The 144,179-nt window shown below is 44.7% G+C and overlaps 2 protein-coding genes across 3 annotated transcripts in view; one reads left to right on the top strand and one right to left on the bottom strand.

Annotated features, from left to right (window-relative positions):
• The window catches only part of COPS7B (COP9 signalosome subunit 7B), a 19,204-nt gene extending 15,362 nt beyond the window's left edge, over positions 1–3,842 (bottom strand). The window contains exons 1-2 of one of the 2 annotated variants that reach the window (XM_083177470.1): positions 3,689–3,842; positions 2,429–2,612 (exon numbers count right to left, since the gene is read on the bottom strand). In XM_083177470.1, coding sequence (XP_083033596.1) covers positions 2,429–2,590 — 162 coding nt within the window. In that variant the 5' untranslated portion in view covers positions 2,591–2,612; positions 3,689–3,842. Of the gene's footprint in view, positions 1–2,428; positions 2,613–3,675 lie in introns of both variants that reach the window. The other variant, XM_083177469.1, reaches the window with a different exon arrangement.
• A 73,268-nt stretch (positions 3,843–77,110) lies between these two features.
• PDE6D (phosphodiesterase 6D) lies at positions 77,111–133,800 on the top strand. The gene is made up of 5 exons (XM_083177468.1): positions 77,111–78,242; positions 110,699–110,787; positions 111,501–111,626; positions 125,138–125,243; positions 126,069–133,800. Exons 1-5 carry the CDS (start codon positions 78,199–78,201, stop codon positions 126,148–126,150), a joined length of 447 nt encoding a protein of 148 aa, XP_083033594.1. The 5' UTR covers positions 77,111–78,198; the 3' UTR covers positions 126,151–133,800.
• Positions 133,801–144,179: the final 10,379 nt, after the last annotated feature.

Genomic DNA, 144,179 nt, shown 5'->3' with positions numbered 1-144,179 from the left:
TGAGGGAGTTTTGACAGGAGAAAACAAGTGATTTGCAGTGTTGGTGTGTCTCAGAGTATTTGTGAGGTGAAATTTCTGAAATTTGCCCCATATTGCCCCATTTTGCCCCTTACACCCTATTTCCCAGTATGGCTTTGGTGGACAGTATCTTCAGCCTCCCCAAAACTGAAGAGGATACAGTTCAATTCATGCAGGACAATGGGCTGCTTCCATCCACAGCTACCTGTCCAAATGGACACCCAATGCGCCTGTCTGTAAAAGCGCAAATGGCGCTGCTACATCAAAAGTTGTGGGAAAAAGCAGAGTCTGCGGGCCTCGCTATTTTACCCTGGATGCAGGCTGCCATTTATGACCATACTGCGCTTTATTTTCTGTTGGTGTGACGAACTCACATCTATAGAGTTTTGCACCAAGAATTTAAAGATATGTAATAAAAGCACTATCTTTTTCAATGCATTGATGCGGGAGGCATGTCAATGCGACCTGATGTCCCAGCCTCAACGCCGGATAGGGGGACCAGGCAAAATAGTTGAAGTTGATGAGACACTCTTTGCAAAGAGACAAGCCAATGTCGGCAGAGTTCTCCCACAGCAGTGGGTGTTTGGAGGAGTGTGTCGTGAAACAGGGGACTGTTTTATGCTACCAGTGGAGAAGCGAGATGCGACAACTCTGATTAATGCAATTGTGGAGCACATCGAGCCTGGAACTACAATTGTCAGCGATTGCTGGCGGGCGTACAAAACCGCAGAACTGGAGCGGGCTGGATACAGTCACTTGAGAGTGAACCACAGATACAATTTTGTGGACCCGGACACTGGAGCACACACCCAAAACATCGAAAGACTATGGGGATGTGCAAAATGGCGGAACAAACGCCAGCGGGGCACAGCCCGCCATCACCTGGACTCTTATATGCAGGAGTTTGTGTGGCGAAAGTGCCTGGCGGGTGACAGCCCATTTAACCGCATTCTACATGCACTCAGTTTGTTGGATAAATAATTACGGTGATTAATTATTGTATGCTATGTGTTGTTGTTATTATAATTTATTTCTGATATATGCTAATTACAGTTATTCCTTAAATTCTGTTGTCCTTAATGTGTCAGAAATGAATGATATTGGATGTTCACAACCAAGCCACTATCAACATGAACCCGAAGCGTGGCGAGCGGCGGCGGTACGCGTCCTCCGACCTTTTCATGCCCTACTATCCACTAGGGCGTGGAGTGAGAATAGAATAGTGTGGCGAGCGCAGCGAGCCACCGAGGCCCGAAGCGTGGCGAGCGCAGCGAGCCCCGCGAGGGGACACGGATACCTGTAAAGCCCACGAAGGTATGCGCTCACCTGTGAAGGTATCTGCGTCCGCTCGCCACGCTTCGGGCCTCGGTGGCTCGCTGCGCTCGCCACACTATTCTATTCTCACTCCACGCCCTAGTGGATAGTAGGGCATGAAAAGGTCGGAGGACGCGTACCGCCGCCGCTCGCCACGCTTCGGGTTGGCGTCAATAGTGGAGTGGCGTTAACAATGGGGATGCTGATCTCGTCGCGTCGCATCGCATGCCATGTGGTTAACATGCGATGCGACGTGATCAGATCAGATGGTACCCGATGTAAAATCGGGGTCGGGTGCTGATCTCGTCGCGTCGCATTGCATGCCATTTGGTTAACACACGATGCGACGCGATCCGATCCGATAACTCACAAGTACCCCCTGCACCTTTCAAAACCCATGCAGTTCCTCTTCCCTGCCTGAGGTGTCGCTCTCTGCTGTGGTGCTTCTAGTGCAGGTCTGGCCTGCATATCTATTCTGAAATACAGACCACACTGTGCTAGAAGCACCAGGGCAAAGAGCGACACTCCAGACAGGAGAACTGCATGGGTTTTGAAAATGCAGGGTGCTAGAATGAACACTACTCGCTACAACATTCATTTATTTATTTGGTACAGTACTAGTATATCCTACTGTAGCTGCAAATTCTTTGAAACGTTTTATTTTTTTGTCTATCTACTACTAGAGAATAAAGTTGGGTGCACACCTTTTCGAATCCCTGCTGATTGGTTATATGCTCCCGATCAGCCGAGTCCCCAGGTTTAGCTGCTGCCAGCCAGGTACACACACTACTAAAATAGCTCAGTTTGTTTGGGCTTATATGGGACCAGGAGGTCAACCCAACAAATATTAAGCAGTACATAAAATGCAACATCCTGATCCAACAGCCATTGCAGGAGTGTTACAAGCCATGTATTATCAGCTAATACTCCTACAAAAGTACAGCATACACACCTATTCAATCATCAACACAGTCACCTGATATTAGGTGATCGGCCCATGGCCTGTATAGGTGTATACCCACAATACAGCCCTGCAAAACTGATATTCATGTTTCACATGAGTACAGTATAACCATCTTTATTTATGTTTACTTACCTCTTGTACTGTCTGTAAATCTAAAAGATCTCCAAAGACATAAACTCCAGGAGCTTCTAATACTTGGTTAATGAGAGCTGGAAGAGCTGAACCTTTAGTTCCTTTTGCTAGTAAAATGAACTGCTCCAGAAGACTACTGGATGGCTTCTGTTCTCCTGCCATACTACAGCTATAAATGTAAGATCTGTCGGAAGAAAAAAAATAAATAATAATGTTAAATACTTTGAAACAAAATACAAGAACTAGAAAACACTTCCCTTGTTTAGAGTTGTTAGGACACAGGTTCACAAACTTGGTCCTCAGGACCCCCACACAGTGCATCTTTTGCAGGTCTCCTCACAGAATCACAAGTGAAATAATTAGCTCCACCTGTGGATCTTTTAAAACGTGTCAATGAGTAATGAATGCACCTGCTGGTTGACCTGTAAAACGTGAACTGTGTGCGGTCCCGAGGACCGAGTTTGAGAACCTCTGCTTTAGGAAATGGTCCAAGTGGTGGCTTTATTGAAAGGGCACTGATCATGCTGGTATTTATCTTCCTGCTTGGTAGGAAGTACTATGTAGAATAATATGTAATACCATCTTCTTTGCCGCGGAGGGGAAGAGAAAACTCCCCCTTCAATGATCCTAGTGCTGATGCACTGTGAACTTATATCGCCCCGTCACTTGTAATAAATAGTGGAGAGGCAGAATCAATGCGCATGGTATGCACGGGTACCACTTCTCGCCCATATCCAGGTCATACATCTACCCCATGTTCCCTCCCAGCCCAGTCTTGGCAGTAGCAAAGGTTCAGATGATGTATTGGAATTAGCTGATGGCAGGTTACTATAATTCACAAACTGTAGTCTAAGCTTTTTGTGTCATTATCATCTGACAGAAAAAAAAATCAAGACACTGTAAGATACCCATACAGGAGCAATATGACCATGCAGACACCCTCTCTATTGGTGTTGTGTTGACTGGCTAAAATACATACACACTGAGATATATATATATTCCTGAAAATTATACCCTATGGCAGAGCCACAATTCTGTCTGCTCAGTGTCTGTCTAGCAGCAGTAAGGGTGAGGCTCCCCAGACCCGCTCTCGAACAAGGCCCTGCACTACTCACCCAGTCACCCTTGAAGGAGCAGGACTGGGCCCACCCCATTAACCAAGCCGCGGTGGCATACTTCCCCCAGGTGACCTCGCACCCACAGCCCTCACTCCTCCCTTATAACACCGTAGCCCGAGTCCCCGGTACCTGGCGACCTCACTGCTATGGACAGGACACTCTCAATCCGGCTTCACCGTGCGGTTGTCAGGCAGCCATGACAGCGCCGGTCCGTTGTGAACACCTTCCCCCGGAAACAATCAGCCAGTGCTCCAAGTTCCGGAACACTTGCGCGACCTGCTGGTGCTGCACTTCAGTGTTCACTGTTCAGTCTGACTCTGCGCATCACTCTCAGCAGCAGCAGCTCCGTGGTTCCCTTCTCACCTTCACCGGGCACTTTTCTAGTCGTGTCTGTTTTTTTATTATTCGCCATATACCGCACTGATCCTCCCTGGATTTATATGGAAGGTTACAAAGGAATAAGATGGCTTCTTATTCGTCTGCTTTATTCACTTGTTAGTCGACAAGGTAGCTACATGTACATGTGAATGTGTATACAGTGCTTTGTAAAAGTATTCACCCACCTTGGCATTTTTCATATTTTGGTGCCTCACAACCTGGAATTAAAATGGATTGTTTGAAGGTTTGCATCATTTCATTCACAGAACATGCCTACAAATTTGAAGATGTTATTTTTTTTCTATTGTGCAGCAAACAACAAATAGGACAAAATAACAAAAAAAACTTCAGCATGCATAAACATTCACCCCCCTAAAATCAGAACTTTGTAGAGCCAATTTTTACACCTGCAAATCACTTTGGATAAGTCTCTATGAGCTTGCCACATCTTGCCACTGGGATTGTGGCCATTAAGGCAAAACAGCTCGAGCTCCTTCATGTTGGATGGTTTCCGTTTATGAACAGCAATCTTCAAGTCTCACCACAGATTTACATTTGGATTGAGATCTGGGCTTTGACTAGGCCAATGGTCCCCAAACCGTGTGCCATAGCTCCCTGGGGTGCCTCAGGACACTTGCAGGGGTGCCACGGGTTGATGGTCCAGGTCCAATTCAAATTATTTATGATCAATTATTTATGGACAAAAACTTGATGGTGGCTGCCAATCATAAAATAAGTATATGTACAATCAGAAGCAAATCATGCCCTTTAACACATAACTGATCCTAATAAGCACAATCTACTTTATTTTATAGGGTTTTTGGGGGGCCATGGGTTATTGTGGAAAATTTCTGATACTCATTTAAAAGTTTCCCCTTAAACCAGGGCTCAACAAACCCCGAACGCCAGGCGACCAGATTTTCCTGGCTGGCGACTAGCTTTCTGTGAGAGGTGTGGCCTGCTGCCTGCCATCTGCATAGGCGATAGGATGCAGCGGCAGTATGTCCCATCTCCTGCCTAAGTCACCTCCTCTCAGCATATAGGAGGAGATCCGCCTCCCACCCCCTGCATAGCAGCGAACCTTCCGCGACGTGTTCAGGTGTGGCTCTAAAGCCACATATACTTACAATTAAAAAGGACAGCTGCAAAAGGGTGGATTATACATGGGTCCCCCTCCCCTTGTACGGTACATGGGGATCTGGGCAGCGGGGTCCCTGTGGCGGACGGGAAATCAGCAGTGGGGGTTCCTGTGGCGGATGGGAAAACGGCAGCAGGGTCCCTAGTAGTGCTCCTAGTTCCCATTTTCCGGAGGGACCCCGCCGCTGATTTCTCATCCACCACAGGAACCACACACTGGCCAGGTACCAGGGGAGGGGGGGGGGGGCGCGTGTATAATCTGCCACTATCTGCGCGCCTCCTTCTACCTTCCTGCAGCTGTCCCTTTTAATTGTAAGTATGTGGCTTGAGAGCCGGACCCCCACGCGGAAAAGCTGAGCAGATGTTTTCGCCTCCATACTCTGTAGCGCTGCAACTTTAGTTAGGAGGGAGGCTGGCTAATGACGGCCACACATCAGAAAGATATTGTTCCAACCAGCCAACTTTTGGCTGTCACCTATTCTACGCCACCTATTCTATTCTCTCTCTATGGGGGTCGTGGACCCCCACAAGGGAGAATAGCCGGTGGCCGTCGGGACCCCAAGTGTCGGGGTCCAGACTGTCGGGAAACTGTCCGGCACCCATATAAGGGATAAAACATTTGGAGTTTCATAAAGTGGGACCAACTGTAATAAATTGTAAGAATCACAGTGCACAAATCTCTACAATCCATTGCAAATCTAGCAGACTAGAGAGGATAATATTGTATACATCTGCCCACAACAAAGTTGCTTATAATAACAATAATGTGACACTGCATCCTAATAATAAAGGAACTTGCTCTAATGAATGGCTACATATGAAACAACATAGGAACCTCAACAAATACAGCAATGTCCACTAATCTGTTAAGATCCTAAGAACTTTAATAATAGCAACTAGGTGTGAAGTATATAATCAAAAATAATAAATACATATCAGCAATATTCCCACATACAGAATTACCATGAAAAATCATGCATGACTATTATGAAACGTGTGTAATTGAAGCATCCACACCTTAGTTTTAACCACATTTTCTTATCTTTATTGCAATCTATACTATTGTCTTATAAAGAGGGTGTAAATAGTGCACCTCTTTTTTGATATTTTTTTTAATAAAAGTTACATTTTAAGAACATGTAACCATCAGTTGGACGTCTAGCATAACTATCTTCAAGAGTGCACTCCCAATATCTCTACTATTCTTGTCTCTCCAATTAAATTAAATTTGCATGCCAAATTTTCATGCGGCCCACCTAGTGTGGTTGTGTTTGTTTTGTGTGTGTGTGTGTGTGTGTAGTGCAACTGAACTCAACAGACATTTGTTATAAAAAAATCTCAAAACAGGCAGGCACTGCCCGCCTACTTCTGTGACATCAGAAGTTGGCTGAGAAAAAAAGGTTTACTAGTTGGAAGAAAAGTTGGTTAGATGTGTGGAGAACTGTTTTAGTTGGACTGTCAAGTTGGATGGTTGGAGGTTTGAAGGGTTTTTAAAAAGTTGGTCTTAAGTTGATCTGATGTGTGGCCAGCATAACTTCAATCCTCTCCCCTGCAGCTCTGTACCTCCTGCTCCTGTCTACACACAATGAGGCTATAACTGTGTTCAGAGTTTTTTTCTTAAATCAAGGTAATATAAATTAGACCTGCAAGAATTTTTTTTTATTTTTTTGGCAGGGCATGCTGCTATGTGTAGTTTAACAGAAGCTGGAATGTCACATGTTGGCTACCCCAGATATAAGGGATCTCATTTTTAAAAGTTGCCAATTAGGAGATGGTTATAAAAGCAAACTTCTGAAACGACAAGGAGAAATCTCTAAGAGAGATGCCTGTCCAACAGTTGGGATTGCGATGGTCAGTATACAGACATTAGAATCCTGACTGCCGGTGCACTGATGGGGCAAGTGCATCAAAGCCCCTTGTGGGTTATCAAACATCAACTACACACTTTATCTTGAGCTGGAATGTGGGTATTGGTGACAGTATGGGGTTGGGATGGGCAGTAGGTTTAATATTTGCCTTGGGTGCAAAGAAGCCTTACACCAGCCCTGCATAGGCCACTTTGTTTTTAAATGAAATGGATATATCTTCTAGTGTGAGGTTTTTTAACTAAACCCATCAAAATGGTTAAATCAATTTGACTGAGGTCATCTGTGTTCACTAAAATATGTTTTCAAACCTGGATTCTAATGGTGGAGCTGGATAACTTTTGTCTCTGTTTCATTGACCCCAAAATGTAACACAGCAATTATTATTATTATTATTATTATTATTATCCTTTATTTATATGGCGCCACAAGGGTTCTGCAGCGCCCAGTTACAGAGTACACATAATCAAACGAGAAAACAGTAACTTACAGTTGAAGACAGTACAGGACAAATACAGGGTAAATGATTATAGGAACATCAGCCGATTGCTGCAACATAAGTATCAGGGTGGCAGTAAACAGCATGCTTTGGTGCAGTCAAAGACTGCTGAAGTAAGAAAGGATAAGCATACAGTATGTGGTAAGAGGTCCCTGCTCGTGAGAGCTTACATTCTAAAGAAGGGATAGTTGGGAGAGGAGCGCTAGTAATTTAATATATGTATTATACCTGATTAAAGTGTAATGAGAAATTGCCTATACAAAATATAAAATATATAAAATATATGCGTAGTAGTACCTGTAAAAAATATAAAATTGTTAGTGAAAGAGTTGGATTATTTTAAAAGATTGGTCAGTCCGGTGTTACTGTCCCTATATTACCCTATACTCCGTGTTTTCATGCGATGCTGTGTTGGCTGGGGTCCCTTTTAGTTGGTCAGGCTGTGAGGGCTTCTAAGCGCAGAGACCGGCTGAACCACGTTTGCACATGGCAGCCACTGCGCTGATGCTCCGTCTTCGCCGAGAGGGACCGGAAGTAGCCGGAAGTTGGATTGCAGTCGAGGATGAAGCCGGAGATGGGTTTGAAGGAGACAGCTTGCCGGAGGGTCTTGGTTCTCCAACGCGTTTCGTGCATCATGCACACTTTTTCAAGGATGTCTGACTACTCCAACCTTGTGGGTCTATAGGGAAAACTTTATTGATAAAACCGGAAGTCTTGTTCCGGAAATGGGGTATAAAAGGGTGGGAAGTACATGTTCTGTTTATAGCATGTTAATGGCTTGTAATAGTGAAATATAAAAGGGGGATATTTTAAGGATTATAAAACAGGTACCACTCATAAAAAGGCGTTGAGTTCTATGTCTATGTTAAGACCTAATGGTTCTAATGTTTTCATATTGTAAATCCATTTAGTTTCAGCTTTTCTTAGTTCTTTTACAAAATCGCCGCCTCCTCTCCAGTTTTCGCTTATCTTCTGTATTGCTATGCACTTTAAACCAATCAGATTTTTATTGTGTTTCTCCAAGAAATGGTTGGAGACACTGTGGGTTGTCATTCCTTTTATGATATTATAGATATGTTCTGCAAACCTGGTTTTGACTTTCCTTTTTGTTTGGCCAATATACTGCAGACCGCAGTGACATTCTAATAAATAAATCACTCTTTCTGTGTTACATGAAAGGTGTTCTTGAATTTTTAAGTTTTTGCCAGTTTGATTTGATTTGAACATGGTTGTTGGTTCGTAGAACCTTTATTGATTTTGCATGTTTTACAGTTGAGACAGCTGAGACAGCTTTACTTGAGGTTCTGTTCGGATCCGGTTCGTTTTTTGTGAAACTAGTAACAAGTTGTTGTTTAATGTTTTTTGCTTTACTATGAATAATTTTTGGTTTAGTTGGTAATATGGGGAGCAGAGTCTCATCTAATTTTAGTACGTGCCAGTGTTTTTGCATGATGTTTTCAATGATTTTGAAATTGCTGGTATATTGTGTAAAGAAGGCAAGGTTGTTGTTATCTTGGTTCTTTTTCCTGGTGTTATATGTGAGAAGGTCTTTTCTTTATATTCTTTTGATGTCTTCTTTTATGTGGGTTCTTGTCTTCAGCTGGTCGTCTTCTATGAAGATTTTGAGATCTAAGAACAGTAAAGAACAGGTCATCTACTTAGATCTCGAAATCTTCATAGGAGACGACCAGCTGAAGACAAGAACCCACTAAAAGAAGTAAGTGGCAACAACATTCTGCCCTCCACAAGCAACCACCATAACAAATGGATCTCAAACATTCCGGTAGGACAATTTCGAAGGGTGAAGAGAAACTGCACAGACGACCATGTTTTTCCAACTCGAAGTAAAACAATGAAGAATCAGTTCTTAATGAAGGGATATGAAGAAGACTTACTACAAAAACAACTAGAGGACATCAAAATAATAGAAAGAAAAGACCTTCTCACATATAACACCAGGAAAAAGAACCAAGATAACAACAACCTTGCCTTCTTTACAAAATATATTAGCAATTTCAAAATCATAGAAAACATCATGCAAAAACACTGGCACGTACTAAAATTAGATGAGACTCTGCTCCCCATATTACCAACTAAACAAAAAATTATTTATCGTAAAGCAAAAAACATTAAACAACAACTTGTTACTAGCTTCACAAAAACCGAACCGGATCCGAACAGAACCTCAAGTAAAGGTTTTTGTAGCTTTCTCAACTGTAAAACGTGCAAAAACAATAAAGGTTCTACGAAACCAACAACCATGTTCAAATCAAACTGGCATAAACTTCAAAATTCAAGAACACCTTTCATGTAACACAGAAGGAGTGATTTATTTATTAGAATGTCACTGCGGTCTGCAGTATATTGTCCAAACAAAAAGGAAAGTCAAAACCAGGTTTGCAGAACATATCTATAATATCATAAAAGGAATGACAACTCACAGTGTCTCCAACAATTTCTTGGAGAAACACAATAAAAATCTGATTGGTTTAAAGTGCATAGCAATACAGAAGATAAGCGAAAACTGGAGAGGAGACGGCGATTTTGTAAAAGAACTAAGAAAAGCTGAAACTAAATGGATTTACAATATGAAAACATTAGAACCATTAGGTCTTAACATAGACATAGAACTCAACGCCTTTTTATGAGTGGTACCTGTTTTATAATCCTTAAAATATCCCCCTTTTATATTTCACTATTACAAGCCATGAACAGAACATGTGCTTTCCACCCTTTTATACCCCATTTCCGGAACAAGACTTCCGGTTTTATCAATAAAGTTTTCCCTATAAAGACCCACAAGGTTGGAGCAGTCAGACATCCTTGAAAAAGTGCGCATGACGCACGAAATGCGTTGGAGAACCAAGACCCTCAGGCAAGCTGTCTCCTTCAAACCCATCTCCGGCTTCATTTGCGACCGCAATCCTACTTCCGGCTATTTCCGGTCCTTCTCGGTGAAGACGGAGCATCAGCGCAGTGGCTGCCATGTGCAAACGTGGTTCAGTCGGTCTCTGCGCTTAGAAGCCCTCACAGCCTGACCAACTAAAAGGGACCCCAGCCAACACAGCATCGCATAAAAACAGTATAGGGTAAGATAGGGACAGTAACACCGGACTGACCAATCTTTTAAAATAATTCCAACTCTTTCACTAAAAGAGTGTAAACATTGGCACTAACAATTTTATATTTTTTACAGGTACTACTACGCATATATTTTATATTTTGTATAGGCAATTTCTCATTACACTTGAATCAGCTATAATACATATATTAAATTACTAGCGCTCCTCTCCCAACTATCCGTAAACTAAAATTACAGGAGCTGCTTAGAGAAACCAAGCGCAGGACAATTTAAACCTTCTCCTATTCTAAAGAAGGGGGCAGACAGACAGGGGTGACATCAGAGGGGTAGATAGGGCGAGGAACAGAAGGTTAGAATGAGAGTTTGCTGGGTTTGGTGAAGAAGTGGGTCTAAAGAGCCCATTTGAAGTTCTGCATAGAAGTGGAGAGTCTGAGGGGGAGAGGTAGAGAATTCCAGAGCAAGGGGGCAGCACTTGAAAAATCTTGAGGATAGATTGGAGTAGAGACAAGCATTTGTCAGGGATACCAGTTAGGAGGAGATTGCAGTAGTCCAGCCTGGATATGATCAGTGAGTGGATAAAGGTCTTCATGAGAGTGAGAAAAGGTCTAATTCTGGAAATATTTTTGAGATGAACATGGCAGGTTCTTAAAGAGGTGCAGAATATGTGGTTTGAAGGAGAGAGAGGAGTCAAGGATTACTCCAAGACAGCGTACTTGGGAGCTAGAGATGATAGTCCTGCCATCAATAGATAATGAGATTGTGTGTTGCGAGGTTGTGCGGGAGGGTGGGAAGATGACCATCTCATTATTGGACATGTTATGTTTGAGAAAGCGCTGGGACATCCAGGAAGAGATAGCAGAGAGACAGTTGGAGATACGCGTGAGGAGAGCTGGGGAAAGGTCAGGGGATGAAAGGTAGATTTGAGTATCAACAGCAGAGAGATGATATTGGAAGTCAAAAGAACTAATGAGCTCACCTAATGAGGATGTATAGAGAGATAAAAGGAGTGGACCAAGAACAGAACCTTGTTGGACACCAACGGTTAGTGGAAGTGGGGGGGAAGTAGTGTTATGAGAGGATACAGAGAAGGAACAATCAGAGAGGTAGGAGGACAGCCAGGAGAGAGCAGTATCACGCAGATTAAGGGAGTGAAGGATTTGGAGAAGGAGAGGGTGGTCCACAGTGTCAAATGCAGCAGACAGGTCAAGAAGAATTAGCAGAGAGTAGTGGCCCTTAGATTCGGCAGCATGAAGATCATTGCAGACTTTTGTGAGGGCAGTTTCAGTGGAGTGGAAAGAATGGAAGCCAGATTGGAATGGGTCAAGCAGAGAGTGGGAGAAAAGAAAGCCAGGGAGGTGGTTGTAGACAATACGCTCAAGGAGTTTGGGTCAGTAGTTGGAAAGGGTGTTAGGATCAAGGGTAGGTGTCACAAACTTGGGGTGCACTACCACTCGGGATTGGCTAGACCTGACACAGGGGCGCAGAGTCTAACCGTGCCGGGGGTTTTCTGCCAGTGACCCCTCCAAGCAGGATATGGGCTTCTGCGGCACCCGACACGTCGGTCGCGGCCCCCTGGTCAGGTTCCCCGTATGAGTGGTGGTAGCTTGTGGAATATGGAGCGTGGTCGTCAAGCCGGGTCGATAACAGGTGGACAGAAACGATACCAATGGATGCAGCAATGATTAGTCAGAGTCAGGCCGGGTCATACACAGAAAGGCACAGGATGCGGTACACAGGGAGCAGGCAGGAGGATGGTCACAGAACAAGCCAAGGTCATACACAGGAATCACTGGACACGGTACCGGAGGATCAGGCAAGAGAATGGTCAGGAACAAGCCGAGGTCAGATGCTATAATCAGAAGTCTGGAATAGGACAAGGCACTGGAACGCTGGAGCTGGTGTGAACCTATACTCTTGCAGCCTCTGTCTCCCAGAGACTGCGTTTTATAGGAAGCACAGGGAACTCACAGGTGAATTAATCAACGGACTGAGCATGCTCAGTTTACACAGAGCTTCCCAGCAAGAGAGGTTCACCAGGTGTAACTAATTAGCTGAGCTCAGATCTCACAGCACAGTTCAACTATACAGAGCTTGTCAGCAGCATGAGACCAAGCCAGCAGGATTGACCAGCAGGTAACTGAAATACCTGCATATTGTGACAGTAGGTTTTTTAAGAATAGGGGAGACAATAGCATGCTTGAAGGCAGATGGGACAGTGCCTGATGAGAGGGAGAGATTGAGAAGGTGGGCAAGATGGGAACAGTTTGTCATGATCCTAGCAGGATGATTCTCCAGATACGCCAAACTGCCAATCCCTGCCACGTGACACGGTTACTGAGTACCCCAATGCGTGTGTTTATTTCACCACTAATTTCCGCTTGCCACCAAGCAATAATAGTAAAAGCAAAACACATTAGGCATGCTTTGATTTTTATATCATTGCTGGGTTAAATATGCAGAATCCACAGTGTGTGTGTGTGTGTGTGTTAATCAAGTGATTGATATAATAAGCTACCAGTGCTCATGCATGGATATCCTTAGTACTTGGACTATGAGTGGTTCGTGAAGATCAGATTTAGGATACACTGGTCAAGTAAAATGTGCATATAAAATGCAGCTCTGCAGTAAATATACTATTATAATCATCACCATTATCTACAGTATATATTTATAGCAAAAGGATGACTTTTATGAGTGGCCTTTTAATGACCCTTGTCTGAGCAGGGCACATTATACCAAGTTAAAGATCTCCTTCCATAGATTTGGTGTAGTAATTGATTGCTAAGAGTTATGTGACAAAAAAATCAATAAACAGTAGCTTTCCCCACAACTAAATGAACACACTGCTCCCCTGACGGGTGCCAGATGAAATGCCGACAGTCAAGATTCCGAAGGTCAGTATACTGATGCCAGGATCCCAACTGTTCAACTTTGCGACAGTCAAGCCTGTCCAACAGGGGCTATTCTCTCTCATGAAGGTCCACAACCCCCATAGAGGGAGAATAGAGCCTGTGGTGAGTTCCCCTGCTTCCCCGTCGGAATACAGGCGGTCAGGATTCCAATGTCTATACACTGACCATCAGGATAAACACAACAGCATGATACGGTATGGTACAATTGCCTGGTACCAGTTTATGCACTGAATTCCAGTGGCCATTTCACACATAGACGGGTTCCACATTTTGAATATGACACATTACAAAATGGCCGGGGTCCATCACAAAAAAAGATTTTACTACTGGGGTGAGGACCCCTTGAAGGAAGCCCCTTCCATTTGGCTGTATTATAGGAAGTGGCAAGCCCACAACTCACAACAGTCTTTGGAGTGGTAAGTGTACCTAAGCTGATTTGATAACTTTGCCAGTATTGTGCGTATGCTTTATTAATCCCATAGACTGCTGCTAATCACAAATGGAACTGTGTTCATTTATATTCATATTCATCCTCATCCATTAAATTGAAATTTCATTCATCACTTCAACTGTTCATATATACATTTAAAGCAAAGTTTGTTTTTGGTTATTTCTACTACCTTTAGGAAAAAGCATATTTCTGGACATGAGGGATGGCATTATAGTCACATTGACTATTTGCTTATATTTTAATCTATAGTGAATCCACAGTGATTTTTAGGAATATTATTTGATATTTTTGTCTGTACCTGTATGTTTAATTGTGTTTTTATTGTTCATTTTTATTAAATGTATTATTATTTCTAGCGCAGTTTCTCTTCTCTATATATTGAGTTACCAGTTCCATCAAACTAGAAATCCCACACGATTCCAACACACACCAGTATCATGCAGCAGATATCAAACATTATACTATTCCAAAACAATATAAATATGTATCTATAGACTGTAAGCTTGCGAGCAGGGCCCTCATACCTTTGACTGTCTGTAAATACCCTGTTTGTTGTATCACTGTCTCCTTTGTAAAGCGCAACGGAATATGCTGCACTGTATAAGAAACTGTTAATAAATAAATAAAGGTTTTATTCTCAAATACCTTTACTACTACTGCAAGTTACAATATGGGTATACTGTGTCTGTTCCTGTCACCAGTTCAAAGCCGGAAGGGCCCTATTGCAGCTTCTGGGTACTTATGTCTATGCTATTTTGCCATGAGAAGTCTGGAAATAGTCACTGCACAAAAGTCTGGAAATAGTCACCACACAGCACAGTTTGCAGTATGCCTAGTGCCATAAAGTTTTCCCTATAAAGACCCACAAGGTTGGAGCAGTCAGACATCCTTGAAAAAGTGCGCATGACGCACGAAATGCGTTGGAGAACCAAGACCCTCAGGCAAGCTGTCTCCTTCAAACCCATCTCCGGCTTCATTTGCGACCGCAATCCTACTTCCGGCTATTTCCGGTCCTTCTCGGTGAAGACGGAGCATCAGCGCAGTGGCTGCCATGTGCAAACGTGGTTCAGTCGGTCTCTGCGCTTAGAAGCCCTCACAGCCTGACCAACTAAAAGGGACCCCAGCCAACACAGCATCGCATAAAAACAGTATAGGGTAAGATAGGGACAGTAACACCGGACTGACCAATCTTTTAAAATAATTCCAACTCTTTCACTAAAAGAGTGTAAACATTGGCACTAACAATTTTATATTTTTTACAGGTACTACTACGCATATATTTTATATTTTGTATAGGCAATTTCTCATTACACTTGAATCAGCTATAATACATATATTAAATTACTAGCGCTCCTCTCCCAACTATCCGTAAACTAAAATTACAGGAGCTGCTTAGAGAAACCAAGCGCAGGACAATTTAAACCTTCTCCTATTCTAAAGAAGGGGGCAGACAGACAGGGGTGACATCAGAGGGGTAGATAGGGCGAGGAACAGAAGGTTAGAATGAGAGTTTGCTGGGTTTGGTGAAGAAGTGGGTCTAAAGAGCCCATTTGAAGTTCTGCATAGAAGTGGAGAGTCTGAGGGGGAGAGGTAGAGAATTCCAGAGCAAGGGGGCAGCACTTGAAAAATCTTGAGGATAGATTGGAGTAGAGACAAGCATTTGTCAGGGATACCAGTTAGGAGGAGATTGCAGTAGTCCAGCCTGGATATGATCAGTGAGTGGATAAAGGTCTTCATGAGAGTGAGAAAAGGTCTAATTCTGGAAATATTTTTGAGATGAACATGGCAGGTTCTTAAAGAGGTGCAGAATATGTGGTTTGAAGGAGAGAGAGGAGTCAAGGATTACTCCAAGACAGCGTACTTGGGAGCTAGAGATGATAGTCCTGCCATCAATAGATAATGAGATTGTGTGTTGCGAGGTTGTGCGGGAGGGTGGGAAGATGACCATCTCATTATTGGACATGTTATGTTTGAGAAAGCGCTGGGACATCCAGGAAGAGATAGCAGAGAGACAGTTGGAGATACGCGTGAGGAGAGCTGGGGAAAGGTCAGGGGATGAAAGGTAGATTTGAGTATCAACAGCAGAGAGATGATATTGGAAGTCAAAAGAACTAATGAGCTCACCTAATGAGGATGTATAGAGAGATAAAAGGAGTGGACCAAGAACAGAACCTTGTTGGACACCAACGGTTAGTGGAAGTGGGGGGGAAGTAGTGTTATGAGAGGATACAGAGAAGGAACAATCAGAGAGGTAGGAGGACAGCCAGGAGAGAGCAGTATCACGCAGATTAAGGGAGTGAAGGATTTGGAGAAGGAGAGGGTGGTCCACAGTGTCAAATGCAGCAGACAGGTCAAGAAGAATTAGCAGAGAGTAGTGGCCCTTAGATTCGGCAGCATGAAGATCATTGCAGACTTTTGTGAGGGCAGTTTCAGTGGAGTGGAAAGAATGGAAGCCAGATTGGAATGGGTCAAGCAGAGAGTGGGAGAAAAGAAAGCCAGGGAGGTGGTTGTAGACAATACGCTCAAGGAGTTTGGGTCAGTAGTTGGAAAGGGTGTTAGGATCAAGGGTAGGTGTCACAAACTTGGGGTGCACTACCACTCGGGATTGGCTAGACCTGACACAGGGGCGCAGAGTCTAACCGTGCCGGGGGTTTTCTGCCAGTGACCCCTCCAAGCAGGATATGGGCTTCTGCGGCACCCGACACGTCGGTCGCGGCCCCCTGGTCAGGTTCCCCGTATGAGTGGTGGTAGCTTGTGGAATATGGAGCGTGGTCGTCAAGCCGGGTCGATAACAGGTGGACAGAAACGATACCAATGGATGCAGCAATGATTAGTCAGAGTCAGGCCGGGTCATACACAGAAAGGCACAGGATGCGGTACACAGGGAGCAGGCAGGAGGATGGTCACAGAACAAGCCAAGGTCATACACAGGAATCACTGGACACGGTACCGGAGGATCAGGCAAGAGAATGGTCAGGAACAAGCCGAGGTCAGATGCTATAATCAGAAGTCTGGAATAGGACAAGGCACTGGAACGCTGGAGCTGGTGTGAACCTATACTCTTGCAGCCTCTGTCTCCCAGAGACTGCGTTTTATAGGAAGCACAGGGAACTCACAGGTGAATTAATCAACGGACTGAGCATGCTCAGTTTACACAGAGCTTCCCAGCAAGAGAGGTTCACCAGGTGTAACTAATTAGCTGAGCTCAGATCTCACAGCACAGTTCAACTATACAGAGCTTGTCAGCAGCATGAGACCAAGCCAGCAGGATTGACCAGCAGGTAACTGAAATACCTGCATATTGTGACAGTAGGTTTTTTAAGAATAGGGGAGACAATAGCATGCTTGAAGGCAGATGGGACAGTGCCTGATGAGAGGGAGAGATTGAGAAGGTGGGCAAGATGGGAACAGTTTGTCATGATCCTAGCAGGATGATTCTCCAGATACGCCAAACTGCCAATCCCTGCCACGTGACACGGTTACTGAGTACCCCAATGCGTGTGTTTATTTCACCACTAATTTCCGCTTGCCACCAAGCAATAATAGTAAAAGCAAAACACATTAGGCATGCTTTGATTTTTATATCATTGCTGGGTTAAATATGCAGAATCCACAGTGTGTGTGTGTGTGTGTGTTAATCAAGTGATTGATATAATAAGCTACCAGTGCTCATGCATGGATATCCTTAGTACTTGGACTATGAGTGGTTCGTGAAGATCAGATTTAGGATACACTGGTCAAGTAAAATGTGCATATAAAATGCAGCTCTGCAGTAAATATACTATTATAATCATCACCATTATCTACAGTATATATTTATAGCAAAAGGATGACTTTTATGAGTGGCCTTTTAATGACCCTTGTCTGAGCAGGGCACATTATACCAAGTTAAAGATCTCCTTCCATAGATTTGGTGTAGTAATTGATTGCTAAGAGTTATGTGACAAAAAAATCAATAAACAGTAGCTTTCCCCACAACTAAATGAACACACTGCTCCCCTGACGGGTGCCAGATGAAATGCCGACAGTCAAGATTCCGAAGGTCAGTATACTGATGCCAGGATCCCAACTGTTCAACTTTGCGACAGTCAAGCCTGTCCAACAGGGGCTATTCTCTCTCATGAAGGTCCACAACCCCCATAGAGGGAGAATAGAGCCTGTGGTGAGTTCCCCTGCTTCCCCGTCGGAATACAGGCGGTCAGGATTCCAATGTCTATACACTGACCATCAGGATAAACACAACAGCATGATACGGTATGGTACAATTGCCTGGTACCAGTTTATGCACTGAATTCCAGTGGCCATTTCACACATAGACGGGTTCCACATTTTGAATATGACACATTACAAAATGGCCGGGGTCCATCACAAAAAAAGATTTTACTACTGGGGTGAGGACCCCTTGAAGGAAGCCCCTTCCATTTGGCTGTATTATAGGAAGTGGCAAGCCCACAACTCACAACAGTCTTTGGAGTGGTAAGTGTACCTAAGCTGATTTGATAACTTTGCCAGTATTGTGCGTATGCTTTATTAATCCCATAGACTGCTGCTAATCACAAATGGAACTGTGTTCATTTATATTCATATTCATCCTCATCCATTAAATTGAAATTTCATTCATCACTTCAACTGTTCATATATACATTTAAAGCAAAGTTTGTTTTTGGTTATTTCTACTACCTTTAGGAAAAAGCATATTTCTGGACATGAGGGATGGCATTATAGTCACATTGACTATTTGCTTATATTTTAATCTATAGTGAATCCACAGTGATTTTTAGGAATATTATTTGATATTTTTGTCTGTACCTGTATGTTTAATTGTGTTTTTATTGTTCATTTTTATTAAATGTATTATTATTTCTAGCGCAGTTTCTCTTCTCTATATATTGAGTTACCAGTTCCATCAAACTAGAAATCCCACACGATTCCAACACACACCAGTATCATGCAGCAGATATCAAACATTATACTATTCCAAAACAATATAAATATGTATCTATAGACTGTAAGCTTGCGAGCAGGGCCCTCATACCTTTGACTGTCTGTAAATACCCTGTTTGTTGTATCACTGTCTCCTTTGTAAAGCGCAACGGAATATGCTGCACTGTATAAGAAACTGTTAATAAATAAATAAAGGTTTTATTCTCAAATACCTTTACTACTACTGCAAGTTACAATATGGGTATACTGTGTCTGTTCCTGTCACCAGTTCAAAGCCGGAAGGGCCCTATTGCAGCTTCTGGGTACTTATGTCTATGCTATTTTGCCATGAGAAGTCTGGAAATAGTCACTGCACAAAAGTCTGGAAATAGTCACCACACAGCACAGTTTGCAGTATGCCTAGTGCCACCAATATTTCCCAATACCCAGGTTTGTTGCAATTGCGTATTAGTCGTGTATCTTTAAATTAAATAACCAGGACCTAAGGCCCAGGATGCATGGTCCTTAAACACGCCTAACTAATTATTGCTAAGTGACCTGGGTCTTATGCCCAGAGGCATGGGCTCAGGCCTGTTTACTCAACTGTTTTTTTTTTTTTTTTTTTCATGTTACCTGTGCCTAAGGTCTCCAAGTTCACTTATGTTGTTCAGGTCTAATGCCTGCCTAACTAATATACACACACACCTACATACCTACATACTGTAGGTCACTTATATGGGACATGTTCTTGCCACTAGCCGAACAATCCCACACACATATGGCCTGATTATGGCTTGGGCATAGAACCTACTAGTATAGATGATCTCTGCTGGTCTAGGGGGGAATCCCTCCTGTTCAGATGGCTTCAGCTAATCCCATACCTCCCAACAGTCCCGATTTTAGCGGGACAGTCCCGATTATCAGGGCCTGTCCCGCTGTTCCTCCCGCGGTCGGCAGTGTCCCGCGGTGAGGGGGGGCTGTTGGGAGTCCCCCCCTGTCGGCTGCTAAGCAGCAGGGTATAAACGCTGTGCGCATGCGCACAAGGTCTAATCTCGCAGCCAGGGGGCTGGGGGCATGGCTAGAGGCTCACAGAGGGGCGTGGGAGAGCTGCGAGTATAGGCCACGCCCCAAAAATTAGGTCACGCCCCCGAATTTTTCGCCGCACCTGCGGCGCGCTGCAGCTACATCCCTCCTCGGACTCCTCCAAAGTTGGGAGGTATGTAATCCTCCCATCGAATGTTTTCCAAATAATACTGCAATAGCATTCACCTAAAACTGAATCTGAGAGGGGAAAAAAAAAGAGAGCAGACAGTTCTATTGTTAGAACGTGATGACATTTTAAAACTACTTGGCATCCAAATAATTTCATACTTATAATTTGGCTTTAGGGGTAATAGTAATCCTTTCCATATGGAAGAGCCACCAAAATGTATCTGCTAGTATCTGGCAATTTGTATGGAGACTTTTCCATAAAGTGAACATCTGGATCACATGTATCACACACACACACACACACACACACACACACACACATATTGAATTTAATGACACAGCAGAGAATAATATGGGTAAGACAGTGATAGACAACTTTCCAGAGTAACACACACATAGATGTATTTGCAACTATTTAAAATAAAAACTGATTTTCTATCACTTTTTCATTGAGGTGCATATTGTTGTAGGTAAGAGAGCAGGCTTGGCCAACCTGTGGCTCTCTAACTACAACTTTCAGCATGGTTTACCAGCAGATCGGTGGGAGATTATGGTGGGAGCCACAGAATGGGCAGAACATTAATAGCGAATAATTCAGCAGAATATCACCAATATCAGAGTTGCCACAATTTTCCATCCAGATTTTTCTAAATAAAAAATGCCAGACATAATAATAGTCACAATTAAAAACATTGAAAAAACGATGAATTGATGAACAATAGCGGGACCTTAAGCCATTGATATATTTGGTGTGATATGTTAGGTCGACATGCGTCATGACAATGTGAGAATGTTGACGTGGTTGCTGGATTGTATGAACAGTATGGTCACTCATTATTTTATGACTGGATACCACTTGGAATGTCTGTTTTTTACTTGTCTTGTGGCCAGAGCTCCTTGAAGAACGTTGGCTTCTTGAGGCAATTTTTTTATCCCATTAGACTATGTTGGCCCAAGGCAGCAGTAAGCAACCTCTAAAGGAATGGTTTGTGTCTACAATAGGACCATATTTAATCTTGTATTATTCAGACACTATAATTGCTAAAATGCAAGCTCTTGGCTGCTGTCACGAATCGCGGTGCTCGGTCGCATCTGGGGCCCCGCCCGTTACCTTCACACTGGTCTGCTCTGTGGCACAGGCCTGCTGCTTGTGTCTCCTCCAGCCGTGGACCATGGCGCGATGTCCCCTGTGCCCTACACCGATTCCACACTGGGCCCACGCTGGATAGGCACCACCATGACACCTGCGGTCAGCTGAAAGGCTGAACTAATCCCGCTGCCCACTGACCTGAACTCTGACCTGCACACCTGAGTCCTGAAACAAGTTATTCACAGGTACTTCCTGGTTGAAATTGATGCTGTGCCAATCACAGACAGGCAAGGGGGATATAGGTCAAGCTTCTGGCCCTTCCTCCTTACCTTAAACAATTGTTCTGTTCTGTTCCTGTGTGCAGAGTCTCCAGTGTCAGAAGTTCCTAGGCTTCAGGCTACCCTGTTCTCCAGCATTACCATCTCCTGTGTCCTGCTGCTGCTGCCTATCTGGTTAACCCATCATCTGCCAGTTACTCATGCTAATTACATGTCAGCAGTTGAGTGCTTCCAGCCATCTCCAGCAGAGGTCACCGCTGGCCCTGGCTAGCTATCCCTTATTAGCTCCCAGGCTAGTCTCCTATATTGGCTCCCAGGCCAACAACTTGCCATTGCACCACGTAAGTGACTAACACCATCAGTAACTTGACCGTCGACAGTTACCATTGGCATCCTGGTCAACCACCAGCTACTGTGCTAAGTCAGAGACTATACTATCAGCGTCCTGGCTGTCGACGTCTCCCAACGTCATTTTCTAACGGCTTCCAGGTCATCAACATTTCCTAATGGCTTCCAGGCCATCAACAACTCTTAACGGCTCCCAGGCCGTCGACAATGATCACCAGCTCCCAGGCCATTGACAATCATCACTGGCTCCCAGGCCATTGAAACTCTACTACTGGCTTGTTGGGCATCAGCTACTATCTCCAGGTTACAGACCATTGACATCAACACCCTCAGTTCTTAGACTGACTCTCACAGTATTATTATCTTTCTCAAGATTACCATTTTCCAAGTACCAGTTTCCAAGTCCAGTATCCTATGTACCAGCCAGCTTAGTACCAGAGGACCAGGGCAGTGGGCTGCGACCTGCTTGTCGGGCGCAGCTAAGTCCAAAGCTACTTGTGGAGCTCCCTGGTGAAAACCACCAGTGAGTTAGCCTCCGTGCCCCTGTCTCTGGTCTCCGCCAACCCTCTGGTCCAGCTGTTCCCTGGTATCCCAGTGTATGCCCTCATACTTTAAACAACCCTGTTTCCTTTTTCCAGCGCCCTCCATTGGTCCACCCAGGTCACACCCGGGAACACAGCAAACCCCGGTGCTGACAGCTGCATAGCAAAGGACTGGTACATGACCAGCAGCTCCCTGGCTGCACAGCTTAGCTGCACAGCCAGGTGAATGGCCGGCATGTTTTTGAAGTCACATAGCCACTGCGGCCAAGACACAACTGCGTTTTCCAGGCTGTTCCCAGCGAACATTGCATCCCTCACCCCACAACATCACATTGCTGCCCCCATCACCACTCCCTTCAGAGCTTAAACAGATAGCCAGGTTTAAGTTTTGCACATGCGCACTGGCCCGAATATCACAGGTCTGAGGGGGTTCTTCAGACCTGATCGCTATTGTGCGAATTTGCAGAGGCCTGCAATCAGATAGTTGCCGACCAACTTACTCTCCATCAAATAATGTTCCTAGTCTGTGCAAGTTTGCATAATTCTGACCCTTCCACAACTCAGACAGGCTAATCGAGGCCAGAACTGACTTCACACACCATCATCTGCATCTCTTCTGACACTCCCTCTTCTGACTAACACCCTGAATTAGTCAGGGAACATGTCAGATTTAGTTATGATTGCCACCAGATGGAATAAGATGGTGCTGTTACACTTGCACAGTAATACATTAGCCTCCTGCAAGCTACATCTTCGCCAATAACAGCCGCCTTTCCTTCGTGGAATCAGTCCACCAATTACCAGGATGCCGCCTGGTTTTTCCACAGACATGCTGCTATTGAAGACTGTGCAAGGTAACTATGGAACTGAAGTCAGACAGGGACACAAGACAAATAGAACTGTAGTTCACTACCCTGTGCAACCACTGTGGTAGATGGTGCACACTAGCTTAAAGTACTGGAGATGGGAATATAAGCACTGGGTACTGATCCCCAATGGTTTAGGTGTAAGCCGTGCAGGACCAGAAAACAGGACCATATTGCACGCAATACAGGAATTCACATATGGAAATACAGGACCGGACCACGGAGTTGTTGCCTGTTAAGTACAGGCAAAAGAACAGGATCCGCATGTGGATTAGTCGTTAATAGTGAAACCAGAATATACACATAGGCCCTTATTCTGATCGGTGCGGCCGGATCCGATTATGCGGCCAGGACCGTGCGTGCGAAACCCCGCCTTCCATACGGATCGCCAACTCTGTCCGTTCGCGGTAAGAAGCTGGCCGAACGGACCGCACGTGTATTTTTCACGGAATACGCCTCCTCCATCTCAGGGAACCTCCCCCATCATTCGATGGTCGCAGACCGAGTGCTCCACCAGCTCCCGCAACCTCAGACCGCACGGACATTTTTCCGTGTAAAAGCAGGGATCTGGGCGGGCAGCTGACATCCGGCGATGTCATATGTCCGCCCCCTACACGTGCGTCACGGCTGCATTACCATACGTACGCCCAGCGTTTGCATGTGAACGCCCATCAAACGCGGGGCGTATGCATATGGTAATGAGCCCAAATAGCCCTTCACGCCCCTCTCCACCCCCTGTTCGGAGTGTTCACATTTCATGCGGGATTTGGCCGTACGCCCCGCTAGCACATGTGCAGAGACGCCTCTGCACATGCGCAGACACAAAACATCGGTGGCACGAACGCACGCGGATATTACCGCACCGATCAGAATAAGGGCCATAGATATACACTGAAGCTCAGCAAGAGCGGGTACACGCAAAGAAACAGATAATTCAGAGAATCCAGGAGTAATCAGGTATGACTAGCAATAGCACTAGCTACTAGCAGTATATCCAGCACAGAGCTTAGGGCAGGCTGGGTAATATAGGGAGCAACTCCCAATGAAAACAACCAGAAAGTGAAAACCCCCTAATCACCACAGCTGGTTTGCCAAACACACAGGCAGAGTGCTAATGGCCTAATTATGACAGGTGAGACTGCACATGCAGAAGTCAGGCTGCTGTACACAGACCCGCCAGAGGTGGCTCGTAACAGATTTCCTATCTCTCCTCTACTAATGCCCCTTTCAGACCTCACTTTTTACCCATTATTTTTTTACCGTTTTAAAACAGTAATTTGTGCAGTCTGAAAGGTGCAGAGTGAATTTACCGGTTCTATTGAACTGGTATTTCTAAATGGTAATAAAGCAGGGTCCTACGCGCTTCAGACCCGTTTTTTCATCCACTGTTTTCTATGGGTTAAATCGGGTTCAGAGTTGTGAAGGAACAAAAACTGCACTGAAATACCGTTTAAATACATGCGGTGTGAAAGGTGTTTTAGCTGGCAGACCCGTTTTTAGAAACGTTTTAAAATACCTGGTCAAATCCAGTTTTGCGGTCTGAAAGCAGCATAAGATGTCCACAAGTTGCCCAACTCTTTTAAAGGAAGTTGATAGAAATTCCCCAATGTCAGCATCTAGCAAATCCACTCTCCTCCCAGATTAAGGGCCATATTCAGTAAAGCAAGAAATAACTAATTTTGTGTCTGCACCATGGGCCTAATTCAGACCTGATCGCCGATCTGTGAAATTGCAGAGCTCTGTGATCAGATAGCCACTGCACTGTCAAAGTGAAAATCCACCCTGTGTAAGGCTTTGAATGGCTTGCGAAAATCATGCCAATCTGAGAATAGCTGAAAATCCATTCGCAACTCACTCGACATCTAATGATTTTCCCTGACACTCCCAGAAAATGTTTGGTAACCACTTCCCAAACGCCAGCTTCCTGTCAATTAACTGTAATCGGCTGGGATTAGAAAATTTACAAATTTGCACAGCAGCAATCAGGTCTGATGGTGTTATGCAGCCTGATAGCTGCTGTGTGAATTTGCAGAGGACTGTGATCAGTTACCTGCCTCCTAGACAGAGTGAAATCTCGCCCTGTGCAAGTCTGCGAATGACTTACGAATGGATCACTTACTGAATGCCATTTGCAAATCAATTCGCAAACTTACTCTCCATCTAATTATTTTCCCAGTCTATGCAACTGTGCATAACCCTTTCACAAGTCTGCGACAGAATCAGGCTGGTCGAGGCCAGAGTTGATGTCACACACCCTCCCTCAAAATGCCTGGGCATGCCTACATTTTTTTCTAGCAATCCTAGAAAACATAAATTGTCCACCCCCAAAAGACGACTTCCTGTAAGTCAAACTGTGAGCTGATTGTGAATAGATTCAGGGCTGTTTTTTTGTCACTGTTTGGCCTTGCACATGCACACTACAACCTGTATGCATGCGCAGTCATCCGAATTCTCACAGCAGTGATCAGGTCAGAATTAGACCCCATGTTGCTATGTAACGGTAGAAAATACATTTATTTTGTTTTTCTGCAGGGTAAATGCTGCCTTTTGCATGTAGCCCACAGTTGTTAGGGAGCTTTATTTACATTTTAGTATCAACACACCCCACCCAAATCTCTTTACCCATTACTGCAGTGCAACATGGTTTTTCCTATTTGCATGCTTTTTTTGCTTTGCTAAGAAACCTGTTATAGGCCCTAGGATCATTAAACTAGCCAGTATATTGGTTTTTGAATTTTTTGTTTTTCAACAATAGATCTTTATTTCAAATTATCATAGTAATAGCAAGTGGGTAAACAAAAAAGGGATAATACCAAAGGGAAAGGGGATTGGGGGAGCAGGCCATATAAATGTATTGATGATTTAGGGTGGTATTCAGGGGCGTAACAAGAACTTTGTGGGCCCCATAGCAAAAAAATTTTAAGGGCCCCCCCCAACTCATGTCTTCATTAGAGTTGGCATGTTTAGAGCCGTATAGGAGGTATGGTGTTGCCTATCATTTTTACGTTGACAAAGCAAGCAACCCACTTCTCCATGAGTACTTTTTTTCACAATACTCTTTATTAAATCAGTTCTGAACAGTGGCAGGTAGGGTGGGGAGATTGGGGTCACCTGGACTGCATGGTTCACCACTGTGCTTCTGTCAGTTGCAGAGGGGTAGGACTAAGTATTTATCTAATCTCTCTTATATATGCATTCTTTCTTTCTCCCTCGCTCTCGGTCTTACTCATTCTCATGTCTCTCATACAGTAATGTATATACATCCATACACTGCGGCATATATATATATATATATATATATATATATATATGTCTATATATAGATATATAGATATATAGATATATATATATACATAGGAATCCGCACACAATTTAATAGTTCATCCCGGTAGTGCTCACTCCAAGGCACAAGACCACCATATAGAATTTTGAAAGGAGGGCACTCACCAATTCGCAGATAAAACTTCTTATTTATTCAATTCATTAAAATATTGAACCTCAGACAGTCGTCAACGTTTCGGTCCGCATTTCAGACCTTCTTCAAGACAGACATTATAGCAGCATGAGATCCTACTCCAACAGAGACCAAGAGAGGTCTCTGTTGGAGTAAGATGTCATGCTGCTATAATGTCTGTCTTGAAGAAGGTCTGAAATGCGGACCGAAACGTTGACGACTGTCTGAGGTTCAATATTTTAATGAATTGAATAAATAAGAAGTTTTATCTGCGAATTGGTGAGTGCCCTCCTTTCAAAATTATATATAATATATATATATATATATATATATAGCAAACAGGTAGCAGATGGTACTCCCAAGGTTGGACAATGACAGGCTTGTGTTGATTTATTTGTTCATGTGTCGCTGCCGCGCGCAGTCATTGTCCAACCTTGGGAGTGCCATCTGCTACCTGTTTGCTACATATTTCTCTTGAAATTGAGAGGCACCCCAAGTATCTGCACCCAACAGGACGAGTGCCGGGACCCCCTTGTCCTATATATATATATTACACTGTTTTTCACCTTGACAAAGGGGCATAACAGCTCCGAAACGTTGGTGTGTTTTTCTTCAATTATATTCCTTTGAAAATTCCTTGGAGTGCCGTGATTTACTCAAAAGCTGCACATTTGTCCTCAAGGGCACCGGGGTACCGTGACCACCGTCAGGAGAGTACCAGGCCGCCATCCCCTATATATATATATATATATATATATATATATATATATATATATATATATAGTAATGTCTTGACCCGGCACTGTGTAAATAAATCTGCTGCGTCCGGTGCCCCCACATCCAAGATAGGAAAAATATAGCAGGCTTCAGCGTGGCACTCCAGACAGTAATGAAGAATTTTCAGACGGACACAAGATGTTGTCAAACATCTTGTGTCCGTCTGAAAATTCTTCATTACTGTCTGGAGTGCCACGCTGAAGCCTGCTATATATATATATATATATATATATATAACCTTTCATACCCCTCTACACTCATATATACATCTATTTCTATATCCATACACTGCCTCCCACATACATACGTAGCCTCTAACATACGTACATAAATCCATACACTGCCTCCCTCATACATACATACATACATACATACGTCCATTCACTGCCTTTTATATACATACGTCCATATACATACATAAATATGTCCATACACTGCCTCTACAATACATACACAAGCCCATACCCTGCCTATAACATACATACATACATAAATCCACACACTGCCTCCCTCATATATACATACTTACGTGCACCCATACAATGCCTCCCTCATACATACATACATACATACATACGTACATACAGTACATACATACATACATACAAGCATGCGTCCATTCACTGCCTTTAATATACATACGTCCATATACATACATAAATATGTCCATACACTGCCTCTACAATACATACACAAGCCCATACCCACCCTGCCTATAACATACATACATACATACATACATACACAAATTCATCCATGAACTGCTTACCACATACATACTGTACATATGCCCACCCATCCATATATACATCTATATACTGACTGCACATTATAGACACCCCTGTACCAAGGAACACGAAGATATCACTTTGTTTGGAGAGTGACTCCAGGGAGCCACTACTACTCCTGGCACCACTACAAAGGGCAGCTTACCCCTGGTGCTGCTGCCATCTTTCTCTCCCTGCTTCTGGTCAGGGGCCCTCTCTCTTGCTGACAGCTCAGTGCTTCTCCTGGTTGGGGATGCCTGCTGCAGAATGTGCTGAGTGGTGGGCATCGCGCTGCAGCTCTTAGGGGATGGCTGACTCCGCTTGCCAGCATGCTCCCCTCCTAGTGTCACTGGACTGAAGCCGTGGCCGGGAAGCGTGTCCCCGGAGCCGCGGCCACCCAGAGCCGCGGCCGGAAGTGTATGCCCGTAGCCACGGCCGGGAAGTATGTCCCCGGAGCTCTGCAGCCACACAGAGCCGCGGGCGGAAGTGTATGCCCGTACCCGCGGCCGGAAATGTGTGTCTGTCCCCGGAGCCGCGGCTGCTTAGTGTCCCCAGTGTCAGTGTTAACACTACAAGTGGTGCAGGGGGTAGCTTGCTGGGCCTGCGGGCCCCCCAACCCGCCGGGCCCCATAGCAACTGCACCCCCTGCACCCACTAGTTACGCCACTGGTGGTATTTGAATTTTTATTTAACTGGTACCCACAGCCGGTGACCTGGCCGGGCGGGCGTGACGTATTGGGATCCGGCGCTGCCGGGCAGATGCACCTGAGCAGCCCTGCTCCGGGTGCCGGGATTCTGCTGTGACGACGCCACAGCAGGGATAGCAGCAGCAGACACCTGAGCAGTGTCCGCGCTGCTGACAGTACCCCCCCTGCCCCGCCTTGAGGAGAGGTTTTGAAGCCTCTACCCCCAGGCTTATGAGGGAATTTGTGAAAGAACCTCCTCTTGAGGCTAGGAGCATGAACATCTCTGTTAGGAACCCACAATCTCTCTTCTGGCCTGAACCCCTTCCAGTGAACCAAGAAACGAAGGGAACCACGAACAAAATTAGAGTCCGGAATGTTTTCCACAAGGAACTCTTGTTGTCCCTGAACATTCACGGAAGGAATTCCTCTGATGACCTTACGAGGAAACTTGTGGGAATAGAAAACTGGCTTCAGAAGAGAAGCATGAAAGGTGTTTGCAATCTTGAGAGACTTAGGAAGCAGAAGACGGAATGCCACCGGATTAACTCTCTTAATGATTCTGTAAGGACCAATAAACCTTGGCCCAAACCTTGCTGAAGGTTGGTGCAGTCTAATATTCCGGGTCGACAACCAGACCCAATCACCAATCTTGAACGGACAAGGACATCTGTACTTATCTGCAAACACCTTTTCTCTGAAAGCTGTCTCTTTCAGAGCATCATGAATCTTTCTTCACATGGTCTTGAAATGAAAGGCCCTAGATGAAGCAGAGGAGGAAGCTTGGGAAAAAGAATTAGCCTGGAGATGGTAACCATAGACCACAAAGAAGGGTGAGATCTTGGAGGCAGAATGCACGGCATTATTGTAGGCAAACGCTGCCAAGGGAAGACAATACACCCAATCATTCTGCAACTTGGAAATTAAGCATTGCAGGTATTGTTTCAGAGACTGATTCAGCCGCTCAGGCTGCCCATTAGACTGGGGGTGAATGGCTAAAGTCAGACTGAGCTTGATCTTCAAAGCACAAAACCGTCTCCAAAACTGCATGACAAATTGTGGACCCCTGTCAGAAACAATGTCCACAGGTAACCCATGCAGTCTGAACACGTGCCGCAGGAACAAAGTAACCAGTTCCTTAGCGGATGGTACCTGCCTCAGGGCCACAAAACGCGCCATCTTAGAAAACCAGTCGATGACCACCCCTATGGTCTCACAGCCGACCGAAACTGGAAGACCCACCACGAAGTTCATCGCAATGTGGGACCATGGCCTTGATGGAACAGACAAAGGCATAAGTTCCCCAAAAGGCCTGGAACAAGGAACCTTATGCCTGGCACAGATAGGACAGGACAGAATGAACTCCTTCACATCCATAGAAATTCCTGGTCACCAGACAACATGAGCCAGTAAGTCCAGAGTCTTATTGACCCCAGGATGACCTGCTGTCTTGTTATCATGGAACTCAACTCAACTGGCCCTGAGCCTGGTGAATGAGACCTTCCAAGGTCAAATTGAGACCGGCTTGGATACAGGTGGCAGGGAGAATTGGAGCAGCAGTTACCAGGTGATCATGACATGGTAGAAAACACGGGAAGGAGCATCCGCTCAAACATTCTTAGGCCCGGCCTATACGTGATCAAGAAGTTAAACCGAGTAAAGAACAAGGCCCAGCAGGCATGCTGGGCATTGAGCCATTTGGCTGCTTCAATATACTGCAAGTTCTTATGGTCGTTTAACACCAAAACCTGATGATTGGCCCCCTCCAGCCAATGCCTCCACTCATCAAAAGCCCATTTGATGGCTAGCAATTCCCTGTCTCCAACATCTTAGTTGGCTTCTGCTGCAGAAAATTTCCTTGACATATAAGCGCAAGGATGGAGGACTTGGGAGTTTGGGTTGCTTTGTGAGAGTACAGCCCCTGCTCCTACTTCAGAGGCATCTACCTCCACCATGAAGGGTCAGGATGTCTAAGGATTGGGGCAGACACAAATGCTTGTTTAAGAGCTTGGAAAGCCTGTTTAGCTTGGGGAGACCAATTAGACAGATCCACCCCTTTATTGGTAAAGGCTACCAGGGGGGCCACAATAGATGAAAAGTAGTGAATGAAGCAATGGTAATAGTTGGCAAATCCTATAAACCTTTGGATTGCCTTGAGATTGGTAGGCTGTACCCAGTCTACTACCGCTTGAAGCTTCTTAGGATCCATACTGAACCCCTCAGCCAAGATGATGTAACCCAAAAATGAGATCTGAGAGACCTCAAACTCGTACTTTTCGAGTGTGACGAACAAACAATTCTCTCACAGTTTCTGCAAGACCTGTCTCACTTGAGACCTGTGTGATTCAAGATCCTTGGAATATATCAAAATGTCATCCAAGTAGACAATTACAAATTTGCGTGGGAAATCCCACAACACATCATTAATAATATCTTGGAACACGGCAGGGGCGTTAGACAGGCCAAAGGGCATGACAACGTACTCGTAGTGCTCAGACAGAGTGCTAAACGCAGTTTTCCAATCGTTCCCTGCTTTTATTCTGATGAGATTATATGCCCCTCTCAGGTCATGTTCATGACTGTGATCTTGTTCAGGGCCCGAAAGTCAATACACAGACGAAGGGACTCATCCTTTTTATCTACAAAGAAAAATCCTGCACTAAGTGGTGACTTAGAGGAACGGATAAAACCCTTATTCAGGCTCTCCTGAATGCAAGGGCGTAACTACCATAGGTGCAGGGGGTGCAGCTGCTATGGGGTCCAGAGCTGAAAGGGGCCCACTTTGCCTGTCAAAGTTTCATGTGCTATATACATTTTTCAACATTAGTTGATGAATAGGGGCCCTTACAAACTTTTGCTATGGGGCCCACATGTATCTAGTTACGCCACTGCCTGAATGTACTCGTCCATGGCTTTGGTCTCAGGAATAGACATGGCATATAGCCTGCCCTTGGGTAGCGGAGCGTCAGGAACAAGCCAGATAGCACAATTGTAAGGACAATGGGGCGGTAGCTTATCCGCTTTCCCTTTGGAGAACACGTCCGCGTAATCTGAATAGGCAGTGGTAATTTTGGACAATGAGACTGAAGCCTGAATAATGGAGATGCTTAAACATTGCCCGAGACAATGAGAATTCCACTGAACAATAGCTTCAACACTCCAATCAATCTGCGGATTATGTTGTACCAACCAGGGATGACCAAGGACTAACGGGACGGCAAGACAAGACACCAAAACAAATGAGATGTCTTTAGTGTGAAGAAGACCAACAGTGAGAAGCAATCAGGGGAGCCGAGAGAGGGGGGAGCGGGTACTAATTACCCGGGCCCACGCTTGCTGAAGGGGCCCCGCAGGTCTGACCCCTCCCTTCCCCCTCCATCCCTCCCGGGTAGCAACAGTAGCACACACTTCTACAGCATTTGCTGTGCTGACAGCAGGCTCAGCATGAGTGTCTCACTGACAGCGTGAGAGGTCATGCTGAGCCTGCAGTCAGCACAGCACATGCTGTAGGTGTGTGCTACTTCTGAGATTACAGTTTTTAGAGTTTTCTTTCACCCTCCTCTAAACATTTTGGGGGCGTGGTCTGAGTGTGGGAGGTTCCCACAACACACACTTAGGCCACGCCCCCAAAATTTTGCTGGGGCCCAGCATTCCTCTCGGCTGCCCTGGAAGCAATAACGGAGTTTGGGAGGAAATGATACCACTGGGCAATGAACTCCCATCAAACCCTCTCATGGTAATACATTGCCTCAATGGAATTGAAGGGATAACGAGTCTCTCAGCCATGGCGGCATCCAAGAAATTAGCGGCTGCTCCGCTATCAATAAAGGCAGAGCAGCTAAAACTAACCCCTCTATAAGCAATGGTAATGGGTATGAGTAGAGAATTATGGGAGGAGAACGTTTTTAGGCCCATGTGAATCTCCTCACTCACTTGGCCTGAGCTTTTGCTGACTTGCTGGGTCAATTACGATACAGATGACCCTTAAGGACACAGTACAAACAGAGACACTGTGCTAATCCTGCAGGTCTTCTCCTCGGCTGTGATCCGAACGGACCCCAAATGCATAGGTTCTTCGGTATCACCCAAAGCATCCATCACAAAAGGAATGGGTTGAGAGAGTGCCCCTCTCTCTGCTCTGCGTTCTCGGAGCTGAAACTGGATCAAACTATCATTAATAGCATCAGATAACCATAACGGAACTAGCTCTGCAGAGCTGGATCGTTCCAACCACAGTCATTCGCCCACCGGCGAAATTCAGTGCAATACACCTTAACCGGATCCCTTCGCTGTCTCAGGGTTCGTAAATGGGACTCTCAGAGCCCACAGCTGGGACCGCTATTTAGAACAGCCATGGCGCACTCTACACTGGCTCTGTTGACCTCCTCGGGCAGATGACCATAGTCTACAGTTAGCTAGGCTTCTCCTTTAGTCACCGCGTTTGAAGGAGCGAGTTAGGCCCGCTCCAAACCCGATGCCACCAGGTTTTAAGAGGTGACAAATCTATGGCGATCGTCAGAGGTAGTACCAAAAGGAGATCTAGCTAACAGGCGCTATCTGGGAGGAACACCCTGCCTGATGGCACCAGGCCAAGGATGGTGAGTGTGACACAGTCACAGACACCAGACACAGATGGACTGGGGTGCCACCAACTAAAAACACACCAAAGTAAATGCAGAGTACACAACAACAACGGTAGCCCAAAACAGGCGTGAACCCACAACTGTGGGCCTCTCCGTACCTAGGACCAAGGACATAGGGAAGATTGCCCACCGTAATAAAGAAAGTACGGAACCAAGCTTCCACTTGAGCACTTACGTGACCTAACAGTCCCAGCGACCAGACCGCGAACCCCAGCGGTACAAGATGAAGAGGTGCAGGCCGGGAACTACTGACTGGACTAGACGAAGCAGCAATGCTGACCAGGACAGGACCAGGATCAAGACATTACCGGACCAGGAGCACCAGGACGAGACCGGACCAGGACAGGACCAGGAGGAGACCTAGACAGGACCAGACTGCAGCGAGGCCATCACCGGTGGGGCTGAGTTGGGACAGATCCCTTTAAAGGGATAGTCTGGCCAATCAGCCCCCGCCATGAGACTAGACCTCCTGTAATCACCTTTTAATTTCAGGTGGGCTAGCACACGCCGCCCGGCGTCCCCCCCCCCCGTTTCTATGCAACCGCCGAGCGACGCGGCCTGTAAAGATACTGTGTCCCCCGGCCAGGCGGAAGTAAAGCGTACCAGTCCTACTCCGGGTGCCAGGATTCTGCTGTGGCAGCACCGCAGCAGAGGCAGACACCTGAGCAGTGTCCGCGCTGCTGACAGCTTTTTTTCTTTCTATCATATTCACGACACACTAAGGGCCTCATGTAATAGAGGATGAGAATCAGAAATTGAAATATTTTGGGAGAGTTTTCCAAATTTTTTTTACTGCGGCAATCATTTTACATGGCACAATCAACCTGGTTTTTCAGTGTAAATGATTGCCTCTTTAAAAAATTATTTAGAAGGCAAAATCTACATAAATGCACAATGATTTACATTTGATTACATTCCCTCCACAGGTTCAGAATTAGAGTAGGATGCAAAAAGTGGGCCCACGTATTCCTGGTGGCAGCGGTGTAGCTAGGTGCCATGGTGCCCGGAGCAAGGGCATATTTCGCGCCCCCCCCCCCCTACCCCGGCAATGAATTGGGGGCGTGGCTAACATGTGTTTGCATGTTACATTTGAAAAGAAAAAACTTTAAAAATAAGACACTATATAAGACGCTGTAACGGAATCTGCTGCTCTATATAAGACGCTGTAACGGAATCTGCTGCGCTATATAAGACACTGTAACGGAATCTGCTGCGCTATATAAGACGCTGTAGCGGAATCTGCTGCGCTATATAACAACCTGTAACGGAATCTGCTGCACTATATAAGACACTGTAACGGAATCTGCTGCGCTATATAAGACGCTGTAACGTAATCTGCTGCGCTATATAAGACACTGTAATGGAATCTGCTGCGCTATATAAGACACTGTAACGGAATCTGCTGCGCTATATAAGACACTGTAACGGAATCTGCTGCGCTATATAAGACACTGTAACGGAATCTGCTGCGCTATATAAGACGCTGTAGCGGAATCTGCTGCGCTATATAACAACCTGTAACGGAATCTGCTGCACTATATAAGACACTGTAACGGAATCTGCTGCGCTATATAAGACGCTGTAACGTAATCTGCTGCGCTATATAAGACACTGTAATGGAATCTGCTGCGCTATATAAGACACTGTAACGGAATCTGCTGCGCTATATAAGACGCTGTAACGGAATCTGCTGCGCTATATAAGACGCTGTAACGGAATCTGCTGCGCTATATAAGACACTGTAACGGAATCTGCTGCGCTATATAACATGCTGACAGCTGTAAATAAATAAATATATATACAGCACAGCAGGGCAGCAGCAGATTTCAGGGAGATTCACTCCCCCCCCCCCCCCCCCCCCCCCCAGGACCCACGAATCCCCCAAACCCCAAGTGTATTATTAATCTTATTATTACATCATTAATTAGCTGTAAAAAGAGGGAAAAAAAGAAATCCACCTTGAATAATGTTAGCAGGGCGGCACGGGCGGCAGCAGAAACTCTCCTCACCAGCGCTTGGGATGGCTGTGGCAGGCTGATGACGGAGGAGGGAGTGAGAGGCAGGACACTGTGTGAGGAATCTGAGTGCTGCTGCGCTGCGCTGCCCGGAAGCCGGTCCGAGCAGCAGCAGCACGAATTTACATGAGGGAGTCACCTAGCGTCACGGACCGGGCAGGGGGCAGGAGGCAGGCGCCGGCCAGGGCAGACGCCGGGCAGGGCAGCCGCCGGCGCACGCTGCCCGTATAGTCTTTCGTGCAGGGATGATTTTTGCGGAGGGGGGGGCGGGCCGGCGGCGCCATCCGACCAATCGCCGCCCGGAGCATGAGCTCCGGTGGCTCCGCCCTCCCTACGCCTCTGCCTGGTGGGCCCACTGACTCTGTGTCCCGCCTTCTACTATAGGGGCCATCAATTTGAATCAGTTACCCATACATAAGTGTACTAAAAAAAAAAGGCAGACTAGATGGACCCAGTGGTGGATTTCTGCAGTTAAATTCTATTTTTTTACTTCTTAATGGTGGTGGTGGTGGATGAGGATTTTAAAATCACCAGAGTTCCTGACTGGGGTTGCTGGGTCTATGCGTTTAGTAACTCTCGGACTAGTGCATTCGAAGGTTTCTTGCAACTTGTCTGAGATTGTTAGAGCTACCAAGGAGCAGGGTTACAGTAAAGGACCCAGGATGAGTGTAGAATTCAGCAACACTTTATTCCAGATAGCCACTTCTATGTTTGTCCCTCTTTTTCCCAGTGACACGCCTGGTTACCCCTGTATTGTCTAGAACATAACTCTGCCCATAGACTGCATGCCAAGATCCACAATGGCACTCTTCATCTTCAGGAAGGTCATAGATCAGTTAGTACCACAGCAATGTTTTGCACACACCTCTGTTCTTTCCCCGCTAACTTTTCTCACTGCCAGTTTGTAGCCAGTATGCTTGCCTACCCTCCCGGAATAGCTGGGAAGCTCTCAAAAATTGGGTTTGCCTCCCAGGCCCCTGGGAAGGTGGGAAAATCCCCCGTAATCCCACCAGCCTCCCGCAATCCCCCCTCGGTGGGTGGTCCGCAGGGACCTGCTGACCCAAATAGCATCAATGTGGCCCTGGCATTTCACAGCAGGGGAGTGGCCAATGGTGTGATGTGATGTGATCGCAATGGCCTTGCCTCCACACAATGCTCAGGTGTTGATCTATGCCCCCTGCATTGTCTATCTGGCTATCCTCTCCCGGATAGGGGAGCATAAAAGTAGGGAATCCTGGTAGCCAGTCTACCTTTCTCCTATCTGTGCCAGCGTCTATGATCTTCTATCTACACCACTGTTAACGTTTCTGCCCTTCCTTCTTCCTCAGCTACTATGCCAGCCTTTCTGCTCATCTATGAATATGAAGCCTCTCTATCGCCTTTAAACCTCTTCCTATAATATCTTTTCCTTTGCCTTCTTCTCCTCCTCCTACCATTTTCCACCACCAGACCCTGTTCACCATGCCTCTCACACTTTCCATTTTCCCTGCACCTTCTCCTGCCTCCCCCAAAGCCATAACCATGTCCAGCATCAGATACATTTTGCTTAGATGTGGGGACACCTGCAACAATGTGAGAGAACTTTATATTGTGTTTCAATAACTGAAAAACTGACCTAGCAAAGGAGTTAGCAAAAATCCTAGGCAACCCTGAGGGTGTAAACAAATCTGCAAAATCAGGAGGGACAAAACCAGGCACATATAGTATGCTCAAAAGAAGTCATTGGTCTACTGTAGACCAATCGCAGTTCCCGGCTTTGAGCAAAATGTTTCCATTGCACAGCCATGGCCAAAAGTAATTTACATCTGCCCACCACCAAAAGAATCCCCATGCTACCATGCGAGCGGATGTGTACACTTACATATCTGCGGGCATGCGTCTGCACAGAGGAGATATCATTTAATGGTTACTCACCATTGGATGATTTCTCCTCTGTTGGTAAAGAAAAGTAAGGCTATACTTCTGTTGGACGCTTCCCGACGAATTAGGAGTGGCCGCTGACTTCATGTGATGTCATCTGCCCGTCCCAAGCTGGAAGGGACATGCCTGTGTTCACAGTTGCCCAGTGTATATAAGGGATCTGCGATTTTTAGGAATCTGCTGGCCTGTGTTCATGGGCCAGAAAATCCATCAATTTCCTGGCCTTGTAGGCAAGTACATTTTTGTTTTGGTGACGGGCACCACGAGTTCTTAAATGGTGACTAGAAACAGCTTCCAGCACTTGTGACAGGCATTGGTTGGCATACCAGTCCCCACTGACTACAGCTGCTACATTAGCTACATGAACAGTCTCGACCAGAAAAACTGTCACCAACTGCTTTGCCACAATGTGCTCACATCAACTTCTGTTGGGGAGTACTTCCAACTGGGGTATACTGTTGTTTAGTCTCAAGGTCAAAACTGTACATTAAATTCATAGCAACTGATGTTCGCCACTAATCTTGTGGTTTGGGATGGTGCTACATCCCCAAAATCAGCTTGCAGGCAGAAAAAGCTCTCTTGCTGTTGCAGAATACTCCTGTAGCGCTGCCCTATGCTAGGTGCAGCTCCAGGGTTTCTCCAAAGTTCCACTCCTTGACCAGTTCATAGGGCTACCTTGTGGTTTGGTTGTGAGAAATCAAGTTACTGCATAGAGATTATATAAGCCCTCATAAATTAAAGTAAGTGAAACAGTTTACATTTCTTAACTGTAAGAATTGGCAGGAACACTTGGAAGCAATGCCAAGTCTGTCAGTGGGAGAGGGACAAAATCTTATAGAAAAGTTATATTGCCCTATTACAGGTTTCCAGGACTTTGGTATCAGCACCCACAGGGAAGGCTTTGTATTTCCATAAGGGAATCAGGAGATGTAGATTCTGTAGCGACTAAACACTTTAGAATAATAGTCCAAAATTTCAATGGAGAACAGGAGAGTAAAGGCCCCCATTCACTGAGCCGATTTGGTTTGATTTTGGCCGATTGCGACCAATCAGACCAAATCGACTGTCCCTGACATGCCGTCGGGTCCCGTGCACATCGGACCTGTGTTGGGTGGTCGTACATGTTGGCCGTCTGACCACCCGACCTTGGACCTCCCTCTTAGTGGTGAGACGGGTGGGAAGCAGGGACGCACGTCCCAGGGACGCATGTGATCCATCTCAACAAATTGTCCTGGGCGGATTGCAGGGTATCAGGTGTCCGTACACTGCTGCGAAACATCGCAACAGTGTATATGCACCTTAAGGGGCAGATGAGCAGAAGGGGGCCTATGCTTGGAGGGAATCCAGAATAGGAAGCATGGTGAGAGAATGCAGGTGGAATCACTCTCCAAGTCTACATAAACCCTATGGTCAAAACCAACTGGGTAAGGTGGTTAGCAAAGCAGGATTTCTGAATATTAAGTAATCTGACGCCTCCATCTGTTACAAATTCACTGTCCAATAATGACCTGCAGGTGAATTGCAGGCATAAGATAAGAATGCTTAGGCACCAAATTGAGACCTGGGGGGGTTATTCTGGTTTACTCCTGGCAAATTCCTTCTTAGACCTTCTTAGATCTTGACCCTTTTTTACCTGTCAACCTGATACATGTCGACATATTGACAAGATCAAGACCAACTCAATTAGGGTCAACCTCTGATCTGGATAACATCATGCACTGTGCACGGACATGCAGTATATATCGTACCACCAGTCATCAGGTCGGTTGGGATACATATCCCCCCAATGGACGATATGGAAAATGGACAAAAAAGTTATAAAGACAAAGACATCAAGGGAGAACATTCATGTGTCTGGCACTATTATGGCCATCCAATATGTAAAATGTATATTCCTGTTTGGCAGATCCCTTCCAATATTCTCCACTGGGTGCTGGAATTCGCAGCAGACAACTGATCATAAGACCTATAATAATAAAGTCATAATTGAATAATTAAGTCATAAGAATATAAGTAATAATAGTAGATATTTCATATTTGATCTATACAATTTGTCCAGATATTTTAACAAATCCATCGTAGTGTAAAATAAGATATCCAGATCATGTGAAGAATCTAGCTCACTGACATTTTATTCCCTTATTTTACTTGAGTTGGTCAATACACAACCTGTACTATGGTTTTAAATATTTAGCTGCTGTCAATATAAACCCAGACAGTGGTCGAAGTGGGGCGGTATACGGGGGTATGCCATACCGCCACTTTAATCTGAAGATAATAAAAAAAAACTTTTTTTCCCCCCCTCAGGATGCTCTCTGATCACTCAGGAGCGCATATTGTGCTTTTGTAATACCCCTGTACAACGGGGCAGTCTGGCAGGGGACGTTGATGGACAGGGGGGTGTCCGAAGGTGCGCACTATATTCACTCTTTACTTTTCCATACCCCCACCTCAAAATTTCCATACCCCCACTTCAAAATTTCCACTTCGACCACTGAACCCAGATATATATTTCTTAGGAGGAATCAGGCTTTGAGGATATTTGGGAACTCAACTTCTGTATGATACTATCTAGAGATTTATGTATAAGAATACTGTGCTTTTTATGATTGGAACATTTGTGTTGTACAAATCATTTATGAATGTATATAATATGCTCCAATATAAAAGTCATTTCAAAAGACATGAATATAGAGAAAACAGACATTTAGCAGAGAAACCTAACATTTTAATGGTTCCTAAAGTGATATGACTAATTTAATAAGTATTGGACTGAGCAGTAGAAGATAAGTAAGTTATTTGTCCTAAAGAGACAAAGTAAGGTTTCCAATATGATGTTCTCAAAATTTCCACCATGTGCATTTCCATTCAAAATTTTTGTTCTGTGGTTAAATAGGGTAAGTTCAATAAATGTCCTATCACAGCATTGACTCTCATTAAAATATATCCTGCATACTTGCCCACAGACTGGAAAAACTTCCCTTCCTATCTCATCTATGTTTCAGCCCTTTTAACTACACTGGAAATTTTTACAATGCAGATACAGCCAAGGCCATCGTTAGGGTGGTACAGAAACACGAACGCAGCCCATTGCTGTCCTGACCATGCCCCCAAGCATCTCAGCCTGTCAGATTTTCTGGCTAGGGGGAAATGCATGTGATCTCACAGAGTACATGTACGTGGAAGTGATATTGAAAATACTGTAGTTGCTAGATTACACGGTTATTGTGCACTTACAGTAAACGTTTGTTGTGCCTTCTGTTCTCCTCTGCAATACCTATTTAACAGATCGTAATACTGATAACAAAGTTTCACAGCCATTTCCAATCAGTGTTCTGCTGGGACGATGTCTGATTAATGAAATTATGGGGTGATCATTTATTTTGAATGAACAAATCCATCTGGATGGTAAGTGATGGGTGTTTAGTTCCCAAGCTTAAAATGTCCCTAGTCAAACGTATGTGATATTCCAGCATTGGATTGAACCGAACTAGGCAATGCCTCCTTCACAGGAGGCCGTTCCTCATCCTTCCCAAGGCTTTGTGACATGGCCTCGCCACAGATCTTGCTTCACCAGCAGGAAAAGTTGGGAGGTATAAACTGGTATCATATTAATATGTCTTTCTCAAACATCTGCATTGTGCTTCATCTTATATTTGTTGTGTTTCAATCCACTGATTGTTGGGTGCTCATCTAAAAATCATTTGTTGCCAAACTTCCCTACAGTACATCTGTCATTGCTGGATTTTAAACTCTATGATATCTTTAAATTCAGTGGAAAGTGTGAATTTCCTGGATTGGCTGTTTTAACGCAATTAAAATTATTGTCCTCCCCAATCTCTTGTACCTTTTTCAGACTCTACCTGTCACAGTTCCCCCCTCTGTCCTCTCTTCTTTCCAACGCGATATGGTAAATTTGTATGGAACAACAGGAGACTCCAAATACACAAGGGCACTCCTTTCAAGAGCTCCATGAATGGCGCTCTCGATCTTCCATCATTAGCCAAATACTACCAAGCCTCCAGCTGGTCACACGCCACTCTCGTACAGGTATCAGTCACTGGGTTGAGCTTGTATCTGCACTCAGTGGGGTCCTCTCTGTCTCGGACTTACCATAGCTTCCTCGTAAACATAGGCCCCTTCAGTGTTCTTAGTCCCCTCAGTCACAGTCACCCTGTTTGCTGGTGATTCTGTTATTTCTAAATATATAGGGTGACATTCTATGGGATGCGATTATCGTTTTTTTGCGGTAATTAGACCACAAAATGGCGATATCGCATTTTCCCATGAAATCGTTTATTTAATGGGATGCGCACAGGGGCTGAAATCGCATATTATGTGCGTTAAGGTCTGGTGAATAAAAATGCGAGATTAATTCGCATTTTTATCGCATCCAGATGTTTTCGCACAGAAAAGTATACAAGTCGCATATTTAATGCTATGCGCATTTGCACATCGCATTTTTTTAAGTGACTAATTATCGCACTTATTTCAGACCTGGGTCTGTTAGGCGAATTAGCCAGAACCCTGCACAGATCGCAATGTTCCGTGCAGGGTTCTGCTGTAAAAAATAATAGAAATGGTTAAAAAATAAAAAAAACGAGCGCGGGGTCCCCCGCCCGAGTATAACCAGCCCCGGGCTCACTGAGCCGGTGCTGGTGACATAAAATCAGGGTCCCCGACAAATAGGGGTCCCCTTGATTTTATGAAACCAGCACCGGGCTCAAGGTCCGGCGCTGGTTCCCAAAATACGGGGGACAAAGTGACTAGGGGTCCCCCGTATTTTAAGAACCAGCACCGGACACAACCAGCCAGCAGGGTAATGCCACAGCCGGGGGGAGACTTTTTATACAAGTCCCCCCGGCCAAAGCATTAACCCCCTGGCTGGTCAGCATGGGCAGGGGTCCTGGGGAAGTGGGGACCCCCCCAATGAAGGGGTCCCCCCCCCTCCAGGACTTACCAGCCCATGCTGATAGTCCGGGGCTGTCCCCGATGCCCCTGGCCGGTGGGCATCGGGCTGATGATTTGTGTAAAAAAAAGAATGAAAACTATTGTTTTACACTGGCGAACTATGAGTCCCAGCAAGCCTACCCCGCATGCTGGGACTTGGGGAACCACAAGTCCCAGCATGCGGGGCATTAAAGGGCCCGCTGGCACTTGTAGTTCTGCAGTGAAAAAAATAGAGCACAAAATCACACTGACACCCTGTAAAATAAAACTTTAATACACACAAAACACACACACACTGATACTTACCTACCTTGAGCCCGTAGGTCGGTCCCTGGATCCTGGGTCCGGGCTCCGGGGCTCCAGGGCAGAAGAGTCCGGTTCCGGGGCCTTGGTCCTGGTTCCGGGGCTGGTCCTGGGGTTCCGGGGCTCCTGGCGTGAAGAATCCGGGGTCCAGGATCCGTGGTAGTCCCCAGGGGTACCTAAGGAGGCAAATCCTACTCACCTGCTCCCCGGCGGCGACCTCCGGTGACAGCGCTGCTCCAGACTGGTACCCGGCTTGCAGGACTTTGCCCGGCGCTGAGATGTTTCCTCCTCGCCGTCTCTGCACAGAATGATTTCTCGGCCAATCAGGAGCCGAGAAAGTCGGCTCCTGATTGGCCAGAAATCATTCTGAATACAGACGCCGACGAAGTAACATCTCTGCTTTGGATGCGCTGAGATGTTACTTCGTCGGCGTCTGTATTCAGAATGATTTCTGGCCAATCAGGAGCCGACTTTCTCGGCTCCTGATTGGCCGAGAAATCATTCTGTGTAGAGACGGCGAGGAGGAAACATCTCAGCGCCGGGCAAAGTCCTGCAAGCCGGGTACCAGTCTGGAGCAGCGCTGTCACCGGAGGTCGCCGCCGGGGAGCAGGTGAGTAGGATTTGCTTCCTTAGGTACCCCTGGGGACTACCACGGATCCCGGACCCCGGATTCTTCACGCCAGGAGCCCCGGAACCCCAGGACTAGCCCCGGAACCAGGACCAAGGCCCCGGAACCGGACTCTTCTGCCCTGGAGCTCCGGAGCCCGGACCCAGGATCCAGGGACCGACCTACGGGCTCAAGGTAGGTAAGTATCAGTGTGTGTGTGTTTTGTGTGTATTAAAGTTTTATTTTACAGGGTGTCAGTGTGATTTTGTGCACTATTTTTTTCACTGCAAAACTACAAGTGCCAGCGGGCCCTTTAATGCCCCGCATGCTGGGACTTGTGGTTCCCCAAGTCCCAGCATGCGGGGTAGGCTTGCTGGGACTCATAGTTCGCCAGTGTAAAACAATAGTTTTCATTCTTTTTTTTACACAAATCATCAGCCCGATGCCCACCGGCCAGGGGCATCGGGGACAGCCCCGGACTATCAGCATGGGCTGGTAAGTCCTGGAGGGGGGGGACCCCTTCATTGGGGGGGTCCCCACTTCCCCAGGACCCCTGCCCATGCTGACCAGCCAGGGGGTTAATGCTTTGGCCGGGGGGACTTGTATAAAAAGTCTCCCCCCGGCTGTGGCATTACCCTGCTGGCTGGTTGTGTCCGGTGCTGGTTCTTAAAATACGGGGGACCCCTAGTCACTTTGTCCCCCGTATTTTGGGAACCAGCGCCGGACCTTGAGTCTGGTGCCATAAAATCAAGGGAACCCCTATTTGTCGGGGACCCTGATTTTATGTCACCAGCACCGGCTCAGTGAGCCCGGGGCTGGTTATGCTCGGGCGGGGGACCCCGCGCTCGTTTTTTTTTTTACACTTTGCGCTGTCCTGCAAATGTGCGATTTTCATACATGAAAATCGCACATTTTCAGGACTAAATACAGCGCACCACTTCGCTGCAAATCGCCCCTCTTCGCACTTTTCAGCCTCCAATGCGCATCACATTAAATATGCGCATTTTGACTGAAAAATGCGAATTTAAAATTGGCGATTTGCGGCGATGTGGTGCGCAAATAAAACATGCGCATTTAGCGCATAGCATAGAATCTCGCCCATATTATCTACCCATCTCTCGCCCCAAACGTGTTTGTGATTTCATCCCTCTTTCCCCCAGTCACTGACCTCACATGGGGCCTTATTTTGGTTCACTCTTTCTGACAAAATACTTCTTAGATGGACAAAACCATGTGCACTGCAGGGGGGGCAGATGTAACATGTGCAGAGAGAATTAGATTTGGGTGAGTAATTTTGTTTCTGTGCAGGGTAAATACTGGCTGCTTTATTTTTACACTTCAATATAGATCTCACTTTGAAATAAAACCCCACCCAAATCTAACTCTCTCTGCACATTTTGCATATGCTCCCCTGCAGTGCACATGGTTTTGTCCATCTAAGAAGGATTTTGTCAGAAAGAGTGAACCAAAATAAGGCCATGGTTTGGACAGCGGCTGGCATTACCTGTTTTTGTCATGTTATTGGATAGTTCGCACCACAATCTGTTTCAGAACTGCGGGAGAAACATTCTCTTCCACAGTCCTGTTTCTATCAATATCTCCAAATCTAATATTTCATTGCTTCATCTCTCTCATCTCCAGAATCTTTATGGCATCCTATGGAACACCTTTGCATTTATAGGCCATCAGCCATTTCTCATATTAATCATTCTATACTAGTACTTGCCTCTTTATCTTGGAAAGCCTACGAACTACAATGGGAGTAAGACTTTGGTACCTCTCTAGGAGGAGACACCTGGGAAACAATTTGTCTCAATATTTTAAAGTGTTCCATTTGCATCTCCATCAAGGTATATTCCTATAAGGTATATACCCACTGGTAAATTGTACCGGAACGCTTACACCAAATGTATCTCTGCTGGAAACACTGTAATCAAGTAGGATCATTTTCCATACATGGTGGACTTCTATCTATGATCTTCTCCATATTTGCTCTTAATTCCATCCTTATCCCTGCTTTGTAGCTTCTATGTGCCCTGGCCTGTCCACTCTTTAACCATGAAAATAAACTCATTCTACACATTTCCCTGAACAGATACATTTCAATCTAGATCCTGGAAGAGGTACCACCACTGACTTGTCAACAATTACTTAATCGCATCTGGTTTGTTGCCAAAATGGAGTACATTACAAGTCAAAATAATACGGTAGACAAGTTTCACATGGTATGGTCACCATGCTACAGGATACAGGGTGTGGCCCTCCCCAGTCTTTCCTAATCACTCAGTCCCAGATTACTTTACCTTACTCTCTTACTGCTCTTTCCACCTCCCATCTATACAACTTATATTCTGTTCCCCCAGCTTTCTCTTGTAACTTATTCTGTATATATTATGTTCAGGGGCGTAAGTTCATCTCATACGCCCGGAGACAAGTTGGAGTTTGGTGCCCCTCAGACCAAATATGGTGTGTGTCAATATTCACCTGGGCATATAACCTTAGAGTCCAGCAGAATTGCTTGCTGTAGTGCAGGCTGAGTGGTACAAGGCAGGAGCCATCCTGTCCCCTATTGCAGATATTAGCAGGGCTACTGATATAGAGCCTATTAACTATAGGTGTGCCACAGAGCTCCATTGCAAGAGTAGTGGTCACACGCGAATCCCCTTGTGAACCACACAGGTGCTGCTTCACATACAGGTGCCTCAGTAGGGCTTGGAGCCAGGAGGCTGGAGCCTCCACTGCTTCTGGGAGTTACGCCCCTGATTATGTTATTCTTCATTTTTTACTCTCATCTCAATTGTATGCTTCAGTTAAGTTTTGTCCTTCTGTCACTATTTCTAGATTATTAATGTTCATATACTACATTGTTACACGCTTAACAATGCAATTTTTTTTATTGCAACTAAAAGGTTTTGATCTTGATTCTCACATTTATGTTCTTGTCATTGTTACACCTCTGCCATTTTCTTTTTTCCCCTGGGGGGGAGGGGTTTGCGACATTACTTGGCATTTATTACAGTGGGTTATTTTATGTTATGATATTTCTTTTACCTTAGTGTGGTTTGCTGTGTCTTTTGTGTGGGGTATATTGTGTTTTTGCACGGCGTCTTTATCTTATGCTTGCGACTAGGTCGCCTCTGGTTTGCAACACGGTTGCTTATATGTTTAGAATTCTCACAGCCCTGATATTGGCTGTTAGTGTTTTTTCCAGTCAGGCCCCTTTTAGTCAGTTTCACCTTTTGACCTGTTTCCCTTGAAGCTCACTGGTACCTTGGGCCTTTTTTATGATCGGATCGGTGAAACATGCATACGGTCCGTCACACCGTGCGTTTTCCGTACGCTCATGGTGAGCGCAAGTCCGCCCACAGAACAGCCGCACACGGACGGTCACAGACACCGACAATGGGGAGTGGCGTACACTTGAGCGTAGGCCACCGTGCACGGACGGATCTCCCTCTTAGCCACCGATACCTGGCGTACATCTGAGCGTACGCCACAGTGCACCGACAGATCTGGTCCATTTTCCCACCAACACCTTCCGTATATCTGAGCGTACGCCACAGTGCACGGACGGGTCTCTTGCCTTTTTCAATGGAAAACTCAGCGTGTGTCACCGATCGTGAGAGGAAGCGTACGTCCGTGCACAGTGGTGTACCCTTCACATATATGGGCCTGCAAATATTCGCTTTCAAGCTTAATTGTGTCAATTACTTAATTTGTCCCAAATAAGCTCATGATTGATTTCTATTAACTAAATTGACTACCTTAATAAACACCATAATAATACAACATTTTAACCCTCATTACATGTATATTTATTATGTTCTAATGTGGCACTTAACTCACTATCTATGTGTCCCCACATTGGTTTAACTTTTAAATAAAGTCATTTTGGTGTTTGTGTGTATGTACTAAATGATGTCCATAATTAGAACAATGAGTTCCTCATGGAGTGGGTGAGGTAGGCAAACAAGGGGGAAGTGTGACATTTGTGTAGGAATGCATACGTGTCCTCCAAAAACAAACAGTGATGACTCCCCATAGTTCTTGGTACATGTGTTAAAGATGTGTCATTCAACCAAGCATGACAAAATGGTTTGTGTGCAAACATGTTCTATATTGTTCAAAACTTTAGAGTGTGATAGGCAGATGTTGGGATCCTTTGTTAGAGATATGTGATTGCAATAATGTGCTTGGTGGCATCTTAAATACAGAGTGTGCTACATAAAGTTCATAGCAGATATAAAAGTGCATAATGTATGTTCTTGGGAAAAAATATACAGATTGTGTGTAAAATAGTGGCCATGGCCTTAGGACATTGCTCCACCATTGCAAGTAGAAATTTAATCCAAAAACATCATTGTTGCTCTTAGACGTGGTTTATGTGTCTTTTTCATAATAAAAAACGGTACTTCTTTACCTTCACGGCGCCAGCATGGCGCCGCGCGTCAGAGTCCCCTTGCGGGGCTCGCTTCGCTCGCCCACGCTACGTTCGCCACGCTAATTAAAATCAACTCCATGCCAACATGGATAGTGGAGGTATGAACTATCCATGTTGGCATGGCGTTAACTTCGTTTATTTTACTTAGTTTGTGGCGAGCGTAACCCGGAAGTAGCGCGGCGCCATGCTGGCGCCGTGAAAGTAAAGAAGTACCTAAAAAACTGGTATGTTTGTGTTACAGTGAAAAAGTTGACACATGTCAACTTTTGCTCCCCCCCGCCGGGACAATTTCGCCACCCCCCCCCCCCCGGACAATTTTGCCGCTGCCCCCCGTTAAAAGACCCCCCTGGGGAGCTGGCAGGGGGGTCCGTGCGGCGTGGAGGTACCTGTATTCAGGGAGAGCCTGGAGGTCCCTGCGCCTGCGGCGCTGAGTATGATTTTACCGGGATCCCTGCAGTGAAGTGGAAATAACGCGCTATCTCCGGCGGAGATAGCGCGTTATTTCCACTTCACTGCAGGGACCCCGGCGGCGGCAACATCATACTCAGCGCCGCAGGCGCAGGGACCTCCAGGCTCTCCCTGAATACAGGTACGTCCGCGCCGCACGGACCCCCCTGCCAGCTCCCCGCTGCACCCACAAGCAGTGGGGAGCTGGCGGAGAAAAAATAGCGCCCGCAGACCCCCGGAGCCTCCCCGCCACCGCGGGGACTGCGGCCTTATAGTTACGCCACTGTGTCGACTCCTGTGAATTGAGTTTCCTGCTTTTTAAAGTAGAAAAAAACACTTTCTGAATGGGTGTAGATGGTTATAAAATAACTAGCTGGACATATATAACCAGGTATTAGAATGAATATTACCTAAAATTAAACCAACCTTTACATGTAGAGAAGTGTAGAAAGATATGCTTCCAATGTGTTTGAGGGCTGTATGTGGCTTGCACGTAGTGAAATAATGTTTTTCACTTAATAGCCTGCAGCATTGCTTATTACATTCAGGTGTATGTGTTTGACTAGTAATCTGTGTTAATTAGCAGACCCAGGCGTCCGCTCAAAGCGGTAGCTCTAGGGGTGGTCAGGAGTACTCTTTGGCGTCCGCCTGTTTTTGGGCCGAAATGCACGGTGCATTCGCCGATCGAGTCGGTTGTGGCACCGTATATTTTGTGTGCACACCCCCGTGTACGCCCATGTTTACGCCCAGTTTTCCTCATTCCGGCCGCTCCCATAAAAACGCCCACAAACCGCCCACAATGACCGTGCTCTTGCGGACAGGTTTTTTCGCGCGGAGAGACCCGTCCGTGAGCGGTGTGAGGTCGCCGCACATGCGCATTGCGAAAGATACGCATGCGCAGATGAAAAAAAAAGCCCGATCCGACCGTGTACGGTCCCACCGTACCAACCAGAATAACCCCCCTTGTCCCTGCTTAAAACCTTGTTGCCCCTTCAAATGTGGCGATTATAGGTGAAGTCCTAGTTATAGCAGGTACCAGTCATCTTTCAGGGGAGGCCAACAGAAGCAGAGAAGGAAACGCTGTGGCTATTCTAAACAGCGGTCACGGCTGTGGGGTAACACCCAAAAACCATAACATAATTATCATCTGCATACAGATGATATTGAAATTCAAAAGCTGAACTGAGCCTTGCAGAACTCCAAATGACAGAGGATTTGAAGAGGAAGTAGATTCAGAAAAACAAACACTGAAAGAGTGATTTGGTAAGTAGGATCAGAACAACTACAGGACTGTGTCCTGAAGACCTAGATATTGTAATATTTGTATAAGAAGAGAGTGAGTGGTCAAATGCAGAGATCCAGCATAAAAGAAGTGTCAATAGAACATGGGGTAATATCAGCAGACAGGACAGTGGTTAGTCATCAGAATTGGAATGACACTGGAATGTGAGGGATTCATTTAGTCATTTCTGGTTTGACAGCTTTCCCAGAGGTGGAGGTTATTATGGTACAGGTCTTCATCACGGATGACTGCAAAACAGTTTTGGACTCATTTGTAAACCCGAATTCGGTTGAGCTTGGCATATATAAATATGGCAAATCAGCCAAATTCAGCTGATTGTAAATTAGCAAAAGCTGTATTTGACAATGAATGGGTAAGCTTACATGTATTCGTACCCATTCGACTGTAGTAAATCCCCTATACAGTGGCGTAGCTATGGTCCAGCAGACCCCGCCGTGGCTTGGAGGAGCCAGCGCGGTCTTCGGGGGGGACGCCGCTGCCATGATGCTGCTGAGCCGGGTGCCATCTGCCTAGCAGCAGACACATCACTGGGGCGAGTGGTGCCGGTGCCTATCTGCTGCAGGCCAGCACTGTGGCTCTCTGCTCCTTCCCCTTCCCGACTCCCCACAGTGCTGATTGACAGCTGAGACGCCGCTCAGTAAAGGGCCCCCCGAGTGACGGCTCAGCTGTCCAATAAGGCAGCCTGCAGCTCAGTCAAACTGGATGGGCGTGCAGGCTGTGTAATGTGTAGGAGGAGAGACACCCTGGCAGTGCAGCGCATGTGGATGGTGGAGCAGCAGTGACCGGTGCTACTGCTAGCTACATGCATTAAACAAGTAAGGCAGCCAGCTTCAATGTATTATGATTTATACACACATGTACACGTGTAGGTATATAAAAAAATATGCCATATTTTCTCTATTTTAAAAAAAAATTATAATCCTTATTGTATCAAATTTTCATATGACAATCCAGGGGATTACACATCCCCCATAAAAAAACATTCAGCACATACAATAAAAACATTCAGCACATACAGATATTTTCTCTATTTTATGCATACTGCATGAGCCATTGAGACCGGAACGTCTCATGAGACATACATACCCACTCGGCACCTATCAGTTTGTTCAGAGGCGGAGAAGAGGAGTCGCCCATCCCTTGCCAGGAATGTATGGTACCTCTTCCATTTGAAGCGCTGGTGAAGGGAACACCCCTGGGTGTATCTTGATACATTTCTAAAGTCTACATATCTCCCTGTCGTGCGGGGTCACCATTTTTCAAGTGTTTTCCATCTCTAGCTGCTTCCAGCGTAGAACTTTGGACTTCTACTTTTATTTACTATAGTATATACTGTATGTGTGTATACTGTATATATATATATATATATATATATACATATTAAATACCCATGTTCTATCTGAGCATTTCAGATTGCACCATAATTGCAATACCAGAGATATTACAAGTTTATGTGGGTTAAAGCAAATTAAAGAGAATTGGCGACAGAAAGGACTAGCCAGACAGCTAGCCCGGGTAGAGATGCAGACAATCTATGACTTACATACCCTGATGCCCGGAGGCCTGAACTCAGATTTTGAAATCAAGTGGTTTCTGTGATATTTTGCATGATTTTATGTATTTTGCCAAATTTGTATCTTGTTATTATTTGTAGATGAAGATGGACATAAGGGATATCTATTTTTCCTGAGCAAGGGGATAAACATGGTGGATGTTGCCCGGTTACCGCACAAACAATCAGATGGCCAACAGGAAGTGAGGTCGCGGCACTACAAGAGGATTCCTGGGAGCTGTAGTAATTCTATATCCCATGGTTTCCCGGAAGTGACGTTACGGCATCAAAAGCCGCAACTGCAGCATATATAACTTAAAGGATCTGATTGCGTGCCGGACCAGAAGTGCCGATTATGGCACCCGGCGCTCTGCTGCGTCAGGATGCCAGGGTTGCCAGGGATACCCTGTATGCCGGCAACGGTAACAGGAAGTCCCTCGTCTTCAGCAGAGGACCATGGGACATGTAGTATTTACTCACTGATTAGGGTCCAGCTGAGGCGCGGGTAGGGATTCACTATTTAAAGGACTCATATACAGGGATTCAGGACACCTTGAAAAAGTCCTCTACGGAGGAAGAAACGCGTTGGTGGACTGTGTATGAAGCTTTGAGGAGACTGTAGGACCGGAATCTCAAATTGAAAGTGCCCAGCTGAAATGCTTGTCTGGGACTGTGTTTGAGCGCACTTGGAACTGGTGACATCTCAGTTCCTACGGAATCCGGTAATCCTCAGTCTCTGTTTTGCTTTGGATACTTATGCACTGATTTTTTATGAAGATTTTATGTCTTTTTAATATTGTGTTTTATTGCTGTTATTAAATGATGTGTTTTGGTGATTGACGTATTTCACTATTCCATTCATTTATTTTTTCATATGTGCTGAGTGAATTGGGGACATCAGTGCAAATTCAGGATTCCAAGCGCCTGATAAGTGACTTTCCTATTTTTTGTCTATGTGGTGTTTGGTGAAGGTTATTTTTGAGAAACCTTAGTGGGAAGTTCATTATTGGCAGCTGGATGCGCAATAGACCCTTTCTTTAACTCTTGTCCGTCTACCTTATATAGCTGTTGCTTCAAGAGGGCACCGCAGCAGCTGAGCTCCAGTAAGGACGAGTGCCGGGCTGAATACTACGCCTGTGTGTATATATGACAGGTGGGCGTTAACTATATATACACGGGTGGGCGTTAACTTTTTTGGCTTGGGGAAGCAAATTTTATAGTTATGCCACTGTCCCCATACCATTTAAAATTCATCCAAAACACAAAATAATAACATATGTGTAACAACACTTATTTTCATCCTTAGTGTGTAGAACTTGTCAAAGCTCACTGTGCACCAAGAAATTCAAATAATAAATCCTCTTCGGCATTTCATCTAAGGATATTCCTCAGAGGTGTCTATAGAAATAAGAGCTAAGTGTCTCTATACAGGTTGAGTATCCCGTATCCGAATATCCGTTATCCGAATTATTCCGAAAACCATACTTTCCAGAAAGTGGAAAAAAAAATTTGTTTAGCTAAAAACTCACTGGGGACATATGTAACAGCACTACTGAGGACATGATATGTAACTGGCACTATATATGTACAAGAAAATGATTGCTTGGCATTCAAATTCAATATCTGAGATAGTACACAAATTTTGTTTCATGTTTTGAAACCTTGTTTTTTGAACAAATAAAATATATTTGTGTGTATTTTATGTGGTAATAAAATATATTTGTGTTTATTTTATGTGTTTATACAGCATAAATGCAAGATACTTCAAAATACATCATTGAAATATTAAAATATTCCAAAATACGGAATAATCCGTTATCCAAAATTCTTCTGGTCCCGAGCATTTTGGATACGGGATACTCAACCTGTATTATATATAACATTTACAAAATAACTGCAAAATACAGTAAAAAATAATGATGAGGACTTCTCAGAATCTCCAGAAAAATACAGCAATTCACATAATGGCATAACATGTGTACATACATATTTAGAATCATTCAATCATTTTTCAAAAAAAATTACACATTTTGATGGAAATATATTTTTATCCTTTTACAAAAATACAACAGTATTGACATACAGGACATATTAAACATACATATTAAACAGATACATATTGGTCATAATACAGATCACTTGTAGGACTTTTGTGATGGTTTACTTACTTAATAACAATAATGATGACCTTTCTTATCAATTGCTTATGCAAAGCATGATGGAGATGGAGAATGTTATTAAACTAACTTAGTAAGGGATTCAGTATTATTCTCCTGTTAATTACAGTTATTTTATTAGATGTCTAATTAACAATTTTCTTTATATGTGTCACTTTATAAATTAATTAAATAATAAAAGGTAAAGAACAGAAAGTGGTGACATATTGCTCCTGAGGAAGGTGTTTGTTTTATACACCGAAACGCATTGAGCCACCTTGTTACGGATCTGAACCAGCTACAGAACCCCAAGGCCGTGAGACTTGCCGTCCCCATAGAACATCAATGCAAGCCAGACTTGCTAATTTCCTGGTTAACTTCAGATGGACTTCAGCCACCCAATCAGGGTAACAATATCGCCCCAAGCTGGGTATTACCAGTACTGGCAACAATCACGTGCCCTGCTCCCTTACCTACAAAGGAGCATTATTTTACCATCAACTAGATTTATTCTTCTAATGCCCTATCCCGCAAAGAGCTTGCTCTATTATCTTAATATCCCAGGAATAATACACATTTTAATATTTGGCCATTTACTGCTATTTCAAGCTTGTATTAATATTTATATATGTTATTTTTCCTTTTATAAACAGTATATGCATTTTTTTATTAAACATATTGTTTAAATACCATTGAGTATGTTATTACTATGAGTGAAACTAAGCACAGCTCACCCTTCTTCCATTTTGCCTTTTACCATTGTATGAGGGTACTCACAGCCCCTTAGAGCAGCAGCTTAGACAGCGCTCATTGATACCTTTTTTTCTAAGTGTTTTACTTACTTTGTGTGCTTTTGAGAAAGGTTTTCAATAATGCTGATTTCTTATCAGTGGGTTCTAATTATAAATGACCTATTTTAAAAATAGGTATAATTATCTAAGAGTGAATGTTAAATATAAGGTGCTTGACTTTACATCAGTAGTGGATATAGTATGTTACATTAGTACTTTCGTCTACCGTTGGTACATGACAGACAATTCATGGGTACAGACAATTCATGGGGACTAGTAGATAACCTACAGACATTTTCCAGTGAGGTGTAAGATCCCTGGAGAAAGCTTACTACCGTATAATGCGGAGAATGAAACTAGACAAGAAACAACCTTTCTGTGAATGCTTAGAACATTAAATGCCAAAATGGAAACCTCCTTTGTATGTGTTGCCAAACTATAATTCCATAATAAAATGCGATCATTACTCACCCAATGAAAAGAACTGAAATAACCCTCAGGGCCAGGGTTTCCAGAAATGTAACAATAATTGGGCTATTTATTTCTTGAAATGTCTTTCTGGAAGTAGATATGCAGGCCAGCAAAGTTGACATAGACATCAACTTTCCACACAGACACTAAAAAATTTCCAGTGGATACATACATTTTTTTACTGTAACAGACACCATATACTGTAGTGACTCAGAAAGCTTAAAAAATACTTAGACACTAAATAAAAATACATTTGAAAGCTTTTAGAAGGATCAATGAACACAATAGGGATAGATCTATAGTTAATAACCAACGATCAACTATAACATAAAAAAACACCTGATTATTGTGTAGGTCTCTCTTGTGCTGCTAAAACAGCTTTGACCTTCAGAGACACGGACTCCCCAAGACCTCTGATGGTGTCCTGTGGTATCTGGCCCTAAGATGTTAGCAGCAGATCCTTTAAGTCCTGTAAACTGTGAGGTGGGGCCTCCATGGCTCAGACTTGTTTTTCCAGCACATCCTAAAGATCATCAATTGGAGTGAGATCTAGGGTATTTGGAGGAAAGTCAACACCTTGAACTATTTGTGATGTCCCTCAACCATTCCTGAACAATTTTGTGCTGAAAGAGGCCACAGCCATCAAGGATTATCAGTGCCATTAAGGGTGTATTTGACAAGATGTTTGGAATATGTCAAAGTGACATCCACATGAATGCTATGACCAAAGGTTTCCCAGCAGATCATTGCCCAGTGCGTCACACTACCTTGTAGGATTCTTCTTCCCATAGTACAACCTGATGCAATTTCCTTCCCAGGTAAATGACACACATGCACTGATCATCCCCATAATGTAAAAGAATGCACGATTCATCAAACCAGGGCACATAAACCTCCATTCAAAAGTTAGGGGTTACCCAGACAATTTTGTGTTTTAGATGAAAACTGACTTTTGTTTATCAAATGAGTTGCAAAATGAATAGAACATAGAGTCAAGACATTGGCAAGGTTAGAAATAATGATTTTATTTGAAATATTCATTTTGTCGTTAAAACTTTCCTTTCATCAAAGAATGCTAATTTTGCAGCAAAATTTCACCCCGCGCTTCCTTAAGCACCTCCCACAAGTTGGATTGGCTTGATGGGCACTTTTTGCGTATCATACGGCCAAGCTGCTCGCACAACAGCTCAATGGGTTTGAGATCTGGCGACTGCGCTGGCCACACCATTGCAGACAGAATACCAGCTGTCTGCTTCTTCTCTAAATAGTTCTTGCATAATTTGAAGGAGTGCTTAGGGCCATTGTCTTTTTGCGGGAGGATATTGGCTCCAATAAAGTGCTGTCCTAGGGTATGGCATTGCAAAATAAAGTGATAGCCTTTTACCTATACAAAATTTCCCACTTTATCAGCACCAAAGCAGACTCACACCATCACATTACCTCCATAATACTTGACAGATGGCGTCAGGCACTCTTCCAGCATATTTTCACTTGTTCTGCCTCTCACAAATGTTCTATTGTGTGATCCAAACACCGCAAACTTCAGATTTGTTTGTCCATAACACTATTTTCCAATCTTCCTCTGTCCAATATCTGTGTTATTTTGCCTGTATTAATCCTTTCCTTTTATTGGCCAGTATCCGGCTTTTTCTTTGCCATACTGCCTAGAAGGCCAGTATCACGTAGTCATTAAATGGGTACCATTTAATGAAGTTGCCAGTTGAGGACCTGTGAGGCGTCTATTTATCAAACTACAGACTCTGATGTACTTGTCTTCTTGCTTGGTTGTGCACTGGGTCCTCCCACTTCTCTGGACAAGGGTCAGCATGGGTTTTGCAGCAATGAAGCCTAATAAGTAGCAAACTTCAATTTACTTTGTACTGGAACTTTTCTATCATATCATTCATGTGAACTCTCCGCGCACATCATTGAGCCCTCGGCACCCATGCACCCATGACCTACTTGTGTAGCAATTACAATTTGGTCCTCATCAAAGACATTCAGATCCTTATGCTTGCCCATTTTAGATGCTTACATTACCTCCAATTAAAGAAATGAGTATTCAATTGCTGTCTATTATATCCTCTTGACAGGTGCCATTGTAAGAGGATAAGCAACGTTTCTCCCTTCACCTGTAATGGTGCTCATATACATTTATGTGATGGAGCACAATGAGATATCATGCTGCGATTTCCCTTTAAACTTTTTTTGGCATTCCATGTGTATACAATCATGCGATAAATCTCATGCCCTTTGCGACCTGAAATCAGGTGATGGAATGAGGGCTGGGCTAAATAAACTGGCAGATCGCACATCGCATTGCGATGAATCTCATGTGTTTAAAAACCATGTTATAAATATAATGTGTAGCACATAATATCTTGAGATGTGAGATTCGACCAACATGGCCGTGCATTGCGTTGGGTGACACATGCAATTGGCGTGCAATCCATTTATCAAAATCACGTGATTGTACCTGACATCTCACAAGTGTAAGAGCACCATTAGTGGTTTTAATGTTATGTCTGATTGGTGTTTATTGATTTACCTTAAATGCACAGTATACACTTCCTCCTGGTACATCTGAATCATGTTTGATAATCAAAGCTGAAAGATAAGACATTTCTATAAACCATATCAAAATATTTTCATAAGGTATAATTCAAGTTAGTAAAAGTTGTACATTTATTTACTTTGACGGAACTTAAAAAAGTTATTTAATCCATGTTACAGATGCCCCCCTGCAGTGCAGCACGGTTTTGTCCATTAGCAAAAAGGTAAGACAAACAATGGACCGTATGCATGCGTGGTTTATTGATATTTAGCTGCCGTTCGCATTTGCGGCTGTGCGATCAGGCCTGAATTATGCCCTTTATAACTACCTGACTACACAATGATTTCCATTTATTTCACACTGCATAGGTGGACTAGAGAATTATGCCCATTGCCCCTTTTATTGTTTAATCTTGCCAGTGACCCAATGATTTAACATTTTGAGCATTTAATCCAGTTGGCAATGCATCTACATAGCAAATCATGAAATTAAAAACCTTGCTATTGAGGATGATCTGTTGTTATAGTTTCATAATCCCAAACAGGCTGTCCCTTTACTTTTGGACAAATGACAAGATTTTAAAATTGTTTGCTGATTTCCAGGTCAACACCACCAAAATATAAGCACTAGTATTTTACCCTGAACCTTGGCAAGGCTGAGGCGACACTTTTCCATTTAAAGGTCCATACACACTGGGCGATTTTGCCCAGTGTGTATGGACAACGATGATGGGGAAAATCGCTGGGCTAATTATCGATCAATGTATACACAATGAGTGATTTTCGCCCGTTTTAGTGACTTTCCTGGGGTGGACGACTTTCCATAGCAGGATGCTGGTAATACCAGCAGATGAGCGACTGGGCCAGTGATGATGCAAGAGCACGCATCACCGCTCACCGCTGGCCCGTACACACTGGGGGGCCTTTGGGCGAAAAGCAGCTCAAAAGACAAAACTGAGCTGCTTTCAGCTCAAGGCCGCCGTGTGTATGGGTCTTTAGTGGATGACCTCTGCATTAAACTACTTGGGCATTATAGGGGTAATTCAGACCTGATGGCTGCAAAATTTAAGAGCCCTGAGATCATATAGCCACTTCCCAGTTAGAGTGAAAACTCAGGGCAGGTTTTCACTCTGGTGGGGCGGCCGCTATATGCACGGTTGCAAATGGCTTGCTAAAACCACGCTGATTGGTGAAAAAACTGAAAATCCATATGCTATTCACCATCGAATGTTTTTTCCAGTGTGTTCTTGACATTTCCCTTGCCAGTATCTCCCTGTTATACACATTCATTAATGCTAGATTGCTCATCATTTAATTTATATTAAGTTTAATATTTAGCTTAGCACTCTGCTTATTTATATTTTTACTTAGTTTATCCTTAGTTTATTTATATTAATATCCAGAGCGGTGTCTTCACTGACAGACCCCAGGTTGGTTTCACTGCCACAGACAGGTGGGTACCGAATGGTACCAATTGGGGGTTGATCCTCAACACCAGCGCTTAAGGGAATGACTATAACCACACTTCCCTTAGAAGTGAAGAGCGTTCCTCTTCTCCAAAGGTATAAAGCAAAGGTTCATTCAAACGACATTCCGGTCACACCTTCATGTATACCGTCCCATATACAGTATCCCTCAAAGGAAAATAAGAAGTATGTGGTGCAGAAAACCTTTTATTTAGGACACAATTAAATTCACAAATAACAACAGATCCAGGAGATGGAAATAGGGTGGATTTTACCGCAATAGGTGGAGAACCTGATGGAATTGGTTCTCAAATGGGCATGTGGAGAACCAATTCCATCAGGTTCTCCACCTATTGCGGTAAAATCCACCCTATTTCCCTGTATATGGGACGGTATACATGAAGGTGTGACCGGAATGTCATTTGAATGAACCTTTGCTTTATACCTTTGGAGAAGAGGAATGCTCTTCACTTCTAAGGGAAGTGTGGTTATAGTCATTCCCTTAAGCGCTGGTGTTGAGGATCAACCCCCAATTGGTACCATTCGGTACCCACCTGTCTGTAGCTCAAGTAAACTGCCATTTGGAAGAGGCGGAAGGGGTGTTGGACTTCAGTCTAGCAGCTATTGTTTTATCTTTTACTGCGTAGGACCCATTTGTTTAAGTTGAGATTCCATTGTGTCCATGGTTTCACTGCCACCCTACATTGGAATTTAGGCTGTGGGTGCCAGGCCATGTGGCGCATTGGCAATTCATTACAATTTTTAATGTATGCTTTTGTTTCTTTTTTCTTTATGATGTGTCCCCGTCTGTCTTTTCTCCTTTCTATTTCCTCCTTTTCTTTACCAGAACCTCTATTCTCCTCATGCCAGCCACTACACAGACCTTCTCTATAAAATGGTGAGTTTATATCTCCTTCCTCAGATGCTGGGCCAAATGTAATAGGGTGAGAATTTCAGAAAGCGAGAGATTTTGTGAGAGTTTTCCCATTTTTTTTAAAAGCAGCAATTAATTATATGGCAAAATCAATCTGATCTTGCAGTGTAAATGATTGCCGCTTTAAAAAAATGGAAAATCTCTCCCAAAATCTCTCACATTCTGAAACTCTCACCCTATTACACTACATTTAGCCCACTATGTCTGCCTTGACTCTTCATGCCACCCTCTGAAATTGTCATGTCCCACGAAGTATGTGTCTTCATATGCTGTTCAGTTACTGTTATGTTACTATTGCAAGCTTTGCATCTTGTGAAAATTGTCCTTCCTTGTTCCTGTAGGGTTTTGATGTCATTAGCCCTGCCTTCTTCCCATCTCTATCTCATTGTATGTCTGCCATCTTAACCTTCAGTTGATTCCTGTTGAGCTCTGGCAAATTATTATCTTTTCACCTACTGTTTTTGTGCATTATTACAAGAATATCAGCTTGAAATAAACCCTCATCTGGATTCTTCACACATGCCTCTTCAGTTGAGTTGACACTGTCTGACAAAGTCTCCTGGTGTAAGTACTGGTTCACTATAGACATACACAGATGAACTGTCTTAAAGGCCTTACATTTACAGCCTGGTTATTGAGTCAGAACAGTGAAAAGATAGTTTATAAACTGCCAGATATACCAGCAAGCCAGCTGCAGCTTCTGCAGATACAAAGAAAGTAACTAGTTTGCCTGCAGTGTGAGGAGAAATCATCAGTGTTTTGCAGCCACACAGACAGCTACATCACACAGATTCTTCTAGCAAGCTACTGTACAAACTCACTCCAGTGTTATTCAGATCCATTCTACCTGTGTGCTATCATGGCTGAAGGGAACACTGTGCAGCCTGTTCAAGATGAACACTACCTACAATCAAAACAAGAAGAAGTTATGGATCTCAACTTACAGTCTAAACGCCCTGTTAAGCCTACATGGAAGGTTAAAGAGAATCTTGAAGGTAGGAAACATGAACTTTCTGCCCATATCCTAAACTTATGGCAAAAACTACAAAGTCACATGTCCACCATCTCTCAGCATGATTGTGATGTCTCACCACTAGAGGGAGCCCTAGGTCATCTTTGTTCAGTATATGAACTTTACACAGAGAAATGTCAAGAATATGTACATGTTTTGAAAACGCTTAATACTCACAATGCATTAAAGGAATTGCAAGGCTTCAATCATCTCAATTTGGATCAAGACAGTTTAGTATGTGAAGTTAAGTGTAAGACAGCAGCCAGAATCGCACAATTATTGGAAACATCATCACGCATTTCTGTGTCCACCAGGCATTCAAAGCGATCATCTAAGTCACGAAGTTCAAAATATTCCATGCTTAGTGAACAACTTTTAAAGGCACGTGCAGAAGTAGAAACTGCTAAAATACAAGCCGACTTTGCAAAAAAAAAGGTTGAAATGCAAGCTGAAATGGAGGCCAGAGCAGCGCGGGAAAAGGCGGAAATAGAAGCTCTGGAGAAACAATGTGAACATGCCACAGCAATGGCACGTTTAAAGATTTTAGAACAAGCTGCCAGTATAAGTGAAAGAGACAGCATCAATTTAAGTGAAGTGGATGCAGAGGATCCTGTTAAGCGCACAAGAGATTACAGTGTGGGTTGGTGGAAGTGTTTGCAAGTTGCGACTTCCCCAATCCGAAGATGGGTTACTACTTGGGACTTCAAAGAAAGAAAGTTTTTTTGCGCCAGTCGCACAAGACAAGTAATTTTTAGAAATGTACATGAACCCCTATTACATAACAAGAGTTATTACTGGAAAACGTTCCTGAATAGTAATAAATATATTCGGGGGTGCTACCACAGGACACTGTTAGAGACGATTTTTATTAAGAAAAGAGAGGATGTCACTAAAGTGATGCACTAAATAGAGAGAAAAACTAAACACTTAAAAAGTAACTTTTAATGAGATTAGCTGATAAAATGTTGCGAAATATAGACTAAAATAAAACATGTATGACACAAACAGTGTGGTTAAAAGGATACTAAATCCTCGCACAGTGATCCCCACTGATCAGCCGTCCTCTATGTTTATTAATCCTCCTAGTTTAAATTGGTGCGCGTTTTATTATATATATACAGATTTATTGATTCTATCACAAGTCTCACAAGTACAATGTGTACAAGGGAATTTCAGTAATTGATTCTATGTATACAATTGCGACAATGCAGTTACAAATGTGTGTAATAGGTGTTTCACATATGTGGAACAGGGAATACAGCTCGGAGCCAGTAATACAAGGCAACGTGCGTGTATTTCCCTGACGCTGGCTGGGTTCAGATTTAGGCAGTCCAATCCAAGTGCTGGCTGTTATGTCAGCGCTGGGGTTCCCGGCTATCTACTGAGACCCGCCGCCGCTGTTTGTCGAGGGGGTGTCTGGAGCGTACCGGGCTGTCAAGTAATGACGCTGCCGGTCAGACACTGCCCTTCAGGAGCTACGGTGAGTGGCGCCACCACACCGCTTCTTGAGCTCCACAGACTCACTGGAAAGTGACGTCCGTTCAGAGGTTCGCACCAATTGTACTAGACATATACAAAATACATTTCAAGAGGGGAAGGGAGGCAGGGGGTTTACACTGCGGATGCAGTCGGTCTGCGTACGCTTCGCAATTAAGCTTCGTAGGACCAACCTGACACAGATACGGAAGCCTATTTATACCAATTCATTCATGCATATTCATTAGGGCATGTCTGTGGGCGTGTGGAGATTAAAGAAAAACGCCCATAGGTTATGGTATGGAGATTTGCGCTGTATCGCATATGTGTGTATTAGGTTCACTTTTGGATGGTATGCAGGGTGAAAACAGACGTGTAATATTACCATATGTGAGGAACTGTAGTTCTCACACACACGGAGTAGGTCAGAGTGCTCCAGATCCTGGACTACAGTGAAAATCCAATTCATGCCTGGGTAATATCCTGCCAACTTCTGCTACTCAAGCAACCCGGACTGCAGCACCAAAGTAAGAAGTGTGTCATTTATATTTATAGTTGCCATCCAGTGTCAGCCTGGTCTACATACTACGACTCACTTCTCTGCTGCATATATCATTCTATTACCAACACCGAAGTCCCTGGTGGTCTAGTGGGTACGATCTGGCACCACTATCGGGTTTGATTTCCGGTCCGGGAGACACCTTTCTTCATCCCAAGAGGTCTCCTCATGCCGGTCAGCTACATCTATACACCTACAGATATAAATACAGAATTTACCCTGACACTGGTTCCACAAACAAACACAAGAATGACAGTGCCCCTGTATATGCATCTGCCACCCTCCCCACAAATCCCTCTAAATCGTGGAATTGGTGGGTCAGTGTACTTACATCTGCTATTTCTGACTATATTGCCAATAATAATACCCCTGATGTGAGTGCAGTTATGATTTGGGAAGCCAACATAGTGTAGTCCAGGGCAAGTGTATACAGCTTGGGTCATGACTGAAAAAAAGAGCACACAGCTCAAAGGCTGCACCTCATCCAACGTATTTCAACCCTTGAAACCTCACACCAGTCCCCACTTGATGCTCAAGTGTTCTTGGAGCTGATGAGGCTTGCCAGGCCCTCAATAAACTCCTGCAAGATAAAGCCAAATTGGATATAGCTAAATGTCGTAACAAATTCTATCCCTGGGGCAATAAACCGGGCTCAATGCTTGCTCAGGTGCTATGGGCCCAAAAATGCAATCTTATTTTCATTCTGTTCATACAAAAGGCCACTCTGTGTACACTCTTCCCCGAATCACAGAATCCTATAAACAATTCTATGTCTTGAAACCCAACTAACCCACCTGATTCAGAATAATCTTACAGAAGTGCAATTACCAAGACTTGGTGAAACTTACCTTGACCCACTAAAACTACCTTTCACTATCACAGAACTGGAGATGGCATTATCTGCTACTCCAGTGGTTCCCAAACCTTTTAAAACCACAGCACCCTAGTGTATCAGAATATTTTTCATGGCACCCCTAGGTCAAAAGGTTCCTGATAAAAGGTTGATAAATTTAGAAAAATATTAAAGTAAGTAAATTGTCGTTAGGATCAATTATGTAGTGAGGAACCAGATTTGCTTTTGCTTGCCCACATACAGTATTTCATAATTGGTAGCCACCAATTTTGGTTTTGCCTATTGCTTTTCTCATAAGTATTATGAATTTGTCCTAGAACACCAATCCAAGGCACCCCTGCAAGTGTCCCGAGGCACCCCAGGGTGCCTAGGCACACAGTTTGGGAACCCCTGTGCTACTCCAATCCAGAGGTGCAAGAAGCAAAAACTACTTAGTGGTACTGTGCTGCGCGGCGGAAAATGGGCGTGGTCGGGCGTGGTCATATGGCACGAGGGGGAGTGGCTACATGACAAAACTTTAGAACACAATGACATTTTTGTTTGGGCTTGTGCATTGCATCCTGTACACAAAATGTAGGAGCCAGATAAACTACAAACAGGGATATTGCGTGACGAAGACGCGTGGACAAAATTTACACAATAATGCCTGTTACACGTCACACACCCAATACATATTACCCATGCCATAATGCCCGTTACACATTATGCCCCACACCATAATGCCCATTGTGCTGCTGACGCACAACTGATACCCATTACTAATATGCCTCTACAGTGCAAGATATGCCCCCACAGTGCCACACATATGCCCCCATAGTTCCAAGTATGCCCCCCACAGTGCCAGATATGCCCCCACAGTGCCAGATATGCCCCCAGTGCCCCCCCAGTGCCAGATATCATATGCCCCCAGTGCCAGATATCATATGTCCCTACAGTGCCACACACATATTCCCCCACAGTGCTAAGTATGCCCCCAGTGCCAGATATGCCCCACAGTGCCAGATATCATATGCATCCACAGTGCTATAGTGCCCACTAGTAGCTCCCCCTCTTACCATGATTAGAGTGTGGTTCCTGTACTCAGGCCAGTGCCTCTGCTGCTGCCTCATGCTGCTACTTGTGCTAGGAACGGAAGGATCCCACCCAGTGATCGAGTTAACAGCCAACCTCCCTTTTAAACTGTGATGTAAAACTCTTTGCCAAATGAAATGGGAATTGATTAAGTCCCCTTCTCCCCGAGGTAGTGCATGGGAACCAGGTGGGATTAATTAAAGGCCAAAGGACAACATATCTAAGCACATCGACCTCATCCACATTGTTCGATTAGGCACATCCCCCATGATTCTCCTGTCCATCAACTCAGAGAAGGTCTTTGATAGAGTGGATTGGCAATTTATGGAAGGGCTTCTTTGGCACATGGGTCTGCGTCCCATTTGCCTTCAACGTATTTCAGCATTATATAATTCCCCTCTCTGACCTTTTCACAATAGGAAATAGAAGGAGGCAGGGGTGCCCCTTGTCTCCACTTATTTTTGTTCTCTGCGTGCAGAAACTAGCAAGGGTAATCCAAGCCAACCCAAACATCCATTGTGCTGGGGATAAGGAACAAAAACTAGCACTCTATGTAGACAATCTTCTCGCCGTATTATATGATCCAACGACTTCCCTCCCTGCCCTCATGCAAGAATTCCATACATGTAGTTCGTTATCCAATTTTAAAATGAACTATAATAAGTCAGTAGCTTTGAACATCTCTGTCCCCCTGGCTGTGATAAAGGGCCTCCAAGATGTGTTCCCCTTCCAGTGGCACCCATCCCACATCAAATACTTGGGGGGCCTTCTAAGCAGGGATAATTCAAACCATATGGCTTTAACCAGACCCAATACTGGTTTTAGAAATTCAGGGGCCAAAGAAGTTGGGGGTTCTCTGGTATTTCTAAAACCAGCACAAGCTCAAGAGCCGGTCCTGATTCCAAAAATACGGGGGGACAAAATGACTAGGGGTCTCCCATATTTTAACAACCAGCACCATGCCCAAAGAGCCAGCAGGGTAATGCCACAGCTGTGGGAAACTATTTACACTAATTCCCCCAGCCAAAGCATTATCCCCCTGACCGTTCCTCCTGGCTGAAGCTTGGGGCTGTTCCCGGTGCCCCAGGGTGGTCGGCACCGGGCTGATGTATTGTGTAAAAAATAGAAAACTATTGTGCTTTGTTGTGGAATTACAAGTCCCAGCAAGCCTGTCCTAGTACTCGATGATTAAAATGTTCCTTCCTACCCCATAAGATCTCACAAACACAATATAACAGCACAGTGAAACAGGGAGTAGGGGAGATGTTATTTGTATACTATTATTACTCTAATATATGTGTATGCAGTATGTCCTAGAATAGGATTCAGTATTAAATCCCGGCGGTCGGGATCCCAGCGTTCAAAATCCCGACGCCGGAATCCCGACCGCCGAAATCCAGACAAGGGAGGGACGTGGATCGCCCCCCCCCCCTTGCGGGCTCGCTGCGCCCACCACGCAGCGGGCACGGTGCCTCGCTACGCTCGGCACACTTATTTATTCTCCCTCCGAGGGTGTCGTGGACACCCACGGAGGGAGAAAGTGTTGGGATTTCGGCGGTCGGGATTCCGGCATCGGTATTTTGAACGCCGGGATCCTGACCGCCGGGATTTACACTGCATCCCCTAGAATATATTAGATGTGTGTTTGTTAGCAATAATATAATGTACTGTATGAGTATCTAAGGGAGAAGGAATGCATATGATATCCTTGCGCTCATGATGCCAGCAGTCAAAGGACCGACCATGGCATCCTGCTATGGAGAATCTCAACAGGGACTCTGTACAGCCTAACCCTATCCCCCTTGTAAGAACCTAACCCTCCAACCCCACAGCCAAACCATAAGTCCACCCACTAGTATCTAAACCTAACCCCCACATCTTCCAGGAAGGCTCGCTCAGGTGAAGAGGCAGAATCATGAAAGCAGTACCACAGTCTACTGGTTGATGCGGAATCAAGATACAAATAAGTCTTCTGAACAGTTCTATCTGAATTGAAGATCAGAAAGGTGAAGCAACAAGGCAAGACTCAGATTGGACACCCACTGGGCCATAGCAATGACAAGTAGGAAGAAAGTCTTCCAGTTAACCCAGCAAATTATCACCCTATCCAAAGGCTCAAAAGCTTGACGATAGAGTTTCCATGGAGCCACTGGAGGAACAAACTAAATGGAGGACTCTGAGTATACAATTGTATTTATAACAAGAACACAATCTGCCACTGATAAAGTACAGACAGGAAACAGACCTTAACCCTCAAGGAGAAAGCCAGAGGCTTAATGCAGACCTGTCTGCAGAAAAGGGAGGATTTGAAAGGACTGGGGGTTAAAATCTCTGGCTAAACACCACCAGCCCTGAATCATCTGCTGACAAGTCACCCACTGCCCACCCCCAAATGTGTGATCTGGACCCAGTCCCAGATCTAAAAGGGGCACCCTCTGTTCAGGTAGGATTGATGTATAAACAAAAGTGGGAGTGACAAACCTCCTGCAAGCGCATGATCATTTGTACCTTGCAGTGTAGATGGGACTTGTGCGAACTTTGGATTGCAGGGCTTAAACCTTAAACCTGCTGCAAGGAGGACCCACTGAACCCTGGAATCCATCAGAGCTCACAAATGTAGCATGTTATGGGAAGATGTCAAAATAGATTTTTGTCTACTGATCCATCAATATGATGAATGCGGTTCCCCAAGACAATCAGAGCTGCACCAGGCAAGGAAGGTTGCCCAGATAATATATGACCTTTGTGTAAACATGAGGGGCCGTGGACAATCCAAATAGTTATGCATGAAACTTTTAGTTACCAAACCGCAAAGTTGAAGAAGAGCTGGTGGCTGACACAGATAGGGATATATAACTTGGCATCTTTGTGTCCAAGAGGATGCCATAAAATATCCCAATTCCAGAAACAGAATGATGATAATGTCTATGAGGAATCTGGGAATCTGCAGATACTCTTTCAGCATTTTCAAATTGAGGATGGACCACCCAGCTTCTGGACCAGGAAGAGGTTGGCATAGAAGTCTATACTTCGTTGAAATGGGGGGGGGGGGGGGGGTGTTCAATATGAGGACTTTGGAGGTCAGACGAGGGAACTGACTCCCTGAATAAAAATTAGGACACTTATGAAAAGTCAGTGTGTATAACTAAGAGTATGCATCTGACCCAAGAGCCTGTAAAGGTTCTGAACCAAACTTCAGTGGAAAAAAAAAACGGGCTTCCACACCCGCAAGGGAAGGCCTGTCCCATCACATGGCAGGTCTAACAGCTGTCTGGTAGATCAATGCACCTAGCAAACTGCATTTATCTGTGATAACTGTAAACACTGGTTTCTGAATAGTAGTAGCAAAGGAACCTCACTCAGTGTAGCTGTAAAATTCTTAGCATAGATGCCTGTTACTGTACATGCTGTAGTTTTCTCTACCCCCATGGTCCCTAACCTGGGGAGAAAGTATTTTCAGTACAGGTTTCACAGCTACATAACAGAGGAGCACTCACCTTCCATGCTGCTAAGATCTTGGAAGACAAAAGGCCTGAATCAGGTTGGCATGCTAGGCAGCAAATGTACGAGACCATAAATGCCCCCTCCCCTTGCACATGCATGGGGATGTGTATGTGAACACATCCCCTCACATGCAGCCATATTGGAGAGAAATAATTTCTTGTCTATATTGACTTTTATTTCCATAGCTGTTTGCCGCAGACGCGGCGGGCACTGACGTCATGTGATGTCAGACGCCCGCCCCAAGCAGGCATCGCCATGTCTGCTTCAAAAGGCACCCCCTGCATGCCTCTGAGAGTACTTTCTGGACTGGACCAGCTGACTTTTATTGGACTTCCACCATCTGGACCTCTCAGCGTTCTTGGTCGCCCACCCTCTTCATATAGAGGAAATCAATTCCACCTTCACCTCCACATCTGCTGATCACCATCTCTGTTACCACGCCAGGTTATACCACATGCAGGAATCAAGGTTGGCTATAACCTCCTGAAATCACTGACAACTTGGTCTCACAAATCCCACCAACCTTGATGACACCTGCTACACACCATCACTGAGATTGGAGCCTCTAGCGACGTTAGAAACCCGTGGCTGTTTTCACATCGAGACCCTTTACAATATTGGGTCCTCGCCAATTGTGGCCCTATTGTCGCATACATCTGAGGACATCTCTGCAACCCTGCATTTGGAATTGGATCAACCATAACAATTTGTGGTAACTATCAGCCCAGTGGGCACCCTGACTCACTTCACCTATCAGTTGCACCCCCGACCTGCTCAGACTGATTTCCCCACTGGTCCCATTCTTTCAGCCTCCGGTCCAGATTTATCATCTATATTCACCATTTTAACCCAATGCTGTGTTATTCTATGTTATGATTTTTTAATTGTTATTAAATATAAATATTAAATATTTGTATGATCTTTCATCAAACCTTCTCTTTTTTTGATATGTATAGGCAGTGCTACTACTGTCAGCAACTGGTGTGAGCATATGTACAGGCAGTGCTACTGCCGTCAGCAACTGGTGTTGGCATATGTATAGACAGCCCTACTACTGTCAGCAACTGGGGTGGGCATATGTATAGGCAGTGCTACTACCGTCAGCAACTGGTGTGGGCATATGTAAAACAAGAACAGAGTTTTTGCAGTCGCACAGAAATGGCAGTCTGTATTATAAGGAGTTGGCCCCTCTTATTGCTATTACCTCAATTTGTATATTGCACTTGGAGGGTGTGCTACTAACGACACTTAGTAGTTAGCAAAATAGGAGAAAGAAAACAGTGTCTTGAGCTGGTGCACCAAAAAGAACTAGACTCTTAAAACATTACTTTTAATGTATAATTTTTTTAAAGTTGCAAAATAAAAACCATACAAACTGACATATAACAACATGTAATAAAAAGGATATGAATCCTCAATTAGTGTGCCCCACTTTTAAGTGTTCCCCCTTTAGTTTATTAGAGACTGGGCAGTGCAGGCATAGATTGCAGTCTAAATGAAAATCCTTTAATTGAGGGATAATACCCTTGAATTTTTTACACTGTACTTGTCCTCATCTATTGTCCCGCAGACACAAAGGGTGTTGTGTCGCGGAAACTATTTGAATATAGAGGATATGAAACCAGCCGGTTGTGGCTGCTGGAGCAGACTGCGCCAAAAGAGGGTTAGATTCCCACTTCAGCGCTGACGGTCTCAACAGCGGCGGCTAGTTTATGCTGTACGCTGCAAGTAACCCGAACCACAAGGTGCCGTTGTGCACAGTTATGGTTGATACGGGTGGGCAGTAACATCTCGGATGTGGTTCAGGCGCCTGATACCACGTCACTTCACACGGTCTCCGTGTAAGTCGGGACCCGTGTGTGCACCACTACAGACAAAATCAAAATCACAATGGTATGTGGGGACGGGAAAGTGGGGTATTAGACACACTAGGTGTGTAAAGGTCTGTGTACGCTTCGCAAAAAGCTTCCTTAGCATCCTAAGGAAGCTTTTTGCGAAGCGTACGCAGACCTTTACACAACATTACATCAACATTACATCGTGCAATGCTGGCCCTTATTTGCTGGAGCTTTTCGGGTTGCCGGCGCCTCAGATCAGACCATCGCCGCTCCAGCTGGGCGATGGTCCTGCGCACCTGGGTGCGCGCGAATATGCGCCTGCGGGCAGCAGCATACGCCTGGCGCTTCTGGCGGTTCGTTATGAACGGCCCCGCACGCCCCAGCCTGGTCTCCATAACGGAGACCAGTGTCCTCAGCTCCGCGGGCCAGAAGGGTGCTGCTCTCCCATAGGCCGCCATCTTAGCAATGGCACAATTCAAGCAATCATGTCCTGTCATTGGTTGTTCAGAGTGATATTTGGTATTAACTTTATTGTTCATTTTCTCATTAACAGCGTGTATGCGCCACAACAGACGGCTAACCCATTGCATCGCCAAACCACACTTGCTGTACCTTTGCATAGTTGAGCAGACCATGCCATTACTTAGTATCTCCAAAACAGACAGGGTGAAAGAAGTTTGCAACCCATTATATATAATATATTACATTCACCAAACATGGGTGAAAACAACAGGTGAAATAGTCTGCATCACTAGCCAGTTACACCTAACTCTACAAGGTACTAAACTAGACAGCTTTATTATAGTGAAAGCTATACAGCAGAAACATAGCAAATAGTGCAAGACCTTTTCCCAATATTAGGCCATGGTGCCATGTGTACACTTACCTTCTACCGGCCCACACTAGAGATGTGGAATGAAATGTACCTAGCATCAAGCCAGTATTTGGACACCTTTCACATGTGATTTGGATGCAATCACTGATTACTATTGCCTGAGTGGTGGACTGGATTTACATATGGAATGGGTTAGTGTCATTTGTAGTACAGACCAAACAAGTGCACAGTACAAATGTACATTCACATATACATTTCATGTCTGACCACAGTTTTAGGTGTTCATTGGTGTACAAATCTGCAATTAGCTACTAAATCAGACTTACTAAGTTTGCCAGGTTTTTTTTTTCCCGCTGGTAGGGGCGTGGCCTATGCGCCGCATGGTCTACGCTGCCGTGCGGAACACTGCCGCACGGATTGCAGGGTGTCGCTGATGTACGCCAATTACAGAAATAGGATATAAAGGTGTGCTAGAAAACTGCAATGTTGTTGCAAACATGGCTGGCTCACAATCTGAAGGAGACCAGGAGTGCCAGGATCTTTTTGAACGCATGGACTCCATCTCCTCCTATGTGCCCCTCAGCACAGACCAGCCAGGGGCAGATGAGCAGGCTGCTGGGCCATCCACATCAGCCCAAGCAGCAGCTGGCCCATCTTCTGCCTCAGCAGAATCATCGGGAACACAACAGGTGGCTTCCCAACAGAGTAGCCTGGCCAGCACTTCAAGTACAGCGACAGGTGGCCATGGGCGTGGCCGAAATAGGCCAACGGAGGAACCAAGCAGCAGAAACATGGCATTCGAAGCGCAGGAGCTTGCCATCCTGGTACCCCACGCACGGGATTGGATCGAGTGTCCACAGGACAGGTTGACACACACAAGGAGATGGAAGATTTGGGAGGACATAACTGCGGAGATTAATGCGGTGGCTCCACAAGTTCGTGAGGCGGAGCACGTTAAGAAGAGGCAAGTTCATGTGTAGAAGACCAGTAATGTTTAAAATAGATGTTAGATGGAGTTAGGAAATGGCCGGTCACGTTGCTTGGAGCCACAGACATGTTTGCCATGTCATTTAATCGATAGTTATTGTAGGGTGAGTGTGAATGTATCTTCTAAGGGTTGTTTTTATATTTTCAATGATTGTAATGAAGCACATGTTGTAATCTGTTGCAGATTGCAATGGTTGCTACAGCAAACATGAGGAGTGACATGTAGTAATATGTAAACTTTGATTGCAGGTGGCACGACTTCAAAACCAACCTCAAGAAGAAATTGACCAAGCGGTGGGAACACAGCCACACCTCTGGGGCTGGCCCCATGCCAGGCCGGCTGAAGCTCACCCCCCTGGAGGAGATGGCAGAGTGCTGCATTGCAGTAGAGGAGGTCCGGGGGGTGAGCACCATGGATAGTGAGTCCCCAGCGGAAGTCTTTGCTGCTTTTGTTGAAGGTAATTATTTGGCATGGCATAAGTAGTTGGTACTAATTTTCTTGGAATGTGTTGTAATTGTAATTTTCTCTTTCACCAGCATCCCCACCGCTTGGTGAAGAATCTCTTGAGGAGGTGGCGGAGTCTGTGCCACCTGCCACCAGTGCCAGGCATGTGCAGCAGCAGCAGCCACCGGCCGACCCCGAATACGACAGGTGGGTGCAGGTGCTTGGGAAGATTCACCAGCAGGAAGACTTAGCATCAGAGCGGATGCGTAGGACCGAGGAGGTCATGCAGGGTTTGGTCAGAACCCAGCAGACAATAGCTGGGAGCCTGCAGGCTATGGCTGAGGTCCAGCAGTCAATAGCTGCAAGCTTGCAGGTGCTGGCAGATCAAGCCCTGCGTCAAAATGACCTCCTCCTCCACCATAATGAGCTTATGGTGGAGCTAGTTTCCAGCAATAGGGTCCTATTGTCATCCGTTTCTGGTGCATTCCCACCAGCAGCACTCCCTGCTGGCAGAGGGGGAACACCATCCCCCCCTCACCAGCATCTGCTCCACCTGGGCCACCATCAGAACGTGGCCGTGGCCGAAGAGCTGCTGCACGTGGCAAGGAGCCTACCAGGGCCAAACGTACGCGCAAATGAACTTGTGTCCGCATTAATCTCCACCCTTATGTCTTCCCAAATCTTTCATTGAGCTGTGTGTGTCAGCTTCCTGTGTCCAATCCCGTGTAGAGGGTACCCACATTTGCCCTCGTTTCGAATGTCTTGTTTGGTTCCCCTGTTGGCCTCTTTCGGCTACCATTACTGTCTGCTGTACTTGAAGTGTTGGTGCTATACTTTTGTTGTGAAGCCACCTGATGTGTTCCTAATGATTCTGCTGTTGTTCTGTATGTCACACATTAATTTATTTATTATATATTATTTTTGTACATTCCTGGCATGGTACCTTTTAATTTTGTTACGGTTTCCATTTTATTTTTGAATTTATTGTAATAAATGTATATTTTTATCCCCAAATGTGTGGTTTAATTGTTACATGTAGAAGTGACATGTCTATTTGTATTAGTGATAGTAAGTTCTGTCCATTGGTTGCAGTGTAAAAGTGTGTGAAAACTGCAGCATATATGTGTGTGTTTAGTAATGGTCCATTGAAGCTGCAATGGTTCCAATTGAAGCACTGACAAGCGTGTAATTAATGAGTAATGAGTAAAGGAGGTGATTGTATTGTGTTCAGCTGACATTGGTTGAGGTGCGGCCGTCCTGATTAGGCGTTCCGATTGCCTAGCGCATGAACGAGTGGTGTCCGCAAAGCAATACTTGCTTATGGACACCGCATATTTCTAGCCTTTTTGTTCGCGTGCATTCGGTGTGCTGTCCGAATGCACGCCTACCAGAATAAGTGCACTCCCTCGTGCACGCCCATGTTTACGCCCAGTTTAGCCCACTTTGAAACTACGCCCCTGTGTAGTTCCGAATGACGCCCATAATACGCCCATATTTCCTGAGTGATTGCAGTGCACATTTCTGTACGGTATTAGTGAGAACAAGTACGTAGACCATGTGTGGCACATGCGCATAGCGTTCCCTACGCATGCGCAGACGGCTGAAAAACGCCATCCGAAAGTATTCGGAAATTTACGCACAGACCAGAATAAGGCCCTAAGTGAGGATTCATATCCTTTTTATTACATGTTGTTATATGTCAGTTTGTATGGTTTTTATTTCGCAACTTTTAAAAAATGATACATTAAAAGTAATGTTTTAAGAGTCTAGTTCTTTTTGGTGCACCAGCTCAAGACACTCTTTTCTTTCTACTATTTTGTGGGCATATGTATAGGCAGCGCTACTGTTGTCAGTAACTGGTGTGGGCATATGTATAGGCAGCGCTACTGCTTTTAGCAACTGGTGTGGGTGTATATCTACAGGCAGCACTACTAGTGTCAGCAACCGGTGTGGGCATATGTATAGCCAGCGCTACTACTGTCAGTAACTGGTGTGGGCATATGTATAGGCAGCGCTACTGCCTTTGGCAACTGGTGTGGGCACATGTATAGGCAGCGCTACTGCCGTCAGTTAATCCTAATAAAGGCCAAGAAGAAAGAGGCTGCATCTGTATAAGCAGCGCTACTGCCGTCGGCAACTGGCGAGGGCATATGTACTGGCAGCGCTACTAATGTCGACAACTGGTGTGGGCATACGTATAGGCAACGCTACTACCGTCGGTTACTGTGGGAATCATGTATAAGCAGCGCTACTACTATCACCAACTGGTGTGGCCATTATGTATAAGCAGCGCTACTACTATCACCAACTGTTGTGGCCATTATGTATAAGCAGTGCGACTACTGTCGGCAACTGTGGGCCTTTTATATAAGCAGCGATACCACTGTGGGCATGTGCAGGAGTACTTGGGCCATTACGTGTATAATTATGTCATATGAGCATCATAGGCGTGCGCATCACATTTTATTAGGGAGTGCACCATAAAAGGGGTGTGTATAGTACAACTTATTGGGCATGTCTAACACCGCCCATAAGGTGTGTCTAACACCGCCAATCAGGCTTGTTTACCATCATCTATTGGCACTCGCTACAATATAAAACATCTCTCAGCCACACCATAATCTGCTGCCTATTTCAGTTTTAGTCTTCTAATTACTCTGTGTAACGGTACATGCAATAGACTCAAAAACATATATGGATGGCACAGGTATGTAGTGATATTTTATTTATTATCAGTTTCTTATATAGCGCATACATATTCCGCAGAGCTTTACAGAGTATAGTTGCTCATTCAGATCAGTCCCTGCCACAGTGGAGCTTACAATCTATATTCCCTACCACATGTATATGCTCACACAGACATTCTATGGTTCATTTTTGTTGGAAGCCAATTGACCTACCAGTATATTTTTGGATTGTGGGAGGAAACCGGAGTACCCGGAGTAAACCCACGCAAACATGGGGAGAATATACAAACTCCGTACAGTTAGAGCCGTGGTGGGAAGTGAACCCATGACCTCAGTGCTGTGAGGCAGTAATGCTAACCATTACACCATCCGTGCTGCCCAGATATGACAATGGTCTAGTACAAGTAATAATGCAAAACGCACATGATTGATTTATAAGCACTTCTGGAATACAGTGCTAAAAAGCAAAAGTGTTTGGTAAAAGGTATTGCTAGCGGCAGGGTGGTGTTCATAAGGGTGGGCACAGCATTAGGGGGTGCCTGTGCACCCCTAACACTCAATGGGCTTTATTCAGATCACATCGGTCCTGCGTGCATTCGTACGCAGGACCAATGTTGCGCGTCAAGGCCAGGCTTCCTTTCATAGATGATGAACAGGGCTATGTAACTTGTAAAACGAATCAATACTGTACCTGTACCAGTAATGGCTGTAGGTTAGGGTATAAATGGTAGAAAATAACACCTTTAAATGGTCGACATACTGAAGGTTGACATTACCAAAAGGTCAACACAAGCCTATAGTCAAAATGAATAAGGTCAACATGAGTTTTTCCTGGTTTTTGGTGTCTAGGTTGACATATGCTTGGCACACTATTATATTCCACCTCTATGGCCCTTATTCTGGTTCACTCGCAAAGGCAAATTTCTTCTCAATTTGACAAAACCATGTGCACTGCAAGGGGGCAGATGTAAGATGTGCAGAGAGAATTAGATTTGGATGAGTTATTTTGTTTCCGTGCAGGGAAAATACCTACTGATTTATTTTAACTCTGCAATATAGCTCTCACTTTGAAGTAACTCCACCCAAATCTAAAGGTGGCCATACACACGCAGATTTATCGCAGATCTGTCTGGTTGGAACGAAAACATGGTTATGGCTGAGATCAAATGACAGTTGACCGTTTGCTTGGAAATGCTGGAAAACTGACAAACTGTCACTCATCCATAACCATGTTTTTGTTCCAACCAGCCAGATCTGAAGATAAATCAGGGTTGCCGACTTTAAGATTCTCCTCTCCGGGAGAAGCCCGGAGAGGACAGTTTCAGCAGCCGCTCCGGGGGCGGAGCTTACGAGTGACATCACTAAGCCCCGCCCCATGCTGGTAAAACAGGGAATTCACGGATCTCCGTGGAGGGGGCGGGGCTAAAATGACGCGATTGTGTCGTTTTAGCTCCGCCCCCTCCTCTGAGACCCGAGGATTGCGGCATTTTAATGCCGCGATCCGGGGGACAGCGGGGGTCCCCCCTGAATCCGGGACGGTTGCCCACCCTTCCTGGGGGCCCGGAGGGGGTCTTGATTTTCGGGAGACTCCCGGAAATTCCAGGAGGGTCGGCAACCCTGAGATAAATATTACTAGTGTATGGGCACCTTACCTCTCTCTGCACAAGGAACTGCCCCACCTGCAGCGCACATGGTTTTGTCCATTTGAGAAGGAATTTTCCTTTGCGAGTGAATCAGAATTAGGGCCTATGCCCACTTGGATGGGAAAGTATGAAATACCACCTTTTTTTTGTTTTTGATGTCGCTGACTTTTCGCATTTTCGACTGAAATGTGTGAAAAGTCAGCTGCTTGAGCACTCAAACAGCACTTTTTCCTTTTAGTTTAGTCAGTTTTTGCCACTGTTTAGGAGTCATAATTAAATACAACTAAAATGTAACAATAGGCGTCCATTAATTACTGAAATTAAAAACTTATTAAAAACTGTTAAATCACACTTTATATTTTCTGTTTACATTGCATATGCATGCCACTGGCACCAAATTGTTGTTATGACTGCAACTATGCAAATACAGGTTCAGCTTTATTTAATTAATGTCATGGCACTGTGGCTACACATTTTCCTAGGTTAGAATGACCCAATAGCGCTGGATACTGAATACATGCTAAATTATTTAAAATGCTATCTATGCAACTGCTCAAAACGCTTGCGTGTTGTATTCAAAATCAAAGCTGTAAACTGAAAAATATAATCCATACAATCTAGTAGAAGCTGATTGCTAACTAATGTATTGCGGAGCAGCGGAAAGTGCATCGTTTTGTCTTCTTTCTCTTTCCGTACACTTCTTACCGTTTCTATGCGACGTCACGTTGCTGGGCAGAGTGACGCGCATATCTTACACTCTAACTTATGCGCGCAACCAAACTGTACGTTATGTCACGCCCAGAAGGGCGATCTTTCCAAACAAGTCGCAAACTGATTGGACTACATGGCTATTCGTCATAAAGTAGTGGGTTACCATTGGTTGGTGTTCGGGAACGGTTGAGGCTCATGAGGTATTACTAGTGGCAGGAGGCGGTGCTGTAGTCTCTTCCATAAATCCTCTTATCCAGACCCTATGCTTACATGACCGGGGATGACGGCCTCCACACGGGAATTGTTGGTTTATAAAGAATTTCTACGCTCTGTGTAAAGCCACCCGTGGGCGCACTAGCAGTTATCACAGACTCGGGGTCCTATCTCTCAAGGAAGGCGCTGGATGCTCAGGCGAAACTTTGATACACAGGACAGGTCCCAGACAAGCAGAGCATCTCTTACCGGCATCACTGAGCTGTAAGTGGCCCAGAAACCAAGGTACCCTTCATACCAGCTCTCTGAGCTGTTACTATCCCTGAGAGGTGTCCTACCAATACCAGTCTAAGCTGCGTTTTCCCCAGAGATGTGCCCCAGCCATCACCTGTCTGAGCAGTAACTATCCTTGAGATGTGTCCTACCTATCACCTGGAAGAACTGTAACTACCTCTGAGGGGTGCCCTATCTGCCAGCTGACTGCACTGTGAGTTGTACCTTACCCATCACTCAGCTGTAAATAAATATCCAGTCCACCTAAATGAGCAGCCCATCTGTATATGAGCTGCCGGCACATTACACCTGTCAGATCTGTCTCTCTCAGTCCATTACCATTTTGCCCTGGATTCTGCCGCTCACGGCCTATCCCAGCTGGTGCACTCAGTGAGCCGCTTCATTACCTACAAAATCTACCTCCACAAACTCACAAATCAAGACTGACCGCTATCAATTATTACATGTGACCATAATATACTATATTAAGACTGGCCCATGATATTGTACAAACTAAAACATTTCTCAGCTTCAATAATTATAAACTGATTATTCTGCATCTTAATTGCACTATTTTTATGATCTGGAAGTATCTACTCTTAAGAAGCTGAGCAGGATCCTTCTTCTGTATAAAAAGAAAGTCTCGTCAAAACCTTTGCTTCGTAAATTCATCTCTTAAGCTGCAATCAACTCATTGGATACGAAATTCAAACTAAGGAACTCTTCACCATGTCTAATGAGCGAGCAAAGAAAATCATGGAGGGATTCAAACTGTATCCAAAGTTCCGTGTTTTGGTAACAAATGTAGAATTGCTGTGTATAAGGTAGGGTAGTTAGAATATAAGTATTAAGAAATTCTAGTTAGATATCGGACGAAAGTTGAGTTTTTAGCCTTTTATTCATGAAAGTTAATACCATCAATATTGAGGGGAAAAAAATCTATAAAAGCAAGAAATTTCCATAAAAACATCAAAATGATGAAGATATTGTGTATACAAGGTCTGACAATTATACCCCTTTCACACTGACAAATATTTCCCGGGTTATTGCACATGAATGCGCAACAACCTGGGAAATTGGACCGTGTAAAAGGGTCCTGAAAGATCCTCGAGGGTCCAGGGGCAGTGCGAATGGGTCCCGTACACTAAACTGTAATGGCACCGCTGGAAGATACTGATATATCCCAGCGCCTCCCCGCATCCCGATTACGTCAACCGGGTTTATGCCAGGTCGGGCGGCTAGTGTGAAAGCACTTGCAGGCCGTGTCGCACCCGGGATTTTGTACCCAGCCTGCAAACGCTTTCTAGTGTGAAAGTTGGATAAAGTTCACGAATGCATCTCCGTAAAAGAGCTACATACCTCTATTGCTGTCGCTTTCAAGGTTGAATCTTATTCAGGTCCATCTGTTGGCCCGTGTACGTTTGAGCTTTGCGCATGCACACACCCATCTTTGCGGGGGGTGGGGGGGCTGGTCCAGTAGCATATGGGAACACCCAGCGTTTCATGGGCATTCCTATGAGAACTGTGCATTCTCCTGCTAATGCGGCTGTGACGGACATGCAGGGGGCAGGCATGTCAGCTGCCCGCCCACTTCTCCCCCGAACATACACTCATATGTAAGGTTGCTCAGAGCAACCTTGGATATGCTTGCACCTTCCACATCTTTCGAAATATGTGGGAGGTTCCCAGTGGCATGAGAATGCATGTTTATGTAAAACATCCATTTGCAACCAGTGTGAGAATACGCTGTTTGCTAATGGTGGGCCAACGTACCATCATTCGCAATGCAGGCTCTGGTTCATTCGCATCAGAGTGAATGAAACAGAATAACCTCCCTAGTCCACCCTTCAAAACATTTTTGGAACTGGTTTTGTAGAAAGGCTATCAAAGCTGCTGTCTTATTCTCGTGATGTCAACAAAATGCATTCCTGATAATCTGTCCTTTATCTTTAGGAGCAGAAAGTCAGGGTGCTAGATCTTGTGAATAGGGAGAGTGTTTCAACGCCCTTTTTTCTCTGATTTTGCTTTTACTCTTGCAAAGTTTATCATGGAATTTAGTGTTCATTTGTTGCCCTAAATCAAGTTCTGTCACTCTAGCAATGGCACACCAAAACACATACAGACAATTATAGACGCCACTCAGGAAGAGACTGCCATAGATCAACAACAACACCGCTGTGAAACGTAGATATACCAATGTCCTCAAACCATAACGAGGTTTCTGTCCACTGCTGCCGCGACAAGTACATGGAGGCGAGTTCACAAACTTAATTGTCAGACCTCCTATTTAGATTACAGAATATACACCTAAATTACAGAGGACCTATGTAAAATTTAAAGAATAACATTGTAGAAACCTTCCATAAAGTGTCAAACAACAGTATTTTTTCCATTGGTTCACTAATGTATCAAATTGTTCATCGTGCGTACAAACGGAACCATTTTATACACTTTACAAAAGATTGGACTGATCTTCCTGCATGCAGGCAAGATCATAGACCATCGTTAACAATCGGCGGGTACATGATTTGAACGATTGGTCATTCCCATAGATCGGGAATGCCCTCATTGTCCTTCAAATCATTCCATGTGTATGCACCTTTAGTGGTCTGTCCAGAAATTAAGCAGAAACGCTGGCCTAGCTCTTCTGTGCATGCGGTCAAAATCTAGTTACAGTAGATCGCTTAACAATGGAGTTCAGATCGCTATGTGTTTACAGAAACCGCAATAGAGATCTACTATTTAAATGTAACTTTTTTGGGGGCTTAGCACACATCGCTACATGTGTATGGGTGATCTAGACCCCAGGAATTTAATGAGAAATCACGTACCCTAAATGTGTTTATGCCGCTTTCAGAAAAATGCTGGGTCGGACCCAGGTTATTTGTGTGGTGTGAAAGTAGTGTTGGTCGCTTACTTAAAATTTGTAGTTGATTTAAAGTCACATTTTTATTTTTAATTATTATTATTATTACTTCATTTTAGTCATAACTTTTGCAAATAATTTAATGATACTGAAATTGATTTTGCATGCATTTCTGACCTTGGACCCCCTCCAGGAGGTGGGGAACAGGGGTCACATGCAATACATCACATGTGAAAGGATCTTCCTGGGCAGCTCGCGGTGGATTGGCTGGCCATACATTGCAGTAGTATAATGAACCTTTTATGAACAATCCAGTTTTTCACCAAATTTCCCTTATAACCAAATAACCCTTCTGGCCAAAAAATATCATGCGCACACACTCACATACAGAACAATTGTGTAAACCAGCGATGGCCAACCTGTGGCTCTTGGACCACGTGCTGGTCTTTCTTTATTCACCTGTTACTCCCAAAACTGAAAGCCTCCGAGTATCCTCACTTTAGGGCAGTGTACTTGATAGTGGGGGTTATTCAGAACTGATCACACAGCTGCAAATTTGCAGGCCAGGTGATTATCGATGGAGCGCGCATTTGTACACATGCACAAGGCCATCCTGCGATAAAATACAGCGTCTTATTTTTTCGCTGGACAGCAAACATTCTGGCACTGTGGGGGTTATTCAGACCTGGTCGTTAGGTTGTGGTTTTGCAGGCCAGGCGATTATCACAAGATTGAGCATCCGTACGCAGGGCTACCCAGTGATAAAATCCAGCAACTTTTTGATTGACAGGAAGCCAGCGTTTGTAGGTGTAACCTGGCCATTTTCTGAAGGTGTCAGGGAAAACAGGCATGCCCAAGCATTTTCAAGGAGGGTGTGTGACGTCGGCTCCAGCCACTATCAGCTTGTTTTTATCGCACTGACCGAGTAAGTCCTGGGCTACACACAGACTGCACACAATGGGGAAATCATTCAAATGGTTGCAAATGGATTTGCAGCTAATCATAAGGCTACAATATTGTTGCAGGCTTGCACAGGGCTAGATGGGTGCTGATTACCTGATTGTGGGGCTCTACAAATTAGCGGCCCACCGATCAGGTCTCAATAACTCAGTGTGCTGACTACTCGGCAATGAATCGGTGTCACCCATCTCTCCCCTCCAGTGTGCCCTAAAACTAGCAGCAGTGAAAGTCAGCGGTACATGGCATGCAGCCATCTCTCATCCACCTGGCAGGTGGACCAGGTATTAAGTTAGTCCATGTGTCTAGTTATGTTCTTAAGGTGCTTCTGGGGGTCCTACAACTTATAACCATGCACTTATCCCCCTTACATACTGAACTCATTACAATTAAGGGGACAGTGACTCATGAAGGGCTGCTGTAATGACACATGAAGTTGGTCTGGTGCAGGAGCGGACGTTTATTATGTGAATCTGCCTTTTTCAATGTATTTTATGTTGGATTTGGCCAATACATTTTCTACCATGGGCGTGACCTAGTGGATAAAAGGCCATGCCCAATTTTTGGCACATAAATAATGTTTGCTCTTCAGCAGCCCTAACAATATATTTTTGCTCTTTGTCTCTGACTGGTTGGCCACCCCTGGTGTAAATGATCAGGATATTGGATGGGCCGTTCCATGACTACACACTGAACGATGTGTGCCAAATCGGGAAAGACATTTTTCTGCATGTTTAAGCGATCAGGGAGCTAGATGTATGACCATCGGGTACAAGGTGCCGGACGGGGTCCCGACAGTCATTTACCCCTCATCATGATCCCGCCTGTTAAAACACAGACAGACGGGTTCCCGACGGCCACCGGCTATTCTCCCTCGTGGGGGTCCATGACCCCCATAGAAAGGGCCAGCAACAGGAATCTTGGGGCCCTGTACAATGATATTTATGGGCCCCCCCACCTAATCCCAAATCCACACAAGCCTCATTTAACCTTTCGCTGCTCCAGATCCTGCTTTCAGGTGCGGACTTTGTTCTCAGTCCTGCTGGCCTTGCATGCTCAGTAAAAGTACAGGAGCCAGAGACTGAGGCTACAGTGCCAGCGGCGGGTACGGCTTTGCGCCTGCGCCCCCAGGCCATACGCACACACAGAGTAGACGGCTCTGAGCGTTTAGCAGCAGAGCGCACACAGTAATCGGCAGTGGCACACAGTGAGTCAGTCAGACTCAGCCACACACAGATGGTGCACAGTAGACAGCCGAGCCGCGAGGGTCACTGACAGGCAAGCTAGTACATGTGATGGCCATGCCGAGGCATGGAAGCTCTGGGGCCCTTCAGATTGCTGGGGCCCGTCACACTTGTCCCCCTTGACCCCCCCTGTCACCAGCCCTGCCCATAGAGGGAGAACAGAATACGTGGCACGCGTAGTGTAGCGAGCCCGCAAGGGGCTTTGTTGCATTTGCCATGCTGTCTGAGTCTGGCCAGTCGGGATCCCGACATCGGGCTAATGACTATCGGAACCCTATACCACACCCCGGGTACAAGCATTGGATCATGATCATGTCCACACATGGAAAGTTCTTAAATGATTGGTCGTTACAATAGGTCGAAAACGGCCATATATTTTCAAATCTTTTCCCGTATGTGTGCAGCTTAAAGCTGGATACACTTCTTAAAGATTTATTGTCCAACTGTCTGTTGTGATTAAAAATCTGGCATTGTTTGGGAGTAATCTTGCAGGATGTGTCCGATGTATGCGCAGACATACAAATATTAAAGATGTAAGTAAACCAGGCATACGAACATTTCTGTATCAAGACCTTAATTCTGTCTTTTTTACAGGGTTAAGGTGCCCATACACTTGTGCGACCCTCTGAGGAGAGAAGTCACATGCGATTTCCCTTGAACTTCCCTGCAGCTTCCCGCGTGGCAGTATCGTATGCAGTCCTTTAGCATACAATCCCAGCGGAGGATGCCTGTTCCGACATCTGTAGTGCAGCCTTGCGATCTTCAGGCTCTGATCCGATGCGCACAGGAACTCACATAGGATTGAATCAGGCGATTTCGCTACTTTTCATCCGATTTCTCAGCATGAACCGTCAGAATCGGATGAAAAGAGCCCAAATCGCACTAGTGTATGGGCACCTATGTAAAGAGGAACACCTTACAATAGTGGGCCTGTACAAACACTATACTTGCTCTTAGAAACTATTTTCATTCAGCTTTCCTTGTTTGTGAGCATAAGGCCTAATTCAGACCTGATCACTGGGCTAGTAACTTTTGGAGCCCTGCAATCAGATATACTCCGCCCATGGTAAACCTGCAAATTGCTTAGCAGAGCATGCGATAATTAGCTGGATTGGTAATTTGCTGCAAATCCATTAGCAAGCCGCTCACCATCTAATGATTCTTCCACTGTGTGCGCAAGAGTCAGCCGGATCGGGGGAGGAGATGACGTCACACAACTTCCCCTAAAATGCCTGGGCACGCCAGCGTTTTCCCTGACACTCCCAGAAAACGTCTGGTTACCACCCACAAATGCCGGTTTTCTGTCAATCAACTTGCATGCGGCCAACGACCAAATAAAGTAGCAGGATTTAATTGCAGGATGGCTTCACATATACATGCCCAGTCTATATACTGTAGATATGCATACTGGGCAGCCCAAAAAAGGATATAGATACTATGGGCCTTATTCTAGTTCACTCTTTCTGACAAAATCCTTCTTGGATGGACAAAACCATGTGCACTGCAGGTGGGGCAGATGTTACGTGCAGAGATAATTAGATTTGGGTGGGGTTTTACTGCAAAGTGAGATCGATATTGAAGTGTAAAAATAAGCAGCCAGTATTTACCCTGCACAGAAACAAAATAACTCACCCAAATCTAATTCTCTTTACATTTGCCCACCTGCAGTGCACATGGTTTTGTCCATCTAAAGGGTCCCATACATCAGCAATTAATTGTGACAATTTTCAGATATGGAGATGATTGCCACAATTAATTTTAGATGTGTGGGCTCCCCCTTTTGGCAATCCCAATCAAAATCGCCAATCGATTGCTTAATCAGGTTTTTAAACATGTTTAATAATCTGGTATTATCTGCAGATCTTTTTTATATGTGTGGGCATTCCCAATTCGTCTTCTTCATCTATTTACATTATGAACAGCTGAAATGACAATCGATTGGGGCAATTTCCAGATATGAAGATGCAATCTTTAGATGGAAAAATCTGCCGATCACTGAAATAAATCTGTAATGTGTGGGCAAGTCAGATAGATTGTAAAATCAATTTATCTGGCCAAAAAATCCCTGGATCTGGAAATCCATTAATTGTGATTGCTGATGTATGGGGCCCATTAGAAGGATTTTGTCAGAGTGAACTAGAATAAGGCCCTATATCACTAAAGGCGGTTTAGTGTGAGTGTGCTTGGCTCTAAGCAGCAATCTGAGAAAGGAGCCAATACCACAATACAGTATACAAAAACAAAAGTGGGGTGTTGATTACGCTAATACTTATATAATATTTCAATGGCAATTGATTCAACGTGGTCAGGTGTGTAGTAAGAAAGGATAACAATTTAATCATAAAACAAGTAATAAAAGAAAAAATGACTTTCAGATCAATAGTCACCCAGTGTTATTTCCAAAGTGTCAGTTTAGTTAAAAGCTTCCAAATGATATATTGAGAGGATGCAACAGATTTGTATTCCAATTAATAGAAAAGGATACTCAGGTTTTTGAAAGATCTTACTCCACAGATGGATGGGTGAGGAAGATGAGCCAGGCCGCAGCATTGAGGATAGATTGGAATGGTGATAGTGTTGGTCATGGATGCCAGATAGGTGTACAACAAATGGTATATTTAATCAGGTCTATTTAGCAACAATTGAGAAGTATCTGCTGTGTCCATGTCCTATTTCTATAATTCTAAAACTACCAGCCAGACTGACTCCCTGTCTTGGTAAGAAGTTTACTTGCACTATCATTTATGTGACATCTTTTGCAAATGTGAAAGAGGTCACAGGTGCCCTGTAGATGATTGCTACTTTAAAAATACAGACAAACTCGCAACATTGCAGGCTATTACATACTGCCCTATGTATGTATTTCCATGCACGCAATACTGGAGTAATTACAGCTGACTACAGTACAGCTAATGCATAAATCGGAGGTTCCCACACTTTTTTTCGAATCACGGCACCATAGAGTATCAGAATTTTTTCATGGCACCCCTGTGCCCAAACAAATATAGCAAAAAAATATAAAATGAAGTAGATTTTGTTTATGTCATCCTTCAGGTCAGTTATGTGGTGAGGGACAGGATTTGCTTCTGTTTGTGTATATATATTTTATAATTGGCAGCCACCAGTCTATTACATTCACCATAATTAATTTGAATTAGTCCTGGACCACCAACCTGAGGCACCCCTTGATTTGTCCCAAGGCATCCCAGGTTGCCACGACACACACTTTGGGAACCACTGGCATAAACCATAACATGCTAAACAACCCAAGTGGAAAGGATCATTGAGCCTTATTTAGGTCTGTTCGTTTGGACCCCGATGGTGGACGTATGCGCAGGGTAATTTCTGCACATTTGCATACACCGGGTGCGTGCAGCCACCGCAAACAGGGTGTTCACTGGGTACACACACCCAAGTGTGCGGGTGGGGAATGAGAATGCACAGCGTTTCATGGGAGTTCCAATGAGAACGCTGGGCTTTCTCATGCAAATGCCCCAATGGTGCGGGGGGTGGCCAGCTGATATCACCTGCGCATCCACTTCCTCACGAGTGTCCGCGCATATGTAAGTCACTTTCATATATGCATACACCTTTGCCATTATTCGATGGTCGCCGACTATCAAATGATATGGGTGGATCCCACTAGGCTGCGAATGGATGTTACTGTGTAACATCCATTTGCAGGCCCTGCGAGAGAATCGCCCTTGCGAGTGGGTGGTGACCAGTCCATCATTCGCAGCCTTGGGAATTTGAATGTTCTTGTTATTATTAATTCTCATGCCCCCTGCCTGCCAGGGGAGCTCAAGAGAAATAGAGTCTGACTTGTCCTTAGGGCAAGTTGGCTTAGTGTATGGGGGCTGTAAGACGTCTCCGGTTCAATGTAATGGGTGTTTTCTTTTAAGCTCCAGTAATTCTTCAGCTCATCACTGAAAGATAGGCATGCAAGCTAGCATGTTATCACCTATTCCTAATACTCTAAAGCCGCATAACCCACTATTTTCTATACGGCCCCACCAATATCGCTTCCATGAAATGAAAGATTTGCACTAAAAAGACTGATCGATAATGTTAATGATATTGTTAGCGATGTCACCGGGACCCCCCCCTGAACATCTCAGATTTCACTGCATGTTCAGATGACCGGGATTATTGTTAACCATCCACCAAAGCGTGCAGAGTTTATGATCTAGTTGGTACACACTAAATGATACGCACAATAGTTTCGTTAACAATATTGTTATCACGCATATCATCTGCCTTTATCGCATAGTGCGTGCCCAGTTTAACCCTGAATGGCAGACTAGATTGGCTATTTGCTGTCAAATTCTGTTTCTCTGCTCTATGCTGCCTTCCTTCCTGTAAACACTGATTGTGTTTTTTGGCTGGCCCAATGACCATTTAGGTGGGATTCCTATGGTGAGTCGACAATGTCTAGTTTGACACTCAACATCACATAGTCGACACACACACAAAATATCAAAGTGGCTTTGGTCAACACATGAAAAGATCGACATGAGTATTTTTGTGTGTGTGTGTGTTATAATCCACATGGGCTACTATTGGGAATGGTAAAGTGGGCCGAAGCATGCCAAGTGAAGTGGTACTCTAATTGTGGGTCCACATACTTAGGTGTCAACATTGACCTGTAAATCCATGAATTACTAACTTTTTGGTGTCAGCCTAATGTACCACACTGCAGTTTGTCTGCCTACTTAAACTTACTTAGTTTGCTCTCAGTGACAGATCTTTAGCCTACCTTCTTGTGTTTATGCATTGGCTCCTTGGGATTCCTGATGTCTCCTAGCATACTTTGGTGTCAGTTGTTACTTCTTGTGCCTAACAGAATTCCATGATATTAGTAATCATATCTGTAACCTTCTGGGCTGTTTGTGTCTTGCTAAATTATACTTTGTTAACCACTACTCTCCACGGATTCAGTACTGAATCCCGGTGGTCGGGATCCCGGCGTTCAGAATCCCGACGCCGGAATCCCGACAGCCAAAATCCCGAGAAGGGGGGGACGTTGATCGCCCCCCCTTGCGGGCTCGCCACGCAGCGGGCCCGGTGCCTCGCTATGCTCGGCACTAAATTTATTCTCCCTCCAGGGGTGTCGTGGACACCCACGGAGGGAGAATGTGTCGGGATTTCGGCGGTCGGGATTCTGAATGCCGGGATCCCGACCGCCGGGATTTTAACTGCATCCCCTCTCCACTACTCTAGCCATACTCTTCGCATTACATTGTGCCAATTACTATATTGTTAATTTTCTGTGCCACTTGTTAATGAAGTGTATCCACCTCCATATGTCCTCATTTTAATTTCTGCTGATTGCATCTATTGTTTACCGGCCAATTGATCTGAACTCTGACCCCTCCCATGGGTGCATAAATTAGAGCCATGTATCTTTTTGTGATGATCTAATTGCGGCTTTGGCATGTGCATGTTAAACGTTGTGCCCCGCTCCCTCTGTGCTATGTACACAAGGCACTGTGCAGGCTGGTTTCATAACGGTGTGGGGTGTGTTCACATGGCAGGGCCACTGTTTCTCCTGAAAATGTAATTGACTGGTAACCGCTACGTTGCAGTGCTTGGTGACCATTTGCAGGCCCTCATGAACTTCATGCACCACCACAATGGAATATTCCAGCAGGGTAAATCACCCTGTTATCTGTCCCAAGTTGCCCACAATTAATTTGAGGAGCATTTTTGGAAATTATGACAAAAAATGACTCTCTCCTCTAAATAGATAAGACAGACTGAGGGGATAATCCAGTTACCCCCTGATGTTTCACAGATATTTAATTTTTTATTGTGCTATTCGATTAGATCACCCATTAAAAAACACAATTCGCTTCAATGAAACCCGTGTGTTTTGGGTTGATGCAGCGAAATCAAGCTGCTTTATTTTCCTGAAAGGCTTATTACCCCCGGTAGCCTATTACCCACAATCAATGAAGCAATTCATTTGTGCCAATCGGGCATGATTGCTGTGGGTGCTCATCATTTATTTTTTCTTACATCCTCCTGAGGTGGAAAACAGAAATGTAAGAAGAGTTGTGCTTTTAAACACCCAAATAGCATTTTCCTTGTCATGCCCAATATGTTAGACAGGCTTAGTTGCTTTACACAGCTAAACCTGGTGCAATAAACATGATTAGTAACGGGTGCCAAAAAAACACTGAATAGCAAAACAAACAATGAATTGCTTCCCCACACCATGATTAAAAAATCGTAGTTTCTAAATCATGTAACATGTAAAACAATGTTTACAAAATGGTAGTAATCCTGCCTTACCACTTAGAAAAATATTTTCTAAACTGCTCACAACATGATAAATGTGTGGTGGATGGATCAGTGTGCGTTCTAATAGTAAGCCACAAACAAGAAATTGCAACCAGTACTTGGTCCTCCTGCACCCACTACTCTTACCACCACTTAACATTATTTAAAAGAAAACACGATTTGCCAGTTTTTTTTAAAACCGACAGAGCCCCAGGGAAAGTGGTTAACAAGCTTTGGGGAAGTGGAGCTTTTTTTATTTTTTGTAAATCTAGTCCAGATTTAATATAAAATTGACCAGAATAACCCCCATTGTGTGTTGCTAGCTTGCAATGTTGTTGAATATATGTGCTTGGGGTATTGTTTCTGTACTAGTGCTAAAAGTCCCAATAGGCCCATTTATGCACAGCATGCTGGGATTTGTGGTTCTCCAAGTCCCAGCACGCAGGGGAGGCTTGCTGGGCCCTGTAGTTCTGTTACAGTACCCAATATCTATTTTTAAGACAGCCCTGGGCTGACCAGCCACGATGCTAACAGTTTGGGTGGGGACCTTATGTAAAAAGTTTCCCCTGGCTGTGGCATGGCACCGCTGTCTGTTTGAGCCCACTGCTGGTGTCCAAATATGAGGGGACCTCTACTCCTTTTTTTTTTTTTCCCTGTATTTTGGAAACCAGGACTGGGCCAATAGCCTGGTACTGGTTCTAGAAATACAAGGTGACCCCATTCCCCCCCCCCCCCCCCCCCCCCCCCCCCCCCCCTCTGTATTTCTGCAACCAGGACTGTGTCAAGGAGCCCGGGGTTGGTTTCTTTTTAACAGAGAAGTCTGCATGGATCTTACTGATTTGTGCAGACTTCAGCCAAATATGCATGGAAAATTAGGTGTATTTTCCATTTGTGTTTGCTGCTGAATTTGTAGCCGAATTCAGCAGTATGAATGATTGTAAATTATCTGATTTAGATAGAACTCGTAGTTTTATCATTGGGAATTCATTCATACAGCAGAATTCCGCTCAAGTTGCTGAATTTGGCAAATTTGCCGGACACCGGGTCACGGCCATATATCACATCGAATGGGTGCATTCATACCCATTCGATCTTAGTAAACTTCCCCATCGTAGTGCTTGCATAGCTTTATAGTTAAGTTTCTTTTTGCACATTATAGCTATATAATGTAGGAGCCGGACTGGAGGCAAAGCCTGGGGGTAGGCTCCCCTGACAGGGTTTGTAGGGAGCTGACTAGCTGGACAGTCATAGAAGGGGTGTCTAAGGAGAGGGTCATAGGGGGAGGGGCTTAACGGGGTGTAGTAAGGGTATATAAGCAGAGTGCAGGCAGGAAATAGGGGTCACTGGGAGATTTTTCTGAACAGCTAAGCAGCACTGCATCTCCCATGGCTTCCCCAAACGCTGATGCTGAGGTATCTGCAGCGCTGGCTGCCCTCAGGGAGGCAGCAGGCACCAGAGGGACAGAGTGGCTGCAGCAGCAGATGTCAGGTCTGCTGGGGGGACTGGGAGCAGCAACGCAGGAGGCTGCTCCAGCGGGCGCACGGCCTCGGAGGTCCAGGCCTCCGGAGCGCTTCAGCCCATCCGTGTCCCCCAGGGTTCAGCGCCGTTCTAGGAGCCCCGTCAGGGACCCTCCAGGCCAGGCTGCGGGCCGGGCACCTTCCGCCCGCAGGACCAGGTCTGGGAGGAATCCAACATGCAGGCGGAACCCTCCGCGCGGGGGGAACCCCCCCCACGTGCAAGAAGATCCGGCGTCACGTGGGTCTGGACCTGGAGCGGCGGGGCATGCGGGGCATGCTGCTGCCCAGCGCGGGGTGAGTCGTGCCAGGGGGGCAGAAGTACAGGCTGCGGACCGCAGGCCTGGTACACGGAGCGAGAGACGCACAGCTGGCTCCGCCTCCAACGCGGTCACGCCGGCTGGTGCTATACCTGAAGGTCGGGATGACAGGAGAAGAGAGATGGCAGCGTCAGCAGATGATGGAGAGATACCTGGTCCTTCTTCATCTGGGACCCGTCAGGACACTGGACCTGCGGCTGCTGGGTTCACAGCCCCCAGGCAGCCTGGTGAGTCTGTCTCTATGTCTATTAATGCTTTAGCACAAAGTCAGGGGGGGGGAGGGTTAGCCCCCCAGGGGGAAATGAGTAGGGGCTTTACCGAATTATTGAGTGGTTTTGCAGATTGGCTGGTGGGTTTGCGGCAGGGGGCGGGGCCGTCCCCGGCGGCAGCATGGGCACCGCAGAATTCGGGCACACCAGCTAGCATTAGTGTGCCGGTCAGTAATAGTGTGCCGGTTAGCAGTGGGGTGCCGGTTAGCAGTGGGGTGCCGGTTAGCAGTGGGGTGCCGGGGAGCAGCGTGGTGCTGGTATCCGGCGGGGAGCAAAGCAGCAGCAGGGCAGGGGCTGAAGGGGGCAGTGTGGTGACGCAGGATGAGAGTGGGAGGCTTAGTGACACTGCGAAAGGGGAGGTGTATGTATGTTTTGAGGGGCCATTGGGGGCCCACCTGAAGCAGGAGGTGAGGGAGAAGATTTGGAAAGGGGAATATGTGGATATATTTTCATTACTACCCTTAGAGCGTTTTAACCTGGATAGGCCCCGCAAGGAGGAGAAAAAGGAGGAGGAGGAACGGCGGCGGTATCGGCTGATACCGCGGTCATTCACAAATTGGTTACAGGCATTTGCTATTTTAGCTAGTGTGATTGGGGAGAAGGCACCTGACAATTGTTCAGGCTTATTCTGTTACATGGATGCGATAGGAGAGGCATACCGTGTGTACGGGGGCATGGCCTGGCTCAGGTATGATGAGCAGTTTAGGCAGAGGAAGGCGGTTCGCCCCAACATTCGTTGGGATCATAAGGATATTGCTTTATGGTTAAAGGTAACGGCCCCCATAAAAAGTGGGCAGCCCTTTCGTGGGGATGGGGGGGGGCCGAGAGAGGCCACAAGCGGGACGGCCATGCAGAAGGGACTCTGCTTTGCCTTCAACGACGGGTCATGCCGGTTTGGAGCAAAATGCAAATTCAAGCATGAATGTTCATCATGTGGAGGGAACCATGGGGCAAATAAATGCTTCAGAGGGAAGTCCCGAGACAGTAGTTCAAAAGGGGGCGACACCAGTTCGGCTGGAAAGGATGCTGGGTTATCTGCGTAGGTATCCTGACCAGTGGACAGCCGCCTTGTTGGAGGAGGGGTTTAGGGAAGGTTTTAAGATACCTTCTGACGTGCAGGTGTCAGGAAGTTTTAGGAGGAATTTGAAGTCTGCTAGGGAGCATCCTGAAGTGGTGCAGGAAAAACTGTTTAAGGAGGTGCAGCTGGGTCGTATGGCTGGACCGTTTAGGGCGGCACCGTGGCCAGATTTGATAGTCTCTCCGTTGGGGGTGGTGCCAAAAAAGGAGGCGAACAAGTTTCGTCTGATACACCATTTATCCTTCCCAAAAGGGGCGTCGGTCAATGATGGCATTGACCCCGACATCTGCTCGGTGGTTTATACATCCTTTGATGCGGCCGTTAAGTGGGTGAAGCGGTTTGGGAAAGGGGCCATGTTGGCAAAGACTGATATTGAATCGGCATTCCGGTTGCTGCCTGTTCATCCAACCAGTTTGCGCTTGTTGGGATGTTGTTGGGATGGGGAGTTTTTTGTTGATCGTTGTTTACCGATGGGGTGCTCCTTGTCGTGTGCTTATTTTGAGGCCTTTAGTTCCTTTTTGGAGTGGGTGGTTAAGGATGTCTCTGGGTGCAGTTCAGTTATTCATTACCTAGATGATTTTTTATGTATTGGTCCCGGGGGGACCGGTGTATGTGATTTATTGTTGAGGACTGTTGAAAGGGTGTCGGCAGACTTTGGGGTCCCGCTTGCTCCGGGAAAGACGGAGGGCCCTGCGACTGTGATCAGTTTTTTGGGTATTGTCATTGATACTGTGAATATGGAGTGTCGCCTGCCTGAAGAAAAGTTACTGGGTTTGAAGGCCGAGGTAGGGAGGGCGTTGCTGTTGAAGAAAATCAGATTGAGGGAATTACAGTCCTTGCTGGGTAAGTTGAATTTTGCGTGTCGCATTATGCCGATGGGCCGCATTTTCAGCAGGAGGCTGGCAGCAGCGACAGCAGGGGTGGTTCTTCCTCATCATTTTGTCAGATTAGGTAGTGAGTTGAAAGGGGACTTGCGGGTGTGGGCATCTTTTCTGGAAACCTTTAATGGCAGGGCGTTGTGGATGTCAGACACGTGCGTGGCTACAGAGCTAGACCTTTTCACAGACGCCGCTGGGAGTGGCGGTTTTGGGGCTTATTGCCAGGGACATTGGTGTGTGGGCCGGTGGCCGGAGTCTTGGGTGCAGAGAGGCTTGGTTAAAAATTTAGCATTGTTGGAATTGTTTCCTATTTTGGTTGCAGTTGTTGTTTGGGGTGAGCTGTTCCGCGATAGGAAGATTTGTTTTTACTGCGATAATTTGGGGGTGGTCATGGCTATTAATCAATTGTCGGCATCTTCACCGCCGGTGGTTACTATTTTGCAGCAGTTGGTATTGGAATGTCTGGCTTTGAATTTGTGGGTTGTGGCTAGGCACGTTCCCGGTGTCTCTAACGGCATTGCGGATTCTTTATCTCGTTCACAGTGGGAACGATTCCGGGAGTTGGCGCCAGAGGCGGACAGGGAGGGGACCGGGTTCCCGAGTCGGCTCTGGGCTCTGCTGGACGGGTAGTCGATCAGCTCATCAGGGAATCCTTGGCCCCAAATACATGGTCGGCATACAATCAGGAATGGCGGAGCTGGTTAGAATGGCGTGAGGTAGTAGGTTTGAAAGAGGATGATGACGAGTTGGCTGTCTTGCTATACATAGGCCATTGTAAGGAGATTGGTTGGTCAGTGGCTAAGATCACGCGCTGTATGGCGGGCTTAGCTTTTGGGTTTCGTGCAGGTGGGAGGCCTGATGTCACAAAGAATTTCCTGATTGCGCAGGCTTTAAAAGGCTGGAGAAAAGGACATGTAGTACAGGATCAGAGAAGGCCGGTGTCCTTCCAGTTGTTGCAGAATATGGGCAGGAAGTTGGGTGAGGTTTGTAGTTCCAATTTCGAGGAAAGGTTGTTCGGGGTAGCCTTTTCGCTTGCCTTCTTCGGGGCACTGCGGATTGGTGAACTCGTGAGTCCAAGCGTCTCCAGGCCGGGAGGTTTGTTAGGGGAGGATGTGGATTTATACTCGGATAGGGTGGAGCTAGTGGTGAGGAGGTCTAAGACGGATCAATTAGGGAGGGGGAAGAAGGTAGTTCTCTTCTCTGTACCGGGCTCAGATATGTGCCCGGTAGCACGGCTGAGGATATTTAAGGAAGTCAGAGTGGGCAGAGAAAGGGATCCTTTGCTGATGCATGCGAATGGGTCCTTTTTATCACGGTTCCAGTTCACAAGCGTGTTTAGAGCAGTCCTGCGGACGTTGGGCCTCAAGGGGGAGGAATACGCGGGTCACTCTTTCCGCATCGGGGCCGCAACCGAGGCTGCTAGGATGGGTTTGGGAGATGAGCTGATTAAGCGCATTGGGCGATGGGAATCGTCTCGTTTTCGTTCATATGTTCGTTTAGGGGATTGTTGAGGCTGATTGTGTTCTTTCTAATTTTAGGGCATCCCCCGTGCCTGATTTGGATTTTAGGACATTCATATGTCTTTTGGGGAGCTTTGTGGGCTGATGTCAGACCGAACGGCCGCCAGCTAGGTTTGGATAGAGAGGAGGCAGTGGTTCGATGGCTGGGGAAGCGCGGTATGGTATGGAGTGGAATGTTACAGGAATTTCACCGTTTTGTTCGGCTCGATAGGGCTCCCGACATATTAGTGTTGCACGTGGGAGGGAATGACCTTGGGAGCAGACCATTTAGGGAGTTGATACGGGATATCAAGTTTGATCTCCTACGTTTATGGGCAATGTTTCCAGAGGTGATCACAGTTTGGTCGGATATTGTGCCGCGCCGTTATTGGAGGGATGCAAGGTCGGCTGACAAGATCAATAAGGCACGGATAAAAGTCAACAGGGCAATTGGGCGTTTTATGGCTAGAAACGGCGCGGTAGTGGTGAGGCACAGGGAACTTGAGTCTGGTGCCGGTGCTTTTTGGAGAGGAGACGGTGTGCATTTGAACGCTGTAGGGATCGATGTTTGGTCCTTGGGACTACAGGAAGGGATAGAAACAGCGTTCCGGATGTGGGGGGGTCGCCCGGGGTCAAGGGCTTAACCCCGTGCTTGGTGGCGGAGGGGGGTCCTCGAGGTTAGTGGCATTGAGGCTTAATTATGCGGCGGGGAGGGCCCCATGAGGGGGCTGGACTCCCCTGGGTGAGGCTAATTAATGAGCACTGGGTGTTGACAATTGGTGCCCTCGAGCCAATCGCTATCGGCTGGGGGTAACAACTCCTGGAAGTGCTTAGAGGTGTGGATTGATTTATTGAGGGCCTCGGGGACCACCTTCCGTGGGGAATGTTTTTGATTATTGTTAATTTTGTATTGTTTCAATAAAGATGGCTGCTGTGGCCAATTTTATCCAACAAGAGAGTTATGTCATTTGTGGGGGGATAATTGGGCACAGCGATTAGACAATACCCTGTCATGTATATTCTGATCAGCTGTAACATCAAAAACCAGTTGTTTAATATTGTGTAGCTTTTAGTTCTGACTGTGTGGAGACATGGACTCCAAAAAACATCTGATGGTGTCCTGTGGTATCTAGCACCAAAATCCTTTTACGTTCTGTAAGTTTTTTTTATTTTATTTTTTCTGCAGTACATCCCACCAATGCTTGATCATATCTGGGAATTTTGATGGCCTTGTCAACACCCTGAATATTTTGTCATGTTCCTCAAACAATTCCTAAACCGTTCTTGCAGTGTGGCAGGCAGGGCTTAAAGTGGTTCTGGAGAGGTGGTGGAACTACTTTCCCCTAACAATGTCCCCCTGCCAGCCCCATCATTAGGCAGAACCTAGAACAGTGCCAGGGAATTTGTGCCCTACCTCCCATAAAGTGATAATATTCCCACAAGGAAGGAGTGTGGTCACACAATAGTAATGGTGCCCATACACCGTGCAATGTGATGCGTGCTTCTGAGGGCATCGCATCGCACAGTACAAAAAGTATGCTGCACATACTTTTTGTACTGCCTGCTGATCACACCGCACGCAAAACGCATGCGATGCGAACCAGCCCATAATGGGTGTGATAATAATGGGCACCTTAACTCCAGTTAAAATTACAACACCGTATTTATTTATTTATTTACAGTTTCTTATATAGCTCAGCAGGTTCCGTTGCGCTTTAATTGTAGACAGTGATAAAACAAACTGGGTAACACAGACTTGGAGGTAAGAGGGCCCTGCTGCAAGCTTACAATCTATAGGGACATAGAAGGGAAACACAAGGACAGGCACCAATAATAGCATAGCAATCCCACCAAGTTGCAGGTCCAGAAGGGAAGTGCCTCAGAGGGTTATGCGTATGGAACTTAAATATGATAGGCTTGCCTGAAGAGATGAGTTTGGAGGCTATTACAGAGTCTTATTGTATGTAGAAGGGCATTCCATAGGCTAGGAGCAGCACAATGAAAGTCCTGTAACAGTGAATGGGAGCTAGTGATCCGCACAGAAGAGACGCAAATCTTACGGAGAGCAGAGTGGCCGAGATGGGAGATATTTTATGATAATTAAAGAGACCTACTGTATGCTTGTGCAGTATGGTTAATAGCTTTATATGTGAGAAGGAGTACAGTATTTTATGTTGAATACCGTAAAATACAGGCAACCAATGGAGGGACTGGCAGAGCAGATCAGCAGACGATGAGCATTTTGCTAGGAAGATCAGCCTAGCAGCAGCATTTAAAATGGATTGCAGTGGCGAGAGTCTGTTCTTGGGAAGACCAGTTAGGAGACTATTGCAATAGTCAATGCGGGAGATATAATGCGTGCATGGGTAAGAGATTTAGTAGTGTCCTGAATGAGATAGGGTTGTATTTTTGGATATGTTTTTTATATGCATGTAACATGATTTGGAGACAGATTGAATGTGGGGAACAAAGAACAGTTCAGAGTCAATGAAGACCCTTAGGCAACGAGCTTGTGGGGTAGGGTAGATTGTCGAGTTGTCAACAGTTATGGAGATATCAGGATGGTAACTGTTCTTGGCTCGTTGGAATATAAATAATTCTGTTTTGGAAATATTAAATTTGAGGTGGCGAGAAGATATCCAGGATGAGATGGCAGAGAAGCATTCAGAGACTGCCCAAGACCACTGGTGACGACTGTGGGGATGATAGATAGATTTGAGTATTGTCCACATACAAGTGATACAGTAGCACAATCATATACATATTACACTGCATGTAGTGCCCTTAAACACATAATGTACACAGTTGTGCTGCTTATGTGCATCTGTCACTGTCACTTCAGCAGCTCCATGCCCTGTGTCCCTCCAGCAGCTTCCCCACCTCTGAGTCCTCCAGTCCCCTCTCACCCTGTCTTCAGCAAGCACAGAGCCTGCTCCGCTTAGTGGCTCTTCTTTACTTTAGCGGTGGTGATGGCATGACATCACATACACCATGCCAGAAGAAGAAGCTGCTAGGACCAGCTTTTCTGTTGGAATTCACATACACCATGCCAGAAGAAGAAGCTGCTAGGACAGGCTTTTCTGTTGGAATTCATGTTCAGGGCTGTGGTAGAGGTGGTGGAACTCCGTTTCCTCTACCATTAGAGGTGGTGGAACTCCGTTTCACCCCGTTCCCCCTCACTATAACCCCTGGTGGCAGGTCACATTATCCTGCTGAAAGAGACCACTACCGTCAGGGAATACGATTGCCAGGAACTGAGTTACTGGGTCTCCGTCTTGTTTAGGCATGTGGTACATGTTGTCAAAGTGAATGGCAGGACCCAAGGTGCCCAGCAGAACATTGCCGAGAGCATTACACTGCCTTTTCCAGCTCGCCTTCTTCCCACTGTACATCCTGGTGTCATTTCTTCCCCATGTGAACGATGTACACACACCCAGCCATCCACATGATGTAGAAGAAAACATGATTCATCAGCCTAGGCCACCTTCCATTGCTCCATGGTCCAGTTCTGGTACTGACATGCCCATTGTAGGCACTTTTGGCAGTGGACAGTCAGTAAGGGCACTCTTACTGACTGGTCTATGCAGCCCATACATAGAAAGCTATAATGCATATCATAGCATTAACTGTTTTAGCAATTTGTGCTACCTTAGCTCTTTTGTGGAAAAGGCGATCTGTTACCAGTTCACCAGTTTCCTTCGACCACTTTTTGTAGGTACTAACCACTGCATACTGGGAATACTTCATAGGAGATGCTCTGGCCCAGTTGATTAGCCATCAAAATTTCATAATCTATATTTATAATATAGTAATAATTCTAGCACCCGCCATATTTGAAAACCCATGCAGTTCCTCTTCTCTGCCTGTGGTGTCGCTGTCTGCTGTGCTGTTTCTAGCACAGGTCTGGTTTGCATATCAGTGCTGATATACAGACCACACCACAGCAGACAGCGACACCCCATGCAGGGGAACTGCATGGGTTTTCAAATATGGCAAGTGCTAGAATGAACACTATAAATAAGATACACATATATAAACCCTAGTATTTTGGTCCACTCACTGGCTATTGTGCCTGGTATTGCAAGGTTTGTTTCTCTCTTCCCCCACCTACCCATTCCTTTCACCCCTTCCACCTGAATTTGTGTATTACTATGTAATAAACAAATGTTTTTGTACATTTTATTTTTAAACATCATTTTTGTGACGTTAGCAGTCATTATCAAGTCTAGTTATTTTCGAGTATTGTTGTGAATTTTGTCCTTACCTAAAGTGTTTTGATATAAACACTGAAATGTTGAAACATCGAGATTCTGTGCTTCAATTATATACACAACTTGTATGCCTGTATGTATATATGTTTTCACATTGTGCAATACACTGTGGTGGCCCCCCTTCCCCCAAGTTCACATTATATCACTATCACACAGACTGTAAATTAATTCCCCCATACGTTATGCTATTTGGGTCCGATTCCGGCGGATCAAGCCAAGAAATCACGTGAAATCAGCCCAAATCGCATGTGTATGACATCCGGTGCCGCACGCAATGGCACACCCCTATCTGCAGAGCATGCAAGTGCCGAGCAAGAGAGAGTCTCTCCCCTCTCTGTGTCCCCAGTGGACGACGGGCAGGAGATACAAAATCAGCTGCCGCCCATTAATTTGAATGTTCTTGTTATTATTAATTCTCCTGCCCCCTGCCTGCCAGGGGAGCTCAAGAGAAATAGAGTCTGACTTGTCCTTAGGGCAAGTTGGCTTAGTGTATGGGGGCTGTAAGACGTCTCCGGTTCAATGTAATGGGTGTTTTCTTTTAAGCTCCAGTAATTCTTCAGCTCATCACTGAAAGATAGGCATGCAAGCTAGCATGTTATCACCTATTCCTAATACTCTAAAGCCGCATAACCCACTATTTTCTATACGGCCCCACCAATATCGCTTCCATGAAATGAAAGATTTGCACTAAAAAGACTGATCGATAATGTTAATGATATTGTTAGCGATGTCACCGGGACCCCCCCTGAACATCTCAGATTTCACTGCATGTTCAGATGACCGGGATTATTGTTAACCATCCACCAAAGCGTGCAGAGTTTATGATCTAGTTGGTACACACTAAATGATACGCACGATAGTTTCGTTAACAATATTGTTATCACGCATATCATCTGCCTTTATCGCATAGTGCGTGCCCAGTTTAACCCTGAATGGCAGACTAGATTGGCTATTTGCTGTCAAATTCTGTTTCTCTGCTCTATGCTGCCTTCCTTCCTGTAAACACTGATTGTGTTTTTTGGCTGGCCCAATGACCATTTAGGTGGGATTCCTATGGTGAGTCGACAATGTCTAGTTTGACACTCAACATCACATAGTCGAGACACACACAAAATATCAAAGTGGCTTTGGTCAACACATGAAAAGATCGACATGAGTATTTTTGTGTGTGTGTGTGTGTTATAATCCACATGGGCTACTATTGGGAATGGTAAAGTGGGCCGAAGCATGCCAAGTGAAGTGGTACTCTAATTGTGGGTCCACATACTTAGGTGTCAACATTGACCTGTAAATCCATGAATTACTAACTTTTTGGTGTCAGCCTAATGTACCACACTGCAGTTTGTCTGCCTACTTAAACTTACTTAGTTTGCTCTCAGTGACAGATCTTCAGCCTACCTTCTTGTGTTTATGCATTGGCTCCTTGGGATTCCTGATGTCTCCTAGCATACTTTGGTGTCAGTTGTTACTTCTTGTGCCTAACAGAATTCCATGATATTAGTAATCATATCTGTAACCTTCTGGGCTGTTTGTGTCTTGCTAAATTATACTTTGTTAACCACTACTCTCCACGGATTCAGTACTGAATCCCGGCGGTCGGGATCCCGGCGTTCAGAATCCCGACGCCGGAATCCCGACAGCCAAAATCCCGAGAAGGGGGGGACGTTGATCGCCCCCCCTTGCGGGCTCGCCACGCAGCGGGCCCGGTGCCTCGCTATGCTCGGCACTAAATTTATTCTCCCTCCAGGGGTGTCGTGGACACCCACGGAGGGAGAATGTGTCGGGATTTCGGCGGTCGGGATTCTGAATGCCGGGATCCCGACGGCCGGGATTTTAACTGCATCCCCTCTCCACTACTCTAGCCATACTCTTCGCATTACATTGTGCCAATTACTATATTGTTAATTTTCTGTGCCACTTGTTAATGAAGTGTATCCACCTCCATATGTCCTCATTTTAATTTCTGCTGATTGCATCTATTGTTTACCGGCCAATTGATCTGAACTCTGACCCCTCCCATGGGTGCATAAGTTAGAGCCATGTATCTTTTTGTGATGATCTAATTGCGGCTTTGGCATGTGCACATTAAACGTTGTGCCCCGCTCCCTCTGTGCTATGTACACAAGGCACTGTGCAGGCTGGTTTCATAACGGTGTGGGGTGTGTTCACATGGCATGGCATGGGCCACTGTTCCTCCTGAAAATGTAATTGACTGGTAACCGCTACGTTGCAGTGCTTGGTGACCATTTGCAGGCCCTCATGAACTTCATGCACCACCACAATGGAATATTCCAGCAGGGTAAATCACCCTGTTATCTGTCCCAAGTTGCCCACAATTAATTTGAGGAGCATTTTTGGAAATTATGACAAAAAATTACTCTCTCCTCTAAATAGATAAGACAGACTGAGGGGATAATCCAGTTACCCCCTGATGTTTCACAGATATTAAATTTTTTATTGTGCTATTCGATTAGATCACCCATTAAAAAACACAATTCGCTTCAATGAAACCTGTGTGTTTTGGGTTGATGCAGCGAAATCAAGCTGCTTTATTTTCCTGAAAGGCTTATTACCCCCGGTAGCCTATTACCCACAATCAACGAAGCAATTCAATTGTGCCAATCGGGCATGATTGCTGTGGGTGCTCATCATTTATTTTTTCTTACATCCTCCTGAGGTGGAAAACAGAAATGTAAGAAGAGTTGTGCTTTTAAACACCCAAATAGCATTTTCCTTGTCATGCCCAATACGTTAGACAGGTTTAGTTGCTTTACACAGCTAAACCTGGTGCAATAAACATGATTAGTAACGGGTGCCAAAAAACACTGAATAGCAAAAAAACAATGAATTGCTTCCCCACACCATGATTAAAAAATCGTAGTTTCTAAAACATGTAAAACAATGTTTACAAAATGGTAGTAATCCTGCCTTACCACTTAGAAAAAGATTTTCTAAACTGTTCACAACACGATAAATGTGTGGTGGATGGATCAGTGTGCGTTCTAATAGAAAGCCACAAACAAGAAATTGCAACCTGTACTTGGTCCTCCTGCACCCACTACTCTTACCACCACTTAACATTTTTTAAAAGAAAACACGATTTTCCAGTTTTCTTAAAACCGACAGAGCCCCAGGGAAAGTGGTTAACAAGCTTTGGGGAAGTGGAGCTTTTTTTATTTTTTGTAAATCTAGTCCAGATTTAATATAAAATTCTATTGAAAAAATGAAATGGTATATAATAAAAGGCTAATACTGCTCCTCACCTCTATAGGGGAATTAAAGTTGTTTACCATCTGGTGACCACTAGATGGAGCACTGTGAGTGTTGCTTTGCTTTGTATGGCTGCACACAGTGTTGACTTTACTGTTATGTTGCTGGTAACTAGTCTTAATATCTATCGTCCTTTTTTTTCTTGTGAAGGTCTGCGGTTTAAATTTAGCAATTAATTGAAATTAGATTTAAATGCGAGTTTTATGTTTTGGGTCTCCTAACCCACTCTAAAGGGACAGCATGTTATTGTGCTGCAACACACCCATTTGATGAATCTGTCCCTGTTTACAGATAAGACACAAAATGTACTCACTTGTTTACTGCCAAGTGGTCCTCTGAGTCTTTGTCCCTTGTCATAGAATCCTGATTTAGTGTTCTTGTCCGCTTACTTGCAATGATGATGCAAAAGCCTCCTGCCTTATTGTGGTCTTGACTATGCAGAGCACATTTCTTTGGCTATTTCTTGCCATTGGCAGGAATGACTGTCTTCTAACACTGTTGTTCTTACCCAGGGGCACTGAAAAACAATAGCTAAAGCATATAAATAATAACATGGATATGTTCCTTGCCTTTAACAGAGAAGAACGTTCATTAAAGCTGTTCAAAGCTTCCCAGAGGCATAGGACCTTATTCTGGTTGACTCACAAAGCTGCAAATTTCGCAGCTTTGGGAAATTCGCAGCTTTGCGAGTCCACCAAACGAACCCCCACCCTTGCACGCCGTGATCCCCCGCAGGCATGCAAATGGATGTTTTGAATAAACAACCATGTGTGCGGGTACAAAATCATTAGATCGTTGCCAACCATTAAATTATTTTGCAAGTGCTCGCGGATCCAACTCCGTGGTGTCTTAGATCTGTGGGCGCCCTGTGCAGGAAGCGAGCGGGCTGGTGACATCCACTGGCGTCAGCTGCCTGACGCCCCGCATGTGAGTTACGGGTGCATTAGCATGGGAATGGGCAGCGTTTTCATTGGAACGCCCATGAAATGCTGGGCATTTCCATAGGCGCAGCCCGTTACCACTGCCCCGCAACCCCTTGCCTGCACTGCTAGGTGCGAACGGGACTGCTCGCACCAAGTGTCTGCACCAAACATCGCTCCTCCATCAAGTTTTTACCTTTTTTTTTTTTTTTAAGTTAAACATTTCTGAATGTTGATACTGATGCAGAATTGTCAAAAAATCTCCATCTGCTTTCATAACCGTTTTGGACTATCAGAGTCAAAGTTCATTTAGTAGGCTTTGTGAATATGTGTTCAGAGCTAAAGGAAACCAAACCAAATTTTGACATACAGTTTGCTGATTCTGTAGAGTTCACATCTTTGTCTGACCCTTTCCTGTTTATTTTGCTAATCAGATTTTCTCTCAGATGACACCCACACATATTATACATCTGTTTGCAGCTGGGGTGAGCTTGCAAATAAGTACTTTTGAGAGTATTTGCTCAAGATTACTGATACCATTGCAGCTGAGGAAGGGAATGGACCTCTCTACTTTCAATGGTGTCATGTTTTAACCATAATTTAAGTTTCATATTGCTAATTTTAAAGTGGTGTTTATTTAAAAAGAAACAAACATCCCCCCCACGGTGGCCGGCTCTCTAATTACATATTCCTTAACCCCTTCGGTGTTTTTTTTTTTTTTAGGGATGGGGCGAATTTTTTGCTGGGGAGCGCTCCCTGTAAAAAACCACCGCTGTGTCCCCGGGTCCAGGCAGCGCTGCTGAGCCGCCAATCAGCCGCTGCCCGCCCCGGTGCCATGTCCCTGCCTGCGGCAACCCGGCTTGTCATAAGCCTGCGCTGCAGGCTGTAATACAACAACCAGGGGGTGGGGTGAGCCGGAGATGCGGCGGAGGAGAGGAAGCCGGGCAGCGCTGAAACAAGCTGAGTTCAGCGATTGAACTCTGCCCGGCACTAAACACTGGGAATCCCTAAAATTTCTGGGCTTGCCAGTCTGGAAATTAAGGCATAGCCCGGAAAATTCTCTGGATTACCAGTGAAAGGGTTAAGGGGTGTATTTCAGTATTGACGACCGGCGGGTTGCCAGCATCAAATAGGAGGGAGGAGGGTGGGGATACTGCATTGAGCAGCATGGAACTACATTCGATCTGCCAGATTGAAGCAGAAATACACTTGCCAGGCAAGTGTATTTCTGCTTTCGATCCCGGTGCCGCAGGACCGCGCATCGGTATAGAAGAAACTAACACGGTTTGATTCAGTGTCAAGTTCGATTCGATTTGGACTTTATAGTCCAAATTTAATTGAAAATGACGCTGAATTGAACAGTGTGTACACAGCATTACTGCGCCGGGTGTCCACTTAGAACAGTACACATACCACTAGCCATATAGTACTCCTGGAGTCTGGCAACAACCGATCTCAAGGCAAAAGTAGTTTTGAAAGGTTCAGTGCCTAATGTATTGTGGCACTTGTGTCAGGTACTTTTGCCTTGTGACCACTTATTTCCAGACTCCAGGGGACAAATGTTGTAGGGTGTGAGAATCGGAAAGTGAGAGTTTTCCCATTTAAAAAAAAAAAAACGCAATAATATACAATGCAAAACCAGGTTGGTTTTGCTATGCAACTGATTGCCGCTTTAAAAAAAATGGGAAAACTCTCCCAAAATCTCTCACTTTCTGATTTTCACACCCTACTACATTTGTCCCTAGAAGTGCTTTGTGTGCACATTTGTAGCTGCTCAGATTAACTGAGGACTCGCAGATTTTTGTTTTGTACTCCATAGGACTGTGATTCTGACTCAAGTACAAGTTGCGAGTGGGGCAATTTCTGATGAATTTGCTGGCGTTTATACACCATCACATTCGAGACTCATCCTCGTCAATTTGATTGAACCCCCCCGCGCCATATACTTTATAAAATAGTTTTTTATGCATACCTAGATTTATTTAAAGGTTTCATTTAATAGTACGCCTGGGCAGGGAATAGTATTGACCAGGGAATGCATTACTTTTAATAGCCAAATGATTGTTGGAGTATTATCCTTCAGTGGCTCGAAGTTTCCTACACGACTGAAAAGGATGTTCATTTTCCTGTAGAATGGTCAAGAATAGATCATGTGTGGCCTTGTCCAGTTTTGCTTTCAAGTCTTTGTATTTGCAGATACTTTATTTCTGAGTTATTAGTAAAGTGAAAGACATGAACCTGCGTCATGCAGAGACTAGGGGAAAAGGGATTACTGTACTAAGCAACTGCTGAGGTTTTAGCCTTCCGTTTTACTGCTCCCACTGCACCAAACCTGGAAGAACAAGACAAGTCACGAACGGGACACTGCCAGTATAGCATAATAGTCAAGGTATACCACCGCAACAAGGGGGAATGTGCATATCATCGTGTTCTTACAGTTAGTATTTAGTAGTTAGTTGTGTATTGCAGTTAGTATTTTTTTATTTTATTTATTTGGCTTATTTTCAAAGTAGTCACTAAATTGTATGTAGGTAAGTTCTAATAAAATGTTAGAGCATTTTCTCTTTATGAGTGTTTTTCAATGCCCTGACGGCAAGTTATTGACGTCGAGAAGTGCCGATAACTCTTTGTCGGTGTATTCAACTCACTCCCTTGAGGCGAGGTTTACTCGCCGTTTGCCTCCTCGTCTGTTCCCTAAAGGCAGGGTGGAAGTGGCGAGTGAGGCCATTAAAATGATGAGGCTCACCACAAAATGCGGCGGACTCACTGCATTTGTGGCAACCTTTGCCGTTTAGGGTGATTCTCGCCGGCCTCTCATGGTGAGGATTCGGCTCAAACCTTGAATACCATGAGGGGGTTTTACAGGGAGGATGGCCATCCTCGGCATACAAACCCCCTCGCCGACAGCATTGAATACTGCTCTATATCTTTATTATGTGGAGATGAGAAAGTCTCTTGTATAAAAAATCTAGATTGGTGCGGGAGTCCTCTATATATGTATGTGTAGATATATAATATATACTCACCAGCAAAAGTACAGTGCCTCTCACTCTTCTGCACAGTGTTCATACACATGTAAAGGCAGTTATGTCATAATCCTTCTGCTTTATCCTTAACACAATCTTTGAACTACAGAACTAGGGTAAAAATGTAGTGTTACCATAAATCAGTTAGATTTACCATTGCATGGAATCTCCTTACCTCAACAAAAGTGGGTAGGAGGTAAGTTTATTAGATAATGCTTTAAGCTTAGGGATAAAATATGTTCACAAACCTGGCTCTATAAATGAACAGTTCTTTGTAACCACAATGAAAGCTTGCTTTAGTACTCGCACATGGCAGGTAACAAGACAATTTTGGCTCTAGCAGTGAAGGTTTATTCAGTGGCTTGCATATATGGCACAACTAAAGTGGAATTTATGGAGCATCAAGGAAATTAACGCTACTGTGGTGTGTTCATGACAGGCACACATTCTTGTTAAAGTTTTTAATGCAAGTGTACACATCTTGTTGTCATTTTATAGCAGAGAGTAGGGGATATAGCCAAGTCTATTTTCTGCAAAGCTTGGCTCTCCCATATGCATGATGGCTTTTTAATGCTGTCAGGAAGAATGCTAATACATGGTGTCATTATGGGATAGATGGATAATATTCCAATAACTCGGGCAGAAACCTGACTTGAGCCTGCCGTCAACTACTCAGTATTAAATATTTAAAATGTGTAATCCTTTAAGCATGTTGGGGGGAAAAATCAGCTACATCTGTTTTTATTTTTATTTTTTCCTTATGTGAGGTTTCTAGGACTGCATCCAGTGCAGATTATGTTTAAAAGGGAAAATTCTTTCCAGCAGTAACTACTGTAGGTACTGCAGTTTTACTGTACATCAATATCACACAAGCTGTTCTATCATTTCAGCTATCCTCCGTGTAGGCTTAATTTTTGATGGGAGTTGATAGATGTTTTCCTTAAACATACGTCTTGGGTACATAATTTATGTACCTTTTTTCTTTTGACAGCCATTTACTAAGGCAGTAAATTGTACCATTACCATGTTGCCCAGAGATGTAGGGATGCCCCAATCCAGATTATAAAGTTGCATACCAATTTCTTAGATTTACCTGCATATAAACCATTTCCCAGCCTAAATTGTGTGACATTACATTTTCAGCGAGAAAACACTGTGTATGTAGTGAATTTTATAATTGTAAAGGAAAACTGTAATGGGGCACAATATGAACTGGAGGGGACTGCAATGAATCATAATCTGATCTGCTCGTTGTAATGTGAAGGGCACTACAATAACATAATATGAACTAAGGTCCTTTAATGTGGCACAATATGAAACAGAGGCACTATAGTGTGGCATAATATGAATGGGTGTACTGTAAATAGCATAATTTAAACTGGGACACTGTATGTCATAAAATCCATATGCATACTTCCCAACCTTGTCCATATCTAAAGAGGGACCTGTTGGGTACCCGTTTTTTTGGAGGGGCATGGCCATAGCGATATGGGTGCGTGGCCTATTTCAGCGAGGTCACGCCCCATTTTCACCATTTTGGGGGCATGGCTAGTGGCTCTCAGAGCTTCTGGCTATGTCCCCAGCCCCTCAGGCTGCAGAATAGGCGCATTATTACTATTCTGCAGCATGTGGGGCTGGGGAGACAGAGACAGGGGGGCGACAGGGGGACTCGGGAAAGTCCTTAAAAAGCGGGACATATGCAGCAGGAATACTGTATGTGTATATAATATATAGACACAGGCTATTATTAATATTGGAGTTTATTACTGTACCCTGCTCAGTGGCTGCCCTCAGACCTGCCAGGCTCCCTGATTGCCAGTGCCATCACCGCCCATTGGATCCCCTGCGAGTGAAACAGTCTTGTGTGCTGCTGGGGTCGGAGATCACGTGGGCAGCTGGCGTCACCAGCCATCCTTCCTTCTGAGCCCTCAGTACCGCGGAAGCAGCTGTGTGCGGCCGCCCTCCCGTGGCTATTTTAACTTTGGTTGAGCCAGGGCTGGCCGTGGCCATCTTTAATATGGACATAGTGCTGCTTACCATGTAGATGGCGGTTCGTGCAGACCAGCCAGGGAGGGTGAGCGGCCGCACACTAGCTTAAATGAGCCTGCCCACTGGGAAATTACCTGGTTTCCCAGCAGGGCCAATTCACCCCTGCCGATACATGGCCCTTCTAATTTAGCATCGCCTATCAAAATAGACTCTGCAGGCAAGTCTATTTTGACTGAATCATAGGCTATCATAGTGAACCAAGATAAAGGGTGGCATTCAATCCCCATGCTATTTTCGACCGGGGAAATAGCGGCGGCCACCTGTTCAATGCTGTCGTTTCCGACAGCATTGAAGGCAGAATTTGACTAAATGGATCCAACTTTAAAACCAGTCGTGGATTGTCGAATTCACGACCAGATCTCAACAATCCATTGCCGTTTTCGCCTACCTGACCCCCTTTTGCAAAGTGGACAGGCTGAACATTAAATATACTGTCAATGCAGGGCGAAAACGGCCTGGGATTCTGACCTGTCATAACGTTCCATCAGTCGGTATCCCGCATTGAATACACCCCAAAATCTCCAGTGCATATAGTCAAAATCACTTAGATAGAAAAATCGTTTTGTGCGTACACAGCTTTACAGGTATACCTGTTGTAGCACAGTGGTTTTGTCTGCTTGAATCTTTTTAACACATGCATTCGTACAACCCCACGCACATAATCTTTACACTGGAAACTTTTCACTCTAATCTAGTTTTTCATCTGTGAATGCCATTTGTAATTTAAAAATGGTTAAACTCATGTTCTGGAAATCATTACGGTGTCAGTGGTCCATCTATATCTGGAGCCTGCACTTTGTATAATTTCTTTTTTTTTTTTTATGCGGTGTAATAACATACATAAAGGGGGTTATTCAATCTTGGCTGAGTTTTTTTCCACAGGTTAAAAAAAAACAGTAAAGATTCACCTATAAGTATTCAATCACAGGCATTTTTCACACGTTTTCAAATCTATTTTTGACCATGCCATTTTTTGGTGAAAATGGCTGCAAAAATGGGCCAAAACCACATGAATTTGCTGCCGTTTACCTGATTTACATGGTGTTCGCCGATACAACATTTTTCACCCAGGCGAACTATCGGCACATGGATTGAATAGGGCGAGTTTAATTCGCTCCAAAAAACTATATTAAATTGCAGGTTTTTTTGCCTGTCATAAAATTACGCCCATAGTGCGCACCGCAAAACTGCTCACCAGCAAAGGGGTGTGGCTTCATGGGTTGAGAGCTTGGCTTTGCGGTCTGAAACTTTGTTTTCATCACTACTAAGGGTTTGGAGCTGCTGGTCTGTCTCCAGAGACATGTCTGCGTGCAGTGCTAGCTCCTTAACGGTTACATGCAATGTTGTAGTGCAGCAACTGGTTCCTGTCACTAAGGAGGAGCCTCTGGAGTAACTACATAAAACTTTGCATGGGCTCCGCTTACATTCTGTGTCATTTCTCAGACTGCATTGTGGCTTATAGATGCATTAACCACATAAGGTGAGAACAGTTTTATTTGTAATGACAAGTGATACATTTTTTTTTAATACATTTTATCTTTCTTTTTTTCTTTAAGATAACATTTTTTTTAAATGGCTATTCCTTTCATTTATTTTATTAAGTTCTTGTTCATTTTGTCTATTGTAATTACTGTTTTGCAGACTGAGTGCGTCCATGACTTCGTAGCCTTTTAGCCCACCCCTGATCCGTAGCCTCTAATTACAGTGACCCTCTGTCCCTAGTTGGATGAAGACATTCTAAACTGTTTAATCCCATTAAGAGATAACACTTAGTCATGCTGCTAGGGCCTGCACTCTGCGCCAAAGTGTGCATATACTTGACACTGAAGACCCTGCGTGTGAACATTTATTGTGCATTCTTTTGCAATGTCTGTAGGAATAACATGTTTTTAACAGCAGGTTGAAAATGTTCACTTCATGGGTGGAATTCATTTGTTTTAGTGATGCCCTGCGCCACTAATTGTTGGCCCGTTGGGGCACGCACACTGCAGAGTCCATTATTTCTTATGTCCTTATGTCACAACACTGGAAGAAAGCTGATGGATCCAGGAATGCCACAGGCCAGATAGAGCTCCAGATGGTAAGTATACAAGCAGCAGATCTAGAACCCAGACGAGTAGCTCAGAGGGGGCTACCACTAAAGCCGAGCAGGAGTAGGTATTTCCTATAGCAAACAGTATTTTGAGCAAAATGAAAACGGGACAAGTGCGTTCTCCATGGTACACCAGGCGAGGATTCCCCCAGAACATAGATTAGGGTGAGCAGCCGGTGAGGGGGTAAGATGGCGAGGATGGCTTGTTTTCGGAGATCCTTGCCAAAAACAAGCCACCCTCACCGCAGAAACCCCCTCACCGGCGGCATTGAATACCGCCCACTGAATGCAATGCATTTCTTTAAACCCAACCGTTTTCTCAGGCACTGGACTAAACTGGTATTTGCTGTGCCCCATAGCAGAATGTGAAATGAAGCAACAACATGATAGTAATAAGATTTAAAGCATTGCAGTAATATAACATTATTGTTACCATATCAGAGCTGTGTTCGGCATTCTGCTGTCCACGTTGACAGTGTTGACACTAGAATATGACTTCATGTCACACTTTGAATGCAGCAGGCATGTTTTTCCTTATTTTCCAATTTCTGTACATATTATTAATGATAGTATATTAGTAATTGCGTATTTTTATTTTTTAAAAATCCATTCAAGAGTAGTAATTAAAGTAGGCTACATTGTTTGAGTTTTTGTGTTCTAGAACACAGTGGATTGTATTCCTTAACTTTACTAGAAATTCAATGATTCTCCGAGATGGCGAAACTGGGAAAACAATGTGGCAAGGAGCGGAAGATCTATCCTTTCCAGATGTTGAACATGAAGGTAACTTAACCTGATTATATTAATCCTTTCAAACAAGTATGGTCAAATGTAAAGTTTACATATTTGTACCAATGCAGCACATGTGTTTATGAGCAAAGAAGATGCACAGTGTACTGCAGGTCATTGGAGAAATAAGAAAATTGTCCATATAACCTTGGTGTGAAATAGTGTATTGGTATTGGGCAAATAACTTTACTTTCTCTTAGGAAAGAAGAGTCCTACATCCTTCATATGTACAGTCCATCCTGGTTTAAATATAATTTTTCACTGTTTGCCAAGAGAACAACTGTTTATGTGATGAATTCTAATTTTACAGAACCAGTGTGATTTTGAGTGAGATTGCTGCTAAATTTAAAGGGGCAGTTATATGGTTAATTCAGCCTTATACATGTATGCCTGGGGGGGTGCGAGCTGAGGCAGCCGGGCACACCCGTACGAAGCCCCATTGGGACTCTCTAGTGGATGCTGGCTCAAACACATTCTGAATGCAGTCCTTTGAATCTGTACACGAACTGCTGCAATGAGTTGTGACTAGATGTATTTATTTTTAAATAAGATGCCCAATATTAGCAGTTTCACGAGACCAGGTGGCTCACACGCTGCGTGGGGTATTGAGGCATGATTTATGTAATACACATGTATAACGGTGATGTACAGTGTCCTCTTTTGGAGAATGTATTATGTACACTTCATTTTTTTACTTTTTTCTGTAGCCCGTGTACCCAAGAAAATCTTGAAATGTAAATCTGTGTCCAGAGAAATAAACTTTGCATCTGAAGAAGAAATGGAGAATTTCAGACTAGAACAGAAAGTCTACTTTAAGGGACAGTGTCTAGAAGGTAAAATGGCAACACAGTATTTCTCAGGTGTTTCAAGAACAGCTAGAGGGAAGTTTTGTTGGATTTCATATTATCTAGTCCATGAAGATAATTTTGGGGCTCAGTTTCCTAATAAGCTGGAAGGTCTGTAATTGCATGATGCCACCAGCCAAACTTCTGTCAGTGCTAACACAACACAAAGCAGGTGTTCATTTTTATTACCAGCATAAGTAAATTGATACATAGGGGGGAATTTACTAGGTACTTGTGAGTTATCCGGGCGTCCGATTTTTAAATCGGGTCGGATCGGGACATCGCATCGCATCGCATGCGACCATCGGATGCGATGCGATGCGATGACCCGATTTTTCCATAGGAATCAATGTTAAAATGGACTGAGTCCATTTTAACATGGAATTCAATGGGAAAAAGGGGTCCTTTTCATACCCCTACTATCCAAGTGGGCATGGAGTTGGATATAAACCTGTGGCGAGCGTAGCGAGCCACCGAGCCCGAAGCGTGGCGAGCGGACACGGAATACAGTCCCCTCGCGGGGCTCGCTTAGCTCGCCACGATTCGGGCTTGGTGGCTCGCTACGCTCGCCACAGGTTTATATCCAACTCCATGCCCACTTGGATAGTAGGGGTATGAAAAGGACCCCTTTTTCCCATTGAATTCCATGTTAAAATGGACTCAGTCCATTTTAACATTGATTCCTATGGAAAAATCGGGTCATCGCATCCGATGGTCGCATGCGATGCGATGCGATATCGTATCGCATCGCATCTGATTGTATGCCTTAACTTAAGGCATACAATCAAAAAATCGGACGCCCAGATAACTCACAAGTACCATTTACTAATATGAAAAACCGAGTTTTTCGTATTAGTATTTCCCCTACGACTGCATACGACTGTTTGAGTCGTATGCAAAGTCGTGTTCCGGAGGGGGATTTACAAAGCAGTCATATACGACTGCTTTGTAACCCTCCGATGTCGTAGGAATTCGTATTAGCAGCCGTATATACGGCTGCTAATACGAATTATTTGTAGGCAGTCTGCACGGATCAGTCAGATCCGTGCAGGCTGCAAGGTGTAAAAAAAAATTAAATAAATAAATAATAATAAAAAAAAAACGGCGTGGGGTCCCCCCCACAGCCGAAACCAGCACCAGGCTGACGGAGCCTGGAGCCGGTAATTAAAAATCAGGGAACCCGACAAATAGGGGTTCCCTGATTTTTAACAACCAGCCCCAGGCTCCTGCTCTGGGGCTGGTTCCCAAAATACGGGGGACAAAATGACTAGGGGTCCCCCGTATTTTAAGAACCAGCCCCAGGCAAAACCAGCCAGCAGGGTAATGCCACAGCCGGGGGGAGACTTTTTATGCAAGTCCCCCCGGCCAAAGCATTAACCCTACCGACCAGTCAGCCTGGCCAGGGGCCCTGGGGGAGTGGGGACCCCCCCAATAAAGGGGGTCCCCCCCTCCAGGACTTACCTGACCAGGCTGAAGCCTGGTGCTGTCCTCGATGCCCCTGGGCGGTGGGCATCGAGCTGATAGTGGTGTAAAAAATAGAACAAACTATTGTTTTTTACTGTGGCACTACAAGTGCCAGCAAGCCTCCCCAGCAAGCTGGGACTTGGAGAACCACAAGTCCCAGCCTGCTGGGCATTAAAGGGCCCGCTGGGTCTTGTAGTGCCACAGTAAAAAAAATAGTTAAATAAAACACACTGACACCCATTTTAAATAAAAGTTTAATACACACATTACACACATACTGATACTTACCTATCTTGATCCTGTTGGTAGGTCGCTGGCTCCGGTGTCGGCGGCTCCGTGTCGGCGGCTCCGGGGGCGTCCTGTCCGAGGATAATCCATGTTGGACCTGTGGAAGGAAATCCTACTCACCCAGGTCCTGCATGGATGGTCTTCTTTCTTCATCTGTCGACATCCAGGTCTTCTGGCAGCTGCTGACGACTTCCAGCAGCTGTCGGCATCTCCCGCGACACTCCCCGGCTTTCAGAGCCGGAGAGATCCTTCCTCTTCGGCGTCTGGGCTCAGAATGAATTCTGGCCAATCAGGAGCCGCCTAGCGGCCAATCAGGAAATGCCCAGGGGCATCGAGGACAGCACCAGGCTTCAGCCTGGTCAGGTAAGTCCTGGAGGGGGGGGACCCCTTTATTGGGGGGGTCCCCACTCCCCCAGGGCCCCTGGCCAGGCTGACTGGTCGGTAGGGTTAATGCTTTGGCCGGGGGGACTTGCATAAAAAGTCTCCCCCCGGCTGTGGCATTACCCTGCTGGCTGGTTTTGCCTGGGGCTGGTTCTTAAAATACGGGGGACCCCTAGTCATTTTGTCCCCCGTATTTTGGGAACCAGCCCCAGAGCAGGAGCCTGGGGCTGGTTGTTAAAAATCAGGGAACCCCTATTTGTCGGGTTCCCTGATTTTTAATTACCGGCTCCAGGCTCCGTCAGCCTGGTGCTGGTTTCGGCTGTGGGGGGGACCCCACGCCGTTTTTTTTTTATTATTTATTTAATTTTTCTATTTTTTTACACTGAAGCCTGCACGGATCTGACTGATCCGTGCAGGCTTAAAGCAAATAGAACAGGAAAATGGTGTTCTATTTTCCTGTCGTATTTGCATGCCTGTTTTACACCACTAAGCAGCCGTATTATCAGTACGGCTGCTTAGTAAATCAGAAACCACCATTCTTTTGAATAGTGATTTCTGTCGTATCCTATCGATGGTGTAGACATTCGTATTTGTAAATACAAATACGAATGTTCCATCTTTAGGAATACGAATTGTTGTATTTTTGGGATTGTAAATCCCGAAAATACAAATTCGTAAAAAAAAGGTGTATTTCTCCCTACGAATACACCTTTTTTCTACGAATCCATTTTGGTAAATGTCCCCCATAATTGCTACCATCCTTACTCAGTGATTCTGCCTCATTCCGTACACTCCTGTTTACTTCTACTGATGATCATATGTTAAGCTGGGTACATATCTATACAATCCCTGTTTTCTTGCAACCGTTCGACCGACCGTAGACACGTTGGACCGTCCACAAACAACAGCCGATACGCGCGTACACACCTGTACAATTTTACTTGCGATGTCCGATGTACTCCCGTCCAAACAGTCACAAGAAAAATATTGTACCACTGTACACACTCTGTCGATTGTCATTGCATGATGGTGCACCCCTGTTGCACAGGTACTTGTAGTGCCACGTAAAAAGATGTAGCCAGCCGGCAGGGTGACTAGAAACAGGCATACGGCAAATAGCTGGGGTGTGCATCTAGATGTAGTCAGCCGGCTGGCTACATCTAGACGTGCACCCCAGCTATTTGCTGTATTTCTGTCTCTAGTCACCCTGCCGGCTGACTACATCTAGACGTGCACCCCGGCTATTTGCCGTATGTCTATCTCTAGTCACCCTGCCGGCTGACTACATCTAGACGTGCACCCCGGCTATTTGCCGTATGTCTGTCTCTAGTCACTCTGCCGGCTGACTACATCTAGACGGCCAGATACACCGTTCTTCAGAGCAGTTTGCCGGAATTAACTTTTTACGTGGCACTGCAAGTACCTGTGCAGCAGGGGGGTTAAGCATCATGCAATGACAATCGAGAGAGTGACTACATGCTGTGCTGTAGGAGAGATCATGCAGCTATGGAACGTCCAGCATATCGATCGAACGTGCGTACACACTGCACTTTTGTTCCGATATGGGGCCGGTCGGATGAAAATTAAACAGCAATGAACCTTCGACCGACCAAGTATGGACGGACAAGACCGTTTTTGGCCGTTTATCACTCGTACGGGACAGTATATACACCTATACAATTGAACGGCCATCCGACCCAGAAAGGAAGAACGGCCCAACGATTGTATGTATGTGTACCCAGCTTAACTAAGGCTTGCTATGAGCAGCATGTTAATGACTGTGCTGTATTCCAAAGCCACAGGGTGAGCATGTAAAAGGTAGTAGGACAATGAGTGAGTTCTATAGTGCATAATTGGCTTCCTATGAGAGGTAGGGCGTGGTTATGCTGCAGGAAGACGCTGTATGGTAGGGCACATACAATCTGATGCAAAAGTAGGTCAGTCTGCAGTGTTTTTATTTATTGAATTCACCTAAATTATTTAAAGGAAAGGTAAACGTTAATATGAAGCAGCCTGGTAACAATATGAAATCAAGTATGACATCAAGCCAAAGTGAAAAATACAAATATGCACTAGCCTTGCATATTTTATTAAGCATTAGAGGGAAGCAAGGGTGGCCCTAAGGTATATCTAATGGAATAAAGAAGTGCCTTATCTGCAGGAACTGGTGGAACCGTTAGGAGAGTTAGCATGGTAAAACCATCAACCGATTAGGAGAAAGCGATCTTAAGGCATTTAATTTGAGAACTACGTCAATCAAAGGGGAAATTCGGTACTTATATGTTGGGCGCCCAACTAACATATATTTGCTTAGTTTTACGCGTCTCGCCACGCTTCGGGCTCGGCGGCTCGCTGCACTCGCCACACTATATAAATTCAACTTCATGCCGACATGGATAGTGGGGGTATGAGAGTACTTACTATAGTGGACGCCCAACTAACATATAAGTACCGGAAATTCAGTTCAGGCAAATGTTTAAGCTTGGTAGGCATGAAAAGTTCTGTCGCTCAGTCTTGACCCAATTTGTTTTGAAGTTCAAACGTACTGACATATGCTGATTCTCATCAAACAGATTTGAAAGTTAGGCCACGTGATACTTTATAGTCATAAAGATATCCTCATTCAATGCCATTTTATGGCGTGTTAGAAACCACCGATATCTGTGTTCATCCTAATTTTTGAAGTGAGCAGTTCCTTGGTAAAGTCAAAAGATTAGAATTGGCAGAAGATAAACTTGTCCTATTAGCCACAGGGATAGTAGGAGAGGTACAATAATCATTATAACTGAGGCTGAGGGATAGCGGTATAAAGTTGTATCCAGCAAGTACCCTCCTCATGAAGGGTCACACTGCACAGTCAAATGCCATCTCCTTATTCCTTTTAGTGCCAACTTCTCTATGAGGGATGCACAACATATTCAATAAAAATGCCAGCATCACTCACATTTGTTATATAAGTTAAAATAAAAATATGTGTAAAAAATAATTATATTTCCTATATATAAGGTAAACTTTACAGGTCATTATGATGAAGAAAAATGTTTGCTTAGCAATTTTATTATGACAAATTCACTTGGCACTCAAAGGGTTAAGTAAAGAAAGGGAAATGGAAACCTTCATTCTGAGACCTGATGAATCAAGCCAATTATCTGTCAGGTATTGGTAGGACTGACCCATAGTAACCCTAGGTTTCCACTATTGAATTGAATAGGGGAAGTGTTTATTGGCTTAAGAAAGCGTTAGGAAAGTCAGAGGCTCGCCTCTCTCAGCCAGTGAACTCTCTCCCTTTTATTTACAATGAGAGCTTTTGCCAAAACCTGGTTATTCAGAATGAGTGTCCTCAAAGGTCACTACTATGTCCACTGGCTTGTATACTATTGCTCTAAAACAGGGGTGGGGAGCCTTTTTTGTGCCATGGGCGTTTGTATGGGGAAAAAATCCTTCCAGGGCCATATATAAAAATGTATCTTACAACTTTCCCTGCTGCAGCTGTCCTACGCTTCGGCGGCTGCCTCTGAATAGGACTGACTGTCGCATACGGCCCCCGGGCCTGAGGTTCCCAAATGTAGAATAACATTTGGGTTATAATATTGATATGTCACCAAAGTTATTAGATGTGCCAACTGACCTATGGCAATAGATGAAGACAGTCTCAGGTGTGGAGCTACTTCTATGCTGATCATGAGTTAATGAAGGACATCTGTGCTGTCCATTGTAGTGAAAAGATGGGTAGTCAAGCAGGGTCCACTTAGTAGCAACATACCCAGGCTGGAACTACCAATAATTGGCTCCAGGAAGACTGGCACCTGCAGCTGTGAGGAGACCAGTGGTACAGCGGAAACATGTCTGATAGGACTAGCAGGGCATGCAATATATTAATTGTACTTCACAGTTGTACAATAGGAGGATAGTTACATGACTGAGTTCTTGCAGTGCAGAGATCTAAGTTGTGTTTTGTGATTGGTCAATAGATGGGTTCTCTGTTCATTATCACTGGATGTGCCAGAGGGTGGAATAACCTAGATTTCCAGTTGCAGTTCAACAACAGCTGGATAACCACATGTTGCCCAAGCCTGATAAATGCTCTGTGCAATAGGAGGAGTTATTGTATATTTGTTTTAAAATGAATAAAGAGTCCGCTGAATAAATTAGATACATACTTGAAGATGAAAATGTTATTTAATATGCTGTTTTGTAGAGGAAAAAAGTAAATTACAAAAGTTTCTTTAAACCTAATGTATGTTTATTTTTTTGTTTTTTAAAGATTCAGTTACAACTTTGAATTTTTAGAATGATGAGTCGCTTTTAGGGTAATTACATAATGTTTTTGTTTGTGTTTTGGTTTAAAGTAACTGCTGTTTGCACAGGAATACATGTGTAATGTTCTATATTTGATGCTGATCCGCATTGGCTGGATGTGCTTATTGACTAAATGCGTATAATTGGGCAACACCATTATCTTACTTGTATTGGCTATAATCGGATTATGGTTTTACCATACACTGTACCCCTTGATGGGGGATGTCTGGCGATGCCACTGTGTAAACCTAGCTCTTTACCGTTACACACACAAATAACTTGGTTTAACTTTGCATACCTTGTGTATGGCATTGTCTCTTTATCTCTCTTCTGTCATGGGCTGTTGGGCCAAGCATATAGGGCCTATTCTTATTGTTACAAACACACACACACACACACACACACACACACACACACACACACACACACACACACACTGTAATTTGCTTGTTAACTTAAAATAATCATTCACATGCAAACTAACATAATTGTTTGTCAGATCTTAATGGGGAAAAAAAAAACATTAGATGCATCATTTAGTTATATCACAATATTGTGTCCTATATGAACCCCATATATGCAGATGTGCAGCACAAACGTTGTTTTGATCTGACTGATAATAGCAAGCAAGTTTAGTGTTGGTGCACTTTTGTTTAGGACAGACACCTGTCAGTGCAGCACTGACTGTGGGTAATGTTTTGCATAGTATGATGTGTAGAGCCAGACAAATGTTGGTGAGGGAAACGGTCGTATTGTCGACCCGACTTAGGTCGACACTGTTGGGTCGACAGGCAACAAGGTCGACATGGGACAAGGTCGACATGGTTTTACGCTGACATGCGTTAGGTCGACATGGGTTAGGTCGACATGGGGTTTTTCACAGTTTTTCGAGCCGACATGTGCCGACAGGCGGTGTTTCATGCCCTACCATCCACTAGGGCATGGTGGGAGAATAAAATAGTGTGCCGAGCGCAGCAAGGCACTGTGCCCGAAGCATCGCATGCGAAGCGTGCGATGCGCGGGGCTGCGGTTGACTTCCAACTGTGTCCATGTCGACTGTGTCAACATTCGGGTAAAAAAACTGAAAAAACCCTTGTCTACCTAACCCATGTTGATTTAAACCCTTGTCGACCTTGTCCCATGTCGACCTAGACACCTGTCAACCTTCACCCATGTCGACCTTGTTGTCTGTCGACCCAACGGTGTCGACCTAAGTCGGGTCGACAATACGATCCACACCCGCTGGTGAGCCTCTACATACAATGCATAATTGTGCTGGATATTTTGTGCATGAATGCATAATGATCTGTCGTTTGAGAGATTTGGTGTGTGCAACAGTAGGAGATTCCGCATTCTTGCTGGCTTCATTGGAAATCCACAGAGCCTTTATCGATGCACAGGACAATTACATTTTCCACCATCTCATCTATTGCAGGGTAAGCTAGTAGGTCATTGGAACACCTTTTGTTCAAGCCAGGCTCATTCATATTGAATTTTGGAAATGCCCAGTGTTTCCATATTTACAAGTTATTTTGGTACTTGTTTACTAGCAGGGCGCCACCGATTTTAATTGTATGAAATCGGGTCGCAAAAATCGGGTCAATCGCATGCGATGCGACGCGACCGACCCGATTTTTACATTGGCCCCAATGTTAAATGCCCCCCAGACCCCATTTTTCATTGTATGACCCCCATTGTTAACGCCAGGCCACGATCAATGTCAACCCGAAGCATGGTAAGCGCCGCGAGTCCGTGAGGGGCGGCGGTACACGTCCTTCCTTCATACCCCCCACTATACACGTCGGCGTGGAGTTGATTATATATAGTGTGGCGAGCGCGAAGTGTGGCGAGCGCAGCGCATTACTTCAGACGTATTACGTGTCCCCTCGCGGGGCTCGCCACGCTTCGGGCTCGGTGGCTGGCTGCGCTCGCCACACTATATAAAATCATCTCCACGCCGACATGGATATTGGGGGTATGAAAAGGTTGGAGGACGCGCACCGCCGCCTCTCATGGGCTCGCTGCACTCGCCACGCTTCGGGTTGACGTTGATCGTGGCGTTGCGTTAACAATGGAGGGGCATTTGACATAATTAACCATCAGTGTGGGTTTACAATTTAAAATCGGGTCTAGGGGGCATGTAAAATCGGGTCTCTGGGATCCTTTTTACATTGGGTCCAATGTAAAAATCAGGTCGGTCGCGTCGCATCGATAATGGCTTGCGATGCGACCGATTTTCAAAGTGCGTTAAAACGTCTTTAAAGCCCGAAAATTGGGTCGGTCGGGTCCCATCGCATACCTTAAGTTAAGGTATGCGATGGGACCCGACAGGCGCCGTGCTAGGAAACAAGTACCATTATTTTATATAAAGAATGCAATACAGACAGTATTTTTAGGAGCATGGAAAAAGGTTTTTTTTTTTTTGGGGGGGGGGGGGGGGGGGGGAGTTTTTACAAGTAACCACTGTGTGACAGCAAATATATTATACACACACACACACATCTATATTCTAAATTGTACAGTAACTTAATTTAAATAAAGTGTTACAGGCAAATTAAAAAATGTTTTATTATTGGGTCCATGAAATATGTTTGAGATTACAATTCCTGTTAGTACTACTATATGCTGATTAATAATAGGGTTTGTTTCATGTGTTTTCCCCTAAACTTTTATTAACCATAAATTATTTTCCATAAATATCCATCTTTCTGCTTCTTAATATTCATGCAAGTGGAACGATCCTAGTGCTTCCTCTCTGTCAAGGTGAAATGTAAAACTTTCTTTGACATAATAATAATAATTACCAATATACTCTCTTACTCATACTATACAAATTAATTGTTGTGTGCAAAATTATATTAATATAATCTAACATTTTGAATGGCACCCATACATCTTAACAGGACATTGCCATCTGGTGGCCAAATGAACAATTCAAAAGAATGACATTTTGTTTTAAGTGTTTTATGGGCCTGATCAGCATGTACGCCTCATTTGTTTTATTTATTTAATTTTTCTATTTTTTTACACTGAAGCCTGCACGGATCTGACTGATCCGTGCAGGCTTAAAGCAAATAGAACAGGAAAATGGTGTTCTATTTTCCTGTCGTATTTGCATGCCTGTTTTACACCACTAAGCAGCCGTATTATCAGTACGGCTGCTTAGTAAATCAGAAACCACCATTCTTTTGAATAGTGATTTCTGTCGTATCCTATCGATGGTGTAGACATTCGTATTTGTAAATACAAATACGAATGTTCCATCTTTAGGAATACGAATTGTTGTATTTTTGGGATTGTAAATCCCGAAAATACAAATTCGTAAAAAAAAGGTGTATTTCTCCCTACGAATACACCTTTTTTCTACGAATCCATTTTGGTAAATGTCCCCCATAATTGCTACCATCCTTACTCAGTGATTCTGCCTCATTCCGTACACTCCTGTTTACTTCTACTGATGATCATATGTTAAGCTGGGTACATATCTATACAATCCCTGTTTTCTTGCAACCGTTCGACCGACCGTAGACACGTTGGACCGTCCACAAACAACAGCCGATACGCGCGTACACACCTGTACAATTTTACTTGCGATGTCCGATGTACTCCCGTCCAAACAGTCACAAGAAAAATATTGTACCACTGTACACACTCTGTCGATTGTCATTGCATGATGGTGCACCCCTGTTGCACAGGTACTTGTAGTGCCACGTAAAAAGATGTAGCCAGCCGGCAGGGTGACTAGAAACAGGCATACGGCAAATAGCTGAATTTATTGAATTCACCTAAATTATTTAAAGGAAAGGTAAACGTTAATATGAAGCAGCCTGGTAACAATATGAAATCAAGTATGACATCAAGCCAAAGTGAAAAATACAAATATGCACTAGCCTTGCATATTTTATTAAGCATTAGAGGGAAGCAAGGGTGGCCCTAAGGTATATCTAATGGAATAAAGAAGTGCCTTATCTGCAGGAACTGGTGGAACCGTTAGGAGAGTTAGCATGGTAAAACCATCAACCGATTAGGAGAAAGCGATCTTAAGGCATTTAATTTGAGAACTACGTCAATCAAAGGGGAAATTCGGTACTTATATGTTGGGCGCCCAACTAACATATATTTGCTTAGTTTTACGCGTCTCGCCACGCTTCGGGCTCGGCGGCTCGCTGCACTCGCCACACTATATAAATTCAACTTCATGCCGACATGGATAGTGGGGGTATGAGAGTACTTACTATAGTGGACGCCCAACTAACATATAAGTACCGGAAATTCAGTTCAGGCAAATGTTTAAGCTTGGTAGGCATGAAAAGTTCTGTCGCTCAGTCTTGACCCAATTTGTTTTGAAGTTCAAACGTACTGACATATGCTGATTCTCATCAAACAGATTTGAAAGTTAGGCCACGTGATACTTTATAGTCATAAAGATATCCTCATTCAATGCCATTTTATGGCGCGTTAGATACCACCGATATCTGTGTTCATCCTAATTTTTGAAGTGAGCAGTTCCTTGGTAAAGTCAAAAGATTAGAATTGGCAGAAGATAAACTTGTCCTATTAGCCACAGGGATAGTAGGAGAGGTACAATAATCATTATAACTGAGGCTGAGGGATAGCGGTATAAAGTTGTATCCAGCAAGTACCCTCCTCATGAAGGGTCACACTGCACAGTCAAATGCCATCTCCTTATTCCTTTTAGTGCCAACTTCTCTATGAGGGATGCACAACATATTCAATAAAAATGCCAGCATCACTCACATTTGTTATATAAGTTAAAATAAAAATATGTGTAAAAAATAATTATATTTCCTATATATAAGGTAAACTTTACAGGTCATTATGATGAAGAAAAATGTTTGCTTAGCAATTTTATTATGACAAATTCACTTGGCACTCAAAGGGTTAAGTAAAGAAAGGGAAATGGAAACCTTCATTCTGAGACCTGATGAATCAAGCCAATTATCTGTCAGGTATTGGTAGGACTGACCCATAGTAACCCTAGGTTTCCACTATTGAATTGAATAGGGGAAGTGTTTATTGGCTTAAGAAAGCGTTAGGAAAGTCAGAGGCTCGCCTCTCTCAGCCAGTGAACTCTCTCCCTTTTATTTACAATGAGAGCTTTTGCCAAAACCTGGTTATTCAGAATGAGTGTCCTCAAAGGTCACTACTATGTCCACTGGCTTGTATACTATTGCTCTAAAACAGGGGTGGGGAGCCTTTTTTGTGCCATGGGCGTTTGTATGGGGAAAAAATCCTTCCAGGGCCATATATAAAAATGTATCTTACAACTTTCCCTGCTGCAGCTGTCCTACGCTTCGGCGGCTGCCTCTGAATAGGACTGACTGTCGCATACGGCCCCCGGGCCTGAGGTTCCCAAATGTAGAATAACATTTGGGTTATAATATTGATATGTCACCAAAGTTATTAGATGTGCCAACTGACCTATGGCAATAGATGAAGACAGTCTCAGGTGTGGAGCTACTTCTATGCTGATCATGAGTTAATGAAGGACATCTGTGCTGTCCATTGTAGTGAAAAGATGGGTAGTCAAGCAGGGTCCACTTAGTAGCAACATACCCAGGCTGGAACTACCAATAATTGGCTCCAGGAAGACTGGCACCTGCAGCTGTGAGGAGACCAGTGGTACAGCGGAAACATGTCTGATAGGACTAGCAGGGCATGCAATAAATCTTAACAACTGGCTCCACTGTGGCAGAGGAGTATCAGTGCAGGTACTATAACTCTGAGAAGCTGTCTATGAGGTGGGAAGGGGGTCGTAATTCAGATCAATGTTCAATTAAGTCAAAAGTCTGTTCGTGCAGGGTGGGGAACTTTTACAAGAGGATATTTGCAATGAAAAATAGGCCATACCGGGTGAAGGAGGCAGGGAGTGGATTCACTTTTTTGTAAATTATTTGGTAGTACATCCATGAGGTGGCAGAAGTAAAGAGACTGCATGTATGGAGCCAGTTAGGGGTTAAGGAAGCCCACAAAATAATTGCTGTTCTGTGATAAAATCTCAAATGTAGTTTGAGCTTAAAATCTCATCGATACTTTTGAGAAAAGATGGCACATCTGTGCTTCCATTTTTGTTTTATTTTCACCTTAGAGCAGTGCTCATCAAATTCATTCCTAGGGACACACTAACATTACATGTTTCCATGCCGCATCACAGAGTCTACCTGCTCATCTTTTAACTGTGTCAGTCCATAATGAATATACCTGTGCTTTAAGTAATATGGAAACATGCACTGCACAGTAAACAAAGACGCATCTTTATGTCTTACACATGTAGTAGTAGTCCTCATCATATTATATCAACATGCATGCATTTCTATGACATTTGTGTGTCACACAAATGCAATTTCTTAAATGAATTATTTTGTTGCCCCAGAAGAAAGCACTTATACCCCTTTTTACACCAAAACGCCGGGTCGCACCCGGGTTTTTGGACCCAGCTTAAACCCGGGTGCGACCCAGCATTTGTTACCTTTTACACCGGTGTCCGACATGGCAAACTTCACCGCCCCCCTGGCAGAGGTGGTTCCTGAGCCAGCACGTGGAGATGACATCATCTCCAAGCGCAGGGACCACCGATCGCCGGGTCCTGGACCACCGCTCTGGGGGCAAGCCAAGCACCAAGGTAAGCCACTGAAGACTTGGGTCCAAAAAGATGGAGCCACTGGACCGCTGTTCTAGGCAAGTTACCGCTAGACCAGCAGGAACATTTTGTTAACATTCAATGGGACAGATGTATTAAGCCTGGTGAAGAGATAAACTGGAGATGAAGAGGAGCTAAAGTGGAAGGAGATAACGCACCGGCCAATCAACTCCCAACTGTCATATTTCAGACGCAGCTGATTGGCTGGTGCATTATCTCCTTCCACTTAATCTCTTCGCCAGGCTTAATACATCTGTTATCAAATATAACACGTGGTATTAACTAGACATTTTGAAGTGTAACTGTACATGATGCTACTATTAAAATAAATGTTATGGTTGTAAAATTTGATAAATAAAAGGAATAAATAATGATACATCTAATCACATATTAATTTATCTTGCAGAGTGGTCCTTTGAATTTGGCTTTGTGATGCCCAATTCAGTGAATACCTGGCAGTCCATGATAGAGGCTGCCCCTGAGTCCCAAATGATGCCGGCTAATGTTTTAACGTAAGCACTTGCAAGGAGGAAGAAGCTTGATAGACTTGCTGTTATTGCAGCATTAATAGTGCAATTACTTCAGATATCCAACAAAATATATAATATTCAGCTAAAAATTGTGTCTTGTATGGTACAATAATATAGTAATGAAATATACTTTTTAAAGTCCTGTCTGTTGCACCAGTTGGCAGAATAAATCCGCTGTACTAGCTGCCTTTTACTGCCAAAGCTTTGTCCTGGGAAATAGTAATGAGACCCACTATGCATTTAAACCAGGTATTCTCTGTCTAAGCAGCTTTCATCTGAAATCCTGTGTAGATTTATTTATTACCAGTTTCTTATATAGCGCACACATATTCCTCAGCGTTTTACAAAGAATATTTGTCCATTCACATCAGTCCCTGTCCCAGTGGAGCTTACAATCTATGTTCCCTACCACATGTACATGCACACACAGACATTCTAGAGTTAATTTTTTGGGAGCCAATTAGCCTACCAGTATATTTTTGGATTGTGGGAGGATACCGGAGTACCCGGAGGAAACCCACGCAAGCACGGGGAGAATATACAAACTGCACAGTTAGGGCTGCGGTGGGAATCGAAACCATAACCTCAGGCAGTAATGCTAACCATTACACTATCCGTACTGCCCCACATGATTGATGAATACACGTTGCCTCTGTCACTGCATAGCTTTATCGAAAGTGGCCAGGACTATTGTGATAGGATTTATGCATCTGTGAGAATCATTTGGTGATACTAGGCTATAGTTTATCTGTAATAATTGGTTTATCACGAATGCTTTAACAAGGTTTTTTATCATCTTCTTTACAGGGGCAATGTTATTATAGAAACAAAGTTCTATGATGCTCAACTTCTTGTCAGTACATCGAGGGTCCGGCTCTTCTATGTGTGAGGCATAAGGAACCAACATGGTTTGTTTTTTTGTACCCCAACATAAATTTCTTTATTTGCTTTGTAATCTCTTCATCTCTACTGGGGAAAAAAAAGAAAAACCAAACAGACATTTTCTTGGGTGCTATGGATTTTATTGCATTCTGGAACTGCACCCATGTTTCCAAATAAGTGGTCTGAGAACACCCTGACTGCATATTAAGATCGCCTTCTGCATCCTATGCTCCTGAAATACTGAACTGTATTTGTTTGTGTGTATACAGTTACACAGTAATTTTTTTTCTCTGTCTCTCTCGCAAATGTTTTGATGTACTCTAATGGCAAATCTAATTATGGGGTATATACTGGTATGTCTGAAAAAATGAACCAAACCTGGAGCTCATTGTTAATATCTGTATATGGCTGATCCTTTTGCCCTGTTCTGTGATGATTCTGGCAACTGCATTGCCATTTTACATGCATGTTACAGATGGACTGAGGCATGTACGCAGACCTGCTCTGTGTATCATCCTTCAGTATTCATATGCTGTCTCTTTTTTATTTTATATTTTTAAGGACATCTCCATTTTGTTTATTTTAATTCTTTTTTTTACACTGTACATCCTAAACATTATTTTACTTCAGTAAGAACAGCATAGTGCTGTAGAGATATATGACTGCTGATAATCCTTTCTCATACTGTGCTTTCTGGTAAACCCACAACCAAAGCTGCACGGGTTTTAGGATTGATTTATCTATTATCTGCAATTTTATTCTGTGTAATAAAATTGTGAGTTTAATGGTATAGCAATGTCCTTTTATCTCTCATTGGGCCAGATGTCCTAAGCTTGGAGAGTGATAAACTACCGGCCAATCAGCTCTTGTAATTTTTCACACACCGCCTGTGACATGGCAGTTAGGAGCTGATTTTTCCCACTCCCATTTTATCACTTTTCAAGGCTTAGTACATTGCGTCCTTTTATCTCAGCCAAGCCGTCTCTTCACAGGACTTTACCCCTTCACATCAGCTTTCCCAGTGATAATTGCACTATATTGGAAAAAAAAAATTTAGGGTTCCCATTTAAAGTTGATTTACAAAATGGAGATGTCCTTTGAGGTAGCTCCACTATATTTTGTTTGCTCACATTAAACTTTTGTCAGAAAAGATGCCCCTTTCCTGTGATTCCAATGAACGGGCTACAAATCAATATATTGGGCCTAACTCAGACTCTGTTATAGTTTTGCAAAATGTCAATGGGCTGCGGGGGAGGGGGATACCCAAGCGTTCTGGACAGGCCTGCATTGTCTGTGCCACTCCTTATCTTGTCCTTGCCATTCTCCGTCGCTACTTAAACTGCAAAACCGCAGTTTAAGTGCTCATGCGCAAGTCTATGGCAATCGTCAGGTAGTGATTTTCAGAGATCTGCAAGGGACTCTGAAGTAGGCCCATTGTCCGTAACAATTTTTTTTAAATAAACACATAAAAATTGAACACCATTGGTAAGTGGATGTTACAGTATATATGAAAACAGAGGAAGCTTCTATCGTTGCCTAATGTTACGAGAGCTGGAACTCAGCGCAATTGTCTGCTTATTCTGAGTTTTATAGCAAACATGCACTACACAGACAAAATGGGCAGGAATGTCTGCCCACCCAGACATGGAAAAGTTATTTTGTGATGGAGAACAATTTTCCATTTTCTGGAGGCGTTACAAACGATGCTTACTGGAGAGCATTAGTCAGTCACAATACCTTGGAGCACTAATTTATCGTCTGGAAAAAAAATAATATCCAGTCTATGTAAAGATGTGTTTTCTCTTATTGAAAGTCATGTATGGCAAATGCTGGACTATCCTTCTGTTAATACTTCGTTTTTAGTATCATTTTTGTCCTGCACTACTACAACGTGCTGCTCCCTCCACTGATTTCCAGACCGCCATAGACACGGACTAAAAATCTGTGCTGCCTAAACATTCTCAGAAGAATGAAAGTTGTACACAGCGGGGACAATTTTGCAATCTACATGATTTTAGAATTAATAGCGATTCAATAGAATAAATACACTATAGAATGATCTAATAAAACTGAATGTAAAGGATTACACTATTATCTGGAATAGCAGAAGTGTTTTGAAGTTGCAAATAGAAGCCAGTTTGTTATTCGTTAATAACCACACTATTCTCTAATTTGCAGACCAAGTGTTAAGGAATTATTTATTTTGTGCCAGTCTGAAGTGGTTGAGCCTGGCCTAAATCGTTGGGGTTATACTAGTTGAGAATTAACCTATGTAGAATAGAGCTGTGTACCATAACAGTCCAGAAAGGCACACCTACATTTCTGCATATGTTCTTGCAGTGCAGAGATCTAAGTTGTGTTTTGTGATTGGTCAATAGATGGGTTCTCTGTTCATTATCACTGGATGTGCCAGAGGGTGGAATAACCTAGATTTCCAGTTGCAGTTCCACAACAGCTGGATAACCACATGTTGCCCAAGCCTGATAAATGCTCTGTGCAATAGGAGGAGTTATTGTATATTTGTTTTAAATGCTGAATAAAGAGTCCGCTGAATAAATTAGATACATACTTGAAGATGAAAATGTTATTTAATATGCTGTTTTGTAGAGGAAAAAAGTAAATTACAAAAGTTTCTTTAAACCTAATGTATGTTTATTTTTTTGTTTTTGTTTTTTAAAGATTCAGTTACAACTTTGAATTTCTAGAATGATGAGTCGCTTTTAGGGTAATTACATAATGTTTTTGTTTGTGTTTTGGTTTAAAGTAACTGCTGTTTGCACAGGAATACATGTGTAATGTTCTATAATTGATGCTGATCCGTATTGGCTGGATGTGCTTATTGACTAAATACGTATAATTGGGCAACACCATTATCTTACTTGTATTGGCTATAATCGGATTATGGTTTTACCATACACTGTACCCCTTGATGGGGGATGTCTTGCGATGCCACTGTGTAAACCTAGCTCTTTACCGTTACACACACAAATAACTTGGTTTAACTTTGCATACCTTGTGTATGGCATTGTCTCTTTATCTCTCTTCTGTCATGGGCTGTTGGGCCAAGCATATAGGGCCTATTCTTATTGTTACAAACACACACACACACACACACACACACACACTGTAATTTGCTTGTTAACTTAAAATAATCATTCACATGCAAACTAACATAATTGTTTGTCAGATCTTAATGGGAAAAAAAAAAACATAAAATGCATCATTTAGTTATATCACAATATTGTGTCCTATATGAACCCCATATATGCAGATGTGCAGCACAAACGTTGTTTTCATCTGACCGATAATAGCAAGCAAGTTTAGTGTTGGTGCACTTTTGTTTAGGACAGACACCTGTCAGTGCAGCACTGACTGTGGGTAATGTTTTGCATAGTATGATGTGTAGAGCCAGACAAATGTTGGTGAGGGAAACGGTCGTATTGTCGACCCGACTTAGGTCGACGCTGTTGGGTTGACAGGCAACAAGGTCGACATGGGACAAGGTCGACAGGGTTTTAGGCTGACATGCGTTAGGTCGACATGGGTTAGGTCGACAGGTTGCAAGCTCGACATTGGTTTTTTCACTGTTTATTGAGCCGACATGTGCCGACAGGCGGTGTTTCATGCCCTACCATCCACTAGGGCATGGTGGGAGAATAAAATAGTGTGCCGAGCGCAGCAAGGCACTGTGCCCAAAGCATCGCATGCGAAGCGTGCGATGCGCGGGGCTGCGGTTGACTTCCAACTGTGTCCATGTCCACTCTGTCAACATTCAGGTAAAAAAACTGAAAAAAACCCTTGTCGACCTAACCCATGTTGACCTAAACCCTTGTCAACCTTGTCCCATGTCGACCTAGACACCTGTCAACCTTCACCCATGTCGACCTTGTTGTCTGTCGACCCAACGGTATCGACCTAAGTCGGGTCGACAATACGATCCACACCCGCTGGTGAGCCTCTACATACAATGCATAATTGTGCTGGATATTTTGTGCATGAATGCATAATGATCTGTCGTTTGAGAGATTTGGTGTGTGCAACAGTAGGAGATTCCGCATACTTGCTGGCTTCATTGGAAATCCACAGAGCCTTTATCGATGCACAGGACAATTAAATTTTCCACCATCTCATCTATTGCAGGGTAAGCTAGTAGGTCATTGGAACACCTTTTGTTCAAGCCAGGCTCATTCATATTGAATTTTGGAAATGCCCAGTGTTTCCATATTTACAAGTTATTTTGGTACTTGTTTCCTAGCAGGGCGCCACCGATTTTAATTGTATGAAATCGGGTCGCAAAAATCTGGTCAATCGCATGCAACCAACCCGATTTTTACATTGGAACCAATGTTAAATGGTCCCTGAGACCCGATTTTACATTGGCCCCAATGTTAAATGCCCCCCAGACCCCATTTCTCATTGTATGCCCCCCCATTGTTAACGCCAGGCCATGATCAATGGCAACCCGAAGCATGGCAAGCGCCGCGAGGGGCGGCGGTACACGTCCTTCGACCTTTTCATACCCCCCACTATACACGTCGGCGTGGAGTTGATTATATATAGTGTGGCGAGCGCAGCGCATTACTTCAGACTTATTACGTGTCCCCTCACGGGGCTCGCCACGCTTCGGGCTCGGTGGCTGGCTGCGCTCGCCACACTATATAAAATCATCTCCACGCCGACGTGGATATTGGGGGTATGAAAAGGTTGGAGGACGCGTACCGCCGCCTCTCATGGGCTCGCTGCACTCGCCACGCTTCGGGTTGACGTTGATCGTGGCGTTGCGTTAACAATGGAGGGGCATTTGACATAATTAACCATCAGTGTGGGTTTACAATTAAAATCGGGTCTGGGGGGCATTTAACATTGGGTCCAATGTAAAAATCGGGTCGGTCGCGTCGCATCGATAATGGCATGCGATGCGACCGATTTTCAAAGTGCGTTAAAAACGTCTTTAAAGCCCGAAAATCGGGTCGGTCGGGTCCCATTGCATACCTTAAGTTTAAGGTATGCGATGGGAACCGACAGGCGTCGTGCTAGGAAACAAGTTCCATTATTTTATATAAAGAATGCAATACAGACAGTATTTTAGGAGCATGGAAAAAGTTAGTAGTAGTTGGTAGTTTGCGTTACTAAGTTGATGTTTTTACTTTTGCACTTACATAATACATCAAAATGTTGCTCTGTACAACGTCTGCTCACGTGGGCACGGAAAATGTAAACATAGTTATTCACTATAATATAATGTAAGTCTTGGACATATGAAAAAATGTCACCTTGCTAAGACAGAAGGCATTAATGGGTGCATTTCAGTAACCACTGTGTGACAGCAAATATATTATACACACACACACACACACACATCTATATTCTAAATTGTAAAGTAACTTCATTTAAATAAAGTGTTACAGGCAAATTAAAAATGTAGGTGACAATTTATTTTTATTATTGTGTCCATGAAATATGTTTTAGATTACAATTCCTGTTAGTACTACTATATGCTGATTAATAATAGGGTTTGTTTCATGTGTTTTCCCCTAAACTTTTATTAACCATAAATTATTTTCCATAAATATCCATCTTTCTGCTTCTTAATATTCATGCAAGTGGAACAATCCTAGTGCTTCCTCTCTGTCAAGGTGAAATGTAAAACTTTCTTTGACATAATAATAATAATAATAATTACCAATATAATCTCGTATTCATACTATACAAATGAATTGTTGTGTGCAAAATTATATTAATATAATCTAAAATTTTGAATGGCACCCATACATCTTAACGGAACATTGCCATCTGGTGGCCAAATGAACAATTCAAAAGAATGACCTTTTGTTTTAAGTGTTTTATGGGCCTGATCAGCATATACGCCTCATTTGTGATCGTTAAATGTTCCTATTGTTATCTGGTGGTGATAAAGTGCTTTTATCTGAATGGCATGACAACAGTCCCTCAACACTTCAGGTTAGCCCAATATACAGTGCCAGTAGTCTACTACTTAATTGTCAGAGCGTTTTCATTCAGTAAACAGAACCATTATTTAGTGTCCTAATGGTTGGGCTTGATTGTATCAAACAATCTGCGGTATAGGAAGGTATAACTGATCCAGATTGTTTTTTAAATGAAACACGTCTTTATTACACTACTACAGTCAATTTACTGCAGCCGTTAGGTCTCCGATACAGTTGCCCCACCTTGTACCATTATTACATATTTGCTGTCTTTTTTTAAACAGCTGATGAAAGGGAAAGTTGCTTCTATACAGACTAGTGCATTTATTAATCTAGGCAAATGCATTCTATTAGTTAAAAACACTGTTTGCCTTTGAAGTATTGGGCTTCCCCATGCACACCGGCGTGGATAGGCAGAAGACTGTTCTAGCAGGGCATTGCTAGAGGGGCAGGATCTATTTTCTATCAGCGCCGTACTAAAGCAGCCTAGTGTGAACACTAATATTGCGTGTGACTGCAAGACCCAGTCATTATGCTGTTCCAATTCGGCCAAAAACTACATATAAGGCTCCAGTGTGTACCCAGTTTTAATCTGCCTAACCATTTCAGTTCTTCATTATCCCTTTCAGAAAAAGCACTGCATCATTGCAGTGTTGTTGCAGTCACTCTTTACAAATGCAAGCTCTGTTGAGAATAGGGTGCATTGTAAGTGCGTGTGTTTATTTTCAACGGTAACAGACCATTTTAACTCAGATTCAAATTTTCTCTTTATTAGGGTTCTATTTCTGAAGAACATAACCTGTCAGATTCTGTAGACCAATGAAAAGAACAGATTTAATTTATTATAGCTCCCTAAATGGTAAAAGTTAAAGATGTTTACCAAATACAGGGTTAGGTACTGTATATGATAATAGAATTTTAGTGTGAGTATTTTTACATTGAAATGTTATGCCTGTGTTCCTGTCTATTCATAAAATGCATTAACGTTTACTCATTGCCTACACATGGGTTCCTCATGGCACAGTTACACCACTGCTAAGACTTTCGCATGAGGAATGGTTCAGACCATAAAATGGCTACATAGTGTGCAGGTAATACTGTAGATACACCTTTGTAATATCAATAGAGATGTTTGGATTTGTATAGAGTTTTTCTTTTACTGGTTTTCAAATTTGCTCTAGAATTTAAAAATCTGCTGAATTTGACATAAACTTAATATTGTAAACAGAATTGCTATATTGTATTTTATTTGGTTTTCCATGCAAACAACAAACACAAGCTGTAAATATGAATACTTTGAATTTTAAATACAACCCCAAACTGCAAATTTGTACTGAAAGGACTTAAACATTTGTGAGTATTTCATTATGGTTTGCATAGTTCAAGCAACTCTATTACCAAATATCCTTCTCACTTAGAGCATGGGTGGCCAAACTTATCATCAAGGACCTGCAATCGTTTATGTTTTCCATACAACCAAAGATCTATAGAATGTGTCAGTTAGATATTAATATACCCGTGCCCCAGCTAGGTGGTCTGGAAAACATGAACTGTTCGGGTCCTTGGGCACTGGGTTGGCCACATCTGACTTAAAGCATTAGCTTACATTTCTTGTATTCTACTGTTACACAAACTATCCAAAGTAATACATTTGTAATTTACTCATTCTGTTGAATAACCAACTGCAATAATAAAGATTTTTAAACTGATGGATATCTGGTCTGAATATCTTTCTTAACAACTAAACATATTATATGATTACACTATCAAAGCTAAGATGTCTCTGTGTAATGTCACAAAGCTTGTTTCTTGTAAAAGGAAGTAGTTTTAGCACTACAGAACAAGGTGACATGGGTTATTTAATTTCTATCATTGGAAGTACAGTATTCTCAGTGTTGTGTTTTGCTGCCCTCACATGGTGTATTCTAGGAACACTGAACACTGCTTTTGAACATTTATTACGTTCAATTTGACACATGATATGAAGCTCTTGGACAATGTAGTTTGACTGTTCTTTTTATTTCCTAATAATATGAAATCTGGGGCGGGGGGGATTAGTTTTTTTATTTATTTGCATCACCATATTAAACATTACATTTCTGTCACTTCCATATACTCATGGTAATTATGATAAGTAATGTGCCTACTGCGCTGCTGGAAGACTTTCCTTAAACCGTTGTTGTTGGTTCCATAGCCCCTGGCAATACATAGATGAGCAAAATAAAAAACAAGAAAATAACTTTTTACATTACAAATGTTAATTAGGACAAGTACATGTTAAATTAAGCGGACACTGATGCAGTTATAAAAGTGGCAGAGATATATTCTTAGAAAAGCACATAAGGAGAGAGGGCCCTGCTCTTGGAGCTTACATTCTAAAGGATTCCTCACAACCCACAGCCTTCCTTGTGCCTTACCTGTAGCCATCCAGAGTAAATTACACTGTATCCCCATACCTTCACCTTTGCAACTAACTTAGGCAGGGTACACACCAGAACGATTAGGGCTCAATTCCAACAATCTGGATCCAATTCCGATCGATTGGCTGTAGATTGTATGTAGATTGGGCATGTTTAGATCCGATGCGCATCCCCGCTATCGTTTGCTCGTTTTACAGATCCTACCTGCTGCAGGTAGGAGCTGTAAAAGATCCATTCAACTGGATACAGACTCAGATCGGATTGGGAACAGATTGGATGCAGATCGTTAGCAGATCGTGTGCTCCAACAGATCGCGCGACCATCACACAATCTGCTAACGATCTACTAACAATCAGGATCGCTCTGGTGTGTACCCAGGCTAACATGGAGGCCATCAGACAAATGCAGCTTACTGACACAGAGGTCATAACACACACGCTTATTACAGCACCTACAGATGGAGCCACTGCGCTCGGCAGATCCCTTTCACTGGCGAGCGCCGGCGATAGAGACTACGACGCGTGTGCGTCTGACGCGCACGCGTGTCCCAGTATCACGGCAGCTGGGCAGCATCTCCCTGCTGGTCTCCACTTCAGGGAGACGCTGCCCAGTTCGGGAGGGGGGGGGTTGGGGCGGTGAGAGGGACCGGTGGCGATGGCGGGGGAGTTAGTGTGGACCCCCGCCAAGCTCCGTTGCCACAGGGCGCGCAAGCGTCTCATGTGCGCGCACCCCTGGCGGTAGCCTGCCGGCGGCGGGGGATGGCGATAGAATCGCCATTCCCTGCAAAGTTGTGGCCAGCTACATCTGTATGTAAGTAAGGGTTGTGATTTAAAATCTAGACATTCTATAGATAGTCAATAGGTCAGAACCCGATGTCCACAGGCAATAAGTAAGTTTAACTGTTGAATGGTTTACACAGAATTAGATCGACAGGGTTAAACGGTTGACAAAGAAAATATATCTATGCATTTATTTAAAACCTACCACTCCCCTTGGTAGAACAACACAGCTTGTCCCCAACAATCCCAGCCCAGCAGGGATGGAACTCCCGCCAGGCTCCATCCCTGGATAGGGCACCTGTCACCTCCATTACCTCCCACTTCTGCCCCTCCTCCTGTTATAGAAGAGACACTGGCAAGAGCAGTGCTCCCACTCTGTGACCTAGAATATGTGCCCCGCTGGCTGTGCTGTGTGGTTGCGGATGTGATGTCCAACCTCGACCTTGGCAACTGCCTGTAGTTACTTTGACTGAGGATCCGGCCTGCAGACAGCATACAGTGAGGAGGGAGCAGTGCCGCTGGGGTCTGAGGAAGGAGTTGGGAAAGCAGCACTGGTCAAAATAGTACAAAATAAATGGTGTGAAGTGTGTGTGAAAAATAACTTGCAGGTGAGGGAGAACATGGCTCACATAGAGGAAGGGGGACATGACTCATTCAGGGGAAAGGGGACATGACTCACACAGGTGAGGAGAACATGTGGTGGCTTTTATATGCTTTTATTATTTTACTGTGGTGGCCTACTGTATATGCTTTATTATTTTCCTTCTAGGGCCCATGCCAATGAGCATATGAATTTACCTACAATGGGATCAGTGATGTAGTGGCAGGTGTAGAAGGGTCAGTGATGTAATGTACGGTACAGAGGGGATCAGTGATGAAGTGTATGGTATAGAGGAGTCAGGGATGTAGTGGTGGGTGAAGAATGTTCAGGGATGTAATGTAGGGTATTGAGAGTTCATTGATGTAGCAGAGAGTATAGAGGGGTCAGTGATGTAGGGTATAGAGCAGGCATGTCCATACTGTGGCCCTCCAGCTGTTGTGAAACTACATGTCCCAGCATGCCTTGCCATAGTTTTAGCATTCTCTAATAGCAAAACTGTGGCAAGGCATGATGGGTCTTGTAGTTTCACAACAGCTGGAGGACCATAGTTTGGACATGCTTGGTATAGACTAGTGTTCAGTGATGTAGCAGAGTATAGAGGGGTCAGTGATGTAGTGTAGGGTATAGAAGGATCAGTGATGTAGTGTAGGGCAGGGGTTCCCAATCTTTTTTGAATCACGGCTCCTTAGAGTATCAGAATTTTTCCAGGGCACCCCTAGGCCCCCCAAAAATATATAAAATGAAGTAGATTGTGTTTATGCTTCTTAGGTTCAGTTATGTGGTAAAGGGCAGGATTTGCTTCTATTTGTACACAGCCACCAGCACTGGTTTTGTCCATAAATAATTGATCATAAATTATTTAAATAATTTTAAATATCCGTGGCACCCCTGCAAGTGTCCCGAGGCACACCACTGGTGTAGGGTATAGAGGGGTCAGTTGGGAAGGGGAGGGGGGGGGAGGGGTGGGGGTTGTGCAGCATAAAATTGATCTTGCCTCTGGGCAACTGGGATGAAATTATGCCACTGCAGCCCAGGCTACATCAGAGCTGCCGAAAGAACGCAGTACTGCCAGGGCCTGAAGAGCACTGCTGTGACTGGAATTCATCTGCCAGTAAGCTGTGTGTGTGTGTGTGTGGGATACAGCATCCTCATCAATAAGCTTACGCACTCATACACTGCAAATCTACAGTCGAAAGCAGTGGTTCCCAACCCTGGTCCTCAAGTACCCCCAACAGTGCATGTTTTGCAGGTCTCCACACAGAATCACAAGTGCTATAATTAGCTCCACCTGTGGATCTTTTCAAATGTGCCTGAATAATGAGTGCACCTGCCGGGTGACCTGGAAAATGTGCACTGTTAGGGGTACTTGAGGACCAGGGTTGGGAACCACTGGTCTAAAGCATGGATAATCAACATGCGACCCTCCATCAGCTAGAAAACTATACATCCCAGCATGCCCTAACGCACAATATATTGATATTAGGGTATGCTGGGATGTCACATTTTAACTACCCCTGTTTTAAAGAATGCAGTCCTCTGGTTCTAACTTACTTCATACTTGCCTACCTGACCCTCTCCATGAGGGAGAAAATGCTCTGTTCCTGGCCTTCCCTGGTAATGTAGGATTGCCATCACCTGTGGAGAGCTAGGTAATTGATAAGAAAGGTGTTTCACCACAGGTGATGCTAATCACACATTACCAGAGAAGCACAGGAACAGAGCAATTTCTCCCTTATGGAGAGGGTCAGGTAGGCAAGTATGACTTACTACTGGGGTAGCCAACCCTAGTCCTCGAGAGCTACCAACAGTGCATGTTTTGCAGGTCTCCTCACAGAATCACAAGTGAGCTAATTAGCTCCATCTGTGTATTTTTTAAAATGTGTTAGTGATTAAGTCCAGCTGTGCAGCAGCTAGGTTGTCTGTAAAATGTGAACTGTTGGTAGCTCTCGAGGGCTAGGGTTGGCTACCACTGACTTACTTGCTCGGACAACATGGACCTCCCACATTCTGCTGAAGCATCTGCTTTGCCATATTTCTCAATATTTCTCATCATAACTCTTTGTAGTAAGTGTCCTTTTGTAGGAACTTTGATCCAAAAGGCTCAATACCGAGATAAAGTGTTGCTCTCAATCAGCAACCCGCTGATTGAGAGCAACACTGGGAGAGATAAAAGTACACCATAAAGTCTTGGTTCCCCTTGTGTGTATATATTTTTTCAGCTAACATTTAATTAATACTACATCTAGAAGAGTCTTGGAGGAGCTTTATATACGTGCATTCTAATAAAAGATACAAAGGGGATTATTCTAGTTCACTCTTTCTGACAAAATCCTTCTTAGATGGACAAAACCATGTTACTTGTGCAGTAAAACCAAGCATATGTTACTTGTGCAGAGAGAATTAGATTTGGGTGGCGATTTACTTCAAAGTGAGATCTATATTGCAGTGTAAAAATAAAGCAGTCAGTATTTTCCCTGCACAGAAACAAAATAACTCACCCAAATCTAATTCTCTCTGCACAAGTTACATCTGCCCCCCTGCAGTGCACATGGTTGTATCCATCTAAGAAGGATTTTGTCAGAAAGAGTGAACTAGAATAAGGCATAAGTCCCAAAGCCCAAAGTTATATCCTGTACAAATAGTGATACAATAACTTGACACATTATTATAAAGCAGTTTATTGCCGAAACAATAGTAATACACTGAGTGTCAAGCCTGGTATATGGGAGCCTGGCCCTATATTTGTCCAATAAACACAAATTAATTATCCCATTACAAATCTTTTCTTTCCTTGCTCTGTCCATAGTCACCCTGCCGGTTGACTGTAGCCACGTACCCCTTCTTTATAGCAGTTTGCTGTATCTGTCCAGGGTGACCCTGCCGGCTGACTGTAGTCGCGTACCCCGTATTTATAGCAGCCGACTAGGGACAGATACGGTGACCTGCTATAAAGATTGGGTGCATGTATATTATGATTATTTATTTAAATATACATGGGGAGAGGTGAACGCTTCTTGTGCTGTAGAAGAGATCATGCAGCTATGGAATGCCCACATGGGCGTCCCAGCTTTGGCAGTATAATCGCAAGAACGGCCAGCATATCGATTGAACGTGCTTAGACACTGAGCTTTTGTTCTGATATGCGCCCGTCCTGTCAGATGAATATTAAACAGCACTGAACCTTCGACCGACCGAGTATGGACAGTCAATGTTACGTAACTCAGCTGGGTTTAGACTGATTTGACAGCTGGCAGGTGGGAAAAGGTCAGGCGTGAGCCCGCAGCTGGGACCGCTGTTTAGGACGGCCACAGCGAAACCTACACTGACTCTGTTGAGTCCCCCGGGCAGATGGAATACCCCTGCAAGTGCTAGGCTTCGCCTGTAGCCGCCGCGTTCGACAGAGCCAGTTAGGCCGGCTCTGACCCCGATGCAGCCAGGTGTTAGGTGTAGACAAAGGGTGAGCGATCGCCAGGGGTATCTCAAAAGGATAGTCTGACTAAAAGGGCCTAGCTGGGAAATGACCCCTGACTACCGGCACCAGGCCAAGGACGGGGATAGTGACCCAGTCGCAGACACAAAGGATACTATGGGGAATCTGGGAACGGGGACACACAAAGACAAGTGATTCCCCAAAGCCGGGAGTAGAAGAAAAGGGGTACACCCCTGCCTGAGAAAGCTAGGGCCACAGACAACAACCAAAACAACTGAAAGGAAGACACAACAGCAAAATGGTGAGCCCACGGAGGGGAACCGCCACGGAGGGCAAAGGAGCGGAAAAGGGAAGAAACACCGGGCTCCGAAGGAGCACTTACGTGACCCACAGGTGGAAGACGGAAGTGGATCTGACGCAGGCTTTGATCCGAAGCTGGAAGGCAGACCAAGTCCAAAGGAGCTGCAGGAACAGATGGACACAGGGGCTGCAGGAACAGAGGGACACTGGAGTGCCCAGGCGAGGAGGTACTGGAACTGAAAGGGCTCCAGGGACCGGGTGCTAAGGCTAGTGCTTGAATAAAGCAAAGAGCTATAACCGGCGTCTGTGCCCAGCAGACGCCGGCTATTTATTTAAACCTCGCGCCGCCTGCGTGACGTCAGGCGCGCGCGCGTTCCCTGACAGCCGGGCGGAAGTTCGGGGACGTTGCCTGGCAACGCCCCGACGCCCGTGCACAGAACGAGGCTTGGGACGTTGCCCGGCAACGTCCCCCGCCTCCAGCCTCTGTGCCAGAACTGCCGTCCGTCCGGGTGCAGCAGATCCCGGACGGCGGCACGCAACAGTACCCCCCCCCTTGAGGAAGGGTTAACAACCCTTTACCCCCGGGTTTATCTGGAAACTGTCGGAAAAACAACCTCTTGAGGTTGGGCGAATGCAAATCCCTATCAGGAACCCACGACCTCTCCTCTGGACCAAACCCCCTCCAATGCACAAGGAACTGCAAAGACCCTCTCACGAATTTGGAGTCAAGAATTTTTTCCACACGGAATTCCTGTTGCCCCCGCACCAAGATCGGAGCGGAGCCACTTCTAACCTTGCGAGGAAATCTCCGCGAGAAGACCACAGGCTTAAGAAGTGAAGCGTGAAAGGTATTATTAATCTTGAGGGACTTAGGTAGAGAGACACGAAAGGCTACCGGATTAACCCTCTTGACAATTCGATACGGACCGATGAACCGAGGTCCCAACCTTGCCGAAGGTTGGTGAAGCTTGATATTCCGGGCAGAAAGCCACACCCAGTCACCCACTTTAAAACGGCAAGGACGTCTGAATTTGTCTGAAAATACCTTCTCTCTAAAGGAAGCTTCCTTAAGAGCCGTGTGGATACTCCGCCAAATCATTCTGAGTCGAGAGGCAGCAGAGGACGTAGATCTGGGGGCTTCTGGTCCCAAAGAGTTGGCCCGCGGATGGAACCCATAGATAGCAAAAAAGGGAGAGGTCTTAGAAGCCGAATGATATGCATTGTTATACGCAAATTCGGCTAGCGGCAAAAAATTTACCCAATCATCCTGTAATTTGGATACAAAACACCTTAGATATTGCTTGAGAGACTGGTTCAAGCGTTCAGTCTGCCCATTGGCCTGCGGATGAAATGCAGACGTAAGACTGGTCTTCACTTTCAGAGCAGAACAGAACAGTCTCCAAAATTGTGCCACAAATTGCGGACCACGATCTGAAACAATATCACTGGGTAAACCATGCAGTCTAAAAAATATGCTGCAAAAACAAGGTGACTAGCTCCCTGGCTGAGGGTAACTGCCTTAGGGCCTCAAAGTGTGCCATCTTGGAAAACCTATCGATGACAACCCAGATGACCTGACAATGGGACGAGACTGGTAGTCCCACGATGAAGTCCATAGCCAAGTGGGACCAGGGTCTAACCGGAATAGATAAGGGCATCAATTCCCCTATTGGTCGTGTCCGCGGAACTTTATGCCTGGCACAGTCCGGGCAGGACAAGACAAAATCCTTGGTGTCACGAGACATTCCCGGCCACCAGACAACCCGGGTGAGAAGAGCAAGGGTTTTAAATACTCCTGGATGACCCGCAATTTTGGAGTCATGACACTCCGCAAGGACTCTGCGTCTAAGCGACGGGGGCACAAATAACCTGTTCTCCGGAGTATGGACTGGAGCTTGACTCTGAGCCTGACGAAGGAGGTCCTCCAAAGTCTGACCTACGCCCGCATGAATACAAGATGCCGGAACAATGGGTCCTTTACTGAACCTATTCGCATGTCGAGGAAGGAAACATCGAGAAAGAGCATCTGCTCTGATGTTCTTCGAGCCAGGTCTATAAGAAATGATGAAATTGAAGCGCATGAAAAATAGGGCCCACCGAGCTTGTCGGGTATTCAGCCTTTTGGCAGACTCAATATATTGAAGATTCTTTTGATCAGTTAAGACGAGAATCTGGTGGGCGGCCCCTTCCAGCCAATGTCGCCATTCGTCAAAGGCCCACTTGACGGCGAGTAACTCTCTATTGCCAACATCATAATTGGACTCAGCCTGGGAAAACTTCCTGGACATATAGGCACACGGGTGCAGCTCCAATGACTCGGGATCCCTTTGGGACAGAACTGCCCCGGCTCCAACTTCAGAGGCGTCCACCTCAACAATGAAAGGCAGATCCGGATTAGGATGCCTGAGCACCGGGGCTGAGACAAAGGCTTGTTTAAGTGTTTTAAACGCCTGTTCCACCTGAGGTGTCCATACCGAGGGATCGGCCCCCTTCTTGGTCAGAGCCACCAAAGGAGCCACAATGGAAGAAAATGAGTGTATAAAACGCCTATAATAGTTGGCGAAACCCAAAAACCGTTGGACTGCTTTCAAATTGGTGGGCCGGACCCAATCCACAACGGCTTGCAGTTTCTTAGGATCCATTTGGAATCCTTGAGAGGAAATAATGTACCCTAAAAAGGATACCTGAGTTACTTCAAACTCACATTTCTCAAGTTTAGCGAATAACTGATTTTCTCGCAATTTCTGCAGAACTTGGCGAACCTGAGATCTATGTGAGACTAGGTCTTGAGAAAAAATCAAAATGTCGTCTAAATAGACAACCACAAACTTGCCCAGGAAATCACGGAGGACGTCATTAATCAAATCCTGAAAGACGGCTGGGGCGTTCGAAAGGCCGAAAGGCATTACCAGGTACTCATAGTGCCCTGTCTGCGTACTGAAAGCCGTCTTCCACTCATCCCCCTCCTTAATTCTTATGAGGTTGTACGCACCCCGAAGGTCGATCTTGGAAAAGATGGTTGCGGACCGTAGCTGGTCAAACAGTACCGCAATCAGGGGGAGAGTATAGGTGTTCTTCACCGTGATTTTGTTGAGGGCCCGGAAATCAATACAGGGCCTCAATGAACTGTCCTTCTTGGCCACGAAAAAGAATCCGGCACTGAGAGGCGATTTGGACGGCCGGATGAACCCCTTGGAAAGACTCTCTTGGATGTAGTCGTCCATGGCTTTAGTCTCCGGAATGGACAAGGCATACAGTCTGCCCTTGGGCAATGGGGCATTCGGGACTAACTGAATGGCACAATCGTAGGGACGGTGAGGTGGTAAAGCGTCTGCTTTCCCCTTTGAAAATACATCTGAAAAGTCCTGATAGGGAAAAGGAATCCTAGAAAGGGAGACAGAAGCGAGCGGAAGTGAGGTGTTGAAACAATGCTCGTTACAGGTGGAACTCCAGCGAGCGATCTCTCCTTGATTCCAATCAATGATGGGGTTGTGTTTTTTCAACCACGGGAACCCGAGCACTATGGGGACTGCAGGACAAGATGTTAACAAAAAGGAGATCTCCTCTTGATGGAAAAGGCCAATAGACAACTGCAGGGGAGGAGTTTGAAAGGATATAGCCCCATTGGAGAGGACGTTTCCGTCTAACCCACGTAAAGTCACGGGTAGGGGAAGCTTGACATGGGGAATGCCCAACGTCTGGGCTATCGAAAAATCTAAAAAATTCCCAGCTGCGCCACTATCAATGAACATGGACCCGGAAAAGTTGGCGCCTCGAAAAGAAATACACCCCAAAACTAATAACGAGTTTAGAGAGGAAAATAGCTGTAGGCCTAAGTGAACCCTCTCCTCGTTCACTTGGCCCGGGCTTTTACTGGTTTGTTGGGACAGTTACGGAGTATATGCCCCTTGTTGCCACAGTACAGGCATAGGCCAGAGCCAAGTCGTCGGGCTCTTTCCTCCGGGGAAATGCGAGCTGCTCCAAGCTGCATCGGCTCCTCGCATTCCTCAGAAATAGACGGGACATAGGGAACCGCCCGAGTTATAGAACTCCGCTCAGACCTCCGTTCACGGAGACGACGGTCAATCCGGATGGATAACTCCATTAACTTATCGAGGGAGGTGGGAGCGGGGTACTGGATAAGGCAGTCTTTAATCTCATCAGCCAACCCGCAGCGGAATTGACTGCGTAACGCAGGATCGTTCCATCCGCAGTCATTGGACCAGCGACGGAATTCTGTGCAGTAAACCTCCGCCGGATCCTTCCCCTGTTTAAGGGCCCGGAGATGAGTCTCTGCAGAGGCCTCCCTATCAGGATCATCGTATAACAGACCCAGGGAAGTGAAAAAAATTGTCCACCGAGGACAAGGCTGGACTATCCGAAGGTAACCCAAAGGCCCAAGTTTGAGGATCCCCCTGGAGTAATGAAATGACCAGGCCTACTTGCTGGGACTCGGAGCCGGACGACCGTGGCCGAAGCCGAAAGTATAACTTACAGCTTTCGCGGAAGTTAAAAAATGTCTTGCGGTCTCCTGAAAACCGATCTGGCAAGTTCACCT

Source organism: Crinia signifera, chromosome 3, assembly GCF_055691185.1.
Source record: "Crinia signifera chromosome 3, ASM5569118v1, whole genome shotgun sequence".
NCBI classification, from domain to species: Eukaryota; Metazoa; Chordata; class Amphibia; order Anura; family Myobatrachidae; genus Crinia; species Crinia signifera.
This window is presented reverse-complemented; position numbering and strand designations above follow the sequence as displayed.

Excerpts from the sequence above, each read along its gene's own strand:
- PDE6D (XM_083177468.1), top strand. The coding sequence starts at position 78,199 with ATGTCTAATGAGCGAGCAAAGAAAATCATGGAGGGATTCAAACT. Across the intron at positions 78,243-110,698 it reads ATCATGGAGGGATTCAAACT|AAATTCAATGATTCTCCGAG; the intron begins GTATCCAAAGTT and ends TAACTTTACTAG. Across the intron at positions 110,788-111,500 it reads TCCAGATGTTGAACATGAAG|CCCGTGTACCCAAGAAAATC; the intron begins GTAACTTAACCT and ends TTTTTTCTGTAG.